This window comes from Excalfactoria chinensis, chromosome 4 (genome assembly GCF_039878825.1).
Source record: "Excalfactoria chinensis isolate bCotChi1 chromosome 4, bCotChi1.hap2, whole genome shotgun sequence".
In the NCBI taxonomy this organism is placed as follows: domain Eukaryota; kingdom Metazoa; phylum Chordata; class Aves; order Galliformes; family Phasianidae; genus Excalfactoria; species Excalfactoria chinensis.
This window is the reverse complement of record NC_092828.1, coordinates 74,589,260-74,731,835: the sequence shown is the minus strand read 5'-3', so window position 1 is coordinate 74,731,835 and position 142,576 is coordinate 74,589,260. Positions and strand designations below refer to the sequence as shown.

Sequence of the window (142,576 nt, the reverse complement as noted above, 5' to 3'; positions counted from 1 at the left end):
ATTTCTGTACTTCCCTGCAACCTCCTATAGATTTTCAGAGCTCAAGCTGTGTGTTAACAGGCCTGACAGGCTTATTCTGGATGTGATCCTAAAAATCCACAGAGCTCAGAAAATTCATCTCAGTGAAAAATATTTTTCAAGAAATCAGTGAATAAAGGGCAAAGTGTCCTCCTTTCCAGATGGAACCGCTTGATTTATGGATCCACTGACTGCCATCACTCACTCACAGCTTCCAGTTAGAGTTCCAGTTATGCTGGTTCAGACTTATTCTTCCCACATGCTCCTGGCATCCTTTAGGTGCTGTAAGGAAGCTGAGGATACACCTTTCCTCCCAGGTACTATCATAAAGCCAGCAACTGCCCTTCTGACCAACTACTGCTACAACACAACACTAACTTTGACTCCTTATCCAACACCAGTATGTTCCACAATGGATAAACTGATGCAGGCAGTGCACTGCAAAAGCCACAAAACCCTCTGCCAGCTGTAGAAGCAGGCTCAGTCCCATTCAGATCTCTATGCAAGGGGTCGTGAGCTTAGCGCTCATGCTCAATAAGCTGTATCTAACAGATATAACTGTGTATAACAGATGTGCTTGATTATGGAACCTGAGGCTCTGTAGTGCAGATTCCTAATGTGCCTGCCTTGGTACTTGTACAATCGTTAATTATAACTTTATGCAACAATAAATTATGTAGGACAGCTGTGCTAGCAGTACCGTAATTTGTGTCAACCCCCTATAGTCCCATTGGAAAAAGTGATCTAGGAATGCATATGCTGAAGAAAGACACTCATTTCCTACTGGCACGTTTCACTGAAGGTATCATTAACACGGCCAGTGATTGGTTAGAACAGGAACAGCAGCACTTCTAAGCCGTTCATTCCCGTTACCAGGATTCTTCAATCATATCTCAATAATGTCAATTTGCTGGCACCATTAGCACAGTTGAAAATGGCCCCCCGAACTCTTCAGGCACCTTGTATTTAGCCGTGTTCTACAAAGGGTGCAGCACTGAGAGGAAAACACACATTAATGCTGATCAGATAATGAGACACTCCTGGATTATGACTGCCATTCTGTGCTTCAGCAGGTGCCATTTCACCATGTGCTTCTCTCTGTAAGCCAGCTATTGGGAAGCAGAGAGGTCACTGACTATTACCAGCAAAACGCTACTTATTTCAGCTCCTGCATAAACCCATGCATGCTGTGCACTCTGGCTTGCGACACTGTCCTCAGCTCAGTTCAGACTGTCTCCTTTCCAAAGCCTGCTCCCAAATGCCCTAAATACCACCTATCCACAAGTGGGTTATAAAACACATTCACTACCTCGGAGCAGCTGCATCTCTACACTACAAATCTCAAAGCAACACAGTGAATACCACACTAAGTCAGATACAATTGGATGTTGTAAGTTTACTCATCCTGGGGTGCCACATGCTATATGGCAATATTCTGTGCTTTTAGCAAAAGCATTGTTTCTTTTTCCTTTTTTTAATGTGTGTGAGAAATGTCTACCATGAAGTAACATCACTCCATTGAGTAAAAAGTAACATGCCCAGATACCCCTGTAGAATGGTCTGTTTGGTCATGATGGGGTACTGCATCACCGCAGGACAAAAACTGAGTGAGCGAGCAACAGAAATCCCTGGAACAGATTGCAGAAAGTAGCTTGCTGAAAAGGTGAGTGGAGGAAGGTAGTAACCGATACATGGCTCACAATGGACTCTGTGTTCAACTGTCACTCACCCATGAGGAAGAAATTCCTGCCTCTTGGAGATAGCATCTCTCCATTCAATGGGCATCTGCGATGGAAACTCTTCTGCTTCTATGTTCCTGTCAAAGTAGAGGACTCGTGTCTGCAGCCAACCAGCTCCAAATCTACCATGCGCCCAGCGGGATTCTTCCTCATAGTCACAAACCTGAATGACAACCAAAGAGCAGGTCAGAATTCAGCATGAGGGCACAGAGTGGTTCACAAGAAGTTAGCATCATGCCATCTAACGCCAGTCTGACCCAAACATTTGCCATTATGGTACCATACATTCATAGCCTACACAGTTGCAGTAACTAAAGCTCTCTTCTTTGTCTTGCTTATCTTACGCAGCATAGCTGAGGAATCAATCATTCCTAAAATAAAAGGCAGAAGCTCAGTTTTTGCTCTTATTTAGCCATGGTCCTCTTTTTTAACATCAGAAACGTCAGCTCATTTTCAGTGATGAATGAAGACTGCTTTTAAAGAGGGCTGTTTGAAATGTTCAAATTTATTTCTTAACCACCTACTGTAAATCCCTCCATTTGAAAGACCGTAGTCTCTGCAATCTAGATCTGGATTGCTTGATAAAAAGGGAGAACTCAGTGTATTTTCTCGTCTTTTAAATATGTTTGTGCACAAAGAAATATGCAGGCACTCTCATGTACGTGGAATACGCATGAAAGTACCACACATTTTTACAGCACATAAAATAGTTAAGTTTCAGTAAATAAAATTTGTAAGGAACCTTTTAATGTGGAGTAAGAAGAGCCTTTGCCCTTAATTATACGTTCTCTCTGCTGTAGTGACCCACTGACACACAGAGATCTCAGATCCCTTTCGTATTTTCTCATTTCCATCTAATAAGCAGGATGGAATATCTCAACACTAAGACAGCTCTTGCTGCTAAAGGCAGCGCAAGTCAGGAGTGAAGTGGCACATTTGGGATGCTGTTGCAATGTTACCAGATCTTGTGGCTCTATTCCCAAATGCTATATCCTATAATATTCCTAATTTCCCAGCTCCTCAAATTAGTAAAGAAAATGTCAAAAGCAATCCGCAAACCACAAACCGCAAATTGAGTAAATGCTTGGAAAGTGCCAAAAAGATTCAGGCTGATGTCTGAAAATCTAATAAATTTTATTTTGGCCTCAAGGTTTGCGAAAGGCTGGCACTGGCACGCTGCTATGGTGATACAAGGAGGTGAAGTAAGGCTGCAGAGGCTTAGTGCTATTTTCTCTTTTTGAAGGGTACGACAGGTGGCTGATGTCATTTCTGCACTGTGCAAAGTGCAGGGAAAACACACCGGAGAGCTTAATACTGAATCTCCTGGCCTAGGGCAGGAGAGCAAAACAGCACCAACGTGGGAACACTAGAGGGAGCAAAGACAAGAAAGAAGATGAAGAGGAATAAAGGCAGGAAGGCAAAAGCCATGCCAGTTTCTGAGATAGCCCTGAGCAGGAGGGGAAGGGAAAGGAAGGTTTTGTGCCTCGAGCCTTGAGCATTGTATCGAGTCCACTGAGTATACAGAAAGAGGGTGTTCCTTTCAAAGCATGTATGACAGAAGGGAACCATCTGGGTTCTCCTTTTGCATATACTGGATTCTCATCTCGCATATACTGGTAAGGATTCAAGCTGTGCAGGTCGAACAGCCCCCATTCAATCAGGTGACACACTTCTGACAATGGCTTTGCCTGGGTTCACCTGCTCTTCAGGACAGGCCAGACCAACATCATTCTCCTGCTGCTGCATCTTGAGGGCAAGAAGGAATTAAAAAAACCAGCACGATGCATTTCATCATCTCTCAGGGGGCTATGCAGACATGCCCGGTGCACTGAGAGCAGATCATCCTGCCCGCTGCTTCTTTCATCTTTAGTCTGGAGCTTCTTAAAACCGCCCATACTAGTTTCATGCTTTCTCACTAGTTTCTCCAGTCAGAATACAAACAGCAGTACATCCCAACCGTGCTGCTCTTCCAGACACCAGCATACAACACAGCTGCTCTTCCCACAATCTAATTCTCTCTCTTTAAAAGTTATTAGAAGTTATTAGCACTTCAGGACTCATTTTACAGCTCCATGCTTTGATCCTCAGCTTACTCAAGTCAGTTCCCACTGAGCTTCTTCATAACATGTTTAATAGCTAATTTGTTTGGACATCATTAAAAGTATTAAGGCTCCAGGCAGCGAGGACATGCCAATTACTGAGTCAAGTGATTTAATTCCAAGGAGGCCAGTAGGAAGCAGCAGTTTAAACTGCTTAAAGGCTTGTACCTCTTGCTGCTCAGAAAGTCTGCTGCTTGCAGTTCAGAGAGGCGTACTTTTGGATCATGTGCTCTGGGTGCTCCACAGATGCTGAGACATGGGCCGTGCATGTGAAATGCCAGCTTAAGCGGCTCTATCATGATGAAGCCTGACTTAGCTCTTTTCACCACTACAAAAGAAGGCAGTCTACTGAGAAGCAGCATTCTGGTAGGGTTTTATTTAACCACTGATATTTGTTTGCTGGAGCTCTCCTTGCGAAGTCCTGAATCTGCATCTCAACACACCAAAGCTTAATGCAAAAATTCGCAGTGCCACTCATTATTTCAAAAACGTTCTGTAAAATAGGTATCCAGACTTGTCTACTCCAGGTATGTTATTGCAGTATCACAGAACGGCTTGGGTTGGAGAGGATTTAAGTCCCATCCAGGTCCAGACCCTGTATGGGGGGCACAGATATTCCCCCATCAGATTAGGCTGCCCAGGGCACCATCCAGCCCAGCCTGGAGCACCTGCAGGGATGCAGCACCCATAGCTCTCTGGCTTTTAATAGGCAAAGCCTTGGAAAAGTTTTACTTCAGGGTAAATTATACCTTATTATTTACATCTCCTGTGGTATTGATTCTTACCAGTAGAAAATATCCTTACGAACAAAGCAATATATTACCTATTAACAGCCACCTATTAGTTACACCTCACACCCTTTCTGGGAGGCAACACTCATAGCAGCCAGTATGTCCTTGTGTGGTTCTCTTAAGCCAATTTCCCAGCAGTCAGATGGCTTCTTTTGCTGCTATTAATTTCATCTTCAGCAGAAATCTGCAGCTTGGCAATATTAAAGTCAGCAAACCTCTCCAGTACAGATTCATTTCTTATTTTTCAGGTTTAACAACGCATAGGCTGTGGCATCCTCATAAGGCCTCCCTTGCTGCTTAAGAGCTCCAAAGTGAATGAAACCGCACCAGTAATATTGTACTTTGTATAATATAACAGAACTACCTGCTCGAGGAAAACAAATGCCACAAAAAGGCTACATTTGCTGACACATGGGCTTCTGCATCACACATCTTCTCATATTCTTGAATGACAGTAACCAAAATCTGACATTAGCTATCCCAGTATAAATGATGTTGTTCTAGCACAAATGCAGCTGCGATGGGAATTTCTACTGGCAAAATTAAAAGAAAGAAAAATCATACCACGGAGCAACATGTTACACAAATACCACTTTCAAGTTAGCTACACGTAATAGCTGTACAAAAGACATTGACAGGCTTTGAGTGGAGAGTTCAGACATCCAGAAAATACAGTAGCATCTGGTGTGTGGAGCAGGGAGAACAAAGCTCTTCAGAATAAATCTGAAAGGGGGAGAAGCACTAGGGCTTGTGAAATCTAACAAGTGATAGATGTGCAAATGAGCCAACAACACATTTCACAAGTTAGCACAGGTTTCAAGTTACTTTTTCTTCCCCCATTGTGAAGAGGAAACACAACTGTGAATACAAAGACCAAGACACATGCACACATAAATTCAATGGCTTACGTAGATATGTGGCACATCTAGCACATGGGTATAAACATCTAATAAAGCTCCATACCTGAACAGCTTCAGACCAACTGTTGGGAAAAGAAGACAAAGAACAAAATAGAAACAGATCAAAACCTTGTCACATTTATCATGTTTCACAGAGAGAGAGAAACTGCTGTGGAACTAAAGCTGGGCTCACTACTGCGGCAGTAATCCAGGCTTAGTCCCAGCGCCCTGCAGTCTGGGCTCCTCTGGTGATCATCTGCGTATGTCCACCTAGAGCTGTCATGCCAATAAGAACTTCCAAAGCCATTGGACAATTAAATCCAGTTTTAGAAGAGTTCAGGGAAAATCACATTTCATGAAAACAAGAGGCTGAATAGAGCAAAGAAACAGTAATTCTCCTTAGAGCAACCTCTTACAGCAAGGAGCACCTTGACTGGGAGAACAGACTGTTAGCTCATTTGCTCTACACTAATGATTCACATGTGAGAGAGATGAAAATGCACCCCTGGCCTAAACAAAAGTCAACAGAAATGTGGTGTAAGACTGTACTGCATCTTCAGTGGACTTGAATATCAACACAGCACTGCTAACAGAACCTAGTAACAGCAGTATGATCTCATTGGGTACTTTAAATCTGCATCCAAAGTCTTGTTTGGAGCTCTAACCCACAGCTACTTCTGCAGCGGCCAATTCAGCATTGAAGCCACTTGTGCCTAGAACTGAGCCAAAACAGAAGAACGATTGTTAAGAACTGCTGAGTTTGACTGCTGCTGCCAGAACCCAAAGCACGCAGTTCCCATTCAGAAACCTTCCCTGGTAATTTATAAGCATGCCTGATTCTTTTAAATACCCAGAGCACTGAGTTCCATCTCTTCCTACACAGAGTCATTTTCTTTCTGATATATATGCACATATATCATAACAAGGTAGCACATGCAATTTGTGACTTTCCAAATCTCATCTCTGGAGCTATATTTTCTCATCTTTCCAGCTATGATTTGTGCCCCAGGATACAAGCTAAGCACCGAGTCTTCTGCAGCAATCTCATACTGACTTCCAGGATCCCAGCTCCAAAGGCAGAACATTCCCTTCAGCATAAGCACAGGGAACATCTGAATCAGTCAGAGAATACCTTTGAAAGTATATATACATAGAGCTTGTTACACATTACAGACCAAGTTCTGTGGTGACTACTAAGTCCTATTCTAATAAAGACTGTCTCAATAATGTCACTATATCTTGGTCTAAAAGCTGGTTACATTTCCATGATATGCTGTTGAACATGATGAAACTCATAGTAAAGGAAGACAAACCTTTCAGCTAATGCAGTGTGCTGGACAAAACATTCTCCCTGGTTCTCCTGATCAATTTGTGTTCCACTCCTAGGAACAGTTCGAATGAACTCTTTGACCATGGCACACAGTGAACACCCAATAACCATTAAACAGGAGATCCCTTAAAAGAACTGGAATGATTTTTATGCCTTACTACAGTACTGTATCTAGGGGTCCTCTGTAAGGAGTTACTAATTGCCCTTTTTTGTGTCAGTATTATGGGGAAGAACAAGAGAAACTTGTCAGTTCTCATATATGCTCTATGTAATGCTGAATTGCACAAAACGAAACAAGACTACAGTTTCCATAATGATTAAAGAGATGCTTTAAAAATGAATTTGTTTCAAAGAAAATAGACAAAAAACCACACATTGTTCCTTACCAGCTCTGCTCTGGCGGTCAAACATGCACCTGCTCACTCGTGTGATTATCACCTATTTGGAGTATTTTGCCCTTCTTCAGCACAACGGAGCCTGCAAGAGCTATCAGAGTGGGAGCTTGATCCTGTTCGGTCTAAACACAATGAACAGAGCAGCTAACTGAATTTGGATTACAGAACCTTTCCTGCTGGTAACAGCTGAGCCAGTTGAGCTCAGTTTGACTCTCAGATCCCATGCCAAGCTTGCAGCTGCCTATTATGAAGAACGCTTCCCTTTTATGAAGTGGGCAGAGAAAGCACTGAGAATCCCCAACCATGGAGCCCCATTAAGTTACTCTTAGGGTTACTTGCAGACTACAGCCACAAAAAACCTCAAAGCAAATGTTTATACTTTGCTCCATTAAATACAGTGGGGAAACATTAAATACAGTGTGGAAAACAGTGGGAGTAATTTAGCATGCCAGAAAAGATGGCATCTTCTGCAAATATCTCCCTTCAACCACTCAGTTCCTAACCTTGCAGGATTTCAAAGTCCATAACTCCTTTTAGCACACCAGCTGCTTCTCCTTTAGAAATGGTAACAGCAGGCAGTGTGAAGATGACATGACTTGGAGACAAACCAGTTTTATTTAAAAACAACATTTATATATACATTACACACAACATTCCAAGTTAAAAGAACGTTATTGAGAATGCTAAGTCAAAAATTAAGAAATGACAGAATTCAAATTGCCTATTCAACCTTAATTTGAATCTTTCATGTCACACAGTGTGCTGCCGCCTTCACTTACATGATCAAATACAATTTGTTTCGCAGGACCCTTGCCTCAACCAGTGTAGAGGATGTATGACTCTCAGTTAATGAGCAGCTATTCAAAATATGTTTTCTCCTTGCTGTTTAGCGTGCAGCCCATTTCTGATGGCTTGCCTCCACGGGGGGTTACTCAGAAACAGTTGAACAACTCCTTGATTGAATGCTTATTACAGAACAAGCTCATTTCATCTCTGCTTAGTTTAACCCACTTTGCTTCACCAAACTCGAGCTCTACTCGGAGAGCATATGATTAATTTATTCATAGCTTTTCTAAGGTACACATTAGGAATACATTTTTGGCAAATTTATTGTCCCAACATTTCCCTTTTATCTGGATAGACTGTTGAAGAAATGATTAGAAAGTTTCTGAGTTATAAAAGTATTCATTAATTTGGGATATCCAATTTAGAAAATGACAGCATTCTTTTTGTAGCATGCTTAGTATTATATGGTGCTTTAAATGCTGAAAACTCACTTCCAGCTGCAGCTCTAAGTATACAGAGCTGCTGCAAATCAGATATCATCTCAAATTGAGTATCCAGAAAATGAGGAACATTTAGTTAATGAACACTTCACAAAGGTTTCATTTTCAGCAACTTGGCATTAGAATCTTGGTAGTAAAGTTAGAAATTAAATCAAGTTTTCCAAGAGCACATTTAACTGCGTTAATAATGAGACCTAGTGATGTGCTTATGAAGATAAGAAGCACTGCAGATGAAAGCTTGGGCTTAAGCTGTCACAGGGCTCCAGCAGTGCTCTAGAAAACAGTTTCCCGAGCTTCCTTGCCCATAGAGAGAGATAAGATTCCTCTAAGGTCAATTTAGTCACTAAAATTCGTCTTCTCCCTCTGAATGCTCTCTGAAGGAGACCATGTTTGCTGCCATTTGTAGGAGACCAGCACGTTTATCTTCACGGGCTAGTTAACTTGTAGTCTGTACAGTACTAGCACATATAACTTGGCCTCAGAAGAAAAGACCAAAAAAAGACAGACACAGACAGTTGACAGCGCGACATGTTTGGCAAATTGTTCCAAACAATTCAATTGAAAAACAGAGCCTAAGCAAAAAGCTTGAGGAAAACTCAGGAACAGAACAATTAACTGATGACCATTAGTCCATACTAAGAGATAAGATACCATGCACTCAAACTGATGTTTTTCTGTTTGTCCTTCTGCCTCCAGGCATCCTTGTAAAGAACTATATCATTCCTGGCAGGAAAAAAAGGAACCAGCAGGGTACAGTGCAAGATACACAGATGCCTGTGGTTTGGCTTATCGGGGGCACTGATTTAGTGGGAAGGAGAGTTAAGTGCAAAAAAGAGACATACAGATCTCTTGGCAAGGGAAGACAGAACAGAGATGGATGCACAGGATAACAGTGCAGACTGCCCCTGGAATATGAGAGAGAATGTGCTGGGAGGGTGGCACAGATTATCGTGGGCAGCAGCATCTAGCAGGTACAGCTAGTTCAGTCTTCAAAAGAAATGAAGCAAGTGCCTTCAGAATACAGGCTCTCCAGAAGCCTAAGAGAATTTAAGCAGCTTGAGCCCTCTTTGCATCCTCTTAAATCCAAGCTCCTGTCAGGCTAGAGCAATCAGCACGACCACAAAAACAATGCACACCAGCATAGAGTAGGTACCACCAGAGACTGCAAGAGACTATCCCAGGCATTTAACAAGCTCCTCCTCTGTAAAATAATCCAAAATGCTAATCCCACTCTGTGTCCCAATACGTGGATGTGAGGGTAGAAGTGAGATTAGAAGATGGAGAAGTGGGGTTCACAGCGAGCAGCTGACCAGAACTCCATTTTCCTGCAGCCCCATCCCAGGGAGCAGCTCCGCAGAAGAGCCCACCTAGCAGGGCCTCTGGGCTGGGCTTCCAGGCAATCTGTGCAGCAAGGCAGCCGTTGTCTTTCTCCTAGTGAGACAAAATGAGAGACTGTTAACTGTAGATCTGCCAACTGTTGCATACAGTTTACTCATGCTCTGAAAGCTTCTGTATTTCCATTTTAAAAGAAAGGCAGAGATGGAGAAGAAACAAAACACAAGAGGGTACGGATAGAATATGGAAGTCCACATACGTGAGTAACCAGCTGTTACATGAATGAGACATACTGTCCAGCGGCACGTTTAAATTCAGCCAGCACTCTACGTAAGGCCAGACAAGCAACAAAAGAAAATCCAAGAAGTGACAAGGCTGGCGCTGGTAGAGATCTATTCTGGGATTACTCCATGTCATTTCAAAGAGCATGACAGCTTCTTTAGCAGTTTTGACCTTTGCAGTGCAGCAGTGTGAGACAAGATGTACCTACACTGTGTGCATTAGAACACTCTTACTGTATTTCCTACTTCTGGCAAATTTATTATTTGCTTCAAGCTGTTTCCAGGAGAGTTTTGATCCTGTGAAAGACACACACTGGCTCACTACTCATTAGTGCTAGCACTAGAATTTTACGCACCTATACACCAGAGTTAACCTCATTGGAGAATTCTAGATCAAGGCCAGGCTGGATGTGGCTCTGGGCAGCCTGGCTTAGAGGTTGGCAGGGGGGATGAAACTAGATGGTCTTTACGGTCCTTTTCAAGCCAGGCCATTCCATGATTCTATGATTTATACTGTTGTTGTCTAACCAGAATTAATTCCTCACCTCGTAGAGGCATAATGCAATAAGGACAGTCCTGAACTGTTTCACGCTCTTACTCATACAGAAGAAACTTGAAACAGAAAACCTGCCCCAAAGGGCATTTTCTCTTTGCATTTGCAAAGTTGCACTCATCTTACGACTGGAAGCCACAGTAAAAGTGTGCTGCCTGTAATTATGGATGCTTTCATTTCTGCATTGACACTTCTACTGAAATCCTGCAAAGCTTTCAGCCTTAGTGGAATTGACTGCACCAATGAATTGTACAAGAAAACAACATGCTACACACAGAAGTATTTCCATCCATTAACAGGATCTCTAAAACTTTTCAATGTCACTGCGTTTCTCCCTACTCTCAAAAAAAATTGCAGTGATAAATCAGGAACTCTTGATTTACTTCCTCAGCTTTATTTATCTTCTATTCTCCTACCGTATCATCTCCTGCTTTCCTCTCTTCTGGAATAAAGAATTCAGGGACTGTCTGTCACCTTCAGGAGCCATTTCAGAGCTACTCATGTACAGCAGGAGCAGAAGAGCCATAGAATCTTAGAATGCCCCAAGTTGGAAGGGACCCACACAGATCATAGAGTTCAACTCCAGTCTGCTAATCCAACCAAAGGTACCTTTAGAAATCTTGACACTCATTCCTTGTTCTATGATCAGGTTGCACTCAATTGAAATTAGTGATCCTGACAATACCAGCAATACTACAGTAAGCCAATCAGACTTTATGTGCTTATCCAAGAAATGCACTGTTAACTGATTTGTGGTTTTTTAAATAAATTTTATCTCTACTCATAAAATCAAACTTCCTCCTCAGGATTGAAGGGAAGAACAATACAGAAGCATTGAAACTTTCTGCATAATGCATATTCATTTCGTTATGCTTGGTGATAAATTTTACTCTTCCACTAGAGTCAGTATTTTTAACTTTATCAGAAGAAGAGGAATTTGATGGCCTGGCTCTGATAAGAAACCTTGCTCGTAATAATTCTTTTTTAATGTATGCCTCCTCTATTCTACACAAGTAAGGCCATGCTCCTTTCTCACTGCACCAAGGTGAAATGCTGACCTATTATGTGTAATGTCTTAGCTCAGTCTTTACACAATGAGATAACACTTTGACAACGCTGAAGGCAGGAAAATAAAACACATTAGCTTGGAATAATCCCTTTGTACCAGGTACCTGCACTATTTGATCAGTATCATCAGTAAACGATGTGCATTAATTCGACACTGTAGTTTAAATTTGTAAGAGAAAGGACTGAAACATGAAAAATTACTAATTACAACATCTAAAATAGAAGCAGTAATGGAAGCGTCAACAATCTGACTGGGTCATCAGCGATTTCTGCAGTGATGAATAAGGAGCACTTCACTGCAGGCTGGCAGAAAAGCTTTGGGCGATTTTTCAAAGCTTGAAGAACTTCTCAAGGAGTTACAAATGCTCATTTTTCTCCTATCTCTTCAATTACCATTAGAACATCTTGTGGCCTTTCTAATGGCTCCAATGAAATTCCAATAGCATTCACTGTCAAGAGATAGACCAAGGTATTTTTGTGCTTGTGAAAGTCCCATTCAAATCTGCAGGGCTTTCATATATCACTGCTGACTTAGATCCGTGGGCTTAACCATGACATAAAGTATTTACTGAACCACTGATGTCCTGGAAAACAGGTGATTTCCTGGAGGAGACAGTGCCATACTACACAGAGATTGGTTTAGTTTGTCATTAACCCTCCAACATGGCCACAAGCTTCATAACGCCTGACAGCTTTTGACCACTTACAAGCCTTGGATTCACAAAGTGCTAAATCTGATAGCGGGAGAAATTTCAGTTTCTTAGACACACTGGATATTAAGGACAAGTATCAGGAAAAAAAAAGACTCAGTGTAGCATAGAAACACGTTGGACCGTTTTCAGATGTTCCATATTGGCTTACTTAGAAGTTCAGAAGCAAAAATATCGGAGAAAGTTAAATATAACTAAAAAGGGAGGAAAAAGAATATCTTTAAACTAACACACACTTGTAGAAATTTGTATTGCCTGAACTTTGCATGTAAAAACATATGCATACACCTAAAAATTAAAACTACAGAAAGTATCTCTAAGAACTCATACACCTCGCTGAAAATCAGGTATCTGTTCACCTAGAATGAAAGCTACATACAGAGGTCAATTTCCAGGTCAAAAACCAACAGGTTCCCTGCAAGACTAGCTCAGAAATGCATCATTTTTTAATTTAAAGCACAGGGACAGCTTCAAACTGTGTTTTCAGTACATCCGTATTGTAGCAAAGATGCAAAGCGCTTTTTTTCTACACTTTGCTGATTTGCTTTATAAAGAAACCAACTGCTATTCTCTGCTCCACTCTGAGTAGCTGTACTCCTCCATTCCTATAGGAGACCACAGCCAGCAGGCAGCCCACAACAGGCACAGGCTGCCCCATTAGAGCCAAGGCTTGGGGAAACAAGAGCAATAAGCCTAAGGTATTCAGATATACCTCCAGAGAATTCAGAGCTACATATTTTGATTTATACTGACAGGGAGGTTGTTTTTCTTGGTTTGGTAGCTCGACTAACACGACTCCCAACCCAGAGGACCCTACAAACTAACCTGAGCCCTTCGTTAGCAAGTTGCTGGGAATCAACACTTTGTTTCAGCCTTTAACTGCCACAGCTGGCTGATTTGTCTGCAGGCTGAAGGAGGCACAATTACTCTGTAGACAGGTGCAACTGTTAAGATGACTGAGTAATTCTGGGGCACACAGTGCACAAGCTGTCCTGCAGCTTTATACAAACCATACAAATGGAGCCTCTTGCCTTTTGTAGCGGCAAGCCGCTGCATTCCTAATTTCCCCTTTGTCTGGAATCATGCATTTGGGTTCTTTGGGGCAGGATGATTCTGTAAGCAAAGAAGACTGCCTACTTTCCCAAGGTTATTTCTTCTTACAAATGTGGACGGGAGGAAGGAGGCAGAAGGTGGGATGTGACGTAAAAGCAGACGGAAATGCAAAACAGTTGCTTAGCACCTATCAAAGTCAGGCCCACTTCTTCACAAGATAGATGTGCATTTTGGTAACCACATTTAGGAATCTACATTTGAGTTTGGGTTTCTAAATAACCTAAATACATCAGAAGCTTTTTGAATGCATCACTGATGATAAATTAAAACACATATTAGAAGTAGTAGGAATCCTGCTGCAGTCCTTGGCACACAGGGACACCTGCTTTACGTATGCTCCTCATAGGAGCTTTACTATCTCCTCAGGAATGACAGATCAGAGAAAAACGTGTCTGAAACTTAATTGTCAGCCAGTGGGACGATATGGGATCAGCCAGCAGCCTTCCTGCCTTTGTCTGAGCAAGAAATAAAAGCTTGGAGTCGGAGACCATTATCCAACCCAGGCTGTTTTATGTGGGCATGCGTCCGTTTTGGAATGAGTCTGTAGCATCTATCTGGGACCCAGTTGATGCAACACAGCAGAAAAAGGACAAACCAAGCATTTGAGATACTATAAGAAAAAAAAGCCAGTGGAAAAGCCAAATTGACAGCTGAGGGGACCGTGCTCAAAATTAGCTGGAAGCTGAAAACATTTCTTCTACGTTCCACTCTATTTCTTAACTCAATTAGGAAAACTCACCTGATAAAAGGAACAAAAGATTACCCCATTTAATGACACAGATAAGGGAGGCGAACAGAAGCACTCAATTCCCATAAGCATCTCTCGCCTTTGTCTCAGCCTGCTTTTCATGCCTGGATTATGCTGGCACCGTTAATCTTTGTGTCTGTGACTAACTCCTGGGTTTTTATGTTAGTGACCTGATTCTGCACTAACACGCTCCTCCCCGTTCGGTGAAGCTTCCCATGTGATCTATTCTTCCCCCTAAATAAAGTTGAAAAATTTGGCTGCGCTCAGCGAGCGCTGCTGAGGGTGTGTGGAGTGGTTCCACCCTCCCCGCAGCTGCAGCACAAGTACGGCGCCTGTTCAGCTGCTCTGCTGTAAGGAACGAGGGGCACGAGAGCACCCAGGCGTCGGGGGCTTGGGAAGCTCCACAGCCAGGCTCCAGCTTCATGCCGCTGCTCGCGCTCCCCGTCTCAAAGTAGCCCACCAGGCTGAGGAAGATGTGGCCAGAGAAGGTGAGTGCTGCATGGCTATGATGAATCCTTTGTGCGGAACCGGAGTCTCGTTAGAAAGAGGAGGGAGGAGGGGGCAGGGGTTGCAATCTTTTTTAAAATGAGCAAAGTCAAAAGCCTCCCTTCCTTCCCCATTATGCAGAAGGCGTGTGAGCCTCTTTCAGAGGGAATCGACGTAATGAGCCGTTTTCCCGATAAAGCTGATTTTCCCATTATGTGGTGCAAAACACGGCAGCAAAAAAAACCTGAGCGATGAAACTGCCCGCTGCAGACATGCTTCTTGCCTGGCTGGGCAGACAGGTGCCTTGGAGAGCAGCTGCATCCAGCTCAGCCCTCCGCAGCCTCCCACCGGACAGCACGGTGCGGTGGCTGGCACGTGGGGCCGGCACGGTGCGGTAACCGGTGCCATGGCCGGTACCCAAGCGTGAAGGGTTGGCATGGCACAGCCCCGCGGTACCAGCATGCGGAGCTGGCATGGCACAGCACTGTGCAGCACAGCATCCAGGGCTGCAGGCACACAGCTCAGGACCTCCAGCCTTTGTTCACCTACTGCCCCAGGAGCCCAGCCCTTTGCTCACCTATAGCTCAGGGCTCCCCAGCCCTTTGCTCACTGCCAAGACGTGCCCACTCCTTGCCCTCCATGCCCACACCGGGTCAGTACATCTTGCTGTGCATGCAGACCAAACCCCGCAACCCACACAAAGGGGTTCCCCTCAGTGCCCTGCATCCCCTCCCACTCACAGCTAAAGCGCTGCACTCACTGCCTCTAATGTGTTACCTCAAATGCATTTCACATAACTTGCCCCCAGTTTGGGATGTGATTTCAAGCTAAAACAAAAGTCTGCACTAATAAGCACCGAGTGCCTAAAGGAAGTCTTTACTCCATTTTCCCCAACTGCCTACTTCTTCAGGCTCAGAGGAGGGACCAGCTGACCACACGCTGGCTCTTTTTGCCCAAAAGACAAAGCACCTGTACTTTAATTATGGGACAGGAGAGAAGAGGGCAGCAGAGAAGGGTGCTCACTGCTTGCCTAGAACTCTCTGTTTCACAGAGACTGTCCCAGACCATGTAATGGGGAAATAAATGTGATCTTATTCCAGAAATGTACAAGGTAGCTGCATCACAAATGACATTCATCACACCCCCTCCATCCCCCTCTGCTTCCTCCTACCCTTTAACTTGGTATTTCTCTTGCACAATTTCAAAGATAAAATCCCCAGAGTCCCGAATATGTTGTATTCCTAGACTGGAGCTATCCATCAAGAACAGGCACACCGGATGGAAGGAGAAGAGTTTTCTTTCTAAATGAGTTGGATGAACATCTGAATGTTCAAACAATCTCTTGCTCTTCAGTACATTTAAAAAAATGCTATCCCTGCGGGAGTTTCAATCTTGGCAGGTTTTATAGAAAGGCTGTGAAGTGTCCCATCCATAATTGCATTCCTTACCAGCAGTAGGGAAGCACACAAAAAAGAGAAGAACAATTTAAAAAGGAGGCAAGAGGGGGATAAAAAATAAACACATCTCATTTGTTCATCTTCTTTTCACAACCAATTAGCTCAGAATCAGAATCTTTCTTCACCTGCAAAGGAAATGAGACTGTAATGAAAAGGCGACTGATTGCCTTCAAATCCTATTTTACAAAGCTTCTTAGGATTTTGTTCATTTGAATTCAACTCTAAACTGATTTCAAGTTTTCACTTACCCTGGGATTCAACTTGGACCTCGACTGGTGAGTATTTGCTCTGACTCAAAAGAATGTAAATGAGAGCCTAAGAACAAACTGATCCTAGAAACAGACAAGTGGAAAAATCACAGAGCTGAAGCATCAGCGTGGACTAAGGAATCGTCTGTACTTCAGGATTTGTTTCTTCACAGAAAAAGCATTTGAAATACAGACTAAAGGAAGAATTTACAGGCTGCCTCTCCAAGTACAGGCTGTAATTGCCCCTAGTTTTGAGGGTGTGTGGGAAGAACAGGGAAGAACGTTGTGAAAAAGAAATGAATACCAACTAAATTAGAAAAAAAAAGTAACCACAGAAAAAAAATCTCAAAAGGAAAAAAAAAAGCGTGTGTTTTTTATAGGGTACATTTTACAGCTGGCAATAGAAGATTGCTCCTTTATAAGGAAAACCAGAGGGTGGCTTATCTGGCAAATCCATCCTCTGAGAAGAGGGATGCTGTGTGCTGTCTGGAGAAAAGAAACCTCAATGTAGGATTCACTGCATTTTAAAAAACTATTTCTAAATGAGCATCACACAAAGGAGCAGATCTGCTCAACTGCTCAGAGAACAGCACTATGATGCAGCGCTGTTTTTCAATTCAAAACAAAAAAATACACTCCAACCCCTTCCCCAGATATGAGCACTTGAAAGGGCTAAGAGACCATGTATGTCTCTTCCCAACATGTTTTATTGCAGCATTCATAAGCCTCAGCCAGCATGCCAATTGGGAGCTTTTAATACTCAGTTTCAAAGCTACCCTAAAAATATTATACTAAGATTTCATCGATCAGGATGATAAACTTTCTTTACAGCACCAAACAGACAAAGCAGGTATATTTTGCTAGCACTGATCTGAGATGGGAATTTGTCAAGCATGAATTAGTTGCAGTTTCTTAATGGTAACAGGCATCGGCTGCTTCCACAAGGGTTTGAATTTTGCAGGCACAAAAAGCAGTATTTGCAAAAACATGCAGTTATGAGAAGGCTGTGATCACACCTGAAAAGATACCGGCATTTATCAAATCATAGCTATACTAAATGAGTGTGTTACGCCATCACAAGGAGTCACTAATCAAACCATGGGATAAGTATCAATTTCAAAGAGAACTTAAGTCTCATGAGTCTGTTGCTTTAATTGCCCCACTCTTCAGCAATTACTTAATTAAAATTAAAACCTTAAAAAAAAAAAAAAAAAAAGCAGAAGTAGCTTCATATGGGTTCTTATGAAATAAATACCCAGGAAAACAGTACGTTATATTTACAGTCCACGTTAAGCATAGACACCTGCCCACGTCAGGTGTTTTGGAGTAACTAAAAAGCAAACATCCTAAGCAGAGCTTACAGCCTGCAGCTCCCATCCCAATCAACAGAGGCTGTTTTGCTCAGCATCTCTCAATGCAGAGGTAAGATGGTATCAGGATCTGCACTGAAGTTGTTTTTGTCATACACAGCCTGTCCCTCAAAGTTATTGAAGCCTTTTCCAGCTTAAGGGAGAGTCAGAATCCCAACAGACATCACTCCTTTTACAGGAATGAGATTAAACTTTCTGTTGATTTACAGATCTGACCAATGCTGGAATGAGGTAATGCAAGTGCTTCCAAAACTTGCAGTCTTTCCCTCCTCTTGCATGGGTGAAGAGGAAACTTCAACACAAAACCGTAAGACATTCAAGAAAACTTACACTGAATTCCAAAGTATAATGAAGACAGAGCAGGCTGAACGAATGTTAAAAGCAGAGTTTTCTTGCTCACTGGCATAAAAATTGCGTAAAGCATTGTAAGAAACAGAGGCACAAGTTTATACCCTTAATTACAAAACTGACTTGTTTAAATTTGCATTGAAGTTGCTTGTTATATCACTGCACATAATAGCAAGGGTATCAGGCAAGTTAAGTTTCTGAGGAATGATTCAGTGTAAAAATCTCACATAGATCAATTCTGGATTTTGTTTTTAGATTTACAAGGAAGACAAACAAATAATAAAAAAGGTTGTAGTGATCCTGAAACAAAACAATAAATCTATGGCACTTAACACTTACAAATCCAACGATATTGTTATAAACACACCTGAAGTATGCTGCTGTGCTGTAGCAACCCAATGTTTATTATTTAATTCCATATCCTCAAAGTACACAGAACCTACTGGGAATTCTGAAACCTGGCTCTTAGCTGAAACCTGATCAGACTTGAAACCTCAACATTTCCAAATGTATTTTAAACATCCAAAGATAAAGACAGATCTGTACTAGTATGTATAAGCATTTTGAAAATCAATGAGTCATAGAATGGCTCAGGTTGGAGGGGACCCTGAAGGTTACCTAGTTCATACCCCCTGCCACAGGCAGGATTGCCACCCACCGTACCAGTCTGCCCAGGGCCACATCCAGCCCAGTCTTGAATGCCTCCAGACATAGGGCACCCACAGCTTCCCTGGGCAGCAGTGCCAGTGCTTCACCACCTTCTGAATAAGCTTCTCCCTAACATCTTACCTAAATTTCCCCTCTTTTACTTCTAAGTCATTCCTCTTGTCCAATTATACAGTGTGAAAATCATCAAATGTCTACAGTGTTCTTATGTACGCATTTAAAATACCCATCAAATCCATCCCTTCTTTTTATATAAAAGTTTACAGATGATGCAATGAAAAATAAGTAGCAACTTACTGCTACACCTCACTTTCTGAAGTCCTTCCTCATTGCTACATCTCACTTTCTGAAGTCCCTCCTCCCGTCTGCTCTTCTCCCATTCCCCCTCTCTCATCTCTGCTTTCATTTGCTCTCACTCTCACTCCAGCTTTCATCTGCAATTTTGTGCACAAGTGTATTAGTAGATGTCTTGCTTCACTAGCTCTGAAGGAGGAGAAAAGAATCATTTACATAACAGGTTTAGTACATGACGGATACATTTCATACAAATGTTTTCACATCAAAAAGATGCAAATACAGAGAGAGGAAGCACAATCGTCTGTAATGCAATAAAAACAGAAGATACGATTTGAAAGGCAGCAGAAAATTTATACAAGTTGAAGGCAGAAAGAAAGCAAGCCCGAAACTACATTAAAAAGCCAATACTTATTAAAGATGATAGAAATGCTAGAAGGAATTCAGCATTTGATTTGAAAATGCTGTGTGTGCTTCAGCACATGAAAGAGACACACAGGATAGAAACCAAAGATTCTCCTCCTCCAGTAATCAAAGAGATTTTTGATATTACTTCACAAGTTGTGGGTTTATAGTTTCAGGTCAGTGATCTTTGAAAAGATGCTTTTGTGTTCACTTGAGAAATGTATCATAAAATTGCCTCACTTTCTAGTGGTTTACATGTGCTTATCAACCTTTCTTCCTCGTGAATAAAACCAAAAAGTCACAGGAAAGAAATGTGAGTTAAGCTAAAGGTTAACAATCGGCTTCCTATTAAAACAACAAATCTGCAGTACCTCACTTAAAATTTCTGGTCCTCATTCTTTCAATGAAGCTGAAGATTTCAGACGTTCACGGAATGTGGTCATTCCTTCAGCTGAAACAAAGAAACAGAAAACAAAGTTAACCTAACAGGAAAAAAACAAAACAAAACAGGAAACTAAACCTCCATACAAGTGCAAGTCTGGCCTCCAAATGAACATTCTGATTTTATGTGCTCTTAAGGATTCAGCATAAATTCTCATTATTCTTTTTATTAGAAACATTATTCATTACCAAATCACTATCAAACAGAGAGGTAAGTTTTGCCCTCATAAAATGACAATTAGTCTCAGTGAAATAAAAAAAAAAAAAAGAAAGCTGATGATCGACATTCTTACTTCTTTCCATAATTCAGCATCTGACAGACACCAATAACCGAAATCACATTTGAGACTGATTTGTCACTAATGCCCTTTGTTTCTCCCTTGTATGTTGCATGATACTTTCAGAAACCAAACTTGGAAAACCAAACAAAAGACAACAGCTGTCTCAAGGACATTACAAAATCAGGAGCACGTTTTGTCCTCCCTTCACACATTAACTTGCTAAAACACAAAGGTATGAAAACATGAGCCATGGTAACAAAGCCCATGTGTAGGTAAGGGCACATACCATGTATTTAGCTTATAGATATTTTAACACATTTTCATTAAAAGCATTAAAAGTTTGTTCAAACAAATCCAGTTCACTGTTTGTTCCAGGACAAAAATCACTTTTTTTTTTCTTGTGTACACACCTGAGCCATTCTAATATATGCTATTAAATGTTAATGGAAATTCCTGAGATACTAGTTTGCATATTTATAATTCTCAGACAAAACACACTGTAGACTTATGACTCACACATGCAAACAACCCAACAATGTAAGAACAATTTATTCTCTGTTTGAATTAAATCAGAGCATAGATACTGAAGAATGTTTGGGGTATTTTTTTAAATGGAAAGTTTCCTCGAGAGAACATGCAGATGAGTCTTCAGTAGATGGAAACTTGAAACATACATTCAGTGTGTGTGTACTTAATACAACAATAACAGATAATGTCAACAGTCCTCTCTAAACTTAAGCATAATACTAGAGGTTTGACTCTTTTTCAGAAACCAAAATGTCAGTAGAACGTTGTAATATGAGCTATGCTACAACATTTAGCACTGCTGCTACTGTGGTCTCTCCACTGCTGTGTACAAGTGAATAATCACCTTCTCAAGTTGCTGGAGATGTTCTTTATAATGCATCTCAGGGTGCCACTGAGCATGCAGCTGGCTCACATTTAGCTAGGCGTCCTCCAGAACCCCAGGTCCTGCTTTGCAAAACTTCTTCCTAGCTGGGTGGCCATCAACGCACACTTTGCATAAGGTTATTCCACTCCAGGATCATGTCTTTGCATTTCCCCTTGTTAAACTTTGTGTTATTTCCCCTCTACCCATTTCTCCAGCCTCACCATGCCCCAGTCTTCACAGCTCTCTAGCCCTTACTAGTTCAGGACCCTTCCAATTCGATTAGCAGAGGGAGGAGGCCTTTAGCCAGTACAAGTGAAGATTAAGACTCCTCTTACATCTGCAAGATATTGAAGAAGTTATACCAGGCATACCAACCATCATGTTATTCAATCATCATTCAAACCAGATGACAGCACTGCAATAGCTAGTCTGAGCAGTGTGCTGGCTCTAAAGAAATCCCACTTTCCACCACTTTGCAGTTCTTGCATGCACGATGGAAAGTACCACAATGGATTAAAAAAGCTCAGTTTTTCATCCCTCTATTTTTTTCTGCTTCAGATACAGCACAACATTACTGCAGTGTAATGCAAAAGATAAAGCAATCTTTGCCCCACAAGAAGTTTAAAAGCAAAATAAATGAAAATGGAGAGTTACCATTGCCATAATTCTACCCTCTGAACTGGAAGATAGAGATGGGGAGCAAAATAAACCCCTCATAATTCTAGAGGAAACAGTTAGCAACCTGCTAACTATGGACTGCCAGAAGTCCATAGGGCCAGATGGGATCCATTCAAGGGTGCTGAAGTAGCTGGACGAAGTGGTTTCCAAGACACTCTCCAGCATTTATCAGCAGTCCTGATCAACTGGGGAGGTCCAGAAAACTAGGCCAATGTGATGCCTGTCTACATAAATCATTGGAAGGAGAAACTACAGATCTGTCAGCCTGACCTCAGTACTGGGGAAGGTCATGGAGCAGATATCTTGAATGAGATCACAAAGCATGTGTTATCCAGAAAATCAGGCCTAGCTAGCATGGAATCATGAAAGGCAGTTCCTGCTTGACCACCCTACTTTCATGACCACATGGGGCAGAGTGGCTGGCAAACTGCAAGGAGCAAAAGGATCTGGGCTGTTAGCTGAAAGCCGTATGAACAGGAGCCAGAAGTGCAACTAAGTGACCAAGAATTCGAATGGCATTCCTGCTTGTATTAAACAGTGGAACCAGCAGGAGCATGGAGGTAACTGCATCCTTGTACTCAGCTCTGATGAGGCCACATCTCAAGTACTGTGTTCAGTAACGGGCCCCTCACTATAAGAAAACCATTGAGGCCCTGGAGCATGTCCAGAGAGAGCAACGAGGCTGTGGAGGGTCAGGAGCACAAGCATTATGAGTAGTAGCTAAGGGAACTAGGATTGTTTAGTCTGGAGAAGAGAAGGCTCAGGGGAGACCTTATCACTCTCCACAACTTCCTAAAAGGAGGTTGTGGGGGTGGAGAGGGTCAGCTTCTTTTCTTGGGTAACTAGTGATAGAACAAGAGGTAATGGTCTCAAATTGCACCAGGGGAGGTTCAGGTTGGGTATCAGGAAAATTCTCAGAAGGAGAAGCACAGGAACAGGCTGCCTAGGGAAGCAGTAGAGCCACTATTGGCAGAAGTTTTCAAGAAACATGTAGATACGGCACCAAGGGACAGAGTTAGTGGGAATGTTGGATTAGATGATCTTAGAGGTCTTTTCAAACCTTAATGATTCGGTATTACTGGCAGATACTGATTGGTTTGGTCACAGTCACTCATAGTGCACAGAACCACCACAAACAGAACCCTCAGTCAATCTGTTCTAACGGGCAGTGTTTTGTCCATCAAAGCAGCCTCCTTCTCCCCAAACGCAGGTTAATCCCAAGTAATATTTTGCAGACCTTAAAAATCAAAGCATTTTTGCTTTGTTGTTGAAGATGTGTATCTAAACTGATTGTAAAATGGAATTAAGGTAACATCCAGTCTCATATCTGGAACAGTACTGAGCAGTACCTGACGCTTAATGACTTTACTTCTTCCCTGTAGGAATCTGATAGCTGTGGATACAGATGAGATGAAACACAGGTTCAGGCAAGTACATAATCATTTGATTTTCATCAGTGCTGAGACATTCTGCCCTGCTGGACTTCCATCCACGTGGGTGGTGGACACAGCTACTTCATAAAACACAAGGGCATTCACTCAGTTTCTTAAGTTATTTTCTTGCTATTTCTTCAGGCTACCCAAGAAAGTTGCTGAATACATAACAAGGTGGCACTAAAATATTCTGTTGTTCATAATCTCCTTATATATTCCTTGCCAGTAATCCAACATGTAGACATTCATTAAACTCATGGAACACTTGTCTTCCTAAATGAAAAACTTTCAATGAGCTTTACAAACACGTATTTTTTGTCCTAAACAACAGTAAAATCTGGCTGTTAAACCCTCTTTAAAATCAGCATTTATTTTTGACTATGTGAACATATTGTTCCAAACTGGCAAGAACTGCTCATTTACATCTTTTAACATCAACAGAATACTAATTTATAGTAAACAGTCTTTATTACTAACAAGAATGTGCTGCTGAAAACACTGCTAATTAGTAAAAGAGACCCTCAGTTCTCTGCTAGCCTGAGTGGGATGCGCCACGGATTTTTGATGAAGAGGATGAATTACAATTGCATTCTATGCAACAGAGCATCTCCGAACAAACAGTTATGCTGCAAGATCTTTGAAACCTAATTTTGGCCTGAAAGCATTTGGGAGTGGGGTGGAGGAGGTTTAGAACAATCTGTTATTTGAAATAAATAGCTCTGAAAGTGCTTACAGCTCCTCAAATTAAAATAACCTCGGCTAAATCCCACTGTCCCGAGCAGAAGCAGAAACCAGGAAGAATGGGCCAGCCTCACTCCCTGTCAGGTTTAGCTTTGAAAACTACAGTGAGGTGCAGAGGGCAGACAATGCAAACCCCTCCTCGTACCAGCTCTTCTAACTTCAGAAGTGCTCAGACGAACACATATTTCAGGATCTGTCACACACAGCATGCATCAAAGCCAACCAACTTATATGAAATTGTATCAGAATTATTAATTCAGTGCCTGTAAGGGAGTTTACCTCTTTAGTAATCCTATGCTATTTCTTTTACCTAGGTCATTTTTCTAGATTCCAGATTTGCAATCAGTGAGGACATCTCCTAAACTCCAGTGTACAAAGGACAAACTTCCTAAACCAGAATCCTCTCTGGACAAGCCAGGTGTGAGAGCAAGTATCAAAGAGGGAAAAATAAAAAAACCCTGTTCATTAACATCAGTGCTGTTTTGTAGCTGATTTTGTTAATGTCTGTGATGTTAGCAGAACCAAACCTGCCCCTCAACAAAAGCATCTGCCTTTGATTTCACACACTCTTAGGAATATTTGGGGAAAGAAAGAAAAACCTCACTGAACAAACGTGCAAGAAACAAACTACACTTGCTGCAGACCTTGTGGGTTGTTGGTTTTCTTTAAGCCTGAGTATAAGCTGTGCCACCACAACGTTGCTGGAAAACTGATTCATTTTCTTCAATTATCTGATTTAAAAGATAAAGGATCACAAACGGGCAGTCAAGCAAGCAGCTTCCCCTCACCCCTCAATAAAGTAGAGAGCACTGCACAAAGGTTTCTGACTTTAGCACTCTGGATATAGATGACCTGTGCTGTCAGCTTTGTGGCACTTACTGTTATTCTCACGCTATCTGGCTTCCAAAACAAACAAAACTTCTGAGCCTCATCTACAACTGGAGAACCCGAGGAGAAAACAGTCTTATGAACGTCACAGGTGACGAGGGAACCAAAGATCTTGCTTCTTCAGAAATCTGGACTGAGTGAGAAAAGCTACTGAATCCCAATGAGGCCCAAGTTCAAAGAAGTTCCTGTACCCACACTTTTGGCCTCAACAGAATATGAGAACTTTGCTAAATTAAACACAACGAGAGACACTGAAAATAAGCAGCTAGAGGGGTCCCTCTCATCCACTATTGCACTGATAGTAGTGCTGATTATTATTTTCTCTTTGATAATGACATCCCTAGTAACCTACTGTTTTCACAAGTGGAAACTCAGAGACAAAAAACTGCAGAAAGCACAGGAGGAATATCAGAAAGACCACGAAAGGAGCATTTTTCAAAGCACGCCTGGACTCGTTTCATAGAAAAAAGAAAAAGAAAAAAGGATCCAGCAAAATATTGTTGCATTACCTAGAAATAATAAAAGGAATGGAAACTATGAAATTTCCAAGCAAATATATCCTTGTTTTATCTCATTTATAAGAGTTGTTAGCAGTTCGGAGATTTCCTACAGCTTTATTATATATATTTATATATTTAGTCTCATTTGTGCAAAGTAAAACCAACACAGACGTGTATTTTTAATCTCTGCTGTATTACTAATACAGAAAGTTGAACTGTGTTACTCCTGCCTTTGCAAAAATCCACCTGCCCACGGAAGGCAAAAGGTCAGACTTTGGTTAATGCCAGCAACACAGCTGATACAAACCAATGGAGCTGTGTTACCTTGCACTCATCTAATCATCCACCTGAAGATTCTGAAATCCAGTCGCAACCTTAAGTAAATTAGATTCAGATATTCAGCAAGCAACAGCCTGGCCCCGCAGGCCTATAACTGAAGAACTTTGCCTTCGGCGACAGACGCACGCAGGCTCAAGCCCTGAGTTTGCTTGCAAGTGGTCAGTCAGTGTTTTCCTTCATTGATCATTCAGTGCTGAGAGGTGCTAGTGGCATTCCAACCACAAGTGGATTAAGGACATCCAGTGTCAGCGGAACATATCTTATCAAGAGCAAGCCTAACATAACTTTTTTTTTCCTTTTCCAATTGGGCTTGTAATTATTTTTAAACCAATTATACAATGGCGTGTTTCTATTTTCATAGCCTGTAATATGTCTCAGAAAAATGACAGCTCTATTGTGAGTAGCATATAAGTAATATTTTCTAACAAAGTGGTGGATGTAATACTAATAGATGTAATTGTTTTAACAAGCATAAAACATGTACAATTACAAACAAAATCCGTGCTCAAGTATACAGCTTGCTTGCAATTACCATTGATGCTGTATGTATTTTTAAACAAGCTATAATACTGTGATGATGCTGTAAACTTCTGTGGGCAAAAAAATGTTCTATTTAAAAATGTCAAGATGAAGGATGTAAATGTTCTTGAAGTGCTATCAACTAAAGATATGAATTTTCACAGAATATTCTAAAGGGATCTGTTACATGCTACAGATATACTTTAAAACGTATTTATGGATCACGCACTAGTCTATGTGAGAACAAACAGTGCTATTTTATTACAAAATAAATGAATAAATAAGCAAAGGGTATCCATGCCCATCAGCTGGATATATATATATATTTATTTTTATTCAAAAGGTATTTTGACCAATTCTACGGACCCCTCCAATGACAGGAGCTGGTACCTCACTGACAGAAGGAAACACTCCCCCTCGTTTCCCAGCCTCTCCCCACACAGATCATGCTGCTGCTGGTGCAGGCAGAGAGCTCCAGAATCAGTTGCATGGCAAAAAGGAACAGTTAGCTGGTTGCATAAAGACACAGCTAACTTAATATCTGTAGGATTTATATATACTCCCAAATTTATTTATAGTTTTTCTAAACAGTAGCATTTAGAACACTGTTGCATGCAGTTACAATTTGCACGTATTACAGTGACGTTAGTTTTTACTGAGTGAAAACAATAAAAGTCATTTTCTGAAAATCATAATGAATAGTAATAAATCACAATTTGGAGAGCACGCATATATTTCAAAAAGCTTTAAATACGCATAGCTGTAAGCATTCTTTCTAGTCCTGACATCTGCATATATGATTTAGAGTAACTGCACAGAAAGTGATAGTTCAGATTTTTCCTGAAGAAGAATTTGGGCACTGTGTCACCTTGCAGCATCGTAATGAGACGTGAACCCTTCCAACTGCAACTTGTCCTCAATGGCACCAGATCAAAGCTCAAAGCTTTGTCAAGCTCCTAGCAGGAACAAAAGGGCTTCAGATCCTCTTCTTGGAACCTGATCAAACCGGTTGTGCTTAAAAAACAAGAAATTCTTAAAGCAATTCTTGTCATGCAACAGAATTATGACTGAGATGGGTTTAGGAAAAGGCAGTGGCCCCTAAGGAGCCTGAAGCATTTCATTTTCTAATATAGTTTGAAAGATGCAAGATTAATATAAGGATTACAGGAGCTGTGGGACCAGGTCCCACCTACTTCACATAGCCCTGCCCAAGAAGGGATAAGATGACCTCCTAGCTTCAAACTTTCAGTGACTATGTATTTCACAGCACTGTGGTTTCACCTGGCAGGTGACTAAAGCACAAAGTTATCTGGAAATCCATACCCAGGCAAGTTAATTACAATGAAGATTCATTTCTATTCAATGAGTGCCAGTCAACTATTGCAAGTGATGTGGCAGTTTATACTTGTTTCTCCCCAAAGATAAAGTCCCATGCTCCAACAGATGGGTGGGAACATGACCACAGAATGACTGAGCTTAGATGTCAGATTCAGCTTTCCTACAGAGAAACGAGGAGAGTGAGAGGGGAAATCATACTGCCAAGTCCACAAGAAACTGACTTCAGTGGTAATTTGAGGAACATAATTTTATCCAAGCATACAATAATAAAGTATAACAACATGAGATCAGTTACCAGCATATATGTAACAAAACAATGCATAGATGAAAAACCCTTCCAAGTTAGTGCAAAGTTCAGAGAAATAATCTATTCTACATGACCAGTAAATTCTTAGATTACATAACAGTTATATGTATAGAAAACAGAAGTCCCAGAACTTCTAGCAACAGTCAGATCTTGCAGTAATACTGCTGTTTAACACATGAATTACCCTTGAGGTAACATTACTCCTCTTACACGCCAGCAAGCACAAACAAGGGATATTTTATATTACATGTTAATAAATATTTCTTGAACATAGTTTTACAGAGTTTCTTTGTATCAGAACAAAAATCTACTGCTGAGGATGGTGCAAGAGGGGAAGCTTCTATAAACAGAAAGAAACCATTTGCTTTTGTTGTTGTTGTTTTCTCTTGGCCACCATGTCAGTTTTTGGATCACTAATCCCAGATGCTACAGGATTCTGAACTAAATTGAGACATCCAGATCATTCATTCCATTTCATGTCCTTAGTAGCTGCTACAGGAAAACACAAGACAAGCATTCAGATACCTGAGTCAAAGGAAACAACTGCAGTGAGCAGTAAGAAAAGGCAAGCAAAAGGCATAAGCAATACAGGCTTCGACTTTTTCAGAGAAGCTACTTGAGTTGCCATTGTGACACTTATGCAAACAGGGAATTGTACAGCCTCTGTGAGATGGGAACATGAGCACTATTTTACAGACACAAATACCGTCAGACACCTAGCCCAAATAACTAATATATAACTCACGTAACAATGCATTCACATAAAGGTTTGAGGAAAGAGTTGGACAGAAATACTTTGGTATTCCCATGAAAAGATCTATACACTGAAAGCAAAACACCAAAATGTCTTTTTTCCCTTATGGAAATAATCAGCCCATCTTTAAGAGCCTCAAAGTTCTTTTTCTAAGGGCTGAAAGAAGAATTCACTGGCAACAACAACAAAAAATCACATTTTCAAATCATTATTCCTCATTACCAGTTCTATATATGTGACAGCCCTCATGAGAATCTACACAGATTACTGTGGTACGCTGCTTGTCTTTCCATATGCAGATCACTAGAGACTTTAAAAGACTCAAGAAAAACAAGGAGTGTAGTCCAAAGCTAAATAAGGAGCAGAGATGGTATATATAAAATGAATAGGCTTAAAAGGTTAGAAGGAGATTTATGGGATTCAGACATTTCTAAGAGAGTAATGTGAAAAATCAAGCAGGAACTTGCTCATTACATACACAGTTATATAACCTGCAGTGACAATTTAACAATTAAAGACACCTTTCAGGGAATATTCGATGGGCTGCAAAACCCACTGGCCTACAAGAACCCACAACAAACCACAAAGGAAGCAATGAAGAGCACTAGCTTTGAAGAACTTAGAGTTGCATGACATTTTCACTTGGGGTTCAATCTGCTTAGGATCAATTCATTCAAGGTAGGTTTATAAGCACCAGAAGGTAGGTACCTGCTAATACAGGTGGGTATATCTAGCCTTATCCCAGCATTTCTTTTCAGGCTCTTCACTGGTTTGTGGGAAATGAAAACTAGAGGCTGCACAGCGCTCTTAAAAACAATATAAACATATTTAAGACAATAATTGAAAGGATATAAAATACAAAATCAACTGCAACAGTACGTACTCATGCCCCAAAATAGTTTTTTAAAAAATTGAAATGTTATCCTATTTTTCTCATTAAGCAACAGAACTATTAAGCAGCAACATCCTTTATGCACTCAGTTCACAGATAAGAATATTCCTTCAAGATTTCCACAGCCTTCCAGAGATCTAAGTGCACAGAAACCAGGAAACCAGAGACTAATGAGAGTCAGTAACTGTGACTCATGAAAGTCCAATAGCCACAAGGTCACCGCATGAGCAATGCAACGAGCTCTTGCTGTCAGCAATAATCAAAAAGCTGAGATGCACTCCTGCCCAAAGAATAGCGAGTATCTTTTTAGGCTACAACGAAAATAATGATTTTGTTGTCTAGCCCATTGAGCTCCCCAGCCATTTCCTTTGGATGCACACCGAATACTCAGCTTTCATCCAGGTATGTTCTTTGAAAGATAGTCTTTGCCATCTTGAAAACCACTGTAAAATTACAACAAATTCCAAAGTACATTAAAAAACTGCCAAAAATATTATTTAACACCTTATCCCATGATAAACTTACATTTTCTCCTCCTAGACACCTCACCCAGACAGGTTCTATGATTAATTAATTATCATTTGTCTTGTTGGCATCCTCGGTGTTACAGATTCATTTCTGTTTTAGCCGCATTATTTCAGCTCTATAAATAACCCATTTCATTTTACTTCCTTCAATAGTTACTTGCAACCTGCTTTTTCCCCTTCACTTGGGACTCTCACTTCCAGTTTAACACAAGACAGTGGGCAAAGATAGAGCTGAAACCCAATAATTACACCTCCCTGCTCTAGAAAACAAAATCATTTTTCTTATGGACGGAAGCTGTTCTGATATCCCACAAGCAACCTTAAAAAAAAAAAAATTGTAATAATAAAACAACAAAAAAACCTCATCACTTGTCAGACTAATAACAGAAAATGCCAGATTTCATAGTTTGAAAAGCCAACCCAGCCGGATTACAATACAACATTTGCATCTGAGGAAGTGTAAAGCTGAATCATAACCCAGACTTCAGCACACTGGGTATATCTGGTTCCACCTGCAAGAATATTAAACCTCCACCCAATTCATCACTGACAAGTTACATCCACAACAGCTAGCATTCAGTACATGGCTGCCCACAGAAGACTTTTCAAGTACTTTATGTCTTTGAGTTTTGTTTACTACTTCCAGGCTTTACGTTTTCTGACCTTTGCCTTTCAGCTTTTGCCATAAGTTCCTGGGATCCTCTGAAAGTTTAGGAAAACCTCTGAGTGTTTCTCCTATAAGCGTGAGCACATCCTGAAATAAATAGGAGACATGAATATTATTAGGTTTTGGATTCCAGCCATTTGTCATGTACTTGTATCATAGGTCTGCCACTGGAAGATATATCCAGTCCCTCAAGTGCAACTAGGTAGGGCTGTATCCATCATCACAATTCTGCTAGATTTTTAAGGCATCTTGTTTTAAAACTTTGTTGAACAATGTTGCCAGTGATCTGGCCCATACAGCATGCAAGCAGAAAGCTATGCTGGTCACTAGGGACCACACATCACTTCTACCTTCTGTGGATGGCTGCCAACATAGATGACAAAGAGCTCGATAGCAATGTGCAGCTCATACACTACAGTGGCTGCTCCCCAATGGTTTCTTCCCTAGGTGTATAAAGGAAAAAAATCTGCTGCCCTTTTCAGAGAAGGAAAAAAAGCGAGAAAAATGAAGCCTGACTTGAGACTGAAGTTCTCAAATTTCAACTACAGATAAAATGGATGCAAAAAAACCCCAGAAATCCAGCATTACTAGGAAAAAATGGGATGTGTGGTACAGTCCACTAAGTCCCAATCTGCTCATAGACAGAAGTTTTGGAGCTTCAGAGAGCCATTTCTATACACTGCTCAGAAACAACCTGTTTCAGTCTCACTCTGTATCAAAAGTGGTTGAACTCTTCCTTGAGAAACACTGTCCTGAAGAATAGCCACAGAACAGGCAGGGAATTCCATAAATTCCAGCTTACATTACAGAAAATCCTTCTAGAATAGATTGTGTAACTGTAAAGCATGAACCTATGTTAGCACTGAGAAGACAATCCTGTAAGGAAGTTTCACCATATCTGTTGAGAACAGCAGAGATCAGTCATTTCCAGACTCTGTCATAGATTATGCAGAAACAGAACTCTTGGAGGTATGTGACTGCGACATGTTACACAAAGTATATCATCATCATAGTATCATAGTATCGTGCGAGTTGGAAGGGACCTTAGAGAGCACTGAGTCCAACTCCCGGGATTCAAGCCCTCTAGTGTAGCAGAGCGGCAGTTCTACCACTTGCGCCACAGGGGGGATTCGAACCCGGGCCTCCAGTGTTGCAAGCGGTGGTTCTAACACCGTGCGTGAAGAGATGACAAAAGACTTGCTGCAAAGCTACTTTTCCCCTGCTCCTCTCTTAGCTCCCACAATTTTTTCATTAGGCCTTACTTTACCATATTCAGTTAGAAAGAAGTGATAATCACCTGGCAAAATTTAGTCAATTTTGAGGAAAAAACAAAGACATACACTACCAGAAAGAAAAAAAAAAAAATAACATGCACAGTCATGTGCAAAAGCAAAAGCTCTACTCTAAAGCTGGTATCACTGCACCTTAGAGCAGTATACACTTGGGAATACACAAAGTACACCTATGTTTCTATGAACAGGAAAACTTTGGCATTCAAAATGTATAACCAGAAACAACATGCTATCTTTGGTGAAAGTCAAATTCTCTTCCAGAAGTCACTTTCCCAGTGTTGTCACATTCAAGTGACCAAATAAAATCACATCCCTGTCACAGTTAAGAAAAAGCCTTAGAAAGGGACTCTAAGCAGCAAGCTGCCTCAGCTGCCATAAAATCCATTGCATGTTGCAGTATCTTATTCAGCAATTCTTAAGGCAAAGGATTTGGAAAAAGACCAGAATGAGAAGAGCTAACTCCTATGTCATCCTGTTATTCACCATTTTGTTTAGGACAGACAGTCCATCAGAAAAACTGCAGGGAACTAATCAAAAGGTACCTAAAACAGTTCCAGGACATCATGAAAAAGATCTTCAGCTTACATAAGTCAAGCAAGCTTAAATTACTTGATCAGCATGTGAGTCTCATGGCTTCATTACAACATGGAGCCAAGTTCCATGCTGAACTGTAGTGCATTCAGATCAATTTGATTACATTACTATACATTAGGGCAAAATCTGGCTTAAGAATTCTTTAGTTATAGCAAGTATAAAAGTGTTATTAAACAAAATACTGATACGCCTGCTTACTCTGGAGTAAATTTGTTCTTCCAGTTTTTCCTGGAGTAGAGCTCTTTCCATTAGTATCTTCTTCTGTCTGAGAAAGGCAACTTTGGCTAGCTCTGCCTTCTTCTTCTTACAGTCAGGGCACAGGGAAGATCTGTGCACTTGAGCTTCTGTCACCTGAAGGATGAGACTGTGATGCAATGAGCAGTGTCTGTCCCAGCAAGATGGCTACTCAATAAAAATAATCAATAAAAATACAGACATAGACAGCATCTAAAGAGAAATATTTTCTTTTGTAGGCTGTAAATAATTTCACAGTCTTTGTCACCACATCATCTTGATAAGTCTGTCTGAATTCCTCCACCCTAAATATATTTGCTTTTCTTTATGCATTGCCCTATCCAGCCCTGATAACATAGACAGCTTCATTTAAAATGACCTGTATCTCAGAGCCGTAGTACTGAACAGTGCTGCACTAGTTCTTCCTGTAACAGGCAAAGTTTCCCTGACACTTGAGGCTGTGTACAAAGTACTAATTTCTTCTACCTTAACTATAATAGTCAAAAAAAGTTGTATGATTGCAAATTAACACATCTGTGAGCAGTTACATCAGCCAACAAAACACTTGAAGTAGTGTAACTCATGGGTGGATGCTCATGATAAATTTCAATTTCACCCGTGTAATTTCTGCACACTTTGTTAGTGGCAAATACCATCAGCCATTAGTTACTCCTGCCTGATGAGTAATTAATGTTCCAGAGAGCTACTCTGTGCATGATATCCAGTCTTCCACAACAGCTAATATATTGATTCTTGAAGGCTCAATTAAGTTAAATGAATGTGTTTTATCCCATGATTCCAGCAAGCTAAGAGAGTACAAAGACTTGATCAGCACAACTGAGTAACAGCAACTGTTAATCAGCAATAATTCCACCACATACAACAGCCTGTCTGTAATGAAGCTGTTGTTGAGTACCTATGTTGATAATATACATAAGGCGTCAAGTACAAGCCATAGAGGTTACAATTATCTTTACAAATTTTCAGAGGAAAATAAATTCTGAAGCAATTGGTTCAAACAACTACATGCAGCTCTAAAGCAGAAGACAAACAAAATTCTATTAGCAGTTTTCTTTGTAAAAATAAACAGAACTAATTTGTTAGTTTATTCTTCATGAAACCTTGAGTGTATTTAATAACACTACACAAATCCCAATATGTTTAGGAATTATCAATAATTTTTATCTGATTTTATTTATACAGATTCCATCTTGTTATATAGGCCTAATACATTACTACAAGAGCAGTGGAATCAGTTCCAGAAAGCCATGTCTGAAGCCTCTGTATTCTTACTCTTGATTCCTCCTCTGCATAAAGATGTTATTATGTGGTGGCAAACACAGAAGCAGAAACAGCGATTAAATTTATTTTTCTTAGAAAATGTATTCTTACACTCCAATACAAATGAAAAGGCAACACATATTCTACAGAATGATGGGTTGGGTAGAATAAAAAAACACAGGTTGCTTATTTATATGGTTGAGATTTCAGCTGGTAGCCTCAAAGAATCATTATGCCAGAACTGACTTAAAAGTGTTCCAACCTGCTCACCCAGCTAACAGAGAAATATGTCAGTCACTTCTGCTATGTTATATGGCAACAGATAAAAACCAGCACATATAGTAGAGTGAGAGTAAAATAAATGACCATAATTACTATTCAAACCTTGGGGTTTCTTTTTTGTTTTTGTTTTTTTTTTTTAATCAGAAACACTTTGGCAAATACAGACGTTCTGTACCAACTTCAAGCAAGGCACAGGCATTTGCCAAAGCTCAGATTTATGAGTAAAGGCATCTGTAGGTGATGACTCTATAAGCAGATATCCCAATCCATCTACACGCACAAGGTGAGAATGTAAGTATCGCTGGCCAAAATACTCAACCAGCCTTAACCTTCTGGACAGATGCAGAGTTGGAGTTGTGTCAGAATGCCTGCCTGACAAGGGGGAAAATATAATGGGCTGGTGAAAAAGAAAAGCACATCAGATCGTACAAAGAAACTGAGGAAACCAAGATTCTATTGGACATGCTTTGATTTTCAATATTACTAATGTCTAACGGGAAGAACGCTGAGGGCAGGGGTTGGCTTGTGCCTTGAAATTCTTTTAATACTAGAGTTAACAAGACTACATAATCTAGCAATGTACAGAATACTTCTATAAATAACAGGTGCAAATGTAACCAGAAAACAAGGCTTCTGGGGCATACTGTGAACTGCAGTAACTGACTGTCCCAGTCTCAGTTGATGCCATAAATCACCACCACTGTTATCACCACGCACAGTACCTGCTTAAAGGTCTCCTGGAAGTTTTTCAGACGGATTCTGTTCATGAGCCAATTGGGAACAATGCAGTTCAGGTCACTTGCTTCTGATGCCCTTGATGTGAATCCACGCTGCTGCTTTTTTGACTTGCCACCACTTGCCTGCTTAGAGATCAGCTCCTGCTGCACCCTTCTTATCTTAGTGATGCAAAAAGACTGGAGAGCATCCAGTTCTTCCCCTGATAACTCAGTAATTTCTGTCAACAAAACAAAGTGTCAATTATTACAACAGCGGAAGAGAATTACTGGTCTTCTATCTGTGCAACCTCATATTATCTATTTAATAAAAACCAAGCCCAATGTCAAGCCTGGAAGCAATGACTGTAATAACTGTAATATACAATTTAAACCAGAATCTGGATAACAACTGCAGGCACTTACATAACAGATGCCTCTTTGAATAGTCTCCAAAGAGAAAAGATAATAAGAACCATAAAGAGTTATTCCACTTAATGATACTGCATAAATTTATTAGTAAATCTAGTACTACTTTACAAGCACCGAATCAGAGGCTATTGCAGTAACTCTGAAAAACAATTCAAACAACCCATAGTTGTGTGGGGCTTTTTGTTGTTGGTTTTGGTTTTTTTTCCTGAGGAAATGTAATTACTTTAAAAACATTTTCCTCTCAGGCTTCAACAATCCTTTAAGAAACTTTTATACGACCTTGTTTAAACAAGATCTTACACTCTTATTTCCTCCCTTGCCAATGACAGGTAACAATAAACTTAAACAGAGATTACATTTCAGATGGGCACCCAAGGATGGATTTAAAACTTCACACAGTGCTCTGAGGGAGATTTTCCACTTATTTAAACAGCCAATCAATGCAGATAATCAACATGAGTAAGCTTTTTGATATTGCAATTTCATTATTTCATGATCTTAAACATGTAATGATGCTGGGCTGTATTACATGGTCTTAAGAGATACCACTGTTTTCAACTATTCAAATAGGGGATTCTGTTTCTCCACCTTTATAACACTAATTTTGTTTTTTAGCATCTCCTGAAGCCCAGTGAAGCACTTGACTGTCTATAATGAAACGAGAAGCAAGGAAAGCAAATGATGCAGTAGTCATTACTAGATGTCTGATGGATGCCCCTGCACGTATCTAACGCAGTACTCCCTTTTCAGAGATGCACTCTGACAGCCAAAAAGAATCATCATATAGCAATTTATTCCTCTTTACAAGCTGGTGTATTGAATTCACTAAAGACTTGGCCATACTTCATAGGAGGATGAATAAGAATTACCAGTACTGTAAAATGCAATTTAAGACTTTTTTCCTTGGGATGGATTGTGAAAGACTGCACAGGTAAACACCATCAGATCATTTCCCTTGAAAAACCAAGTAAGACATGCACCAATATTTAACCACACAAACAATAAATAGATACGTATTCACCTGTTGCACACAGATTGAATAAAAAAAAAAAAATGAAAGCGTTGCTGGTGGTTAAGAAAGAAACCAAATCAATTAAAAATACTAAGGTGAGAACTTTAATGCACAAGTAAAATACACGGGGTCTGCTGGATACTTTGTGACAATATAATACCAGACTAATTCATTCACTTAAGTTTCTCCTGACATATCAAAGCGCATCTGAATGAAGAACTAGTTTCTAATAATGCACACATTAATTGTGTGCCACCAGGCATCCACCCATTTGCTCACAGACACCTACAGACATTAGAGGAGATGCTTCCAGAGAGAACAGAAAGTTTTCAACTTTCTCAGTACATAAGCTCCAAAAGAACAGAAGCATCCAAAGATTTAGGACTATAACTTTACAGAAATAAGAACCAAAGGTGATAAGAGAAGTCAACACACAGTTAAATCCAGGGAGAAAAACAAAAGAGTATTTTAACTGCTTAATAACTATTTTAGACTTTCAGATTTTCTTCTAGGTAAGAGGCTTGCCTGTCCTTCCATTGAAGGAAGTGAGATTTATACAACAGGATCTACATTGAAACTATGTTGGTTTTCAGTTCCATTTCTTGTCTCTCATATGTTTTCTCTTTTCCATCTTTGGACTAGATATGCTAAATGCTCAGTCTCCATTTGTGGTGGCAGATTTAACTGTCAGTGTATGTTGGTCTGTAGAGTATACCTGCCAGTGCCAATTACAGTTCCAGAAGCATGCTTTGCTGATGCTTCATTGCCCCAAGTCGTGCATTCCATACCTTCTTCCTTGGAGAATTAGGAAAGGACAGGTGACAAGAAGAACAAAACCAGACACCAGAACAGACATCAGATGAGAACCATGTATCACAAAGACACGGGCTAACAAAGCACAGGCTGCTTAGAAAGTAAAGCACAAACTGAACCAACAAGCTGCTCTGATAAAAGAAGCAGTCAGTATCTCACCACTGGGGATAAAATAATCTCTGCACCTACGTTATGAAACCTGGTGTGTGCCTTATAATTAAGTGACCTACATAGATTTTAATTTCTGTGTGCGAGTACATTTTTAAGAGGAAGATTTCGAATCTACAGAAGCAATGGAGGAAAGAAAAAGAAAAAAACAAAAGAAGGAAATTACTGCTTTCCTGCATTTCCTTTCACTCTGATGTCTAATTTGGATTAAACAGAAAAAACTCAGGGCATAACTATAATAATAAATGCCTACCATCTTCTACTTTAAGAAGAAAAACTGTGGAATGGGTAAAGGAGGGATAATTGTGAAATCAGTAGCTGATTACGACTCAGAAAGATTGACAAGATAACATTTTCATAATGATCTAAATTGCATTCATACAATTGTGTACAGCAATTCAGATTAACACACTGATGGCCCAATCAGCAAACATAAGCTTCAAAAGATCTGTTTAGATAGCATAACACTGATAATAAGCCTTCTGAAAAATCATGCCATTTAACAGAAATATGAATTCAAAGCCAACCATGTTCTCCAGCACAGTGCAGGATATCCTCAGTTTCCACTCAACAGTCCTTAGAAGAGACAACAGAAAGAATCGCACAGAATTCATATTTTTAGGAGAAACTCTTTCCCAGTTCCCACATGGATGCTGCTGCTTGGAATTTCCCCACTTGGCCTGTATCAATGCTATTTTACAGTAAAGCTTTCTAACAGATGGGTGGATGAAAAGATAGAACTCTGAAACCCCAGGGCCTAAGGCTGCTGGAATCCCACACCAAGTGCATATTACCAAGCAGGAAGATTAAGTGCCAACAAGGCACTCAGGAATAAGAAAAAGCCAGCAAAGACTAATGGGTACCTGCTCCCTCCTGCAAACAGAATAGTTAAGAGTTTTCTCAATTTTTATATAGACAACTACTACTACTTTAATAAATTCTTTTAGTAAACTCCTATTTGCTGGGGCCAATTTAAAGCCCAGGACACATGAAAACTTATTCATGAAGCACATACAAACTAGATCTACTCAAAGAAATATGCTGGGAATCTGGAAACAAATTAATACAGAAAAAACAAATCCTTATGCTTCCCTCAGTGCACTCACCTATATACACATGGCAGCACCTTTCATCTGAACACCACAAACTGCAGGCATCTTTATCTACACTAGACTTTCTTACTTTTAGATTCCCCCGTGTTGACACCGCTACCATAATAAGCACAGTAGTTTAAGTTGTCAAAATGGACTGACATCCTGTATTTCAGTGTTTCAGCCACAGAGTTGTCTAATTCTGCTCAAACATTTCTGTACCTCTAAACAACATGCACTAACAACCAAAAGTTTTTCTTTATCTGGCAACAGTACAGTGGCTAACACTGCATTAAAAAACAAGCAAACAACCAGCAAAGCACTTAACACAAACACCTTACAAGCTAATTTAAGTGTGAATCTCTCAATAGGAGCACAAGCCGGACTGCTAGAAAGCCCCAGCTGAACTTTCAGACATACATGAACCAAAGAACAGTGGTTTCCTGTAGTAAATTTCAAAGATTAACTGCATTTGGAATAACTCAGAGTTGGAGACTTCATAGAATAGGTTTTCTTGTGATGTGTTTTTCTAACAACCAGCAGGTGCACTGCTGAGGTAAAGGTGCAAGGAAGAAGAGAAAGCAACAGTTACGATAAAACCTTCCTCACTTCTCTGAATGCAAGCATCAACATTTATCTTCTTTTAAGCCACAAATAAATCTAGCAAAAAACAAGACTCGTGTGCCAGGACATTCCTATAGGCAAAACAAGATTTTTCTCATTTCACTGTATCAGTAGTGAGATATAAAAACTCTTGCTTTATTAGCCATAGATGAATTCAAAAGTAACATGCATATCCAGTGCGTACATCATTCATTTTGCTAAATTTACAGAGGGGAATTGGCTCTGCAGCAGCCTCGCTCTAGGAGATCTTGTTTTCTATTATGCTTTAAATGATATCAAGTTGATAAAATAATAAGGGGCTCAGAGCCTACTTAGTGCTGAACTAAGTCAAAGAAGAGGAGATATTCATAGGTCTCAGCACACAAAAACTGCTGTGTTTATACTATATGTATGTTAGCTCCATACTGTTTTTTTGTTTTTTTTTTATAATAAAAGTAGACTGCTAAACAACAAGGATGATGATGAAGAATTTGGGGATAACCTGTCCACCACATGCCAGCACTATGATTTCACATGAATGAAGCCTAAGCATGAACCTTCTTATTGACAGAGTTAAGAAGCACGCTGTACCCAAAGAGCGCTTACCTACTTAGATGTCCAGGGATAGGACAGATAGAGAGCAATGCATCATTTTACACATCACCTTGAGCTAAGAGACAGTGACCAGCCTGCCTATACCTACCCACAGCCCATAAGCCAGAGAGAATGGTTCTTTACACAGAATTCAGAGGATAAAGTCTTGCCAACTAATTTTCAAGGAAAACGCTGTAGAGATCTAAAACTTTCTTAATGCTACGCTGCTGTTTATAATTTGTTAAATGAATCCGAGTTCAGCAGGTCCTCTACAATTTTGCTATCAATCAAATGATCATGAGACTCTGATGTATTTTAGGAAGATTATCTCAGCATAGCTCACCAGGAGAGGCATCACTACTAAAAATAACGTGCATTACTTGTCTTCACATTTGACTCCATGAAGAAACCCAATAATAGAAAGATGAAAGCTGAAGATGACTTAGAAACTCATAACACTGACTCACCAGCGTTGTGAATGAGCTACGCAATTAAGAGAAGCGTAAGAATGATCTTAGGGCACATCCCCTTGTGGTCTGTGAGGAGTTTCAGGATGCTTCTATGAAAGTGTAATGCCACAAAGTACCTGGACCTTGTTTATCAGTCTTAGAGCAGACCTACAAAACTTTTGACATTTTCCCCTATGTACATACAGAGGAAGATACTCCTCTTGCTTCAATTATTTTTCTTGCTTAACAACTTCCTTGCTCTTTTTTTTTTTTTAATTAAAAATAGTATCTCTGACCCACTTTGTAGAAAGATATGAGCAGTACTTCCATCCCACCATCTGCTCTCACATTTCCTTGCATAACCAGTGCATGCAAAAAGCCTCCCTTCCTCTCTTCCCCACTCCTCCTCCACACACATCATTGTGTTGGTTAAAGTTGGTCCATTGTTTTTGCCAAAGTTGGTGCCCTGCTGCCTCCTGCAGCTTAGAAAAGGAACATTGAGGGCTGCTTTATGAGTAATGCTGTCTCTTTTATTACATTGGCCCAGAACGTCAAGAGGCAAATCTCGGTGGTATGGCAATAGAGGTTTGAACCTCTCCATCAATATGCCATCACATTTTGTTGCCATGTGACAGATAGCAGCAGAGGGGCAGTCTGACAGAATGGCATCTGACATGGAAGTACAGATGAAGCCAAGGTGTGTCACTGAATTCCTCTGTGGAAAAAGCAGCACTCACTGACATTCACTGATGCCTGCTGAACATTTACAGAGACCAACTAGAGGAAGTTAATACAGTGAGGCAGTAGATGTTACATTTCAGCAGTAGCAACATATAGACAAACCATGTTCTGAACAGTCACACCTAATAGTGACACTGTTAAGCAATGAGCAGCACAATTAGCTCACCTGCATGAATTGACTAATGCTGGTGACTATGCTGAAAAACTGTGTGGTAGCTGAAAATTGGCTCTATTAGACAGTGTTGTTGTGCTCTTTGTATCTGTTGTCATTTCCATAGAAATAAATAGGAGGCATTACTTTAGGAGCAACTTATGTAAAACAGCAAACAACTGATTCAATAATTAACACAAATGATCTGCAGGGTGAAAACATTTCACGTGTTCTGAAAGCATCTTTATTTTTAAGGAGAAAACACCCCCCCAGTACAGCTGGAGAGAAAATAACGGGCAGCCCAGTAAAACTGAGATTTTACAGTTAAAGGAAAGTTGTCCCCACTTTAAATTTCTGCAGATTTATCCACACCTTGTAATAACACGTGAGCAGTAAAATGTCTCTGCATCAGGAGCAGCAAACCTATGTGTTACAGCAGACCAACTGTTTTCTTCCAGGAAAGCAGAAAAGAGAAGCTCTATATACCCAGCTAATTAAGTCTGCTTAATTACCTGGCTTATCCTTAACAGCTTGTACATGAAATTTTAGTCTAGTTCAGAATTCTGATCCCCCTCTGTCAAAAGGAGAACTATCAACTCTACCTAAGTTAGTGAACTCACCAGCATGAGTTTTGAGGATGAATCTTTCTTGTTTAATGCCTGCTTCCTTATTTTTTAGGACACCAATATATTTTCCAACGAAATCTCTTTCTGCAGCTGCAGAATCAACTACTTCAGACTGCTCTTCTACAATGAGAAAAAAAAAAAAGAAAGTTATATTTGAACACATATTGTAAAAATAAATAAATAAAATAATAAATCAACACTGCTAAACCAAGAGGCAAATTCTCCACTTGAACATGGCTGAGTTTTCCATAGTGCAGAAAAAGAAGCCTCAAGCCATGGACTTTATAATTGATATCAACAAATTCAGGTTGAAATGCCAAGGAAGTTTCTGCCCTATAGAAATATCACTGCTCATTTCTAATCCCTCTACTGAGAGATTATAGGATAAGCTGGAAAGAAGAGACTCGCACATTCCATTTTGTCCACAGTGCTAACTTAACCTCGATCAAGGCCTGCATAGGCTCTTCATTTGTGGCAATACAAATACTCATGGGAGCATAGGTGAACTGAACTTGGAAAAGACGAAAGACTTAAGAGGTCTGAAAACTCAGTGCCACTGACAGAAAGGTAATTACGACATGCTTCCAGACATTATCTGTCTTCTCTAATCTGTTTTCAGTATAGCAATAGCAAATTCAGTAGGCCTATAGAGGAAGATAAGGGGACATCAGCGTAATAGGTTTTACATAGTTATTTATATATGCTGTTCTCTATAAGGTATCAAATGCAGAAAGCTTCCCAAAATATTTTTTCTATGCGTTATTATGTGGTTTTTCATTTAACAGACAAATTTTATGGAATATTGACCTCATAAAAATTCAAAGCATCTCTACAAACTAAAACAGTTCCTCCTAATGCATGCTTCTGGATGGCAAAAACAAGGATTTCAATGGTTAGACATGGACTGATTTCAAAATAAAACCCATCATTTGTAAAAACCAAGTATTACAAGCCAAACTGTTCAATCTAATCCATTTAGACACTGTTCAATTACACAAATGTAGCATGAATAAGACACCAGAGCAATAATAATCTTTTTTCAATGTTTTTAAGCACCGATCTCCACTCCATGCAGTTGTCACATTTTTTGTGAATTCGAGTCTCTACTGCACAGATCTAAAGCTGTAAGAGATAGGTCTGAAGTACGGTAAGCTCTCCATACCTGCGTGACTTTGGCCTGCCAACCACAATGTGCTTTCCCATGGGTCCAACACAGCACAGCGTTCTGTATCTTCTGTGGAACAACGCAGTTCAGAGGATTTGCTCTCACGCCGGCAGCAGGTGACTTCTTCTTCACTGGAGGAATCCCAAGTGTCTTCTGAATAGTCAAGAACAGAGCTACCATAACTCTGGCTCAATTCCTTCTGCTGCTTTTCATAGTCACCGGAGCCATCTGATGAGGTAGTAGACATCATGCGACACTACAAATAAAAACAGAATAAAAGCATATTGCAGGTTCAGTTACACAGGAAGAGCAACTGAATTACTTATAGCTATGGGGGACATATGGACAAATATTACAACTCAGCTCAAATCCTATTTAGCCACCAAAACAAGTAGATGAAATAACTACTTAACGTGTTACATCAGAGCAACACCCTTGAAAGCACTACTGCTGATCAAAGTCATGTATCATTGAAATCTGCTGGGTAAGCACACAGTAACAATTACCATCGAGCACTGCCAATGAATTTGGATGAGCATTCCTTTTGAGTTTAAATGTAATAAATTACAGGTAACACTTGGATTAAGTCATTCATGAAAACAAAGTGATTTTTAAAAACTGATTTTGTTTTTCTCAGATTAAACCTCCCGCCTCTCAATTATTTAATTACATTTTGTCTCAAATATTAAAAAATAACATAAGCACAAGCCTGCTACTATTCTTGAAATGAAGACAATGATGCTCACAATGTAGGAAAACCAAAAGGTCTCCATAACAAAGTTTGAGGAATAAAACAGACCTCAGACATGTAGCTATCCATGTGACTGACAAGCTTTAAAGCTTTATACTTTTCTTGTTTTTATTAGAATGATATACTACCCATTCTCCCTTTGAATCCAACAGCTCTCCTAAATAATTTCACCCCATTTCTTATCCTGCCCTTGCAAGGAGAATAAATGAATGGGTGGTATCCCTTTGGAAAGATGCTTACAGCAGCGTGTAAACAAAGGAACTGTCACCCTGAAGTTCAGCTACGCCACTGTACTTTGGAGTTCATTAACTGTTTAGCTTAGTCAAAAGAAGGCTTCAGGAAGGCCTCACTGTGGGCTTCCAATATTAGAAGGGAGTATACAAACAGGAAGAGGTACATCCGTTTACAAGGGTGGATAGTGATAGACGGAGGAATGGTTTCAAATTGACACAGGGGAGGTTTAGGTTAGATATTAGGAGGAAGGTTTTCACACAGAGGGTGGTGATGCACAGGAACAGGTTGCCCAAGGAGGTTGTGGATGCCCCATGCCTGGATGCATTCAAGGCCAGGCTGGACGTGGCTCTGGGCAGCCTGGTCTGGTGGTTGGTGACACTGCACGTAGAAGGGGGGTTGAAGCTACATGAGCATTGTGGTCCTTTTCAACCAAGGCCATTTTATGAACTCAGTTTTGAAGGTGCTGACCTTAGCTGTTTCTCTCCTGGAAGCGCCCTGCTGTCTGTTCTGCATACCTTGTTGCTACCAAGCTCCTTTGGTGCACTATGTACAGACTGCATACCCCTGAAGTTCAGGGCTTTTCCCCAACAGCTGAATTCCAAAAGCAATTTGTAACATTACATATCTAAGACCAAAAGTTTAATTTTTGTTTTAACATGTGCCACAAGTTAAATAATAGTTCTGATCTAAGCTTTAAATATTAACACTTTGTCTTTTTTTGTTCACTACGCCAACATTAATTCAGACTTGTTAATTAGATAAGACCCAACAGAGAAAAAGAATAGGAGCTACAAATTGAGTCAGTGCTCCAGCCACAGCCAATGCAAGGAGCTGCAGCTGCACAGACAGAAGAGGATGCCGTCAACCCATCCCTACCATGCCAGTAACCATATTCCTCAGTGCCACATCTACACATCTCTTGAAAACGTCCAGAGATAGTGACTTCACCATCTCCATGGGCAGCCTGTTCCAACACCCCACTGCTCTTCCTGAGATTCCTTCTAAAATCCAACCTGAACCTCTCCTGGCACAACTAGAGCCCATCACCTCTTGTCCTGCAGCAGTTACCAAGGAAAAGAAGCTGACCCCGACCTTGCCATGACCTCCTTTCAGAGTCACAGAGAACAGTAAGGATACCCCCCAAGCTTCCTCTTCTCCAGATTGAGGAATTCCAGTTCCTTCAGCCCTCCTCTGGATAGACACAGGGGCTCCAATGACTTTCCTTTTAGGGAGGGTCCAAAAACTGAACACAGTACTCAAAGTACAGCCTCACCAAATGTATTGTATAAGGCAGAGGATGCAGCTGCCAGTGACAAGTTATCAGATCACCCAAGAAAGATACTAGTCACAATTCAGTAATAAAAAGAAATAGCTTACTCCTTTCCAAGGATAAAGGCTCACTGAAAAACTCCTAAAAGAGACAATCTCTAAGCAGAGATGCTTTCCCTTCAGCTGCTAGCCCTTACAAGGGATTAGGGGTCCACCCTTTCCAGCAGCACAGGTGAACTGCTTGCATCTGTGCTCCCAGGGTTGGCCAAGCCCCTTCACCACGTGTTCAATCAATCACTGGTTCAGGCTGTGACCCAACAGTTCCCATACACTATAGCTGAGTACACAGAGACAGTTACCTCCCTGTTCCTGCTGGCTACACTATTCCTGATGCAAGCTAGAATGCTGCTGGCCTTCTTGTTTACCTGGGCACATTTCTGTCTCCTGTTCAGCTGTCAACTAACACCCTTAGACCTGTTTCTAGTCACTCTGCCCCAAGCCTGCAGCACTGCTAGGGGTTGTTGTGACCAAAACTTGGCACTTTGTCTCTTTGAAGCTCGTACAACTGACTTCAGCCCAGTGATCCAGAGCTCCCTCAGTAGGGCCTTCCCACATTCAGGTAGATGGATGCTTCCTCCCAGCTTGGTGTCATCAGCAACCTTATTGAGAGTGCACTCAATCCCCTCGTCCATATCATCAGTAAAGATATAAAGCAGGGCCAAGCCCTGAGAACACCACTGGTGACTGGTCACCAGCTGGATTTAATTCCACGGGGCCCACTTTTTACCCAATGAAGAGTGCACATGTCCAAGCCACGGGCTGCTAGCTTCTGCAGAACATTGTGGGAGGCAGCATCCAAGGCTTTGCTCCAGTCTAGGCAGATTACTCCCACAGCAAAGAGCAAGGCTGGCTGAAGCAGAAACACTTCACACCATCAGACATGACTGACACGACCTGATCTTTACACCGAGCAGTTCCAACATTAACAGACAAAACACAAACCAACTTTCGGTGCATTAGTAAAGCGGTAAATAGTAAAGAAAGCACGTTCACGGAGCGCTCCTGCAGCAGCTCCACGAGGCCGGTACCTCACGGGGCTGCAGAGCACCACAGCGACCGAACGACAAGCAGAACGACAAGCAGATCGCACTGACGGGCCTGAGGCGCTTTCCCAACAAGGCCTCCAGCTCAGACTCAGGGCGGAGGTGTGTGGAGAGTCAGAGCAGGGAGAAAACCCGAGGGGTGAAAGCTCCAACTGCTCTCAGGAGGCAGAAATGTGAGAAACCTACTACAGCAAATAGCAGCCAACGAGAAAGCCTTCTGCGTCCGTTTACCGGTTAAAGCCCCACCGCGGCAGACGCGGTTTTTCCTTCAGTTATTAATCTAAATCTTAAAGGACCAAATCCCCTTCAGAATGCAATAATCACACACTGGGACATTCCCTCACAACCAGACTGCGGGCCACTGGGCCCAAGCGCTGTACTTACGTATGCAGCCTTCCCTTCCCCCGCCTCCTCCGGCCCAGCAGGGCACGGCACGAGGCCCAGCTCCGGCGGCGTCCCGCCCCGCCCCGCCCCGCCCGGCCGCGGGGCAGGCTGAGGGGCGCTATTGCTGCAGGCGGCTGGTCTTGCCGCCGCTGTTCTCACCCTCCCTGTTCCTCAGGCAGCGATCATCTGTGAAAAATGAGGCCGCCCACCACCTCTCTGGGCAACCTGTGCCAGTGCCTCGGCACCCTGATTGTAAGAACCTTCCCGATATCCAATCTAAATTCCCCCTCTTTTGGTTGGAAACCACTTCCCCTTGTTCTGTCACAACCGACGCTGCTAAAGAGTCTGTTGGCTTCTTTCCTATAGCCCCGTTTAGGTCCTGGAAGGAATTGGGCTGGCCTAGCTAAGGTCTTAGCTTGACTTTGAGATATCTGGGACATAAATCTTGTCTTCTGTCAGGTTTCATTATGTGCAGCAGCTCAAGTGATGTGGATTCTCTTGAAAGAGAGACTTCTATATGCTGCTCTTAGAACGTAAAGAAACAATTTGGCCAGCATAAGGAGGGAAGCGCATGCAGATGCAGTGAGTGTAAGAGGAATGAACAGATCATGTTGTTTAAATGTTATAGCATTCAGTGTTTCGCTGCTTGATGCTGGTCCTTTTCAAGAAACAAAAATAATTTCATATTCCCTATCAATACAAATTAGAGTAGTGATCAGCTGGGAATGGAAGGGGCAATTACCCACCCTGTGGGACGTGGGAGTCAGCTGAATACCAGTCGGAGCAGAGATTTGCATTAAACAGCTATTTATTTAGTCTGTCAATGTAAAGAAGGAGAAAAATGTAATCAAGAAAATACCAGCTCTTTAGATAAGCAAAATCTGCATTATGTACTAAACCCTTCCGACCTAAAGATTCACCTTTTATTGATTGCTTTATGTTACATCTTTCTTCTCAGGAAAGTAATGTTGCAAACAGGCCAGCAAGCACCCGAACTGAGTAAGAACACTTTCTGTGAGAATCTAAAGAGGTAGGCTGGCAGTTTTCATGCTCTGGGTTGTAAATGATTGTGAAATAGCATAGGGAGGAACATTACCTTTTCCTTGAAATTCTAATCAAGATACACAGAGAATATCACAGAATAACACAGATCCTCACAGTTCCCTCTAACTGCCTCCCTGTCAGCTCGATACTCCATTATTTATCATTCTCCACTTTTTATGGTAACAGTTGACATTAGATTATTACTGACCTGGTTGATATTTGAATTTATTCCCTAGAGGTTAAAGACTTTGTAGTTTCATTTTCTCAGTCCTTTTTAAAATTCATAATTTTAGAGCATGGAAAATATATTGTCCTATCAAGTTTATTTCCTTGACATTTATTCAGTGGAAAGTGTGATCCTAATATTAAAGGCATTTGATTTGAAGCCCAGGATACAAATAAATCTTTTAACTCATCTTCCCTAAAACAGGGCACTTCATCACTGCTGTTCCTCTCGTTGGTGTCTGGGAAGTTAATATGTTGAACAGCACCGTTATTTGAACCAGCATTTGTTTTTAAAGGATTTGTAGGTGAAAATAGATGGACCAAACCAGTTGTGTCAGAAAGTATTAAGAGTTCCGACGGCTAACGTAATGGTGTTGGTCCTATATAGAGCCATAAAATAACATTGTGTGAGAAGCAGTGACAGGACTTTACTCCAGCTCTTCTCTTTATCGTATGTTATATTAAATTTAAACACAATTGCATTTCTTTGTGTGGGCTTTGATGCCTTCTTCTATGAAAGTTGTAATAATACTTTTAACCGGAGGGTTGCATAAGAATTCATACTTGCTAGGTGTGTTTCTCACATAATAAGAATCTCATTAATGTTGCCAGCAGAACTAATTGGGCTGTCACAGTGAGCTTCAGTACCCAGTTGGAGAATTATGGTGCGAGGCCAATAGAATTAAGCATATTCTGCTGGTGGGTAAAGCTGATGTGAGTCATTAATGAGATGCTTCTAAAGCCTTACTCTTCACAAAAATGCAGGTACTTTGAGGGTCTTGCTTAGACTGTGTAAATATGAAGGACAAATGCAAGAACTCTTCTAAAATTTTCCAAAGCAAGTTGTTGGCGGTTCACGATACAGTGCAGGTTTTTTCCTTTATCAGCACAGACATTGAAAGCGCTGCCAAGTAGCACCTAGACGCCATAAATCATTGATGAGAATGAATCGTTTGAAAATATTACAAACAAAAAACTTTAGGGGCACAGGGCATCTAAAGAAATCATTGTCTAGGTCCTGCTGCTTTTAAAATGGCCATTTCAGTTCCCATTAATTCACATCTCTAATTAGGAAATGGATTGATCTCTTGCTTAAAGTTGCTAGTGACTGGCTGATGTCCATGTCAGATCAAAAGTGTGCATACAAATGACGTGTTATTAGTGACTGCTGTTGTATAAGTTTAAATGAGTTAAATGAAAACTGTGAGCTGTGTTCTATAGGCAGAACAAAAAAGTATTTCAGATCTGATTTTATCCATAGCTCTTATTGTTTATGCTCTGCATCGTAGTAGGAAACCATGATCAGCTGTATTTTCACGAGCCTTCCAGGTAGAGAAAAGAGGACTGAAAGTCTTATGAAACAAAGATAAACTCTCTAACAGTCTTGTCCTTACTCACAGCATCTCTGCAAGCAGGTATAATTTCATCTGTGTCAGACCTGGTAACCACCTCGGGGAGGAGTATGTTATGAACTGCCAGGTTGTGAAGAGTGTGACAAGTGTCTGTTCTTGCCAAGTTTTTGTACACATTGGTTCTCTGAGTTGCTATACAGCATTGTATTCCAGTGGAATACCCAAACAACAAGTAACACTTCTGACTGCAAAGAAGCCCCAGTTGTATTTCCAATGTTTGCTATTGGTGCATGGGCTAGATTTCAATTAGCATAATTACACTCTGTCTTCCTAATTTTGCTTTGTACTTTAAGATGGATAATTACTCTTACTCACTGTGTGTCTGAATGTGCTATTAAATAGCAACATCCACTTTCCCATATTTGGGTGCATTGCAGTGCAGACTGCATACATAGACTGCAGATTGTCATATGAGACTTTTCTCCTTAAAATTGCAATAACTGCAACAAATTACGGTAACCATATAGGAAAACATCTGGAAATACAAAAAAGTTCAATTAGCCAGCATTACAAAATGTCTACTCATGTACATGCATGTATATACACGCATAAACATACAAACTCCTCACCAGAAACATAAAGGCCTGTTTAGGAACAGGCAGGGCTATGGGAAGTCCTCTACCCGAAGAGCAGGAAGGAAGCTGAGCTGGTATTTGACAGTAGTTCCTTATAGTGGAAGTGTTGTGTTTAGGCTTGTTATTATTTGTTGTAGCTAAAGACTTTGCTGCCGTGCTCTTATTGCTGTTCTTTCTATCGTGTTACAGGAGGTAAGACTAGTAAAGGACAAGAGGTAGAATTGTATGCATCTTTGATACCTTGAAGTACTTCACTAGGAATTGTTTGTTTGGTGATCTGAACCTTACAGTTGTGTGGGTTGGGACTGAATGTCAAAATCACATCTTTCCTAAAAGACTTGACTTTCTTCTTGGCCTGGATGTAACAGTAACTTGAGCATAATTTTTCCTTTGTATGATTCCACTGCTTTCTAAAATAAACAAAGGTGTAGTTTGTTAACACATTCTGCATCCTTATATACCTCTTTGCATCTGCTTATTTTGTTTTCCTCCTGCAGAGTTACTGTAGGTGCTCTCAAGTCTTTGAATAGCAGAACAATTCAAACCCATGATTTAGAACTGTCATTCTCAAGAATAATGCGTTCCTTTAGATGGACAGGTTGGGGTCATTTCTGAACATGAAATTAATTAATGTATTAGAAGAAATCTCAGGAACTCTTACAGTAAATGTTCGAGACTTTCTTCATTTCCTTTTTCTCTTTTTGTTAAGATTGCTTAATGAATTTAATGTGCACTATTCTGAAGAATTCCCGGTGTTGTGGAAAGAAATTTCTAAAGGAAAGGTGAACTCATCATGCTCTAAGGATAGATTGATATTAGACTTATCAATCTGTTTTCCTCAGTAATAAGCTGGCTCTTAGGACTCCTTCAGTATATATTTCAAGCTGATGAGTCATTTTGACACCTCAGTGAATACCTTCATTTAGAAATCATAGCATTTCCTATCAACACTCTGTTAAACCATCACGTATTCATCTGTCTTTTGTAACAACACAGCTGTATGGGAAATTGGTAATCACAGCCTGAACCTCTGATTAATCAGCTGAGGCAAGTGTGGGATCAGCTGCGGGAGCACAGGTGAGAGTAATGTAGCTGTGCTCCCGGAAGGGGTGGAGCTCGACTCCACCTCCTCTGAGACTTCATTTAAGGGCTGACCACTATTAAGGCAGCATCTCTTAGAGATTGCTCCCTAGTGGAGTTTGCCCCAGCATTTCCTAGCTAAGACATCCATATTGGTGAGTCTTTCCTTATAAATAACCTTTTGAATGTCTGTTACCGTCTTTGTATCATTCCACCTTCCATCTGGAATGTTATTTCTATTGGAGAAGGAGGAAGGCTTTAGTGGTTTGTTCAGAATACAGTGCTTTGAGATGATCATAATTTCTTCCAAAGATGCTTTTATTTCTGTAAATCTCATTATCTTGAAAGAGCAACGCTAGTGTTGCTACTGAGCTTTTCCTTGGTTGTAAGGAAGTGATTTGTTTCAGGTGGCTGCATCTTTGGAGAAAGACTTTTCTCAATTTTTTTGGGATGCTTCAGAGCTCAAAAGGAGACACTAATTTAACAACCAGTTAATGCTGTATGTGTGTAAGTGTTGTGTAAATGTTTAAGAATGTCAGTATCTTAGTCTGAAGACCTTCTCATTAAGTATAAGCTCTGGAAACTCAAATACTGATAGTCATTGTATTGGTGAAGCTGTCATTCTCATACCAGTATGGCTTACTTGGAGGATAACTGATTTTTCTAGTTCCCATAGGGATAGGTATCTGGAGGCAATCAGACAAATAGCTTAATGCTTCCAGGTCTGTTTCATAACATTCCACTAGGTTGTCTGTTTAATATCACTGCAACTTTTAGGTGAATTTATCTTTCTCTCCAGCATGTGTTGATTATAAAGAAGATAAACTGTGAATTTGTTAACTTTGAGGTCTCATTAACTGAAGAAACTTCACATATGTGAACTTCAGGATTTTTCTGGTTGATCACCAGTTATTATAGACAGAGAATATTAGGTGCGTAAGCATGCATGTACCTAGAAGTCTTTTAAGGTTTTTAAAGTATTAAAGTAAATGTATAGGAGTACATTTTGCACTGACCCATGTAATTGCAAAGTGCATTAAAAAATTGTTTACTTTCAAAAGACACACTTGAAGGACTAGTAGTATAACACTATAAGTGACAAAACAAAGGCACAAAGAATGACTCCTTCAAGGTCAGACAAAATGGCTGCCAAGACTTCGATATTCTTATACTGAATCTTCTTGCTATGACAAGATACATCCTGTTATTCTTTTCTCCTTAATTCTTATCCTTTAATAATGAAAAGCTTACTAATATGTTATCATTTGGAGTGAATCACCACATCATGGCCTTCTTAAATAAGCACGGAATCAGAACTTTAAGATATCTCATGCCTCTTTCCCAAGTTAAACTCTGTGGATATTTCTGAAATAATCAAGCACCTTTTGAATTGATGAAGCAGCCACAGGAGGAGGGGATAAATAGTAGGAAGCTGACACTGAGTTTGGCAGGCAGGTGAAATGATGATGTGCAGATGGGGATTTCCAGTGTCTGTGTGTGAAATAGGGTTTTCAGCATAACTAAATAGTATCTCATCACTATCAAATGCAGTTAGTATCTTGCTATGGCAGGTGGGGAGACTTATTCTTTCTTTTTTTTTATTTTATTTTTTTATTTTTTAAGAAACTTGAGCATAGGCAGATCGTAATCTTATCAACTTGCTATCATATTGATCTTTGCTATCAGTGTTTATGGATGGGGCACTGTGTAGTGAAAAGAGCAAAAAGCAAAGATAGTATTTTTGTATTTGGTGCAGTCATCTGAAGGCTCCATGTCATCTTAGACTGCAGAGGAAAATTGGTTTGATTCATTCTCACTCCATACATAGGCGTAAATTGAGACTTCCACATCTATGTGGAAGTCCCAGTTGTCTTACCGGTGGGAGTTGCTAGTCCATCTCCAGTTACCTGAAGTAGTGCCCATGAACATTCTTCAGTTACTGGGCTTTTTTCAGGTAGCTTGAATATAAGAAATATACTTAAGACTACAGGCTTGACTTGACTCATGTTTACTCTTCAGTAAATTATTTTACCACGTGCCAACAGACCATTTTCCAGAAGAAAATGAACCTGGTGATCTGATTCTAATTGGATTATTGATTAATGGCAGTAACTTTACTTTCATGGTAGCAGTTGTTGCCCCGGTTGACTGGAATAATAGAACTATGTGTATTAAAGCCCCATTTACACTGTATTCTCTGTTGAATCTTAAGCAGCAATGGGAAGCCTCTAAGTATTTCAAAGTTAAGGTGTATAAAGTTATGGTATTTCAAAGTTATGGTGTATATATATATGTATATATATATGGTTAAAAATGTCAGGATATCTTCCCTGAGATTGGTAACTGGGAATTTCTGGAGGAAGGAAATGAGCATTCAAAAAGTTAATATATAGTCTGAATTGATTCCATTTTGTTCGAAGAACTTATTTCATTGCTGGTTTAAACACCTGGAGGTTCTCAAGAATCAGGCAAACAAAATCTTTAAAGAAATTAAACAGTATGAATGTTTATGAATATTTATGTACACCAGTATGAAACCAAAACTACTCCTAAGAAGATCATTAAAAAGCAACTGAAACAAAAGGATTGATCTCCCCAATAACCTAGGGGGCTAAGTGTCATTAAAGTTCTAGCTTGGTTACCTGAACTCCACGTGCTTTTGAAAGTTATGGATAACTGCAGAGCTATAAAACATGTGGTCTTAGTTATTTTCCCTTTAAACTTCTAAGGATTTAGCTGTCCACTGCTAGACTAGAACTCGATTAGTTATCTTCACACTGCAGTGCATTCTGAACTGTGGACTTTAGAGCATTTCAGACTTTACTTGCAAATCTCACCCTGCTAGAAAATGAGTCTCCTGAACTGTTGTAACCCACTGTTCATTATCAAGATCTTTGTGGAAGACCAGAGTGGTGTAACCTGGTAAGACTGATGCAGGTTGAATATATGGAAAAGAATTCAGGACATGTTATTTCTACGTAGATATGTTGGAAGAATTGTTGAACGTGATTCAGTGGAAGGCAATTATTTGTCCCACTGTGATCTGTACAATGCATTAGCACATTACTCAGCTGGGGGAAGTTAGCTGCTCCGGAGAACTGAAGGGTCTTTGGAATCTGACAGCGTCTTGTCAGATTTCAGTCTTTTCATTAAGAACATTCCTCCATTTGCCCTTCCATTGTTCTGCATCAAATGGAAATATGCACTATGGCTTTTTGTACCTATTTACTTTTGTAAATCATCATAGTATGAGCTATGAGGCCCTCTGCTTTCAAACCCTTTATTCATAGAACACTTGCTGACTCTGGTAATAGCTCAGCTTAAAAAGAATCTGCAAGATTGATCCTGAATTTTGAAGAGTAATGTGCATTTATAATCCTCTGCTAGGAATATAGACTAATAGTGCAGGCTGACCTGCTGCATAGTGATGTATTAAGCTCTATGCATCTGTGTAGTCTCATGGGGATTATATACGGAATAAGGGCTACATTAACCCAATGTTATGTTTTGCATATCAATCATTAAACATTTAAAGCAAAATGGCCATACGGGTGAAAGATGTGTTTTAAATGGAGCTTGTGATGTAAGTATGCAAAGTGGGGAAGGTATTATACTAGAACATGCTGCTGGTTTAACAACAACAAATAAAAATAAAGAAGGATATTCTATCAGGAATTTGTACTCGGATGTTCAGTACTTGTCTTTCAGAATGTGTGTAGATCACATAGACACATCCATACGTAATTTGTGTGAATAGCAGTGAAGAGATGCTCAGTGTCTCTAACAAAGTACTATTGTAAAGTGCAGATCAGAAAAACAACAAAGAACAAATCATAGTCAGAACAGAGAGAAGATATTAAAGCTATAATTCAGCTACAAAGTTGACAGAGTGCGATGAAACGATGAAACTGTGGCACCATTAGCCTGTAACAGAAGCTGTTATGTGTGTTCAAATGTACTCTGCCCAAATACAATTGCTTGTCCTTACAACGTTGTGGCATTATCATTTTGGTCCTTTGTAGCCTCAGGGAACTTTAAACAAAGAGTAGATTTGTGTCTTTGGGATGAAAATGAGAAAGGTGACCTTGATCTCGGCTGATGTATCCCTGAAGTTCTTGAGATTATTATTATTATTTTAGGAGTTCAGAGCAAGGCTGTTATTTAAACAGTATTTTCTTCCTTCCTCAAGTAAGTGAAATATTGACAGGATGCCTTTATTGACAAAATGGTGTGATTGCCAGCTGGAGAAGCTGATCTCTATCACCAGCTGCCTTCCTGGCTGAGTCTACACTCACCAATAGGCTTGAGTTACTGGCTGACAGAGCTCACAGAAAGATGGGCCTAAAGCTGTTTTCCACCTGGACTGTTCTGATGTTTACCTTTAGTTGTGCATGTATCCTGATCTACCTGATAGAATAGGCTGTTAGTGAAATTTGGTTCTCTTACAAATTGCTTCTGTGACTAGACTATTTTAAAGGCTGGTTTGTTTAGCAATAGGGATTAGTGCATTAGTTTAAGAACCAATATATTAGTTTAGCACAAAGAATCCAGAAGTGATAGTTCTGAAAACTTCAGCTTTAGTGGTGAGCAGCCTTGTTTTTCCTCAGTTTGGTACTAGCGCCATAATAGAATACTTCTGTCTATGTCAATGATTTTGCCTAGATACCTCTGAGTGTGCCCAGGGGGGCATTAGCACATATCTATGAGACCTTGAAAGATATGTATGTCAGCATAATGCATGTGCATGTCTTAAGTGTTCAAATGTAGAAACTGAACTCTGGGAGGGTGCACTTGCTTGTCAAGTTGCCCTGTGTTCACATAAGGAAAAAAAGGAATGCCATTTTCTAACACCTCATTGGAGTTAGAGAGTTTTCTTCCTGGATTTCAGATCACAAGACAAATCCTAATTTCCAGGTCAGGATGATAAGGATTGGAGGGTACCTCTCTGATTTCTGCCTTCCTATACTATCTCTTGCTGCAGCTCTACGTGAAGTGAAGCACAGTTTTGGATAGTAGTTGCTGGCTCAACTGTTATTTGTAGCAGTATTGATTTAAATCACTGCAAAGCAATAATGGATCAGTGAAAGCAGTTAAGCAATTTAGTGTTGTGAGTGCTGCACCTCCTAGGCAGATGCAGGTGATTAATTCAGCTCATGAATTAATGTAGTGAATGTATGGAAAGGCTGTAACTGCTGATAACTACAGCAAGACCTGGGCTGTTGCAGAATTGTCCTTGAAGAAAAAACTTGTATTGCAACAGGGTATCCTACGGGGTTTGTGTTATGGAGGCAAACATCAACTGGCTTCCTTGTGGCATGTTTCCGCACAGTATGACAGCGCTGGTTTGCTCCTTTCAGGCACTAGATAACACTGGGGTCAAAGAGTAGTCGTAGAAGATTGCAAATAGTGGGGCCTGGCAGAGCTGTTTCCCGCTCCTGGCTTTAATGACAAGTGCAGAATTTGCTGAGTGTCCCCAGCATTGCCAGCAACTTCCAGCATTAGCTCAACCTCACCTTTTTCTTTTTAAAAGAGCTATTTTTTGCCAAGTGGCTTTCTACTTGGTGTACAGATGGAAATAATTCAAGAATGTAAGATCTTTCTCTTTTGTCAGTGCAGGGATCTTTGCCCAGAAAGGACACGGAATGTTTGACTAAGGAACCCTTCTTATTGCAGTTACAGCTACTACTTATGACTGCAGTGCCCGTGTGAGTTAAGCTGTTTTGCTGGTTCACTGACTGATTGACAGGCCTGGGCAGATGTTTCTACACCACTGCTGTTACTGGCAATTACAAACACTGCAGCCATCTCTAGAATGCTTTGCTTCAAAATCATTCCTCATGTACGTAAGCCTATCAGGCCCAGCAGCTCTCCTACACCTTTTACCACCACTAAGATAATGTAGTCAGTGTCACTACTATGGAGGAAAAAAAAACAAACACATTTCAGTATCTGTTAGTTATAAATGGAAAGACCTTGACTGTGTCATGGCACGTGACAGACTGGGTAGAGATACCCATAGCTTCAGCAATCTTTGAATTAAGTTTGCATACTGTTCTACAATTTGGCAGGTAGGGCTTTATATATATGACCAGTAGTATCTTTTGGTTATAACAACAAATATAACAACTATCCTTGGAATGATGATTTCATCTTCATTAGCATAAAATTTCTCTTGTCATTTTTAGGTTCTGAATAGACAAGAAAATAACTTAATGAATATCATTGAGAAGTAATGAATAACTTTATTGATTGTAAATTAATAATCGTATTACTTGTTAGGACAATTTGACTATGCAGTTATTTTTACTACAGAGCTGCCATACAGGTAACTCACTTTATTCCTTGGGTACATGTGTTTTCAGGTGTGTGCTTGGAAATCAGGAGGGCTGTAGCTTATGTGCTTCCATTGCTTGTATGAGGGACTTTGTAGCATGCTCCAGCCAAGTCAACCTAGGTGTGGACTGGTGTTCATTATCTGTGTGGTACCGAAAGTGCCAGTATCACACATACAATATGAAGTGACTGATGTTAGCTAAAATCTCTCAATACAGACTGAGCACAAGCTAGATTTTGGAAAGTCTTAATTTTGGATGTGGAAGGGTGTTAAAGTTCAAGGCTGACATTCAGGCAACATCTCTTGCAAGAGAGTATTTGGCAGGTCTTGTGAAAGCAGAAGGGATTAGCTCCATAGTTTGTTATGGAGTTATTTAGATTGATCTGTCTGTATTTGGGGGGGGAGGGAGATGGGAGCTGGACTCAAGGAAACAAACAGAGCAGCGACAATGATCTAAGGAGGAAAAAACTTATTTCACTAACTATGATATTGGAATGCAAGATTACACAATATAATACAATCTAATTAAAATTGAGGCTAATAAAACAAGGAAAATAAGAGAGAGAGGTTTTGGAAGACCGAGAAGCCTACTTTGAAACTGAAGGTGCCATGGCCTGGAAGCACACCCACACCTGCTGCCAGGCAGTGAGAGAGAGCCAGCGTTGCATCCATGATGTATTTCCCTGACTGTGAGGTCCTCTGGGACTTGTAGTTCTTCTTCTTTATGTTCCACATGATGTTATGATGTGGAATAACAATAGAAAAATTACAAAACCATGACATTGTTATAAAAAAGAAGTAGGGACTTTCTTTATAGTGCACCATGAGCTCCTGTCAGGTTGGAATACTATTGTTTGTGAACGGAACATGAGGGTTACTATCCATTGAAGTACTGTGGGATTGCAGAGAGTTCTGCTATACTGACCATGCAACTTTTAGAACGTGTCAGTTCTGAGGGTGAAGCTTTCAGCCCCTTCAGATTCCACCAGCACAGCATGCAGAGGCAGGTCATTTTAACAAAGGGACAATGCAAAAATCTTCTTAGCTGCAGATAGAGTTCCTCAGGCTCTGCCATGGATTCCTTTGCTTCTATGCTGTCAAATTATCTGTCGGCATAGAATAAGTTTCCTTTTTTTTGCTGGGTAGTCTCAGATACCCTTTATTTTTTTTAACCTTTTGGTAGTGTTTTTCAGCTCTTGCCAAAGTCATCTCTTTTCCCAATAGTGAATGGAACCTAGAGCATTGTTTCTTGTTATTACTACACTGCATATATTAGGCTAAGTATTAATCTCTGTACAGGGGGAGAATGAGATGGGAAAGTCTACGCACCTTGGATGATGCAAAAGTTATTTTGGACTGCATTATTAATCTCCTAAAGCAATTTGCCATTCCTTTGTAACACTTGTCTGCACTGAGGATCAGATAACATTTGGGCTTTAACATAATGAGTTTCAGAGACAAGTCTATAATAAAATAGTATTGTAAGAAATGGAAAATAAAACTGTCAGGAGATATTCTAGCTTTAGTGTTTGCACTGAAACAAAAATGCTAATTATCAGTGATAAAAGGCTGAGTATTATAACTCAGGTGGACTCAGTCCTATCAGGTAGGTGCTTTGGAAACTTGGATATTGTTCAACAACTAATAATGGTGATGCACCTTCAACACTGGCAACAACAATGCTCTGTCACATCTTACATCTGTGCTACTCCAATTTCTCATGTGAAAATACACAGTAGAGGTTTAAGCTAACTACTTTGGTTACTAATCGCAAGACAGGTGCAGGAGTAGAGGCTGTACTAAATTGCAGGGGTCAGTCTTAAGGTTACAGAAAGACAAGTGACTTAAGTCTTGGGGGTAAGCAGCAGCCTAAGCAGATTAATGTTGTAGTGCAAGGTCTTGAATAGTAGCACATCTAAAGTGACCTGATTTACAGAACAATGGACTGAGCTAGGGAGATTAAGCAAATTTTCCTTCATCAATAAATGCCCGTGCCAGTACATGATTTGCAGCCCTGCACACTGTACTCTGCTGACAGGACATCCCTGCATCTCTAGTAATTTATTCATGTATGCACAAGACATTCTGTGTTTTAGGGTGCTTGAGAGCCAGCATCAGTTTTGGTCAGATTTTTTCAAGGTGTTGGAGTAAAACTCCAGCTCTAAGCAACCCTATATTTTATCATATCTAAATTGTAATGTTGTGGCTTTAATGCATGTGTATTATTATGTACAACGTATTAGCAGAGTTGTTTAATTGTAAACATCCTTTCCACTGTTGGTGCGCTCTTGTGTGAAGAAAACTAGGGATACTGGAGAATACTTCATAAGCCTTAAGAGCTTCCCAACCAAGAGCATTAAGGCTGACTGCCCTCTGCCTGGAGCAGCAGCATACAGCTGTGACATTTGGGGACACAAAAGAGGATAAGTAGTGCCCTGTTTTATACTCTGACAATGCCTTTCCCTTCTCACCTGTTCCTACACTGAGGTTCTTGTTTGTCACCCTCCCTGAATCCAACTTGTCTCTGAACCACTGAGTTAACCTCTTCTGACCAAAGCTGCTACCAGAAATGCTAGCCTCTGCAATCTGCTTGCAATAAGTAGCATTGCTGCAGTTCTTCTAAAGGAGCTTTGTCTTGACAGAAGAAATGGAAGCTCAAGTGATGCTGTTAGCCATGTGAAACTGAGCCTGCTTCTATTTTATTGTGGACGTTTCACCATGCTGTGAGGGTTCTGTTCAGCCTCCTGAAAACATTCAGCAGAAGATCGGCTGCAACATTTGGTTTCTTTCTCTGATTTATTAAAGAAGAAAATGCACCCTGGCTCATTCAGATGATAAGTGCTGTTTGGATGATGGTTGTGTGCAGACATGAGGCACTCCACAGCATTGCTTTCATGTTAATATTTGAGATTGTTTTTATTTACTAGTATGACTTACACAACAAAGAGCTTGATGTTGGTTAGTGGCGCTTGCCACAATGGAAGAATTCTAGGCCCATCATGATCTGCTTGAAGTGACTTTTGTAATCATGTACTGGACCTCCATGTAGGAGGGGTGAATCTGTAGCAGTTTTTTCCACTGTTAGGTAACTTAAATGTAAGCTGTTCACCTATAAAGAGGCATAACAAAAAGTTGTTATTCATTGTGGTGGTTAGGTTTTACAGCATATTGTTGCTTATTTGATCGAGACTTTGCATCCTGATCATATAAGCTTCATTTTTAAGCAAAATTTCTCTCTAATCCAGTGTTTCCCCTTGGGAGAATTCAGCTCTTTGGCTGGCTGGTAATGTGATTGCAGGTTGGTGGTTTGTTTTTTTTCTATAAACAGGTTAATAAAGGGGCTGAATGTGATTTTGAGATTTAGTGGTTGTTATTAAGACTTTCGTTCCTGCATATCTGAAATGGGAATTTCATTTGAATCGTTGCAAGTTAGAGTTATGAGGATCAGATAAAATATTCAGTATTTGCAATTATGTGGCTGGAGCCTCATGAAGGATCCACAATTCACCTCAGACTGTTACTGGGTAAAGATGCTTTTCAGTTCTTAGTGTGCCTTCCAGGATCCTTCTGTGAACTACATTCTGTGGTCATTTTCCTGGTTAGAAGTAGATGCAGATAAAACTCCTGCTCACAGACAGTAGTAGAAGCAGAAACTGGATTGTCAGACTTCAGGCAGTGTGCTCCTGTTGCACCATGCAAATAAAGAATGTGTCATTTAGGGATGCTGAGGAGGGGAACTCTGTCAAATTAGCTTGCTGTAAATCCAATTGCTTTTCGGGCAGTGTTTGAACAGAAGCAATTCATTACTTGATGTTATACAAATACTGTGTGCGCACAAGGATGCACGATGCTTGGGCTAGTTAGTAACCCTTGGGATGCCACGGCTACAGAATTGCACGTTCAAAAACAAAAGCTTGCAGTTCTATTCTGAAGAATTCCTCCTCCATAACTGTTCCTGGGCACCTTGTTCTGGTCCTGCAGCTTGCTATTGCTGTAGCATGTTCTATTTCCATGGAAGCTACTGCAGATTTCTCCTGGTTTTATTTCTGTTCCCTGCAGTATTCCTGAGAGAGATGAAGATTTTTGTACCTCACCTTTCTGTGTGCAGAAGGATGCTCTAACTGGCAAATTGAATGTAAAATTTTACCTGAGCAGAAATACGCATTCAAAATGCGTTCAGAGAACGACTCCCACTGCATTAAGAAGGAACTCCTTTAGAGATGAAGAACATAAGCAACATCCTCACAATAAAATTCAAGGCCACTCTCCTTGTGTAATGGCATAGAAAGTGAAGACCATTCTGCTGACCAGTGGAGTGAGATACAGCTATAGGTACACTTTAATTTTTAGGCTTCAGAAGGAGCAATGAACACCTGTGTCCTTCGGTTTGGAAGCCCTATATTGGGAGCTCTGTAATTCCATTGATATTTTGATGAACTCTGGAGCTTTTACAAATTTGCATTCCTACATGCATGCGCTTGCACGTAAATGCTAAAATATCTTCTGTTTTCATCACTAGAGAGCTAACCTCTGCTAAGCAAAGCACTGGGGAACAGAGACACCACTTAGAATAGATTAAATTGCAGCCACAAAGAAACATCATTTGGATTTTTCTTGCAGGAATGTTGTGCTGTGTTTCTTCAAACCCCAGAGTATGAATAAAACTTACATTGTTGAGGTGGGCAGCTTAGGGAGTCTCAGATAAGGATTAGACAATAATATGAATAAGAATAGGTAGGATGAAAAGAGAAGGCCCATAGTGCTGCCTGCATCTGCTTATAAATTCACCACCAGTACAAGCAAGGTAGAAATCCCATAACTGTTGCCATCAGAGAGATTTCTCCATAAGCAGAGAGATCTCTTGCAGCAGTGAATTTTGTGGGTACCTCTAGGTTGCTAACAAGAGACATTTTTAAACAGCCCTTGTTTTTCAAGATGTGACTGTTTAGTTCTTTCTGGCATGTTCCCTTTTTATCTTGAAAGATCATACCTCAAATACCTAAATGCTTTTGGATACCTGTTTCCTATCAAAGTATGTTGCTAACCAGCTGGGAGTCATGTGAGCTCAGAATGAATTGTCTTTACTCTGAAGATTTGAGTTCTGCCTTATGTATACTTATTTCTTAACACTGGAGACAAATGGGAGCTGGACCTTTCCACTCTCAGCACTGTGCAAAGGTTACATATGCTACAAAGTATGGAGGAAGAGGTTCATCTTTAGCTTTATCTTTAGGCTTACCTTAAGTGCCTGACTTAAGGAAATATCAGGCTAATCTTCTGAGGTATTCAGAGAGTATGCAAATCTCTGAGGGCACATGCAGTAAAACATAATTTATATGTCTTAAATAACCTTCTAAAGGTTTCTCTTTCTTTGCACACACTCTAGACAGAACCAACGGAGATTGAAGATCTCCCGGAAGTCATTCACCATTGCACTGGTGTTGTTGGCTCTGCCTGCTTAAACAGTTCTGTTTTCTCATGCCTAGCTGCTTCTTCCTAGCCCTGCTCTGCCTCACTTGTGCCAGCCAAGCTCTTTTTGGGAGCAAGCTGGAACGTGGCTCAGTGTCTTTTGGATGTTACCCAAATATGCCTGGCATCACACCATTCTGTTTTCTTTGTCGAAGGGATGGATTATGTTGAAATAAATTGGTAAATTTCACAGATGTCAGTGCTGTGACTAGCCTCAGCAGACAGATCCCCACAGTGAGAAAGCAGCCCTGTCCTTCCTAAAATGAGGATACTTTGCAAATAAACAAGGGATACATTTCCATTAGATGATGCCACTGTAGGCATTTTGACACACGGATGAATGACTTTGTTTCCAGTAGAAAGAAGTTCTGCACATACACACTCAAGCAAGAATGACGTTGCTGCTTCTGTGTTTTGTGAAGTGACAGTTACCGAGAGGATAAACCCAGAATGGTTGTGGGTAAATCTTTACCTGAATTATCAATGAAAAGTTTATCTCTTTCTCTCATTTTATAGGCTGTTGACTGGTATTCCCATGCAACCATCTTTTAATAGAAAAGCAAAATGTCCTCCTAGGCATAGGGAAAATAGATGAAAAAATGATTTCCTTGTTCTTCTGGGGTAGGGAAATCAGTTGGGACTGTTTACCTAACAAAAGAAACAGGGGAACCAATGATGGGAAAATGCCCTATGGCTCAGGAGGTATATCACAGCCTGTTTGGCAAAAGGGTATATGTATACGCAGGGTATATTTGTATATGCAGGATCTCGGCTGTTATTTTCTGTGGCTGTCATACGGAAATGTTTGCCTTTATAACAGCCAACTGTATTGATGTCACCTATCAGTGTTGCTGGATGTCTTTCCTCCTGAATTATTCTGAGATTGTAACCATGAGTAACCGTGTATGACTTCTCCCTGAGTGACAGATGCCACCCATCTAACTGCATGCTGCAGCACTGAGACAACCTTCCTCCAGCTGTGGGGGTACCTATGGTAGGTACTACCTTCTGGTAAGGGTTGGTACTACCTTCTGGTTTCCCTTTTCTTTAAATCTTTCAGTCACAGCAAGCTGATGTGTGGTTTGGTCTGTTGTGGTGCACTGACTTTTTTTTTTTCCTCTAGAGCAAGCTTAGAGGAAGAGAGTAATATGTGGTTAAATTAAATCATTTATACCAGCACCTGTAGAAATAGCTTTGTGCGTCTGAAAGGAGGTTGGCATAAAATCTGTAAGGATTTCCATTTATGAGCAGTGATCAGCCCCAGGATTGAGGTCTACTGAATGAATTCTGCATTCTCCTGTGATTGCTACTGTAAATATAGCTGCATAAAACCAGCAGTCTATATTATTAAGCAGACACTGACGTGATCTCTTACTGTTAAATGCATCCCCATCACTTTGCAAATGAGAAGATAGCTCTGTATGGTGTATCTTTGATTCTACCATGACATCCTTCAGCATGGCATCTGAGCAGAAATGATTCGTTTCACTTGTCATTGTAGTTAAGCACCCTCTGGAGCAGCAGAAAAAAATACATATATTAAGAAGTCACTGTTTAAACTGGAAGGAGACAGGTGCAGAACAGTGAACAGTACAGAGTGTATAGAACAGTATAGAGTCTATAGGAGTATAGAGGCAGGTTGTCTCTATCCAAAGTTTGCTTGTGACACCGAGATTCACATTCCTCTGGAAAGTTCTGTGGCTATTTTAAAGGGAGCTTTGCAGAGCCTGCTCTTACATTTCATCCTGTATTGGGTCATTAAGTCACTGGAAGGCTCTTGTTGGATTCTAGTAGCCACAATCTGTAACCTGACTGCAGCGATTTGTGGATCAATAATAGGTGATAATTTTCAAACAGTTACATTAAAATGCAGAACTTGGGTGTGAATATTTTAAAACTGATACAAGGCTTTTCATCCGGGCCCAACACTGGGATTGCAGTAATGCTGACTCTTGAATTTGGTGGAGTACTCTGGGGGAGAAAGGGAGACATGTCCAGTCCTGAGATTAGATTTAGACTGTTGTCTAAACAGTGCAGAAGCAAGGCTGAGAAGGGGGTTCACTCAAGCAGAGCCAGGGGAACGAAGCTGGAGAAAGAAAATGAGTGGGAGCAAAATCCCAGAGATCACCCAGCAGCGATGAACAATCCCCTGGGACAGAGAAATAAATCTGAAGGATGTGAGAATAATATTACTGTGCCAGTAGTAGACGTAGTTAATATTTTTGGTATTATCTAGTGTGGCAAAGATTTAGAATCGCAATAACTTGCAGCAACAGCATAAACACACAGCAGATCACAGTACCAACAATCGTAGAACTATCTTAGCAAGAGGGACACGTGTCATTCATACGTAGCCAAGGAGCTACTCTCTGAACTGAAAAACCACTGCTGTCTTCAGAGAAAAAGATACAGGTTATCAGGAGACACAAAACAACCCTCGCATGAATTGTATGTGTGAAACTAAATGGTAATGAATTATGTAATCCCTGTCTGAATTAGGCTGGTTTAATGTAGGCATTGGAAACTATAGCTTTTCTCTGAATGTGTATTTTCACCAACTCGTGTTTTTGATGCATGGGATTCTTCCAACATGGATTGGTAACTACACTTGCATATCTATGCTGAGAAAAGAAAGAGCCAACAAGTGATGTTGGTGCTATCAAGGTACTATCCTCACTGCTTTCATTACATGAAAATCCCAGGGATGTTGTCTGTCAAGCACCTTTCTGAAGCACCACTCCAACTGAAGTTGCACACAGATAATTGTTTATACTGAAAATACCTCATTGTCAGATCTTAATTTTGTTTGCTTTTTTTTCTTTGGTTTGAGTCAGCTTTGTCTAAACAATGACAGATGAAACGCACTCATTTTCTGGGTGCTGTTTTATATTAACTTTGTTATTGCAGAAGTCAGCCTGGCAGCCAAAAACGTTCAAACCTGCAGCACATAAGAAGTTAATAGAATGTTTAATTTATGTATATGAGATAAACTATGAGATAAACATAAAATGACTATTATGTTTAATTTGGGTGAATGCGTATGTTTGTGTTTGCAAGCACATCTGTTCTCTTCTGGAGGGAACCAAAATCCTCCATCTGTTTAATAGTTTCCAGTCTATGCGTATGGATTCTCTTTTTGTGTTGATGTCAAGTTCAGGGCAAGTGATTCAGAGAATGGGATCCGAAAAGCCTGGAATTCCAAGAGCTATACCATGCTGCAAACTGAAGTACTATCATCTCAAAATTTAGACACTTTGAAAACAGCATGTTGATTTGAGTGATGGAGATCTACAAATACGCTGCAATCTGTGTAAAGCTACTGCCTGGCATAGCAAATACTGTCCTGTAGTGTGACAGGAGAGGTGCTGCATATCCTGTTCCTCCCTTTCTCCTTGACAGCTGTCTCTAGAGTGCCTTGTCTGTTCCTGGATGTATGGATATACACTTTCAAGTAACAATACCCTATTTCGACTCCTGTGGAAATTATAATCTGCAAGGTGGCCCAAGTTCATTAAATTCATGAATTTTATCAATAGAAGTAAAGCATGGGAATTACTGTGTCACAGCTGGTTAAAAAGCAGAACAACTGTGAAAGCACTCACTATCTTTATCTGATTTACCATCTCTGGCTGAGGTTCAGCTAGTTCTTCATTGGGAATCCTATCTCTGCTGCTTAGAGCACAGCAGGTTTATAAGGTGACCAGTACTTTAATAGGAATGCCCATAAGATAGTCTTCTTCCCTGCAGTTTTTCAGCAGCTCTCTTTTTCTTTAGCATTTATTACTTATGCTTTGGATTCCTTGACTACTAATGCTGAATCGCTGCATTGTTTAGAGGTGTTGTGATAGCTAAGATGGTATCTTTAAAATAAAGTCTTGACCACTCATGTTCCTGTTGCAGATCCTATTCTACTTTATATAGCCATCCTGAAGTACTGCACCTGCCTCTAAGACAGGTAAGAATTTGCTTACTGTTCCTAGAAGATTTTACTATTAATGTAAAAAAAGAACCCTGCTCTGGTTAGACCCCAGTTCCCTGTCCAGCCTCCCTAACAGAAAACATAGAGTTGTATACGACTCGCATTCTTCCAAATGCCATGTAGAGAAGTCCTTGCTCAAAATGTTCTCCAGAGGACGTCTACTTGTGAATGAACTCCTTAGGTCATAGTTTCCCATAACTATTTACCTTCACCAAATTCTAGTACAGGTAAGCCATGTGAAAATGTCTGAAGAAACTGTAAGAAGTTTCCCTTCAAAAATTAGGGTCTTGACAGAAATGGCTCCTTTAGTGAAATTGAAGCATAGTATCATAGTATTGTGTGAGTTGGAAGGGACCTTAGAGATCATCGAGTCCAACTCCCAGGATTCGATAAATGTGTTAAGTCAGGCAATGATTCCCCAGGGTGTTCTACTGAAGGTTCTTGAGGGTTTAAAGCCCACTCTTGAAGCAGGGTCACCTGTGCTCTCTCACATTTACTATTACCCCCTGGTGCAATGTTAGTATGTAAGTTATCTGTGCCGTTTGAGCTGCAGCACTTTTGCTTTCAGAAATCTGTTCATTGCTCATTAATGAATGCAAGGAAAGTGAACTCCCACAAGTTCAGTTTCTCTTGCTCGCTGTGTGAGTCCCTTATACAATTTATTCAGTTAATCCCCTGCTGAAACTCGTTGACATTGGAAAAGCTTGGGTGGAAGCTTGAGGTTTCATAAGTTCCAGCTGTGACTGTTGCCATTGCGTCCCAAACTGCAATATAAATTGAGTTTGATTACAGTACTTTGAAAAATTCTCACGATGATCAGATTTATTTTTACTAAAATAAGAGTGTAGTTTGTCAAGTGTTGTGCAAGGTCTCTCTTGTAGGGCACGCCTTCATTTGGTAACTTAAGCGTGAAATTCTGCCACATGCAAAATCTGTTTTTTGGCTTGTTGTACCGAATCAAAAGCCCTGATGACATGTGGAGTGGAGCATTGAACTCATACAAACCGTTTGATTCGAGTCTGTTTTTAAAATGGTGTGTAATAAATTTGTCTCGGCACATTTTATGACACACCAGGTATCATCGATCTTCACAGAGCTGATCAAAAGCCAACATAAACCACAAAGGCCGCATGGGCACTGTAGCATATGCCCTGGCTAACCTGATGAGGTGTGTGATCATATTGTTCTGCCTCGCTCAAAGTTACACTGTCAGGATGCCTGGGATTTCATATATCCGACATTAAAATCAAACCACGGCCTCTATGACTACTTGAAATTGCCTAAACAGAGGAACTGTTGCTGAAACTACCAATAAAGGCTGCTCAAGTTTCTTAAGCAATATCTGATTTAGGAGGTTCTGCAACATGTGTTGAGATGGGCTGTCTGAGAAGACTAGAACACCTCCTGCTCCCACTTGTGCCACAGACTGATGAAATTAAGTTCAGTTCAAGAAACAGCAGATACCTCGTAATCAAAATGCTCAGGTATTAGAGGATGGCTCTAGGGGAATCAGTTCTGGCTGGATCTCATCTGTTAGCTGGTAATAAAAATACTGTAAACAATTTACCAGTTGCAAAAGATTGCTGTTTACAACTTTAGTTTCTCCTACCTTTAATAGAGGAAAGCCTTGCATTCTTCTAGTGGAAATAAATGTATGCATAGCTCATATATGGTAGCTAGCTCAAGATCCTTAATGTGTGATACTCAAATTCAGGAAGTGGGGGATGAGGAGTGAACAATCACAAAATTTAGTTCGTGAGACTTCTTGTTGGAGACTTGAGGACACCACATGTTGAGAGATGAGATTGACATATTGCTTACTAGGCAAGTCTTCCTTTTTAATCTTCCCCTGCATGTTTGGAATCCATTGATCAAATTGCAAATATGTGATACTAGAGTTGAAACCTCAAAGATTAGAAGGTTTCACAACTCTAATGGAGGCAGGTGGAAGAGGCAAAGGTAACACTCACAGAGAGAGGTAATGTGTAGGACTCACCCAGTACAAGAGACCACAGGAAAGTGAGTCGTAATGAGTAGGGAAGCCTTAGAAAAGCTTCACTCATTTTTCACCTTATTAAGCATCAGACCATGTAAACACAAGGCAACTCCACAGGAAGCCAAGCTTCATTAATTTCTGTTGCTGACAGAACTACTTACCAGTGGATTTCTTATATTCAGGGTAGAAACTTTACGTTTCTCCCACATATTCATGACCAAAGACTTGCATCCTTAAAGGCTGGTGTGCAGAAGCCAAAGAAAGATTTAAAATAAGATCTCCATTAGAGGGGTGATGCTATCTATATGTGGCCCTTGTGACTGCTTTTAATAAGCAGAACTCGAAGATATGGTGTAGAGAAATCCAAAGTGTGCAAGCTACACTGCAAGTTGTCTGCATCATATATTCTGCTAAGTGTGGAATTGAATCTCTCTTTATCCAAACCTCAAAGTGCTCTTGGGTTACATATCCCTTTGACTGAAGAAACCACAGCAATTAAGCAAATCAGCTTCAGTCCATTAAAGTAATGAACAGACATATATCTCTCCCTGTCTGCACTAAAGACTCTTATTGACGTTTCTGTGTTAGTAAAAATCATGGCAGTATCTAAGCATGTTATCAAGCAATTCTATTCCCTTATAGAGATAGAATAAGAAAATATCCTGTGTGGCTATTCTAGAGCTTGATTTGTTCTTGGAAGTAATTTTACTGGTACAAAATGTATGTCTATCAATACAACTGCGTCTATACGAGAAGCACTTCATTGCCTCAAAGACGCAGTGTGGCTGTATGTGTAAAATGTTGCTGGCACTGATATTGTCTGAGCAGCTGTGGACAAGAACCTGGTCCTGTGCCAACCACAGCGAGGTTCTGGATCCAGAATCAAGTTTTCTTAGGGTCTAGTAGAGTAAACATGAATTGAACTTCAGCTTCTATTGTCCTCCCCTGATTTGTTGCCTTATCTTTGGAAATGTTGCATGGCAAATTAAAACACCGCATTTTCATCTCTACATGAAAAAGTCTCATATTGAGACTTCACTTATTCATCTATAAAAATAATAGACATGCTGCTCTCAACAAGAAGAGATTGCAATAATCAGCAGTTGAAACATAAGAAAGATAACTATAAATACCTGTGAGGTGGACTCTGACATTGATAGACCCGTATCAGGGAACAAGTATTAGTCTCTAGCACAAAAAGGGATAGATATCCCCTTGTCCCCCATAAAACCTATTCCTATTCCTCATAAACAGGAGATGGCAGTCCTATTTCACAAGAACTACTTGGAAATCTTTTGTTAGTAGAATACTAGCCATTAAAATCTGAAGAAAGGAGTTGTTCCAGCAAAGTTCATGTGCAGATCAACATGAAAGCTCGCAGACAGGCATCAGGCAGGTGGGCAGGCTAGTATGTGCAGCTCCGTGCTGTGTTTCCAAGGAAGAGAAGAATGTTTCCAGTTTCATTCATCTGAAATCAGGACTGCTGTGCAGCTACTCTCTAACCCTGGCTAAGCAATCTCTGCCTGATGTCACAGAAGCAGGGATGAGGCTTGAAGTCAGCAGCTGGGCTGCTGTGCCAGCCATCATGCATTGCAGGGGAAGAAGCAAGCTGGCAGCACATTTTCTGCAGGCTGAAACCTCCCATGGTGCTCCTGCTCAAGGGAGCTTATTTAATTTAGAGGACAAACAAAGTGCGCCAGCAAGACTGCCTGTTTACAGATATGCTTTGCATCTCACAGGCCCTAGAAGGAAAAGGGAGCATGTAAGGATGCTTGTTTTTTTCCCTAGGCAGGCATAGATTCGGTAGGAAAAAGAGACTGCAGCCTTCCCCCCTTTGTGTTTGTGAGATCTGGTGCAGCACCACCTTCACTGCCACATCAGATGCTGTGCAGCCACGTGCACCCAGTCTGTGGAGGTCTGTGTGTTCCTCAGTGGCCTGGCTTGTTGCATTAAAAACATCCAATCTCGTTTTGTCCTGTGAGCCTCCTTCACCCCTCATGCACTTGTATTAAGCTGCTGGGACTCTAATAGGCACTTCCTAGTATGTGCAGCTCTGATGGATACTGTCCATTCTACCTTATTAATGACTAGGCACTGTACAATATAGAGTGGTGATGTAAGGACAACCCAAATGGTTTCGGAGCAATAGATATATACAAATTTCCTCTGTCTTATAAGTGTATATATATGTTTTCAACTTTGGACTTGCATTATAATTAACTAAACTTAAATGAAGGTGCTAAGGAAATAATACAACAACTGTAAGAGGAAACCTCCCTGGTTTGAGATCTCACAGATGTCTGTAGGCTCAGAGTGCTTTTGCACATTGACAGTTTTCTATCTTTTTGCCAGAGTTCCTGATAATGAAGCACAATGAACTGGTGTAGCTCTGCTAGAAGGTTAGATGGGGGGTTCTTTTTTCAGCTCAGTTGAATGTATTTGGCTGGAATGAACTGCTGCAGATCTTGGCAAAGCTCTTGGCATAAACATGGAAAAGGATACAGCACCAGTAATGTTAACTCAATTTTTACACTTTTTTAGAGAAACTGCAACTGTGCTGTTAAAGCAAAGTCGTCTCTTAATGCAAGGCAAGTATTGATCTTCATTCTTAACCAAAGAAATGCCAAGTTTTAAACAGCAGTAAGAGACTTGTCTAAGCTATAGGACCACGATTGCCAGAACGCATTCGGAGTTCTGCCAGTACACTGTGTGGCCTTGAAAGGGTTGAACAGCGACAGACCCCGTACAGCTCCTTTGTACCCTTGTCTTCCTCAAGGTGCGCTGGGCAGACCTAGTCAGACAGGGGGGCTGCTTCTTATTCAGCACTGGGAAAATCAGGGGTTTGCAGCACTAGAAATAAAAGCTCTTTAAGCTGCATTCCTCTTGGTTTCTAGTAGCACAGGGTGCGTTGATCAGCGCTGTATATTGAATCCGTGCTGCAAAAAGCTAACAAGCAAACCGATGCAGAAAGAAAAACCCACCAGGAACATTATGGAGACGCAAATCAGTGCAACATTCAGATCTGGCCTATTCTAAACTGGCTTGGTTAAGTCTGTCCGAATACCTGAACGAAAAACTACATTCTGGATTATCTCAGATCCATTAGGGACACATTAAGTTAAATGAAATGAAGATCACTGTTCAAACAAAGGCAATGACAAATGCAGACAAAGCCCTAGGAAAGCAGCTGGACACCATTGAGCGAGGCGTTACAAAGCCTCGGGAGCTAAAGCTGTAATCCTCACCTTTTCAATTCCTTCTTCTGAAGTTCTTTCTTCCTAAATCCGGGGAGAATACAGTGAGAACAATGCAGATCATCTGTGTTGTTACTGAGGATTAAAGAGAATAAATCATTTCTTAATTAGAAGTTGAGGGCAATGGCGCTGGAGCATCGTTAAGCAAAGCAAGCCGAGCTCCGGTACAATGGGTGCTAAACGGACTATTAGCCGCTGTTAAGTACTTCTTTGGCTTGAAGCAGGAAAAGCTATTCAGCTTAGGGAAAAAAGAGGAATTAATATGGACATACCCCATCCACCTAAAGACGTGCTAACCTCGGGAGCGAGGCCCCTCCGATCAGGAAAGTGGTAACGTTTACGTAAAGGATGCTCTGCGCCTTTTTCGCAGCCCCCGCTCAGCGCCAACAGGCTCTCATTGTAAAACGTCTCCGCAGCCCTCGGGGTGCAGCAAGTTGGATGCTTCTTGTTTTCTCTTTTCCCAAGCTGTAGTCTTGGAAAATATCACACACCTGAAGCATTTGACCTGGTGTGGCTGCAATGAGCTTTAACCCTAACGTTACAGAAAACGCTGGGAAGGGGATCCAGAGAAACCTGCATCCCTGTGCTGCCTCTGCGCTCTGCTGGGTTAAGCCCCTTTGCTTTGTGCTTCAGGTGCAGGGAAAGGTGGGGGAGAGAAATGTTTTGCTGCAAATCCCAGCCAAGAAGCAGCAAAGGCAGCTATCATTGAGCAGTCCAGCTTTTCTGCTCTTCTGTTCTTATCAGCTTTCTTTCTCTTTAATTCTTTATGGCTACATATGAGTTCTTGACCCTTTTTCTGTCTAATGCTATCAGGAAAGCAGGTTCTCTGCTCCCTTATCTGATTTAAAGCCTTCTCCAGCAGCCTCCTGGAGATTCTCGTTGTTGGTAGGAGGTCGGTACACACTGCAGGTTGTGGTTTAGGTGCCCTGACTGCCAGCTCAACATTCCTTTACCTTTCTAGTTCAGAAAAGTCTGTGCTAGAACAACCATGATTCAGAAAAGGAGAGAAGGGCTGATAAGCTCACCTATTTCTAATTCTTAAGTCTACCAAGCATAACATGTATTGTCCAGCGTATCAATGCTACACAAATTCCTCTGTGTTTTAGTGCATAGGGCTGTTCAACAGAGGGGATCTTCTGTTCATTTGTCTCTGAACTGACTGGAGTTTTTATCAGCCTGATAGCAAAACTGGGTGATAACCAGCTCAAATACTCCATTCCACGACAGACTGTTCGAAGCCAAAGGCAAACAAGAGGTACCTGATAAAAAAAAGGTTGCTTCCAGCAGCACAAGTTTGAAACCTAGCTTTAAAAACCAGCAGTCCTCCCGCAGTGCTGTGTTGGTGTAGGTATCAATGAATCCCAGTAACGTTTCCCTTACTGTGAAGGGAATATCATATTTGTTAAGTCCAGGAGCACCATTCCAGAAGCCTTACTTGGTTGCTGTTGGTTTTTTTGCTTGGTTTGTTTGTTTCCTAGAAGTGAACCAGGTGTGTGACACTTGGATCTCACTGTTTTTGGGAAGCTTTTATTTGCAGGATATTTTGTTTTCACTGTTCCATAATAGGAACTGGTTAAGCAAGCATTCAGTCGTACCCCTGGGTCAGCTAAGATGTGAGATTTCTGATTCACACCCAGGAAAATGTCAGGAAGTCCTTCAGCTGTGTCAGCTTGCCCCTACAAACTTGGGCAGCAGGATACATACATGCTTAGTGCCTGCATTAGGCAGGGCGTACCACTCACCAGAGCAAGGTTCTCAGTAAAATACAGATAAAGCAATCTAAGGTCACCCATTTGCTTGCAAAGAGCAGTTCTGTTGATTAACAGGTGAGGTCTCCAAGTACCTTTGCTGTAGCAGCCTTCGTAGTACTGATGCAGGCAAGGCTGTTAGTTTACCCCTTACGCACATAAGATTGTTAAACCTTGGTCCCTGCTCTTCCTGGTGACACCTGTGGAGGCCTTTTAGCATGCCTTCACAGTGTAATCACGTAGGTTTCCGTGCTGCGAGGAAGTGTTAAAATGCTCCAGCAGTGAGCAGTGTATTCTGACAACTTCTTCCTATCGGTGTCCTGCTGTGAAGGGGATGGCTGCGGTCAGGCAGCGAGCATCTTAACAAAGAGGCCAAGCAGCGGAGAGCTCTTCCAGCATGGTTACAGAGAACTGAAAACCCTGACCCACTGGAGTCACGTTTTACATCGCATTTTGTTTTCACCTTTCCCTGAAATTCTTCATACACATGAAGTGTCCAATGTGGTAAAGAAAGGGGGAAAAAAAGACTACCAAGCCACTGAAAAAAATACTGTTTTATTACCTTCCCCACTATCTGTACTAAACATGCTTTTCACTGAAGGTAGGATTAGAAGTTGCTCCCAGCTCGCTGGGGGCAGGTGAAGCCACTGGCAGAGTTTTATCTTATTGCCGATAAAAACGCAAAGTTAAGTACAGCCTTTCTTTGTCCACAGGAGAAGTGTCATGCATGGAAATTGAAACCAAGCCCTCTAATCTATCCCCCAGGGCATGGCATGGCAGTTTGAAAGGACACGGAAAGGGTGAAACATTTCTACAGCTTTAGTTACTCCTTGAGCAGGTCTGAAATCTTCAGAATCTCACCCTTGTCGATAATATTAAAATAATACAAAAACCAAGAACCAGAATCTTCAGAAATAGAAAAAGTCAAAATGGATGCACTTACTGATGCATTCAAATGCTTGCAAGTTCTCATTTAGGTTCCGAATGACTTCTTGTAGTGAAGCAGAATGCAGTCCAGGCTGTATTCTGATGTGTCTTTTTAACTCAGCTATGAACTCCTGAGTACAACATTTGGTTGTCCTGCATTACACCAACAGGACATACGTTAGTGCTGTGTCCATACGGTCTTTTAAGGAAAGCTGCTGGAGCCATTAGTGTGATATGATCAGGGGGCATTCTGTGGCTGGCCTGTAAGGGGTGCAGGAGTTGGCCCCTAGTAGGTGAAGAACTTAAGAACTGAGTTTCATCTGACAGCCCAGCAATGGGAAGAGCTGGAGTCAGAGCCATGCAGAAGTTTCTGGGCTGAGGATCACTTCTCAGTGAGCTTCTGGTAGCAGAACCAGCAGCAGCAGAGCTGGGGAGGTGAGGAGGAAGATTGGGTTCTAGTAGCCATGTCTGACCAGGTGCAAGTCCATTTTGCTGCTCATCATCCTGAGATTTTAAGCACTTGCAGCAGCAAATTCCAACGCAGGCACCACCAACAACAAATGCCACAAACACAGACCCGACAAGAAGGAACGGCAGGTACACAGGCACTGAAAATGAAGAGTGGTGTTAGTCAGCTGTTCACTAAAGGGATATTCTAGGTTATACTCTATTGTTGGTTACTCAAGACACTCACCCTAGCATCCATATACCAACCATTGGCCATTTATACCCATGGAAATACTGTTTCAATAGGCAGCATTCATAGGAGTCAATATTCAAATGCCACAGCTACTGTTCACTTGAGCGTGATCAACTGAGTTAAAATCTAGACCTATCACTGTACATTTTTCATATATGAACAAGCTGCTGTTGGGTTGCCTATGGAATTTCAGTCTGAGGGCTATGGGTACTCTTACAACACAGAAATTGAGCTTAACCCGTTAGTTAGAGGCACCCGCATTCACTAACTGTCAAAACACTTCAACAGCACACGTGCTTTGCTACAGTAAAAACAGCACAGGTGTTACTGGTTTACTCTGTCAGCAGCTTTGGAAACTTCTCTAAGAGCAGAGCTGACTCAAATAGGAGACCCCCTCCACCCTTCCGGAGCACAGCTGCTTACCCGGTGCTGGTGGCCTGGTGCTGGGCTGCTGCTCTCCCGGGCACAGGCTCTGGTCCAGGCGCGCCTCCGGGGCCGAACAGCAGTATCGCAGGCTGCAGGTCCCGCAGCACAGGGCGGCTTCGGGGCCGTCGTAGCGCTCCGGGCACTGGAAGCCGCGGTGCCAGCGCTGTGTGCCGTCCGCCCAGCCGTGGCAGTATTCCGCCGCCCGGCCGGGGCCGCCCCACAGGACCAGCAGCAGGATGCAGAGCAGCCCCCTGGCCATGGTGGGTAACCTAGGGCCTGCTCTGTCCGCTTGGCTCACGCTGTCTTGCTTTTATTTATTTATTTGTTTATTTATTTTACGGCGAGGCACTCAGCAGCTAGAGCACAGTACTCACAACCAGCCGAAGTCCCGTTCCAGGAGGTTTTATTTCCCGGCCCGTGGCCCGCCTCCAATCCCCGCTTCCTGCAGCAACAAATAAGGAGCCACTAACTGAAAGCCTTTCGCAGCTACTCCAGCTCCACCTTCATCACATCCATCCTTCATTCCTGTGGGGATCAGCCGCTGTTCCGGCCGGAGGTGCACATCCCCCACCAGGATTTTGCACTGAAAACAGTGCTCAGCAAGGCCAAGGAGAGCAGAGCGCAATAAGTCCTGGACTGTCCTGTTACCAAAGCTTCACCCCTGTGGGGTGTCTGAATAGCCGGAGGTGGAAGAAGAGGGACTAAGCTGGAGATGATACACAATTACAGTGAGAAATTGGATTGCAGAAGCAGAAAGAAGTTACAGGGACCACTTGCGGGGGGCTCTGATATCTAACTGCTGCATATTGGTGGAGGTTGATCAGATCTACTGCTTTACCAAGACTTCACAGCAGCTCAGAAATGGCAGCGACCTCTTCATCTTTGGACGAGAAAGAAGGTGATGCCTCTTGAGAGCCACAGAAATTATTTATGCCCCAAACCTGGAGGCATCTAAAGCCAGTCAGACACAGCCCAGGACAGCCTGATCTGGTGGGTGGCAACCAGCCCACGACAAGGCATTGGAAGAACTTTAATGTCCCTTCCAATCTAAGCCATGCTGTGATTCTATGGTTTGGGTGGTTTATTTGTTTGCTTGCTTTCTAACTACTTGTTCTACAGACAGGATCCGTGTCTGAAGCAAGGTAAGCAGTGAGGATGAAAACAGTTGCTAACTGACCGCTTTGAAAAGCAGTGAGTCAATACGGTGTCTTTTGGGCCACCAGGCTGATAATCTGTAGCACTTCCTGCAATTTGCTAAAGGCTCCAAAACGGGCATTCGTGAATGCCCACAAAAGCTGGTTCCTGTAGGGTTTTGGAGTCCTGCCATGGACTGTAGGAGAGGCCGACAACGATGCAGGTTTTTAGAAATAGTTGCTCAAAATTAACCTCCTTCTGATAATTTATGGTTTAATGTTAGATAGGAGCTTCCACATTTGTGCTTTATCAGTGATTTCATAGTTTCAGTTGAGTTTTAATCTGCCAAAGGTATCAGCACTTTTGACTGCGAGCTGCCTTCCATGCAGCACTTTCTAATAGGCTTTTTGGCAGCCATGGTTGGAGCGATCCCTGTTTTCAGAGATGTTTAATGGAGTCTCTATTTAGAACTAGAGACTTTTCCAAATGCTGCTCAGTGAATTGAGATATCCATTTTACTCTGCTGCCTTTCACCTCTGCAAACGTAAAGTGCGCTGATTTGCATTGGACCCAATCCTGTAAATCCATGGGCGCAATCTACACCATTCCAAGCGGCCCCGACACCCTATGAAGACAGCCAGTGAGCGATGTGCTGCTGTGGAATGGGCTTTTGAAGTATTGAAGTGATACTTAAAGCCAAAAGCTGTGTGTGGCTTAAGGCAGATTCTGATTTATTCACCCATGTGACCTCGGCAAAACTAACTCCTAACTTTATTATTTGTTGTTGGAGGAGAAAATGACCTCAGGAGGGCTTTGAATGCGCACTTAGTGCTTTGCAGAGTTCATCATAATGGGAAGTATTTCACTAAGACAACTGAATGCAATGATTTCCTCCCATCTTCCTCATTAAAACAGTGTAATGACAGCTGCTAACTCCGGCATTCACATGCTAAGAAATGCCTAATCTTGTCTATTGCATTAGCCCATTGAATGAAAGTTCCTAGTGCATCGTTTCCTCTCTGCGTATACAATCTTTAACAACACGGCCATCTATGACTTCTTCCTGCATGGGTTGTATTACCTCACTTAACAGGGATAAACTCTTGCAAATGAAATGCCGGGCTCTATCAAGGCTTGTGGTTTGTGTGTATTCCAGGGAGCATTTGTTTCCCGATTTAAGATCCCTCGCCTTCAGTCGGTCATAGACTGTTCTGTGCTGTGGTGTCCACCGAACTGCTGTAGCTGTAGATTAATTTATCTGTGCATAAAATTTGGATATGCTTATATAACATAATATGTGACCCGCTTTGAATTTTGACAGGGTAAGAAGCACGATTAGCTGCTGGTTGTAAACTACAATGGTAAAAGCATCAATATGTTCCTATTCTAATTCCTTATGTTGTCACCGAGGGTGACATTTTCCCTGCTTGTTTTTAGCCAGATTTGGGCGTGCTTTAAGCAGAAACTTCCAGCTTAATTTGCATGAGAGGCCGGCAATGATGGTTTGCCATTATTAAGAGCAGCAAACAATTTTGTTACCTTTTCTAAGTATCCCTGCAGCCAAAAGAGCTTGAGCTTTGAATTTAGAAGTTACCATGGAAATAGCTCTTAGAGAAAAGTCTGTCTTCTCCCATGTGATGGTTGTTTGAGAAATGTACATTTTTCTTGTGGATTTTATGTGGGCAGCCGGCTGATGAAAAACTCCTGTCATTCTGAGCAGAAAGTACATGCTGGAAACTTCCTAATTTGCAGCTGCTTTGCCTTCCCATTGTTCAGCGTGTTTTGTAATCTGCTTCGTTGTTGATATTTCAGCTCTATTCTTGCCATTTCTTAATGCCAAGTGAACGCTCAGAACAGGAAACAAGGGGAAAAGCCATCCCTGGTGGCTCATGGGAGCCTGCAGTGTGGCAGTTTGATGCTATGAGCTGCTGATCAGTCCTGTCCTCGTGCTCTGAAGGCCACTTCCCTCCAGCACCGGCTGCTGGCACTGCCTGGACTGGTCCCTTGATAAAGTGTGGTGAAATACAGGAGGCGCACTAAGGACATTCCCTATTGGCAGCTGTCCCACAGCACCAAGCCAGCATGCCCATTAAAGCCCTCCGTGAAGATGAATATCTCCCTGCCCTCAGTCCTTGGGAAGTGTCTTTGATGCTCTGCAGTAACGTACTTCTAGCATTTCACAACTGTGGCACTTGTCAATGCTGCCTATGAGGAATTATGCAAATATGCTATGGTTAATAGCTGGGAACACAGTGTGATGTGTTACTTTGTCTCCACATACTTTTATTGCCATGATTGGTGTGCGCAGCCAGTGCCAGCTGCTTCCAGCTGTTCACTGCAGGGTAGGACCTGCTCTGCAGTCTGTTATTCACTGGGATGTCCTGACCCACAGGGGAGGGAGCGTGGAAAGGATATGTAAGGAGCTGGCCAGAGAGCCTTGGAGAATGAAGGTTGCTGCTTAACCGTATGACAGCCTCCTTCTGCCTGCTGTCCCCATTGCTCTAATGCACACAGAAAGATGAATACCAAAGAGGAGGAGCGAGTTGAGCGGTAACATCTGCTTGAGGGAGATTTGAAGGTGATGAAACAAGAACCAGGCCTGTCTCAGCAAGGAGTGAGATCAGGGTGAGGGCAGGCAGGGAACCAGACCTGAAGCTGAGCCTCTGAGGACTGAAAGGTGAAGCTGTCTGCTATCGCACTGCTGAGCAGTTCTGCTTTCACCAAGCTGCTGAGCCCCGATTCTCTTTTCACATCAGCGAAACTCTGTGGAGCTGCTCCTGTCACATACAGCAGTTCCCTATTTATGGCACCATGTAAAGCAGACAGGAACCTCCCTGCAGCATTTGCTTGCTACCTGGAGATTTGTCCTTTAGCAGATTAGTAATGGTGGAGGTATTTCTTTATTGTGTTGTAATTAAAGGAAGTGAAGAATGCAGGAAAATGTTAAAGAAATGAAATCAGGATAGAGGCGGGAGGCCCACATGCTGAGGTGGTTGGTAAGCACACATCTCTCTGCACAACACTGAGGGGTGATTAATGGAGGGATGTCATCCCAGGACAGGGTCGTGCTGCAGGTGCACCTTTAGCAAAGTGGACTCCGCCTTTGTAACGAGGAAGCTGCAGAAGAAGCTGATGCAATGATGAACAGAAAGCCACAGCATCAGCTGCTTTCTGAAGATCATACAGTTTCTCATCAAGAAAATAGCTCTCTGTAATCCATGGGCTTGCATGACTTTGTCTTTTCTGTATGTTCCTTGGACAGATTTTAGATGAAAGCAGACTAAGGAATTCACAGTGTTAGGATCTGCAAAAACGTATCTTGCCTCTACCAAAGGAAAGGATCAGACCTGTACATTTATTTATTAGTTTAAAAAGGGACGCACAATCATTGCATGTTTTATTAGTGCTCAGTAGAAGCCTGTTGGTAGGCTTTAGTGTTGTGTATCCTGTGTGGGCAGCATCCTGCTAAAGAGAGTGCAGGGAAGGGAATCAGAGCAGGCATTGGGAGCAAAGGGTGCAGGTAGGAATGACTTGTTCTCCTTAGGGCTGCAGGGCTCTCCCATTTATGTATTTGTTTTTCGCAGTCAGTTTAGGGTTGTTTGTTTTCTCCCTTTAAAGCGAGCTGCAAATTTAATCGGGCTTCGATTTCAGGAATGTACACAGAGCTTCCACAAGCTAAATAAAGAAAAGGCAACAGGCATCTTAACATTCTGTTTCCAGAGGTGTCTAAAGGAGAAGACAATCCTGTCTTTGATCTGTATGTACAGTAGGAACAGTTGTTTTGTGTAGCTGATACAGACCCAAGTGGGCTGCTTGGTGATCCACATGTGATGGCTTGCTTGGCCACAATAAGCTAATTGGAGCCTATTTTTAACATTCTCATTTTCGTCTCTTTAAAAACAAAGCCGGGAAATATTAAAAACAACCCATGCTGTTCTTCCTCCTCAGCACAGAGAGAAGGCCAGAGATGGCTCGTGTCAGGAGATATAACACTGTTAGTCTTTTGACGGGCATTAGTTTCTGCCAGTACCGACCGTTTTGATCAGACTTCAGGCAGCACCTATCCAGGTCCTACATCTTCCTTCTGTTAGACCTCCCGAGCCCTTCTGCTCCTGGTGATTTTCCTTCTTTCCTTCTCCCAGTGACGATCTGTTTTCTCCTTCCAGAAGAGTCGGCCTAAATTCTGCACTTTTCTATCACAAAAGAAATCTTTTGAGGGAGGAAATGTGGCATTCCTGTATGCATTCCCCGCTGGGCTGTGCCCTCTTGTCTGAGTCCCACCCCCCAAAAAAAGGCCAGGCAGTCCAATGGCCCTCACCGCCTTAAAACACAAGGCACCTATTAGAGGCAGTTACTAGAAGAGAGCATGGCAGAACAAATGGAGGTGGTGATTTGTGGAGGTGTGCTTTTTGATCTGCTGTTCAGCCTGAATGCTCCTGATTGTTCCTGTACAATAGAGCTGATTTTCAAGTGGGGACCAGTCCTCATGATTCACTGGAAGCCTGCAGGAGCTCCATCTGTGTTAAGATCGGGCCCAGGCGGCGCTGAGCCTGCAGAGTAAACACAGGAAGGCTTTAGCCAAACTTTCACTGCCAACTCAAATCACAATGTGTCTGGAGTTCAAACAGGTCTGAATTTTTTTATGCAGTCTGTTGTAAGTTTTTCTTTCTGTTTTGGATCCAGCTGCTTCAGGGTTCACAAAGGGATTAGAAGCCTGAAATGCTGGGAATCTCACAGGAAGATTTGCTCTTAAAATCTCCTGCTCTGAATTGGATGAATATCTGACCACTTGGGCTCTTATTATTTTCCGTTGAACATTTCTGCAGCAGGATTTTTCCAGCTAAGTCTAACAGACGACTGACAGGCTTGGCACTGCTGTCTGAACTGAAGGCACTGAGAAGTACCATGACAGCCTGAATCATGCTTCGTGAGCTTAACTGAAGGTCTTCACGGGTGTTTGCTTCACCAGAGCATGGTCGGGAATGCATCCTGACAGGGTGTCTGTTAGGTTGTGGTATTTGCACTTGTATTTCTGTGTGCATTACCTAACTGGAAGTCAAGGAACATACTAGGTAATGAAATAATGCAGATATAGTTTCTGTCCTGAATTGTTAATAGGTTTTGTGTTATGGGTTCTGATCGATGGAAGCACGGTGAGAGTGTTCCTACTGTCCACCAGTGAGTTCAGCTTCCTTTGGATATACAGCTGTGGATTTATAGCACAGAGTGTCTTAGAAGTGAAGCTGGCTTTGAGTTGTTAGTTACAAGGACCTCCTCTCAAACATAAAAATAGAAAGAGGAAAAAAAGTAAATACCAAACCATAGGAGTTTCACTTGTTTCAACAACATGGAAGCTTTCCATGGACTGATGGGGAACTGGAATAGGAAGGAGCATTTTCATGGTGATAAAGAGATGGTAGAAGTGAAGACTGGTTGTGAAGGTTTTGGAGACCTGCGGAGGGAAAAGCTGTGAAGGTACAGAAAATAAAGAAACTTATGTCTGGTAGGAAAGTCAATAAGGAGTCAGCAGGGAATACTTGAAGAGAAGAGTGAGCAGACAGAACAGGGTTATATTCATCAAGGTAGTAACTATAACAATATGCTGTAAGTCCAGCAATGCTTCTCTTAGACTGCTTTAAGCACTGAAAATAAGGGCAAGCAAATTATTAGACAATTTCATGCAGGAACTCAACCTTCATAGTTACACTGAGAAAAGAAGATGGGAAAAGGTAGATGCCTTTTTTTCTATAGGAGAAATTTGATGTAGAGAATAGAGGTTTGGGACCCAATAATTGTAGATTCCAGATTTCATTCCGACCCACAGAAGGGCAGACAGACATACAGCCGATATGCACAACAGCCAAGAGACCACCCTATGAAGAATGTCACATCACTCAGGAGTTTTCAGGAGAGAATTAAGGTGCTGGTTGACTGACCTTAACCAGGTCAGCCCCAGTGCTGCACTCGGGCTGTTAGATACTCTTACTGGGGGTTAAATTAAGCAGTGATTTAGATGTCCATTGCAAGACTCATTCTTTCTGTCTCCTCATAGTGCTTTCTGGTTACTGCTTGTTTCTTTCTTGAAATTGCTTTGATGTCTCTTGTGATCATCTCTCCTGACACTGTCTTGCATTCTGCAGACACAAGTTGTGATCTGCTTGGCAGTTCTGCAATTGCTCTGACGCTTGAGAGAAACCTTATATGCCATCAGTCACTTATCTCTGCTTTGAATTTGCAGGCGGACCATGTGCCACTCATACAACTGCTGCCGAATTGCCTTAATCTTCACCAGCCTGTGGTCTGGGGACCACCTGTCACAATCTCTCTTTTTAATCCTCTTTTTTTCATGATTGAGCTGGCACAGTTCATCTCATCTTAGCGCTGGGGTAGCCTGCAATAACTGGTGTGGATGTCTCTGATAAACTGAGACCACGGAAGACACCAGAGATGCACCACAAGAATGGGCTGCAGAACTCCTAACCCTGGACTATTTGCTGAGATTTACCCCAGAATGACGTGTGTGTAAACACTGTGAAGCTGAATGATGTTTGTTGTTTCGGATTACAGCTCTGCCACAAGGACTGTAATAAAGCAGAACTCAGTGGGATACAAAACCTTGCGGTACAAGAGGGGTCAAATCTTTTCCTGATGTCATTCTCTTTATTTCTTTTAATGACAAGCACTAATTTGGCTCTTGAACTCTAAAATGTCTCGACAGCCCCTGAAGAAACACAAAGCAGTGGGCTCTGCACAGCAAAGGGAAGAACACAGTCGGATTGAGGAGAGAAAGTAGCTGGGAAGTGCAGTGAGCCACAAGCAGTGCTGCGTACTGTACAGCCATCACTTGGAATTTAGGTAAGAGGGGATGTTTAAAGAAATGAGATGGTACACGAAGCCATTACCATCATAGAACACAAACCATTCTAGACATTTAGGAAAGTTCAACTCACTTAGTATTTCTACTCTTTTACTTTAGTGCTCCGTGACCACTAAAATAAGAGACTCTCAGAAAGATTTCTGAGTACAAACTAAGGCTAAATGGCTGCTTTGAGTTAAGTTTCCATGCCCAGTGGACTGCAGAAAATGCAGGAGAAAATGGGTACCCTCCCACCCATTCATTACCACGAGGTTTAGATCATTTAAAGAGGTGCTGGCATTTCTGAGTACTTAATTGAAACCAAACCTCAAGGTGAAACTCTAAACCTCTTTCAGTCTGAACTTTACTTCTTGTAATATGATGTTTTAATTTTCATCATTCCAAGGAAAGTCTTTCATTCCCCTCAGCTGGCATCTGAGATAAGGGACTAAATCCCCCAGACATAAAATGTTGAGCAGTTGTGTCATACAGAACTCTTAGTCTCTTTAGTCTCTTGCTCAAAGTCTTTTTCTTCTCCCTGATTGATCTCAGATACAATGCAAAATTATCAGCAAGGAGAAAAAGGGGACAATTTAAAGCGTGGCTTTGAAGTTCAGCCCATGTTCTAGGTGGCTGCCCTTCTCTGTTCCAGCCACTAGAGACATGTCAGTCCTGCTAGGTTAACTCAGGCCAGATCTGCAGCAGCTCGTATGTTGCATTGGAGAGTACTGTTAGGATGCGCAAGGAAATGGTTGTGGATTACAAAACTGCACCTTTGCCAAGATACCTCACTGGTGATCCTTCTGCCCTAATTAAGAGCAAGATGAGTTTGTTCATTTTGCTGCATAGCAGTTGCAACCCCGTATTGCACTTCAGTTGCAGCAAGTGTGGCCACATCAGCAAAGGTTTGTAACACAGGCCTGACCTCGCTGCTTTTAGCCACTGCCACACACAGCAAAATGCTTCTGGGTGCAGAGCTCGCTGAGGATGAGCTGTCCTGGTCCTGAGCTCGTTTCATTTCAGCTACTGACATGCTTGGCTGAACATCCCTTCACTGCCTCCTGCCATTAACTTCCAGTAGAATTTCAACCTAACCAGCTACAAGCAGAGGCTCCTTGTGTTCCTGTGAATAGACAGCAACGACATGGCAGAATCCTGAAAAAGAAACGCTTTGTTTATCTCGGAGAAGATAATCCTGATCAGGTGTCTTAAGCAATAACATCTTCTCCCCATTCTCTTCCACCAGAGGGTGCCAGCGGTTGACAAACCACCGGCCTTAGCAGATTGCGAGCTTCCGGAGATCCGTGCTCCCAGCATCACCGAGTGAGTGAAAGAGCAGAATACACACAGCTGGGCAATTTGCTTTCATTTTCAGTTCCCTCACTGGAAGGAGAAATACTGCGTGTTGGTGGAGTTCAGCACTGCTGACCACGAAGCTGCAGCCATCTGGAAAGAACAAAGCCAGGCAACACTAAGCTGCAGCTTATTTTGTCTTGCATTATATCTGCATGTGTATTGCGTGAATTTCAACTGCAAAACCAGCGGGACAATCCCCATGTATTCAGATCAGGCCACCGGTCATGTCCTTAGAGTCACACTTAAATGCAACAAAGTTCCACGTGTAGCAAACAGACTATTTGTCTTCATTCCCCTTATCTGGGCTGAGCGTGCAAAATGAGCCACACAGTGTGGGGTGAGTTCATCCCTTGTTACCTAAGCAAGGATCACATTGTCTCGCTGACCCTTAGTGAATGTAATACTCTATGAGATTTTATTTGTTTATCTTACAAAGGCACTTTTCAGAGCGTAATTCCACTTTAGTATGGCAATAAAGTAATGAGATCTACTGTGCTATTAGTCAGAAATAACCAGTCTGGTGGGACATGGAATTGGAAGGCATGGCAGGGACAAGTGGGACTGTAGGACTAAAGAACCAGCAGCTCAGGTGAGACATGTCATATATGAATTAATATTTAAGACTCAGCTGACATTTTCCCAGGTGCAGAAATGTCGCCACATGGAAGGGCTGTTGTGACTGGCACTCTCCCCAGAAGAGCAGGTTGCCAGTAAGTTAGGTCAGGACTGCACTGCAGGTTCTGAGCTTTGAGACTGAAATAAGGGTTGGTGCAATTCAGGATTCAGTTTGCAGAACGGTGTGAGGGCAGTTTGTCTTTTGCTTCTGACACAGAGCACGTCCTGAATGCATTACTAAAAGATGTTGATGTCATTTCTGACACAAATAGCTGGTGCGTAAATCTTAGGTTCTGTCAAGTTTTCTTTCAATTTAGGTGGTTAAACTGAACTCAAGCCTTTTAGTTTCATTAATTGAAACATATAATTGATAGTTTGTCTCCCAGTGGAAACTCAGAGTGGACCTTAGAGATTTCCTTTATTCTCTTCATACTGAAGCCCTGAAGCCAGAGCAGCCGGAAGCAGAAAAGCATCCATCCATTTCAGAGCTGACACAGTGGTCCTGGTGGAGATGTGTGCATTTCTCTGGGGGGCGGCACTCCTGCAGGTAACTGAAATGACTTCAGCAGTGGATGCACAGGATCAGGATCCTCTGAGCACATCCTTCCTCGGCCGCGTTGTAAGAGAGAGGGTTCAAGAAAAGAAAACAAAATTGTCTTAAATCCAGCTAACTACAAACAAAAGATGGAACGTCTTTCCAGCACACTGATGTTTCTCATGGCATGTTGCTTAGTGCTCTGCTAGTAATCTGAAGTATGATAGATAAAGTATGACATGCACAGCGACTGAAAAATTGCTGGTTGTCAGAATATCAGCAGTCAGTACAACAGCGATGTTTATTGACTTCCAAATGGCAACATAATCTTAGTTATTGGTAAACTTTGCATTGTCCAACCTGATTCTCCCTGTGAAAACATAGCTAATGGCTTTATAGGAAGGATGGCAGCTCAGCATACTGATCATGCATATTAAATTGTCAGTGTAGCACACTGATGGATTGCTGTGCCATCTTTTTAAGAACCGATGTTCTTCCTCTTGGTCTTAAAATAACTCTGGTTTGAGTTCTTCCAGGCAAAAGCAACCAACAGATAAAATCCGCAAGCATGCTTATTAGAAAATAATGATGTAATTGGAGAGTACAAGGAGGGTAAGAAACTACTCACGTTAAGGGAAATAGTTGAACCACCAAGGGGAATGTGCTCCATTTGTGACCACGAAGAAGAAACATGAAATTAGGTGCTCATTCTGTTTACATGGATGAGTGAACGTGAGTGGCTGGTGTCTGGAGAAAGAAGTCTGCCTGCATATTGCTAAGCAATCTACCTTAACTGGCAGAACTGGAGATACAGGCCTGGCCAACTGATTTAATGGGAAAAATTCAGGTAACTGGTTACTTTGCTTACTAAATTCTTGTATTTCCTTAAGAGGATTTAAATGACTCAGAAAGCTGACTAGAAAAAAAGCAATACAATTCACTACATAAACATTTTTTAGAATAAAGAAAAGCTGAAGAAGGGAGAAAGGACTTCAGAATTCCCAGAGGTATAATTCCATCAGGAGAAATGGCCATACAGTTCTAAGTGATGTATACACGGTTTCATCAGGAGACTCTCAATGAAAACAATGACATCTGAAATATATCCATAATTAATTTTTTGTGATTATATGAGGACAGCATTTATGTAGGCAAAAGAACAACTTCAGTCTTCCATTTGGAAAAGAATGGCATGGAATGAGATCTTGACTAAGCAAACATCTACAGTTTAATGATAACTCAATATAACATTAGATATTTGTACTGTACATATTGGTATAAATATATTTGCATATATATTTTTAGACTCAGTTATCGCTGTGCTGGGATGCTTCCAATAGATGTAAACCAAAATGTTTCTCACTGGAGTGAATTGTTTTCTGCAATGAGAAACTTTAAGTTTTCTCTGCAAGAGGATTTCATAGGAACAAGTAGGGCCAAAAATAGCTCTCAAAGCCACAGAGAGGTAGATTCTGTCCCACAGCTGAGGAATATTGAGCTCTGGGATATTTAGGGGGCAGCTATAAAATGTGGGGAGATGTGATGCTGGCAGCTAACACACAAACTGATTGGTTCTCTGTCTTGTACGTGTATGATCTTGTGAAAGGCAGGGATCGATGAACAAAGAAAAAAGGAGCAGCAATGTCGTAGTCTCATCAATTTGAGTATCTTAGTATCAGGATTTAAAATTTATGGGTTTTTTTCTACTTGGGACAGATTAAGTTTTGTTTCTGAAACGGTCGTGTTCCTTCTCTATGATGCTCCTGAGCTTCATTCACTAAAGTCGTGTGGCACAGATCATGGTGTATCCTACTGTGCGCTAATAAGAAACTACCAACAGATTGACTTGTGTGCCCCCGGTGGCGCAGTGTTATAAAGTGCTGCTTGCGGCACTGAAGGGCCCGGGTTCGAATCCCCCCTGTGGCGCAGGGGGTAGAAGTGCCGCTTCGCTACACAGGGGGCTCGAAACCTGGGAGTTGGACTCGATGATCTCTAAGGTCCCTTCCAACTCACACGATACTGTGATACTATGACTTAGTGCAAGCCCTTTGCTGTAGAAATGTTAAGTGAAACAGGTATCAAGGAAAATCAAAAACTGCTATTAATCACCTTGGAAAGAAACTTAATTGGATTTTTCCCACTGTGGGAAAAACTGACTTTGTAAGTCAGTCTAAGTAAAACTGACTTTGTTCTCCAGTTAAAAACTCCATCCATGGGCTAAAAGGCCATTTTTCTCTGCTTTTTAGTACTGAGTCCAAGAACATTAAGTAAGTGTTGTAGTCCTAAGCTTGCTCTGCTGATGAGCAATTGAATTGCTGTGGTCTTCCCAAGATCTAGCAGAGATTCAGCAAGAGTAAAAGGAAAGAGGTGAAATTTCTGCTGGAAACAAAGTGGAAAGAACTAGGTTTGCAGTGTTGGGTCGACTTTGTTCTGCTGGTCTGTCAAGGCTAGTTCAGTCCTGAACTAGCCATGCTTTGTTTATATGTATTACGACATGATAGCTGCCACCATCTTCTAGAAGGTGTATGGTGTCGTTAGCACAATAAAATAGCAGTTGCACAAATTATATGAGGTCTAAAAAGGAAGAATTCTACCCATAAGTATCAAGGCTAAATGTTATGGTACGTATCTAGTTAAAGTAAGAAAGTAAGGACTCACTTTTCTAACTTACTCTCCACATTCTGTTTTCCCAGGCAGGTATCTAACGCATTCATCCCGCTGCTAACATAGCAATCACTGATGTGAACATGCACCTACCTTCTCATGTTTTTACCATGGGAAGTTACCAGCACTCCTGCCTGCTCAGTATGGAAATAGTAAATAGCAGAATACATATGCCAAAGTTCCCTATGTGAAACCATCTGGGTATCTATTGTGTTTCCATTCTGAATTTTCATCAGGGCTATTTATTATTAAAGAGAAACTGTGGGAGAAGCGAGAAAGGGATATTGTTAATAAGTTTTCAGGGAGTGTAAATATAAACCAGTTCTTATGAACTGGAATGGCATTATCCAAGGGCCACGAGGTTCTGCTTGTGGGCAAGCGATACAGTAGGCTTTTCATGTTAATTTGCTGTCTTAAGTTGAGGATGATAGCACCGGACTAGCAGTGGATGAGTAAATGTGACAGGTTCACAGATAACAGTGCTGACCCATATTTGATAAACACTTTTTGCTCTACAGTTTCCAGTGACAAAGCCATCTGGCTGTTGTGTTCTTCACCATACATGTTGTCTTATCAATGGGCACAAATGAGACCTGTGCTTCTTTACGTGATGGACTTAATATTTCTACTTGCTGGTAGTCAAGAGCCTAAAATGTTTCCAGACAAACTGCCCTCTGTAAAGTTTGCTTTTAGAGTGCCCTTGAAGTAGTTTAGTAGACAGCCACATATTATTTTTCCAGTTGCATGGGAATTGCAACTCTCCAGAGACTGCACTCCTCTTGAGCTGGCAGTGGTTGTCAGAAAGGGGTGAGCCCATTTTTCTTTGTTGTTTTCTATTGCCCCATAGTTCTTATATCCCAGTAGAAGGCACTACAGTTGCTTTCCTTTTGCCCCACACCAGTTCATTTTAGGGAAACATTCATGTTTCATTTGCCTACACACCAGCTCTAATAGTCAGCGCTAGGCAGGATGTCATCATTGGATGACATTATCCAACAGGACACTGAAGAGATGAAATGAAAACCTCCAGGGTTGGGGCATCCACAACATCTCTGGGCAGCACATACGAGTGCCTCGCCATCCTCTGAGTAAATGATTTATTCTAAATATCAAACCTGAATCTACTGTCTTGTAGTTTAACGGCATTATACTCACTTGTCTTCCCATAGTTAAACCACCAAAGAGTTCACCAGACTCCACTGCACTTAACATGCATAAGTATAAAGTCATCTTGCTGTCACTCAGTGTGCTTAAGCACCACCACGCGCTGTTGATGACAAATAGCCTGCAATTGTTCATCTCTGCTCCCCAGGGTGCTTTCTCTGACAATGGGATGACTCAACTCAGTAATGTTGACTGGCCGAACGCACGATTTCACAATAAAATAATCAGTCACTTAAAAAAAAAATAGTTCAAATTTATGCAGCCACTTGGAAGAAAAGAGCAAAGTGCTGCCTAAAATTCCTTTTATTGACAATGGGGAATGAAGCATGAGTAAGGTAATTAGAACTGTAATTAAACAACAGGATCAAATCCACAGATAGGCACAAGATGAAGAAGGAGCTGCCAGGGAAACAAGGTAGAACAATTCTGAAGTGCTTTTTCCTCTGTAAGCCCAAGGAACAACCCTCCTTAATTTCTCTTTAACAGGAAGATATCTCCAGAAGCCCTTCTGTTTACACCTAAAAGCTGGGACACAGGAAAAGATCTGGCTAATTTTTCCACCTCGGAAGACATTCCATCCATAGCGCATATAGAGATGCTGAAGTTTGAGCTTCATTACAAATAGGAGAAAACAATTTTCTAAGTATGACAGGGTGAAATCCCCGAGGAGATTCTGTCAGCAGTCAAGTAAAGCTCGAGTTTGGCTCCAGTCCTGAATTATATCCACTTCTATCATTTGCCAAACACCATCTCTGTCCTCCAGATGCTGCCAACATCCTAATATCATACTGCATTGAAGTACCATCCCTGCGCTCCTTCCATGTATTATACGGCTCTTGGCATGTTTTCAATAGCTTTTCTAAAGCCACTTCCAAGCTCACTTTGATAGGTTTCAATCGCTTGCTGAGAAGCAGATAATCCACCCTTTGTCACTATGGATTGAGTCCTGTCTCGAAAAAAGAACAACTCCATTCCATCAGAGAAAAACAGGAATAAATTTGCCGCTGCTAACAAGCTTGGCTGGGTCACAGCTTTGTGTATTGGAACAGAGGGTTTAAGACCCTGAAACTGGTTAGTACTGTGAGGAGTATTCCACTCAGCTTCTCTGCTATGCATACTTGAATACACAGGATCATTTATTTTCTCAGACCATGTCAATTACCAGTACCTTCCAGTTACCTGTAAAGTACCTGCCCTGCTTTAGTTTTAATTCAGTATCCTCTACTTCTACTATGTAAGAGGTCTCAGTGCTTTTTTTCCCCTGTATATTTCCAGATGTAGTAAAACAGACAGCCACATTCAGCCTTTAGCTAGCTTAGTGAAACGCCAGGGGGAAGACGGCCATCCCAGCCCTCAGCCATCGAGATGTTCATGCAGATCTTTATTACAAATAGGAGCCCGATGTGCACTGGAAGCTGTGTTAAAACAAATTCCAGGAAACAACTGTTTTCTTTCTTTTCTACTTGACAGCAGGGAGAATAGCTCTGTGTTCTTGGGGAAGCCCAAGATCTGTGGGCCTGAGGGCCTTTATTCTTCACAGACAGTGATAGACATGTTGCAAAACAGTACCTACAGGTTTGTTTGAGACTGCAAAAGAATGTCTGCTTTGGCTTTGCTCGGAGTTCTCTTGTGGTCCCATTCAATGAATGCTCATTCAAGTGAGTTCTTTGCAAAAGCCTGATTTAGATTCACTTTGTCAAGTTCGTGCAGCGAGGAAACTTTATAAGAACGTGTTCTGTTTTCTCCGAGAAGGATGGCAACACCATTTAGTGATTAGACCATTCAGAAACAAGAAGGGCAGCTCACGCTGCAAGGCAGTAAGCGGGAAGAATCTCATAAAATAATTGTGTAGAAACAATGCACATGAGAAAAATCACAGTCTGCTCCCAGCTATTCAAGAGAAAAGGGAAAGAACTTTGCCGTGTGATCTATTTGGTACAAAACTATTTCAGTTCATCTCCAAGAACAACAAACCAGATCAGAAATACACGTTCTTCAGTTAGCTACCTTAGCTCTGCTGGAAGTGGGCATAAGTGTCAGGCAATTTCATCAAGGGTTGTTATGATGACATACCGTTTTCTTTCCATTAAAAACACCTAGCCACAGCAACTGGGAGGGAAACAAAAAAGCCCACCCACTCGACATTTCCTTACCTCTCATCTCAGCGGTGATTTTCCACCCCTGCAAGTTATGCTTTAATTAACTAAAAAAAAACAGTACAACCCTTTCTGTCTTGAAGCAGAGTGGAGGTGCTTTCCCACAGCCCCATCGCTGCATGGGTAGCGGATTATTAGTCTAAATCAAAACAAGACAAGTGGGGATGCCTGAGCTGCCAGGTTCGATTGCTCTGAACCTGACAGAGAGGGTCCCTGCGTGCAGGTTGTTGGTGCCTGTTTGTGGTTGCAACTTATTCCGAGATGTAAAACCTTTTGAAAGGGCTGTCAGGGGCTGGGCTGGATTTCTGAACTACTTTAGTGATGTAACATCAGCAGCACATGTTGTGCTTAGTCTTGTGACTCCTTTGGTAGTAACAAGAGATGAGCTCATTGTGTTTTTGCAGGCGTATCTCTTGATGTTCTGTGGCATCAAAGACAACTGCACTACAGCATCTGCACCCATGTATCAGGGACCGCTGTATCTGACCCACTCAGATGGCACTGTGGAGGTCATCGCTGTCAGGGAACGTCAGCAGAAAAAGCTGTACAAAATGGCACAGATCTTTTCCATGGGGAATTTTCCAGGTAGTCAGGGGAAATCCATTGATTGCACACTCTTGTGTCTCCTAATTCAGGTGTCATCGTTACAATCATGCTGCAGCTCATCACATGAAGAGCCTGAAACCACCTCATGGCATCAAAACTCAAAAAAATTCCCCTGAAGAGCCCATTAGATATAAGGTAGTTATTAGATAAAGGGAGTTCCAAAGGTTTCAATGAGGTTTGTAGGAATCTGTACCAAATCCAGCAGCTTATATTCCCAGAAATAAGCTACGTGCAAGTTCTTTTTCCCCAGGAAGATGCTTCAGAAGCAGTTTCCGACAGTCAAACTTCTATAATAGAGGGAAAATCTGTGTTCCCTGAAGTTATTTCTTGTGCCAGTGACTTTCTGAGTGTCATTAAAGAGAGGGAAAAGAACACCGAAGGCCAGATTCACGTCTGGTGCCACGTAACTGCCCATTAGCATCAGCACCCCGTGGACTTGTCCCCAGCACGTACATCACGCTATCTCTTTTCAGTGATAAAATCCACCATCTGGGTAGGGCTGTGTGCTCGGTGTCTGGAACGGGTCCTTTAATCACATCTGAACCCGTCACCTCGCTTTAGTTTTGGCACCATTCTCCTTTTAACGCCTGTTAAATGAGGCTGCCTCTCTCATCAGTCCTATTCCAGGATCTCAGCAGTATGTGTCTCAACTGGTGGCTCACCAACCTCGGCAGCTCAGTTCTGCTCCGCACTTTTTGCCATAGCTCCATCTATTGAGAAGCTCTCCCTGGTAAAAGTCAGCACCTTTTATTCTCACTCAGAACACTCCCCAGCGAGCCCGAACGCACCGAGATGAAGCAGCCTCGCTACGGGCCACTCTCTCACAATGGCGGCCGTGGAGCCTCTCCGCTCCGCCCCGCCAGCATCTCGCGAGACTTGCGGCGGGGCGGGAGCTGCCCGCTGCAAATGGCGGGGCGGAGGCCTGGCTGCGCGGGCGAGCTGAGGAGCGGGCGGTGCCATCATGGAGCACATCACCACGCCGAAGGTAAGCGGCTGCCGCCTTGCGATCCGCGGGTTGCATCCCTTCCTTGCTCGGCTCGGCTCGGCTCCGTCTAGAATGCTGGATTTTGGGGCTGGGGGTGGGTGAGGGGACCGGTGGCCGCTGCCCTGTGCGGAGGGCCGCGCTGGCGGAGCCGCAGGCCGGGCGCTGCGTTGTGTCAGAGGTAAGCGGGGCGGCCGCCGCTTGTCCTGGGGAGCGGGCGGCGTTACAAGCGCTTGTTAAACGGATCCGCTGTGTGCTCTGTGGTCATAAACCTGAGAACTTTCCTTGAGGGCAGATAAGGCTCGGAAGATGTTCGTGTCCTTCCTTTTCTTCCCCCCCGTAATCTTTGGTTTTTGCTTTAGAACGGAAGAGAAATTCTATGACTGACAAACAAATAGGCCAGGGGAAAAAAAACAACCCACAGAAGTAGATATTCTTTAAACTAACATTTGTGTCTGTGCCGTTGCCTCTTAAAATGTGTTTTTGGTTGGCTTAGTGTGGGTTATGAGATGCTGTGATGTGCTTTATATGTAAGCGCAGGTAGGTACCAGTGCCTCCTATGAGGGCTGAGTGGGTGGCACTCAGAGTGGAGGGCTTGTTTCTTTCCCAGCAGTGCTTTGATGGTACTAAACGTGGGCAGCCTTGTCTGCTGTAATTCTGTGTTGTCTCCTTAGTTCTGCAGGTGGCACAGCAATAAACTTTAACGAAGTGATCCTTTTCTTCCTTCTGCTGCTGGATCTTGACAGCTCATTTAACCTTTTCAACTTTCAAATCATCTTCCCAGCCCTTGATATATACTGTACAGCTGGTTTGGTGCTGTGGGAGGCTCGTAGCTGTGACATGATTGTGGCTCCCCAGTTGTTTAGAAGCTCTTTGATCAGAGCTAAATTTCCTTTGTAACCCTTTGCTCTTACTGCAGGTGGAAAACGTGAAGTTACTAGATCGCTATACAAATAGGAAGGCAGCAAGCGGGACTTTATACCTGACAGCTACCCATCTCATCTATGTAGATGCTTCTGCTGAAGTCAGAAAAGAAACATGGGTATGTGTGATACTTGTTTAAATACATGTTTTAGAATATTACGTATCTCGTATCCAATATGAATAGTCTCACAGATTCTGAAGTCGTAGTTTTTTATAGTGCTTAAATATCACACGTTGAACAGAAATCCTCCTTTTGGGAGGAAATGAACACAATGGTGAAGTGACCCAATAGTTCCAGGAACAAAAACCTGTCTCATTTCTGACCTCAAGCTCAATGTACAAAGCTGCCAAACTTGAACTTACAGGGCTTAGAAGTGTAAAACTAGCACTGAAATTAGCAACCTTTGTTATTTCATCAGTCCCATTTTATAATTAATACGTTGTGTTTGTGGGTGGAAAAGAAGCAAGAGGAAGATGATCTTGTTTCTTGTAGAACCAGCTAAACCCAATTACATATCAGTCTCTAGAAATACTTTGTTATACGTCTGTGTTCTTTCAGTCTGGCTCGTTGTTAAATAGCCTTTGGGTATGCAGTCTGGATGTTTATTATGTTTGCTTGATAAATATCATAAATCAACTCATTTTCTGCTGATAAGTGTATTGCAAAGCTCTCCAGTCTGCATGTACATCTTATGGCCTTATTAGTGGTATCTGAAAGATTTTGATTATCTCCTGTTTTCTTTAGATTCTGCATCATCATATTGCAACTGTAGAAAAATTGCCTCTAACCACAGCTGGGTGCCCACTCCTTATTCACTGCAAGAACTTCCACGTGGCTCACTTTGTTATTGGGCAGGAACGTGATTGTCATGAAGTGTATACCTCCTTGCTCAAACTTTCACAACCAGGTATTTGGGACGGTCTGTTTCTCAAACTATTGAATTGCAGTAAGCTCAGAGGCTCATCTGAGCTTTGCCTGTCACACTTGATTTTATTGTATCAATGCAGGAGAGGAGGGTGTGAAATCAGAATGTACTTGCACTGTCAAAGGTGGTTTGTGTGGATGGGTGCAGTAGATTGCTATCCTGTGCGTCTCAGGCTATTTGCTTGTAAAGTAAGCACTCATCTTCTGACAATGGAAATGAGGAATCTTCTGAAGACCTGTGCAGTGTTGACTGGCCAGAGTGTAGCACACGTGCCAAGTGTCACTTCAGTGCTGGTTGTTGCCAGTCATTTCTGTGATTTAGCTGTGCATTGCTCTGCTCTTGCCAATTTGAGCCGGATATCCATAGAATTCCAGATCCCACAGAGCTGTAAATCTTATTGTTGTTTCCCAGTAGCACATTTAGGTAACTCTGTAGTGTTGATCTTTTGGATGTGTAACCCTGTGCCTCACCCTGGTGTCCTGTCTTGGAATCTCACTAAGTAGATGCAAAACATCCTCAGGAGCCTGTGGTCTGTTCAGGCCTCAGCTGTTTAGTTTAAGGATGAACCTTCAGGCTGTTTGTTCTCCTTGCAGGACAGCATTCCACAGGGTTTTCCACCTGGCTTCCATCTTCAGCAGCTTCTCTTTCCCTTACTGAACCAATATTTGACGTCTTGCATTATTATAGGAGAGTCAATAGCATCAGTCTGCTTCATCACGTAGGAATTAATTAGAAGTACCGTAGTTGAAATGTTTTGCTGAGTTTGGCTTTGAGCCACCTGTGGAAATGAAAGCTCGTTGTCAGTTCCCATCATTTCCCTTGTGTCCCGAGCTATGGAGTTTTCTTAGTTACGAAGCTCTAATTTTAGGGCTGTTTCTGTCAGAATTCTGCTGTCGTGTTTAAAAGCTGTCACTGTTCTTTCAGTTTTGAAAATGAGATGCTTATGTAGCAGCTGGAAGCATGGGAGCTGTCACTGCGGGAGATCACATCAGTCAGTTGCTTTTGTGTTCTTTGGTGTAACGTTTTGTATCTCTTTCTTATGTTCTATTTATGGATTTTTGCACTCATTTGGTTTAACTTTTTTTTGTATGCTTTCATATTATTTGTCAAAGCATCAAATAATTTATCGTTTGGACGTGTGTGACTGACAGTAATGGGTTACCTGTCTGGTAACCTGGCTGTGTTATAGCACACTGGCAGGTGTGCTCTATGGAGAGCTTGCTGCTTTGGGAGTCAACCAAATGAGTTATTGGTGGGATTTGTATTTCCTGAGGAGAATGAAGGAAATTGGGAAGGTAGAGACAGAGGGAGGAAGACATTATCATTTGTTGGGTACAGCCTGAAGCTTTTCTTGGGCTACCAGTAATATTCAGTGCCCCTGTTATGCTTTCCATGCAGATGCTTTCCATGCAGCTCAGAATTCACTGTTGAGCAATGAACTTGAAGGTTTGCAAGAACTTTATGAACTCTTCACAGAAAAGGTCTCCAAATGTTTCTATTTCTGCATCAGTTCTTGCAATGTCAGTCTCTTAGAGCACACGTATTGTAGGAAATTCAGTAATTTATTTCAGAATGTTTTACAGTTTTAATTGTAAGAAAATACTGCAGCGCGTTTCCCTGTGGGGAAAGCAGTACTGGAAACTGCACTGTTGGCACTTGGTGTTACCTGGAGTGAAACCCTGTAAACACGAGGAACATTGCATTGCAGCTGAAACCTGCTTGCTTCTTGCAATTCCTTCATCTGTGAGCCCTGTTTGGCTCGATGAAGTTAGGGAAGTTTTTGATGAACTACTGAGAAATTCCAAATATCCGTACTGTTCTGTTATAGTACTCAGTGTTTTTCTAAGGCATCAAAACCAGTCTGAATAGTTTGATTAGATGAGAAAAGTTTACAGAGTGATCTTTAATGCAGGGGCATCAATAAAATAGCTGTTACTGCAATATAGGCAACTGTGGAGTACAACAGTCACGCAGCCCTTGGCTTTTGTGTGTGGGGGGGAAAAAAGCACTTGAGTTTTCTGATTGTTCTCAGCTGAATAATATTTTAATCCTTGTTTCAGTTGTTGTAACTCAGTGGTTTGTACGCTGTTAGCCAGAACAAAAGCCTTATTAAGAAATGTTGACCTTTCTATATTGTAATATAACTATTTTTTTTTTCTTCTTCCTAGTGAAAGCTGAAGAACTTTATGCTTTCTCTTACAATCCTAAAATGTCTAAAGATAACCGGGAGATTGGATGGAAAGTGATTGATTTGAAAGTAGATTACCAGCGTATGGGAATCCCAAATGACTATTGGGAAATAACAGATCTTAATAAAGACTACGAGGTAATTCTTGTCCGAAGTAGCTGGTTGGTGCAATATCTCTTTCTTTTTGTTAATGACATTCAGCAATCCTGCTGCTGCATAAGTGTTGCCTATGGGGAAAAATGAGCTCAGTTGGTTTTAATCGAAGCAGTGGCTTCTTAATGTGAAGGTGTGGGTTATGATGCTAAGAAGGAACAGAGCTTCAGAGTCACCTTGGTTTGCTTGGATTCCTCTGGCAAAATTTTCTAGAGAAATGTCAAACCATGTGCTATGAAAACGTGACGTATCCGGAGGTTCTTTAGGTGTTTCCAAACTGTGCTCCTGAGCTGTAATGAGGGATATTTAGAGGAGAAATACATGGGAGTGGCTTGGCTTGATGAGGAACAAGGCAGAGTGGAAAAGGGACTGGAGTAAGGAAGGGAAAAACTGAAACGGAAGATGCTTTCTATTTCTTGCTTGTTTAGATCTCATGCTAAGGAAAGACTTTGTTTCAGTTCTAACAGGCTTCTGCTGTTTCCCTCTTTAAGGTCAGGTTAAGTGTAAACAACATTAAATGGAAGCATTACTCAACAAGCTTAATCAAACTCCAGCTTTGTATAGTTTCCCTTTCTGTTTCCTCTGGTATTATGCACAGACTTTCTATCTAAAAGACACTGAACTCCTGAGTGAGGAAGATACCAGTATGTTGTCTTGAATCCTTCCTCTGTGCTCTTAATTCTCTCCCCATCAGTTTTTATTGTTACGCTTTGGGTTGAAGTAGTATATGCCTTGCTGTCAGAAGTGACTGGAGTTTTAAACAGCTGCCTTTGGATGCTTGAATTGAGATGACGTGGGAAGTGTGTTTCCCATCAGGGCATCAGAATGTGAGCATCTAAAACATTGATGGTTTTGAAGCTTTACTTGCTAGTATGTAACTTTCAGTTGCCAACGTTTTGCAATTTCCTCCGGGTTTCCAGTTTGCGTTTTAAACTTGTCAATCCTCAAGTAAAGACTTGGATGATGTCTAATCTGTAAAGTTGATACAGTTTGTTTTGATGCACTGTGGTGAACAGTGTTACTTATAAACATGACATCATTTACTAAAAATGAATTTGTCCTGTATCTTGAATTGATAAACAGTAAAATCTAAATTCTTTCTTCTCACTTCAGGTTTGCAACACGTACCCTCCAGAAATCGTGGTGCCTAAAGCTGCAAGTAAAGCAACGGTGATTGGAAGCTCAAGGTTCAGAAGCAGGGGGCGGATTCCAGTGCTTTCTTACTTGTATAAAGAAAACAATGTTAGTAGTTCAACTGTCTGCTGTCTTGGGTGGGGTGGGGCTGGAGAGCAAGGGTTCCCCTTCCAGTGAAAGGAAGAGATAATTGTTCAAGTGCTTTAACTTCTTGTGTAACCATTCTTCTCGTAAGGGCTCTAGAATTGGTTTGAGTCAAAGAATAAGCTAGATACCAAAGACATAACAGTGCTGTGTAAAAAGCACAAGCTCTTCAAGCTTCCTGTCTGGAAGTTTCTTATCAGCTTTCAGAAATGTCTGTTGTGCTTTTTTCTGTGTGTGGTTATTTTAATGTACTGTGTAGCTATAGTGAATGATGTTTAACAAGGTGCGTGCTTGACAAGATGCACGTTAACTCAGCTAAATTTTCTTTCTCAGGAAGAGGAAGAACCGCCCTGAAATAACTCTTCTTAACTCGCAATAAGTGAAGGTTTCAGTTTTGTTGTTTTTTTCCCTTCACTGAAGACCGCAATGTAAATTTTTAACTCTGCTGTTTCAGCAATGTTTTAGATGCAGATGGTAGGAAAATGCTGTCTCAGTCAAGTTGTTGTTTTCCTGAGGAAGCGTGCCTTGACCTGGGCGCCTGTGGGGTTGTGTTGGCAACAGCTGAGCTTTTCCTGCAGTGTGCCCAGCAGAGCTCTGTGTGGAATGGTAACAACAACTACTGTGCCAAACTGAAATACAGTGTGGTATAGTGCTTATCAATCAGAGCATAGTGGATTTGAGAGCGGGACAATAAAGGACTCCTTAATCTGTTTCTTGAGGTTCTCAGAGTCCTAGGTTTGTGGAATATTCCAATGGCAATTCTGTGTGTCCATCTAAGAAGCTGTTTTTCAGAGAAACTGAGTATGTGAGATATAAAACCAATGATGTGATGCTCTTTCCTGCTTTCAGATTGTTTCTGCTGCATTGCCCTAAAGTGTGAGCTGTTGTGTATTGCAGGCTGCCATATGTCGTTGTAGCCAGCCCCTCTCTGGGTTCAGTGCTCGTTGTCTGGAGGATGAACAAATGTTACAGGCAATCAGAGAAGCCAACCCTGGGAGTCCCTTCATGTATGTTGTAGACACAAGGCCAAAGGTATCTTCATGTGGTTTGTGGTTGCTTCTAGAGCTTGCATCTGTGCTAGCAAGGCTGTTTCCAATTAATTTTCACAACTCTGCTAATGCTTTCTCATGTAGCTTTAGGTTAAATTAAGTCTGAAGCGATGAATTCAGAATCAGGCTCCTTGTTCTGTCTCCTGATATGGTGAATGCTTGCAAATAGCAAAACTGTAATGTTAAGTGTTGTTAAAAACGCTTGTACGCTGGGAGTGCTCTAGGTTGAGGTTTGCATTAGAGATGACCTGAAGTGACCATCAGTCTCGAAGCTGGCTGAGACGTGAGCTGTTCTCAAGATGTGCTCTTAAAACATTGGGTTGGAGAGCAGCTTTCAGAGTCAGTTCTGCAAGGCTGAAGCGCTTTTATCTGCCTCCCTGTGTGGCAGAAGTGGATCTGTATGGAATCTGATAACGATTGAGGCAATTTCTGCCTCAGTAAAAACAAACAAACAAACACTAATGATCTTTGGATGTGCAGCTTGGAATTCAGTACAATCAGCTATTTGGTTGGTAGCCACTCTCTGGAGCTAGAACTTTGTTGTGGTCTTCACATAAGAGGTTATTGAAGAAACAGACAAACTGCAGTCTGTAATGATCCTGCTCTTGAAGAACTGGCTTTAAAAACTAAATCAAATGATTGCCCTGTAATCATATTGATTGGGAATGTAGATATAAACAAATTAGGACATAAGGATTTGCATAGCACATGTTACATTTTTACATTTAATCAATGCTCTCATTTTGCTCTAGTGAGACCTGCTGCATGCTCAGATTTTAGAGTTACTTTAGAGGAGCTACAAATGTAGTAGTTAAGCTGTGGAGGGAAAAGCCCTTTTGGGGAAAGCAGAGAATGCTTCACCCATTGTTTCAAGATGCATTTTGCCTTTTTATAGTATGATGTTCCGTAAGAGATCTCCATTCAGTTACAGAACGGTCTGTTTGTAGCAATCATTGCATGTTTTCTTGGTACCACAGCTTCTAGGATCAGAGATGTTCCACAGACGTCCTGTTTTTTCTTCTCTCCTTTTTGTGTTAGCAGATCATTCTGTGGGGGGTTGAGGTGCTCTTTTTCTTGTCCCCACTACAGATTGGTAGGGTGGCTCTTGAGCATCTTGGGGTGATAATTATTAACACAACTGGCAGCTTTTCAACTTCTCTTCTGTGCTTCCACTCAATTGCTGTATTCTTTTTGCTCACTTTCAATGTCTCTGTTTCCCTCAGGTGGTTTTATTCCATCTGTGCATGTATGTCTGTGAAAAGCTTTGGAATTCTCTAAGTAGTTCTATACTACCATGTATGTATGTTATTCATAAAGTGGCATTCCTAGTTTTACTTTGCTGACTTCCATTCCAGTCTTTTTGATGTAGCCTCACAGTAAAGACAGGCCGTCTCTTTACCTTCCTTGCTGACAGCAGTCTTTTGCTGTTGGGTCGGGCTTTGGTTCTGCCTGGCCTGAGAAGTGCTAGCCAAGGTCTTATTGAATCTCTGCATGTGACTGCTGGACTGGAGACGCTGACATACATTTAGTTAAATCTGACAGTAACGTGTGGGGAGGTGCGAAGGGACACCTGAGCAGCAGCTTTTGTTGAGTGTGTGTTCTGGGAGATGAAAATCTAACAGGCAAGAAGCCTTGGGAAGCAGACTCGCTTATTTTGTGTGTTGTTTGTTGTCATTTTCTCTCTTTTCCATCCTCTTCCTTTGAATTTGACAGTTAAATGCCATGGCCAACCGAGCTGCTGGGAAGGGTTATGAGAATGAAGACAATTATGATAACATTCGCTTTAAATTTATTGGCATCGAAAACATCCATGTGATGCGGAACAGCTTGCAGAAACTCCTGGAAGGTTGGTACTGTGTGTATGAGTGGCCTCTCTATTGCTTCTATCTCATTTTGACCTATATATGGTATGTCCTATGTGTACAAGTAGGTGTGGGCTTTGGTGTTGAATGATGCCTATAGTTGCACTGGTGTAATCTTGGAGAAGTTACACCGAAGGTGATAAGATTACCTTGGATCAATCAAGCAACTCTGCTAGTTTGTTTCCAGCGCTGTTAACTTCCCAGTGCTGACAAAGATGAAAAATGCATCAGAGTAGGTGCTGTAAATCATTCCCCTTTATCCATGAGTTTAGTTTTAGTTATAGCACAAATGCTGTCATTCAAAATACAAGTTTAATGTTTTGGTAGTCAGCATAGTGCTCATCTACCCTCAAGTAGCTGAATAACTGATGCTACTAATTGCCTGGCCAGGTAACTCTGCAGGCTATTCACACAACAATGAGATTGGCCTTCACACAAGTGTCAGTCCTCAATTGGCTATAGCTGGCAGATGTATTTTGTGCTGGTGGAGGAGGCGGAATAAATACTTTTTTACCTTCATATTTCTAACCACCAAACTTCAACAGCGGTACAGACCTCTCTCAGTGATGCTTAGGGACTGCTGATCTGCATTACTGTATTTTCTTTCTGATTTTCAACATGCACGTTAAAATCTGAGTGCCTTGAAGGTTATGTGTTACAAGTTAGAACTCTCCTTTCTTTTAACCTTTGAAAGTGACAGCGTGCTTGTGGTTGTTAGGTGTCTGCGTGAGGGTTACTGGTGTTGAGTGCCACTAAATACTAGATTTTAACAGAGGAAGCTCAGCTGAATAAATAGTATTACAGTTTTAAGATACTTTTATATCCTCAAGTTCTCCTGTAACTATAAAATATTTCTGGATTGTGTGCTCAGATATGCAACCAGTTGTTTTCTTGAGGCAGACACTTAAGTCAGAAACAATCGGCTTTAAAAACCTACCAAGCTCTGCTGCTGTGAAGAGGTGATGATGGGGAAAGAAAAGAATGTTGCTAATGGAGTCTCAGCTAATTATTTTGTTTGTGTTCTTAGTGTGTGAAACGAAGTCTCCATCGATGAGTGACTTCCTTACTGGGCTGGAGAACTCAGGCTGGTTACGGCACATAAAGGCTGTGATGGATGCAAGTGTCTTTCTCGCAAAGGTAAATATATATTTCCAAGCTTCAGCTGGAAAACCTGTGGTTGGAGCACAGCAAGTCAGTAGCCCAGCTCACTCCTGGGTTTCCTCATGAGAATAGAGGAAGTACCACTGGGACTGAGCAATAACCATTTGTAGTAATGCAGTCGCTAGGACTATCTGGACTTCTTGGCAACCCCTCCCACAGCAGGGGTTGAAACTAGATGATCTTTGAGGCCCTTTATAACCCAGGCCATTCTATGATTCTTTGACTTCCTTAAAACTCACTTGAAATGAGTAGAATCACAGAATGTGGATAAGTGACATTTATAAATGCCTCTGTACCCTATAGCATGTTCAGTACTGCAAACAATTTATCACCTTATGCTCTTAATGCAACATGCTTGCTAATCGTTGAACTGGGGGATTGTCTGAACCACCTGCTGAGATGCAGGAATCACAGACCTATATTTTTCAGTTCAGTCCTCATTTCTGAGGATTTTTTTTGAAGAGTGTGACTTTGCAGGTTGGGAAAGAGAGAAAAGTCTATAGAGCAGGTTGCTCATCAGTAATAGTAAAGGGAATGAATAGTAATAGTAAAGGGAATGAAGACAACAAGTGCTGAGAGTATCACTTCAGTAAATGTTGTCTTTTCTCTTAAAATGTAGCAAACAAAAAGCTATTTTCTGCCAGCAATACAGACATGGAAAGAAGGTGATCCTTATGAGAGGAAGTTCTATTGAGCCTCATCTATTTTGTTTTTCTTGAAGCTTCTGGTTATTCTTTACTCCTCTACCAAATCCTCCCTCAGAAGAAAGGACTGAAGATTCGTGGCATTTCAAAAGATGAAGTGTTTTCACATCAGAGGATCTTTGTTTCTTGACAATCTCTGTTGCTGACAAGGCATGCTACAGCATTTTATTCTAGTTGGGGCTGATGGCTATATGCCCGGAAATGGTGTTTTTTTCTATGGTTCAGATTAGAAATGACGAATCTTTCCCTTGGGTTTGAGAACAATCTGGTAAATGCAGATGAAGTGATAGCATTTAATTACAGTAACCAAGCTAGAAGGCTGCTAAACTGTTCTTTCTGCTCTCCTTCACAGGCTGTGAAAGATGAAAAGGCCAGCGTGTTGGTCCACTGCTCTGATGGGTGGGACCGCACAGCACAGGTCTGCTCCCTGGCTAGCCTCCTCTTAGATCCATTTTATAGGACTTTCAAAGGCTTCATGGTAAGAACGCAGATGCTGGAATTTCAAAAATAAAAAAATACTCTTTGGGTTTGAAATGTAAACAAGGCTTCATTAAATGTTTCAGGCCGTTTCCTGGAACAAACAGTAGATGACCTATATAAGAGCAGCTTTGATTCTTTCAACGAGCATTAATTACTCTGAACACTGTAGGCACAAAAGTGGTAGTTGATTTACAATTCCCAAATCTTTGTTTCCTTGAAAGTCCACGAGATCCTTTCAGCAAGATAGGAGTGAGCAAAGGATGGGACTCTGGTAGCAATCCACAGAGAAAGTGGTGAAGAAGTTTGTCAATGTTACAGTGAAGACCTCTTCTAGGATTCTGAAGTCTAAAGAGCACAGGGAAATGCATAAGATCTATTTTAAAGCCATTACACAAGAATTTGGCCTTTTGCTTCTGCAGTGAGGCTTTTCTTATATGAAGCCATCACTACATAAATACAGACGGATCTGGGATCTTCCCAGTCGTCTCATTTTGTTAGTATACCCAAAAGACAGGTTGCTGCTCTTTCTCAGAGATCCTTAAAAGAAACCCTGAGATCAGAACAATGCAGAGTTTGCCTCCCTCGCTGCATTGCACTGCTAGATGTGCTCCTTTCATTACATGCTGTTTTTTAATTACGATTTTTTGCTTCTGGATGACACTGCATGTGTAAATCGCTATTAGTTTTTTCATTGTCTTATGTGGTTATGCTTGAAGTAGTACTGTCAGCAGGTAGCCTTGGTTTGAGCTGTATGGAATTACCATCGAAGGCTTCACCTTGCTTTTTCTAAATAAGTAATGCTTCTTTTTTTCCCCAACCTCTGTTTTGAAAATGAAGGTTCTTATAGAGAAGGAGTGGATTGCAATGGGCCATAAGTTTTCACACAGGTAAGAGGTTGCTACACTGGGTGTAGTGGCTGGGGTGAAGGCTAGATGGTGAAACTGAATCAGTGTTCTCAGGCTTGTGTGCTCCCTCTAAAACTATTGGTGAAGAGACTCTGATACCGCTGGAGCTGGTGAACTGCAGCCAGTATAGAGTGGGGTTATTTTACCAGCACTATTTTGAGTGTAGTCTTTTTTTCATTACTTTGAAATATAAGGTTTTGAATAAGCTGTTTGAATTTTGTATGTTTTCCTGCTTGTAAAATAGCATCCATGTTATATGAGAAGAGCAAGGAATGCTCTTCTGCAATCATCTTCTGCAAGAAAGTTGCAGCTGATGGTTTTTTTTGGGACTTCCCCCATATTTGGTACAGAAACTTCATCCCATTATAGTGCTAAAATCAATTATGATTTGCATTCTCTAGGCAGATTAAGGAATTACACTGCTGTAATTGTTAGCTGCCTTCTAGGAGTATTGCCTTGGGATGCTTATGGTGCCCTATGCTGCTAGAAATTGAGGGGATCCAAATGAATGCTGGGAACGGTCTGTTCAGTGATACTAAATTGCTAAGAATGGAGACTTTGTTTTCAAGGTGGAACAGAATTATCCATTTAATAGTACGACAAATTGTTTCCTTTATATGGGAATATGAGTAATGTGTGCCCCTTAATACTTTAGAAGGAGCTATTTCAAGGTAAACAGCTATGTGGGCCTTGTTTATTTCCCTGGATTTCCAGATTATATCCTCAAGTTTTTCCTGTTAAGAACAGGCAATGTAGTACAACAGGGGGTTGGTTACCTTCCAAAAGTACTGTGGATTTTCTTATTCTTTATGGTTATATTTTTCTTCTCTGATAGTTTATAATAATTTATGAGAATGCTGGCCTCGTACTGAGTGATTTTGGAGTATAGTTATTGCCTTGGTGAGCTGAGGTTCAGTTGAACACTGTGATTCTGTGGTCCAGAGGGTGCTGTGCAGCCTAGGGTGTGTCTGTGGTATCCTGTTAGTGCATGGGTTAGCACTAGAGCAAGGCGGGCAGGCTGCTCAGTGACACTACCTTTTGATATCGGTCCTTTGATATCAGCCTTTTCCTCTGCTGCTGTGGCTTCTGCAGTCTTTGGATTCTGTGCTGATGAAAGGACTGTTGCTGGGATTTTATTAATCCCCGTGTGCAAAACGTGAGGTCTAAAAGCACTGTGAAATTTGCTGTTGATCAGAACTCTCCTGTGTGTGCAAAGGCTTAGTTTTAAGAGCTCAATCCCATGAGGAGGGGCACACCTTAATGTGCAGTTGTAGGATAAACTATATATTTTTTTGGCTGGGCGTGATATTTTCTTGTTCCTCACTACTAGAGCATTTCTTAGTTGTTTAGTGGGTAAGGCAGCTTTTTTTTTGTGGGTGACACAGGATTTAACCCTGTTTTGTTTGCGTCTGTCTAGGTGTGGCCATTTGGATGGCGACCCAAAAGAAGTATCCCCTGTCTTCACTCAGTTCATTGAGTGTGTCTGGCAGCTCATGCAACAGTTCCCTTGTGCATTTGAGTTTAATGAACATTTCCTTCTGGAGATCCACGATCATGTCTATTCCTGCCAGTTTGGAAACTTCCTTGGCACCTGCCATAAGGAGCGTGAAGATCTGAAGTGAGTTAGCATTTTATGAAGCCAGGAGACTAAAAGTCACTTCAAATGTCAGAAAAAGAGCAGTGTGTGCTTGTTTTTATTGTAATCGTGAATCTGTAAAGGGTAATGTCTCCACAGATAACTTCTTCAGTGTGAGAAGGAACTGCAGATGAATTATCTCTGCTGTGGTCAGGTGTTTTATTCTGGAATATAACAATAACTTGCAGATACAGCTTTAGGACTGGGTATTATCCATTTAAAATGATTATATGTGCTCCTCAGTGATGGATTTTGTGTTTAAGACATTGATCAGTTACTATGTAAAAGTAGTTCTTAACGTCCTCAGTCTAATTCTACTCGGAACAGTCAATGTTATTAGTTTACTTAACTTGATCTAATAACTAAAACTAAAAATCTTCCTTCTGATTGACAGAATCTTTGAGAAGACCCATTCCCTGTGGCCTTTCCTCTTACAGAAGAAGCAGGAATTGAGAAATCCTTTGTACAGAGGATTTACAGCTTACAAAGAGCTTCAACCCAACACGCTACCTTTTTGTTTTCAGTAAGTTACCTATTCAAGAAGGGAGGAATGGGGGCACTTGTTTCATTGTAACAGAAGTTTAATTCAATTTTACTAAAATGCTTTTTCACTGGTTAGAGTGGCTGGTTTCTTTCCAATCCATTCCTCGTCCATAAAGTGGCAGTAGTATATAGGCAATTCTTCTGAAGAAATGCAGGTACAGAAAGGTAATTTTTTTGGTATTAATAAAAAGGATGAGGAACGGAAAGAGGATGAATTTTAGATCTGTAGATTAACCTGTGCACCCATTCCCACTTCTGACTTGTTGCTCTGATAGGTCTAATTGAGAGGGTAAACAGTTGTTAAAGTTTCTCCTTTCCTCCTTTCTAACATATATTAAGGAAATCTTTTGAATGTTAATTTCAGTGTTCAGTCACACCCAGACTTTTGCAGTGAGGATGGCTTTCACAAGAAGGGGTTTCTTGTTGCATCGTGTATTTGCCTCCCTGGGTCCCACAGCTGGAGTGGGTGATTTTGCTTTGTTTCTTCTCACTTCTGTTCCCTGCTGAGAGAGGGATGCACATGTGGAAGGTGGAGGATTTTCACTGAAGTAGGGAAGTAGAACAAACTGAGGTGAACTGCCCAGCCCTTGAGTCTACTGCAGAACAAAGTGTATTTTTGTCTTATTTTAATGCCTACTACCATCTCATTTGTATCACAGGGAAGAAATACTTAACCCCTCGAAAGTTGTTCTTGAACTTTGTTAAAGCTTTAAGAAAGCTTGTTGATTGATGTTGAAGTTTGGAGTTAAAGACTACGGTGTTTGTTTAACATCCATTCCTGATCTGTTTGTTGAAACACTTTTTTCCTTAAATGCCATCTTTTTTTTATTTATTTTTTTTATTTTTTATGACCAGGAGTGTAAAATTTCCTGCCTAATTCTCCTTTCTTGCCATATTCTTAAGGTTTTGGTGTGGGATGTACAATCGCTTTGACAAAGGAATGCATCCCAAACAGTGTGTATTGGATCATCTGCTGAGCTGCATGAACCAGAAGATAAAACTAGAGGACAATGCATCTGAATTGGAAAATGTGAGTCCTGAGTGTCAGTAGTACTTTGTCGTGTGATGGTTTTGGCAGATGCAATTGGGATTAAACATGGTCTCTAAAAAAAAAATAGCTTCAATGTTCTGTGCAGAGCAGGATAAAATGAGAAGTTAAATTATGTTACTGTAATAAATAGCTTCTTTGACTCAGAACCTTCATCTGCTAAAGTAGTTTGGTCAAATGATGGTGCAGGCTCTAAGGTGTTAGAATTCATAGAATCATAGGATGTCTTGGCTTGAAAAGGACCTCAAGGATCATCAAGTTACAAGCCCAGTACTGCAGACAGTGTTGCTAGCTACTAGATCAAGCAGCCCCATCTAGATCAGGGGCCCCATCCAGCCTGACTTTAAACACCTCCAGGGATGGGGCTTCCACAGCCTCTCTGGGCAGACTGTTGATGCACTTTACTGCTCTCTCAGTAAAAAACTTCCACTGATATCAAATCTAAGCCTTCTTTCCTTTAGTTTAAAACCTTTCCCCTTTGTCCTGTCACTGTCTACCCATTTAAAAAGTCGATTTCCCTCATGTCTATAAACACCCTTTAAATACTGGAAGGCTGCTATGAGGTCTTTCCTCAGCCTTTTCTTTTCCAGGGCAAACAAACCCAGTTCCTTCAACCTATCTTCATGGAAGTGTTCCAGCCCTTGGATCATCTTTGTGGCTCTCTGAACCCTCTCCCGAAGCTTCATGTCTTTCCTGTGTTGAGGGCCCCAGACCAGGATGCAGTACTCCAGCTGGGGCTCACAAGGGCAGAGTAGAGGGGGACAGTCACCTCCCTTGCCCTACTGCCACCCCTCTTCTGATGGAACTCAGGATGCCATTGACCATCCAGGCCAGAAGTGCACTTTGCTGGTTCCTGTTAAGGGCCTTGGTTGATGAAAGACTTAAGTCCTTCTCAGTAGGGCTACCCTCAAGCAGTTCTTTAATTTTCTAAAGAAATCAAATGATCTTAACAAAATGGGTATTAAAGTAAGTCTGGATTGATTTGCAGCAAACTTCAGGGAGTTGCTAGGGAGAAAAAGAAAGGACTCTTATTTCCCCACCACCACCCATGAAAACTATGAACATATTTACAGCTTATCCTCCCAGTTTTCCTTTGTCTTCTGATTTACATGGCACTGGAAAAACTGGCTTCAGCCAGTTATTAGAACAGTGGAATTGAAATGAAAGTTGGCTTTCGTGTAATGGCTGAAATTTAACTGGGTCATGTATGCTGAATTGTTTTCTGGAAGTAACAGTCTTGGAGCTGAAGTGCACTGTTAATGCAGGGAAGGCTTGTGCATTTACCACTTCTGTGGTGGCGTTGGAGGGCACAAATTGTGTCCAGAGTAACCAACTTCTCTCCTTTAAACCACAAAATGAAGTAAGCAGCAATGCACTGCACAGAAGCTTGGTCGGCACTGATCAGATTCCCTAGAGATCTGTCTTTATGCGAAGATATCGATAACTGTCTTGGCAGAGTAAGAGGGAAGGTGAGAGGAAGGGGAGCAAAAAGGGTAGATATTTTGAAGTGCTATGGATTATATTTTTTCTCCTTAGTTTCTATGAACAATTGCCTGAAAAGAGAAGTGTATCTTTTCTTTATGTTTAAGACTCTACTTGCAATATTCTTTCTGTGTGCTTCAAAATTACAGTAGTGGGACAGTCATCTAAAAATGTCAGTGAGAAGACCTGTTAATGTCCTTTGCTAGCTTAATGTGAAGGCTTAAACCTGTAGTTTTACTGGTTAGGTGATTAAATGTTTATATGCAAAAACCCAAAATGATCTAGGATAGATTCTTGCATGTGTTACTTTAATTCCCAATTAGAGAACAGAAAAAGAGGCATCGACATGGGGCCGTTAGGTTTGTTTTATACCCCTGACATCTGGGAATATCGGCTTTCATTGTTTTTTTTATAATGTATTTCTATTTTTCTAGAAACTTCCTTTCCTTGATGGTCCGTTACCCAGTGAAGCTTGCTTCTTATCTAAAGTAGGATGCGCTGCTTCGAGAACACCAGTGCTGAACACTCCCCAGGATTATGAAGGGGAACCACCTCCTGTGTTGACCAACGGTATTTCAGTTGGAGATATAAATGTTACGTCAGATGTGGACCAGAAAAACAAAGAGAACCTGGTTAACCACCGAGACCTCCATCTTAATGACAACGTTGATGTTTTAAACTCCAAAGCAAAGGATGGAAAGCCTCAGCACCATTGATCAGCTTTGAGAATTGAGTTCAATGAAGCAGGTGCTTGTGAGGCATAAAGGATCCTATGACCCTGCAAGGTGTAGACCACCTAGCCACTTCCTGCTAAGTGTTACTATGTATGTTTGCAGGGAGCTGTGCTCTCGCTGTAGGGAGTGCAGTCCACGTTTGGTTTGGTTTGCATCACTTTGGGGCTAAAATGATGAAGATGCATACAGAGCTGCTGAGAAGGCTATCCTGAGTTACAGTATAAACCTTATTTTTAAGTGGAGGTATGATGTTTGTTTTAAGGCTTAGATTTGTCTGGCAGTACTGCTGTTTTAAGCTGGAAGACATCATGGCCAATTAACATGGGGTTTAGGAGTTGATGCAGTATTCATGAGGGGAGTAGGAGATACAATGCATTTATTGTCAGTGGTGGTGCGGGGTTGTAGATGCCCTTTCAGTTCATCTAAAAGTGAAAAGTCTCTTGGCTATGGATGAATCTCTGCATGGACCCTCACCTAATGAAAACGGATACAGAAAAACTGATACATTTTTTTTTGTTTCCTATGCACATTTGTTAAACAAAAAACTGTGCCTTTCTATGGAGACCATTTTTATATCTAGCTGTGCAATGTAGTAGTAGCATTTTAGTGTAGAGTGTAGTATTTGGCCGTCTTTGTAGTCAGTATTTTTAAACAAAGTTGTTTTTTTATCTGCTACCACATTCCCCTGGATCTGTGCTGGTCCCAAGTTGAGCAGCTTCTTTCTAAGCTGACCTTTGATAAAGAGTAAGCTTTTCTGGACTTCATTTACTTATCTGTGAGAGTGTAGCAAGCCACAGAGCCTATAGCACGTGAGTTTTTGACAGGAGGGTTAGAAATAAGGCAACGTAAGAGAAATACTCAAATTCATGTGGAATCTTCCTCCTCTCTTAATTGGTGTTGGATAAACTGAAGCAAGAGAGTAACTCGTTCTGTGTTGGGACTGATGTGCTTTCTTCAGATCCTTCAATAAGGCTACAATTATAGATGAGGTGTATTCATTCTCTTGTAGAAATGAGACATAAAATGATTACGTCTGATCACCAATTGAGTGATTATAGTGAATGCTAAGATCAGGTGAAACCTTAGGTGTGACCTACCTGCATTGTCAAGACCTGAGGGAAAGAAAAGCTTCTCTCAGAGCATTGAACTGTGTAATTTTGTGGAGCTGGTGACAAAACGTGAATTTATAAATTGGGATGTAACCCACTATTGGATCAAGAACATCTTGAGTTGTTATTGTGGTTCCATCTTGGACTCACTTCAGTGCTTGGTTGCTTTAATCTGCAGTGGAGATGCTGGTTGAAGTCAGTGGTTTAAAGGAGAAATGTATTCCATTTACTCAGTTCCAAAAGTTCACCTCCCTGGGGAAATGGATGGCCCAGAAAAGCTATTCCACAATACTTGCTCTGGACAGATTTAGCCTATGGATGTGTTTATGTTGCACAAAGACTCCTCTTAGTGAAGCTTAATTCAGTATGCTTTTCTTTTTTTACTCTCCTTTGGGCTATGTTGTTTAAATCAGATGTTGCCATCAGGTAAACGTTTAAATCAGAAACTCCATGATAAAACTTTAAAATATTTGGTTTCAAAATTGACCCTCCCAATCTAAAATAAGGAGTAGAAACATTCAATGATTCCATTGCAGCATCACCATAGCCGTTGTTGGTGTGCATGCAACATACGGTGAGGTGACTGGGGTAGTTCCAGAGTTCAAGATGAATGCTTTCAAACACCTCCAGGAAGAGAAGAAAACTCCTCTGTGTATATCCCTTTGGGTAAGAAAGTGCTTTATTAAGCATATTAAGCATATTAAGCATACCCAAAGACTCAGGTAACAAGGGTAATGTCGGAGGGAAGTTTCTTTAGTGTCTCCAGTGACAAGGAAAAACTTTTTTCTACTTTTTCTAATGTTACAGGTTTTTAAGTGTTCAAACAAGTCACGTTTAGGTCTGTTTTAAAAATCAATTGTTTTTAAGGTGTGAGTGTACGCTTGATTTAAAAACTAAGTGCGTTAAGTACTGAACCTGGATACCCTTAAGCAAATGTACCCACACAACAAATTCTGAGCATCACATCTATGTTCTGCATGATGGAGGCAGCTGCATTTGTTTTGAAGGATGCTCATTTCCAAATACTTTTTTTTTTAATCTCAAGGTTATCTGTTCTTTTGTCTTTTACTATTAAAAAGATCTGATTAACGTTAATCTAATCATGCTCAGCATTAAGCTAGATAGTCTGCCAGCCCTTGTTTGCAATACTCATGTATTCATCAGGCAGAGAGGTTGCATCCATGTCTTACTCTCACTTCTCTAAATGCACAGGATTTGAAATTCTGCCATAGGCTTTCACCGGAAAGTAATTTGTGTCTCTTCATAGTCTAAAAGCTCATTTCATGTGTGTGCTTAGCAGTTCGGAGCTTTGTTCAAACAAGTTAATAGATTCACCCCTCCTTCTAGGTAGTGGAGGATAGTGAATGGTATGCATAGCTTCTGAAATAGGTAACTAAATGGTAAATGAGACCAAGGTAGGCAGTTCTTAGCACCAGTTATTTTAGATGTCAACAGGTTCTGTGCTTTTTGTAATGAAAACGGGATCACTGTAGACAAACTTTGACTACTGAGGAATTTAGATATGTCCTATGTTAATCGTTATATAGATAGAAATATTTTGCAGAAGGTTTCTATGTTTACACACTGCCTTGTCTTTTGAATTAACGCAGATTATCTTTTTCCCCCCAAGTGTAATAATGTTTGCTTATCCCTAAAATAAGGACACCGGCATCTCCACAGATCCTTCTGGAAGGCGATATTTAGGAGCCTACATCCCTGAAAAGAATACTTTATGCACTGAAAGTGCTTACAAGCTGTTAGCAATCAGTGTGTGACTCTATACTTGGAAATGCAAAACCCAGCTGAAAGGAGGGTAACGAGCTGTAGTCTTTCAGCTTTTGGAGTTTATATATATATATGGACTTGGCCAAAGTTACAACAAAATAAAAATCATTAGTGCTGGTGCTGTAAATTAAGGGGGCTGAAATACATTCCAGGGTTTCTTGGAATTCCATAAGGTTATTTGTTTGAAAATCCATTAGCTTAGCTGTGAGGGTTTTTTGGTGTTTTGAAGATGACTTTGTTTTAAGACCAAAAAATGAACAGCTGTTCAAAGCACTGCAGTGTGTTCTCAGGTCTCTGGCCAGCTAGGGTTGGCTTCCTGGAGTCTTGCACAAAGCTTGTGTTGTAGATCCTAGTGCCCTGCTGACAGTAGTGAGGGACTTCAGTGTGTGTTCCCTGGAAGCGTTAAAGGGAAATATAAAAGCTGTTAGATAGGAACCTCCTCATTTGAGCACTGTACAGGTGAGAAGTTACTGTAACTTATTTATTCCTAGTGGAGCATCTATCTGCGTGTTATAAAGTCAATGAGTGCTTTTCTGTTTGCTGTTAACAGTGGAACTTGCTGCTTTCTGTTTGGATCCCTCTTCCAGTGATGAAAGCGGGGTCCTTTTTGCTGTGGGTGCTTTCTGCTTATGCAAAACATTTCCTTTTTTTTGGAGTGCTTCTTGCTTTGAGATTCTCTGGTATCATGGTTGAATTCCTCTATGTAGTCTTCAAGGCCTAGTGAGAGGCATTGCTGGCAGCTAAAGGAGTGCAGAGGTTTGTGGGATCATGGCCTGGAGTTAGATTTTGGTGGGCTGTAGGTAGAAATAACCAAATTGGTAGAGGACCCAGTGTCTGTTGTTTCCATTGCATACACAGATCATGATCTCTAAATGCAAAGTACCCTTGCAAATGGCAACTTGTAACGTGAGGGGAAGTATTTATAAGCTCTTCTGCCAGGTGCTGCTTTGTATCCGTCCCTGGTAAAGCTGGCCTTTGGTAACTCCCGTGCCTGATGCTTACTCCCCAGTGGGACAGTTCCTTGGCACTACTTAGCGATGATTATTAGTGAGTGACCAAAACAAATGACTGTTGTTTCTCTTCTCCCCTTTGCCACCTGGAATCCTTTTTGTACGTGTGTGTGAGTCAAGCTATTATTAGAAGCTGGGGCAATTCCTTGTTTACATGCTGTCCCTCTTGCACATAGAAGCATTTCCCATGCCTGAAATCCAGGCCAGGAGGAAATGATCTGTTCTGAATGTAATAGTTTTGTTTTAATTAATGTGCAGCAGGTCCTGTTGAAGTGCATGTTCTTGTAAGTATCTTCAGCACTAAAAGCAGCCAGGTTGGTGCCAGTTGCAGCCTGTAATTTGCTAGTGTAAGTGTTTAAACATGCGGTGCCGTGTCCTTTTAGCATCTCGTGGACTACAGACGCAATGCAGAAGGAGGGTAGGTTAAAATGGTTAACCTAATTTCTTCTCATCGTGTTGACCTGTGTGTATATGCCTCTGTATTTAATGTAGCAGCATACTACTGGTGTAACTCATAGCACTGGATCTAATCATATGTACTGGAGCACAAATATGTACTTTTCTCATCCTCACAAAGTGATCTTTGTAGGAACTCGCCTTTGCTTGTGTGTAGTACTCAGCTGAAAACGTTAACTGTACTTGCTGTTTCTGTGAGTTGCTATTTTTTGTCCTTACTGTAATTGTTGCGGGACAGTTGTATAAAACTGTGTATGATTAAATCCCATATTCTTGAATGTGCTGCGATGGCTGTGCACATGGAAGGCGTTTTTAGTTAATGCACTGCTTAAAAACATTGTACCGCGTTAAGAGGAGCACTGTGTCCGTTCTCTAAATGGATTTGGAGTTACATTTGTATTTCAGTTGATTTTTATTTCTTAAAGAGAAAACATCGATACCTTGCCTTTTTAAAGGTGGTGATTGGTCTGTTTGTTCATTAAATTCAACGCAGAACTTCGCATCTTAATGAAATTCATCTAAAGGCTCTTAAGTAGCAAGTTTATCTCAGGCTGAGTGTGATTTCCCTTTTTTTATCAGAATAGGAGGTAGGTGACATCCCTTGGTTTTAGGAGGGCCTGTTGGGTTGTCTCTCACCAAGCTCAGCACTGCTTGGTGTCTTTACCTTTCTTTTTTAATGACGATGCTAATGAAGAGGTATTGAATCTTAATATATTTCTGTACGTTTTGTTGCGCCGTCTCAGACCACTTTTTTCTATTAAAAACTAATATTTTTTTCCCAGAGTTCTTTTCCTGGAAGACTGTCCCTCGCTGATGGGTAAGACTGTGAACAGTTGGAATCCGCCTGGCAGAGCAGTGCGGGCTGTTCTAGTAGTTAATCTTAAAAGACGTGTTTGGAGACTTTTACTGTGCGAGAGATGCGGGAGAGGGAGTGGGGGAACACATCAAGTCATGGGGCTGTGACTTGCTGACCTTCTGTGTGTTCTTCTGCAGCAGAGATGGAGGGACTGGGTCAGTTTAGCACCAAGAGCACTGAGGCTTGCATAGTAATAGCTGCTCGCTCTTCATCATCAGTCAGGAAGAGGGCAGTAAGCCCCTGAACACCAGGAATGGGCTCCAAACCAACACCTGTTAGCCAGCTGGTGAGTGCTTTCCACTGCACTGTGCATCCTAGAAGTGGATATTTGTTTTCTGTGAATAAATGCCAAAAATACGCCTGGCAGTTGGTTGTATTCATTCCTCACATGTTTGAAGTTTTTAAGTTTTTTTGCTAATGTTAAATATTCCTAAGGCTGTCAGTGAAATTTTATTCAATTGGGTGCTAGAGAAATCTAATTGGATTGTTAGCATGGAGTGAGTATGGTATGAATGAAAGAAAGATGTAACTTGGATTTCTGGGGAACTTACTGTCTATGAGCACCTTTGCTGAGAATGATTTAAAACTTCCCAGTTTAAACTAACTTAAGCTCTGAGGGGGTGGATTCCGTGTAGCATTGTAGCTGTATTGCTAAAGGCTTGTGGATTTAACAGCTCTGGGTTTCAATACACTGGGAATACCTTTCACGGAATGAAAATACTGATCAGTAAACTTAACTGGAGCTACATCTGAAGATAAATGTGCTGTTAAGAAAGAAGAAACATTTAGCGTGCTGTCTTGGTGAGATTCAGGTTCATACATACCAAAGATCTTCATGTTCGATTGGTTTCAGTTCTGCACTGGAGCAGTAGTGCTCTGTTTCTTTGATAGCAATTTAACTTTGTACTCTTTTCTCTCCATTTCAGCTGCCTCGCAGTTAATGGTGCTGGCAGTAACTGCTGGTGTTAAAGCTTCGTGCCTGTGCGTAAAAGGACAAATTCGTCTGATAACAAACTACATTAACAGGACTGGATCATCACCTTAGTTATTCAGTAGTGATAGGAAATGCATGCAATGTGCGGGTCTGCGCTGATCAGTTAATGTGGAAGTGTTGGAAGTAATAAGCTCGTCTCTTTAAAGTGAAGTTCTGTTCTAAATGTTTCCTCATGACAAGTGGAAGGTGTGTTGGTTACAGTTTCTATCATGTGCAATCTACTTTCAGTTCCAGCGTTCTCTAATTTGTGTTTTCTTTCACTTGGGGAAAAAAACCAAAGTAGCCTTAGGAGTGATAAATAAGAAACCGTAAGTCAGATCAGAACGGTGCTTCTTGTGTATCTATTGCAGTGGCTTGGGGGGGAAGCGGATGTTATTTACTGAAACGTGCTCCTTTCCTCCCCACAATAACAAAATAGATTTGGGAGCTCGCTCAGCCATGGGAGAGAGGAGCAAGGAATACAGCGTGAGTAGGAACTGATTTTTAATATTGTATAGATAGCGCTAATTTGGGAAGGGGGAATAGTTCACTATGTAGATCCAAAGCCAGCGGGTGCTGCTCTTGCCTCAGTCATCCTCACTGGTGAGGTGCTAACAGCAGCTAAACAGACGAGATATTGACAGAGCTTTCCTGAGGTTCATGTTCTGCCACCAGTTAATAGCTGCTGGCTTCGGTGGATTTTAAAGAACCGGGTGTCTGGAAGGGGAAAAAAGCCTGGAAAAGAAAGGAAAGCAGGGAGCAGCTGTCAGCGCCACCAGACTTCTGTGGCTCAAGTTCTTTAAAGGATTATAGCTCATGGAGGAAGAGTAACGAGTTTCATGGTCCCTCCTTCGGTTTAGTGAGCTCATCTGAGCTCTCGATGTAGTTACAAACTACACATCTTGTATGTTAATGCAGCCTTCGGCTCTAAATGTCGAAGATCTCACCGGCAGCTGTCGCCATGCGGGTAGGAGCGGAGCAGGATGTGTGCAGGTGTTCATGCCCTCTCGTGGCTAAAATCTGAATCTCGCTGCTGCTGGGGACTGTGACCAGAGCCGCTTCTAAGGGAGTGACCTGCAGAGCAGACAGCTGCAAGTGCCAGGAAGCTGCAAGCAGGTATTTTAATGGGCACAGGAGTAAACCCCAAGTTTGAATTGGCTCTTGTTTTCTGTTTTGCAGTGGTTTACAGTGCAAGAGAGCAGTCAAAAATATCCCCGCACAATAAAAGCTCATTTCAAACCTCGAGGGCTGCTAGTAAATCCCTAATCCCCATGAAGTTATTTATTTGGTACGATTTAGTGCTAAAATTTAAAATCAGAATGCTTTGCAGTGTTAAGTCAGAAAGCTCATTAACTTTTTTTCAGCTATGTTAATAACTATAATCTTTCTGAGAGCAACTTCATTGAACGGGATTGATCCTCCACGCAGCCTCTTTGATTGATGTTAAACGTACACCTGTCCTTTAATTCTTCCCTAATTAATGAACAGCTGACGAAGGAATGTCTTTTCCTGGAGCACGTGTCAGGTGACACAGCCTGGGGGGAGCCCCCTTGGTGTCCAGATAGGAGAGTCCTTCGTGACCTGGCTTCTCAACCTTCCCCAGAGTTTGAAGTGTTAGGAAGCTTAACAGGAACAGGTCTGACTTATCAGTCACCTCTCCACAAGCTCCCGTTTGGTGCTTATCTGAAGCTACTGGTTGAAATATTCATGCAAGTTTCTATTTAACATGGCTCTTCAGCTGTTAAGGGAGCGTAATGAATATTTCAGTTTGCTCTTGTCCAGTTGAATGGTGGATTTATTCAGCAAGTACTTTGAGCTCTTTGCTTTGTTAGCGCTGGGTTTATTTATCACTGAAAAAGTTGGTCTTGTTTCTAAGATTTCTTGGTTGAAAGCAGCAGCAACAAAAGAATATGCAATTTATCGCTAATTTCTTCCATTGAAGAGTTTTCCTTTCATGTCTAAATTCCCTTACAATGCCCCACGTTTCATACTTTTCAAGGTATATTGATTTTCTTATCTGTATCTTTTTTTCCCCCTCCTTTATAATCTCTGCCTTTTTACTTACTGCCTCTATTTCCATGTTTTCTTGACTGGCTTTAGAGTCAGGGTTGGCTTTTCTGACTGCAGAATCCTGGTTGTGATTGCGACTTCTTGATGTTTAATGAATCCTTAACTCCCAGCCTTTCTCATGATGTTTATCAGCATTTCTTCTCAATTTCATTCAGTTTTGACTTCAGGAGAAGGAACCTTTATTGAAGTTACGGTATGTATTAAGTGAATTTGGAGAGAGGGAAACTACAAGTAAGCCGAAAGTTGAAACCTTATTATTATTTAACATTTTCTTTGCTCTTCACACTTTCTACAGTGCAGCTACAAACTCACCAGAGTGCTGGAGAGGACTTGGAAAATATTCTCCCGAGTGCCCTGGTTTTAGTTCTTGCGGTAGTGGAGATTTCTCTGCTGGGTAGTTTGGTTTCTTTCTTATCTAGTACTGCTGATAGTGCTGCTTCAAACCATCAGGCCGCTCCTGCTCCACTGCCGAGAAGTTTAGCAAAGGTTGAGGGGGAACTGGATAAAATGACACTCACCAGCTGACAGCTTTTGATAAGACAGCCTGCACGCTCCTTCCCCCTTGTTTTGTTTGCCCCCACGAAGTTTTCTGCATTTCTATGCATTTATACTGCATCATTTTATAGAACCAAATAAGTGACTTGTCTTCGCAGATTTGGATGAGAGGGGAGCTCGGTCATCTTACTGCTCTGAAAGTGGAAAACGCACTCAGGTATGGTGTGAGGAGGAGAGTGTGCTCTGTGGAAGCCAGTGCTACAGTGGGCTGTCCTGGCAAGGTGCTGCCTGGTGGGCTGGGTCACAGCAGGGACTCAAAATGGAGCAGTTCCCTGCAATTTCAGCAAGAAAACAGTGAAGTAAATTAAGTTCGGGCCTGGTTAGAGCAAATACCCCTCATCAAGCAACCTGCACCTGTCTGAATCACCCCCCACTCCCCCTTGCTGCCCCTCTCTATATTTACCCAGTGGGAACTTTCCAAGAATGGAAGTGGGAAGATAAATGCCTCTGGGGGCTAAATTTAGCCCAGGTTCCCTGGCCCTGCTCCCTGTGGTGGCATTTCAGCTGTGAGCTTGACAGCCTGCGCCCTTCCAGCTCCACAGAGTGGATGTCCATCCCTGACAGAGCAAGAGCCTCTTTCTCTTCCCCCTCCCCTTTTTTTACTTAAACCAAGAAAGAATTCTCCATGGGACCACGTCTGCTTTGCCTGTCTTGGGTGTGAGCATCACTTCTCCCACAGAGGTAAGGCAATAGCGTAACAGTGCATGGGCAGCTTGGGGTAATTGGAGGTAATTTGATAGCCAGAACTTTAACAGTGTGAGTATGAACTCTGTAATTTCTGTCCCTTTCAGCTCTAGCCGTAGCCTCTTTTCTGGGTCCACAGGTGGTGAATGATTTCCTTTAGCTCAGGAGGTGACAGCTCTGGTTTTGTCTCTTTGGATCAGGACTAATAACCCTAATGCCTCAGGTCCTCAAACTCCCCCTCCCCACACACTATTAGAAGCGTTGGTCGGGTGATTCAAAGCCCCAGTGCTTGGTATTAATGTGTCTAATGAATATCAGTATATTTCTACTTATTTCTACAGAAATGGATTGGGTTAATATAACAGGTGGAAGTACAACAGAGCTTTGCCTTCATCAGCTGCTGTCCAACTTGCTCTACTTAACCCAAAAATAGAGCTGCTGAGGTGACTTGGCACTGGGGAGCTCTCCGAGCTCACAGCTCCTCTCCATCCAAGGCTGATGTGGGACACATCTCCTGTGGCTTTTCCTTGCTACCAGCAGAAGCACATTTGCAGAACAGAGCTAATTGCTCAGTGCAGCTCTCTGCTGTATCAGGGTGGGGGAGATGGAGCCTCTCCTGTGGGGAAACCTCAGCTACTGCAGGGTTGCAATGCTACCAGAAATTCTTTTGTCCTTGGCAGGCAGCATTTCCATTGCATCCTTCTGTGCTGGTGCCACCCTGCCACAGGGCTGGGCCTTGCAAATCCCCAGGCTTTGGGCCTGGCTTGGGTGTAGCACTCTCAGGTGCCCCCTCCATTCTTCTCGCATGGCTGATGGAAAACCCTCGGTCCTTCTACTTTGAAATTCAATTCCTTTAAAACTCAACTGGGTGTAAAAAGTTGAGTGCTTGTATGTGTGTGTTGAGCAACATCCAGTAAAGCTGTCAGCTCCTGGATCATCTCAGTACTCCATAGATATCGGGATATTCAGAAATGCAGCTACAGGTGAAGCTGTTTGCAGTGCTGCTCAATATGAAGCAGAATAAATTCTGTTGTTCCACGTGGTCTTTCCTCAAGCACTGATGGGGGCACAGCTGGGTGGGGAGGTTTCTGAGGGAAAATGGGTAGTTTTATTTACCATCCGGGTGCAGAATGCTCACAAAAGTCTGTGGCCGTTCAGAAGCCTTCCTGAGATCTGGGTTTGAGTTCCCCATGAGCGGCCCCAATACCCTTTACCACCTCTGGGGGCAGCAGTAATGCTGTAATCTGAAGTGCTGAGTGGCTTAAATGAAGAGAACCGAGTTTGCCCATGCAGCCTTTGAACTTCAGCGCCAAATTCATCTATTTTGGCACATTGTTGATCGCAACGTTTCAGAGGGAGGTGGCCCACTTGAGTGCTACAGAGATGTCTTCAGTCTTAATGCTTCACCAGCGTGGATTTTATCACTGTGGAGGCAGCAGGGTATGCGTGTCAGAAGGTTTCTTTCAGAATCTCCCTTAAATGTGTAAGAAATAATAATGGAAAGGTGAGGGTGGTAACAGAGGGAACTGGTTCTCACCTTTGTTGTTGTCCCGTAGACATCAGGTTTTACTGCTTACAATGAAAGTGGTGCTCAGAAGACAGACAAAAAAAATGAGCTTAATGGACATCAATAAGATTTTCTCCATGCTCCAGCCCAGAGAAGATGAAGATAACGGAGAAAGTGAGGAGCTGAACCGAGCGGTGTCTGAAGACGATTACCAAACTCTTGACAAGCTCTTGCACCAAGACAGGTACAAGAGAGTCATCAACAGCAGGAGTGGCTGGGGCGTTCCCAGCACCCCACTTCGCCTGGCTGCCTCTAAGGGCCACCTCAGGAGCCTGGAGGTCCTCCTGTCTCATGGGGCAGAGGTGGACAGCCTGGATGTGAAGGCACAAACCCCGCTTTTCACAGCAGTCAGCAATGGCCACTTGGGGTGTGTGAAAGCACTGCTGGAGGCAGGAGCTGGTCCCTCTGGCAGCATCTACAACAATTGCTCACCGCTGCTGACCGCAGCTAGGGATGGGAACGTTGAGATCCTGCAGCAGCTCCTGGAACATGGTGCTGAGACCAATGTCCAAGCAAGGGTGCCTGAGTGGGCTGCCAACTCCACTGCTTGCTCCGGTCCGCTTTACCTCGCAGCTGTCTATGGGCACTTGGAATGCTTTAGGTTGCTGCTGCTCCATGGTGCCGATCCCAACTACAACTGCACGGATGAGAGGATGATTGCACGCATCAAGGAGCCCAAGACTCTGCTGGAGATCTGCCTGAGGCACAGCTGCCGGCGTGAGTTCATCAAGCTGCTTCTTGACTTCGGAGCCAATGTGTACTTGCCAAACATCAAGAAGATAGCACCTGGTAGCGAGGGCCTAGATCTGCTGTTGCAGGCAAGAGGTAACCTGTGTGTGTGGCCCCAAGGCTTATTTGGGGGCAAGTTGCTTCAGATCACCCCTCACTTTATTTTTGTTTCCCCTTAGAGAGGGGAGAGATCAGCCTAAGCAAGATTTTCTTGCAAGCTTTGACCCTCTTTGCAGCTTTAGTTGAGAGAATGAGTCTCTCTGGTCTTAAACTCTTGAATATTATCATTCTTTTTCTCTGAGCACTTATTCCTACCTCCCCCCAGTGATTGTGGTTTTCACAGTAACAGCAATAAAAGGCTCCAATAGGGAGCATGCTAAGAATGAGGATGTAACGAATTTACAGAGGACAGGTCCACCTCTAGTAATGAAACGTGATAGCTCAGATGCATGTTGCCTCACAAAACCCCCAAAAGAAATTGCTGGAATTTAGGAGGGAATGTCATGGAAGGACTTGTTTATAATATCTGCCAAAGATCATCAGTTTGTACTGCTGGCTGTTGTTGGAGACGGGCTGCCTTACTGAAGGTCTTTGGGGTGCAGTGGCTGATTATGTTTGTGCAGTTCCTCCCAGCTGGATTCACCTCACTGCTGCTTAGAGCAATTTCACGAAGCTACTTTAAATGAGTGTTCTTACTGCCACTGGTGCTGATCTGGGGCACGTGGGTATCTCTACAGGCTGGTTTACCTGTTTAACATAACATACAAGTACTGCTTTGCTCTATTCCTCTCCTTTCTGATGCTTACTTACCATCATCTTTCTGTGCTGGATAAGTCTGGGAAAACTGCACTTATTTCAGTATAAATCAGAAACATTTCTTTATATCCAACTCCCACAAAAATGCCCTGTGGCCAACTGTGAGCGTGACCAACCCCAGCAAAGACACTTGATTTTAGGTGCATCAGTTCTCCCTTTGCTGACACCGCACAAGCTGGAGGAGAAGCGGGGTTGGGTTGTGCGTCCTGAAGGTCTGCAGCGACGCTCATGTTTTTCCTTCCTTTTCTTTCCACAGCTCATCCCAAATCCCTGATGTCTCAGTCTAGGCTGGTGGTGAGGCACATCCTGAAGCAGGCTGGCTGTGCACACACCCTCAGAGAGCTGGACATTCCACCAGTGCTGGTGAGCTACCTCCAACATCAGCCTTAGCAGGGACACGCCATGGAAGATGCCTACCCCAAGAGATATGCCGAGTGCCTGAATTAAAAGCTCTGATGCTGCTGTTGCACAGCACAAAAGAGATACGAATTTGTGGTTTAAAAAACAGTTTCTTTGGATTTTTATTTGCTTCCAGAGTGTCTCTGAAACCTGTATGGAAAGATGGTAAGAGAAGGAGGAGAGAAAACCAGGAGTCTTCAGCTCCTGCTATGCATCAGGCATATCAAAGTGATGGCAGAGCAGGATCTGAGCAGAGCTGGAGGTTGTTCCTCACAGCATAGCTTCAGCTGTGTGTGAGACCTGCTGCCATGAGAGGTTCTTTTTAAGGTACTTCCTTGGTTGTGCAGCCTGGTGAGAGCAGCAGGAGGCTGTTCCAGCCACATTCAAGTGCCCTAACGCCACCTAGGTGCGGCTATCACTTCCCCTGCAGCCCTGTGCCATGCCCTGACGCTGGGTAAACACAATCGCTGTTCCCCAGTGGCAGTGCTTGTAGGTGACTCGGGCGGAGGCTGCAGTTCGTGTTCCCAGGCAAAAACCCCTGAAGTCCCAAACCCCATTTCTCTGCTCAAGGAGTATCATTAAATATCATTTTATTCTTACTAAAAGTGAGACGTGTTACTGCAGAGGGCTGAAGCATCTCACCTGGCTGAGTGCCTGCGATCGTGCAGGATTTGGTAATTAAAAGTGCATGCTAACGTTTTGATTGAACTATTGTGATCTGTTGGGTAACATATTGTTAGACTGATCATGGAAGAGACTAGAAGCTGAGCCCATGTCATCTGGAAGTGACTGTTAAGCCTGGGCTGCCTTCATTGGGGATATATTCTGCTAACTGCTAGTTCTTTTACTCCAGTGTTGCTGTTGAAATGGAGGCAAAGGGAAGAGTGTGTATTTCCAAACACCCTTGTCAGAGTGGGGCCATTTGCTTTGCTTCAGACTCCTGCTCACTATTAAGCTCCTGCAAAACGTCAGCGTGGCATCAGCTCTGCACAGGTGTCTGTCTGCAAAACACAGGTACATCCTGCATTTCAAAGGATGCGGAATCTATTCATTAGTGTCCATTAGGCTGCAGGAAGTCTCTCAGGGGGAGCATCCAAGTCCCTAAAGCTTGGCATTCTTCAGATTAGCTGAACAATGCTTTGGAAATCGGTCTGTGGTGTTGGGAGTGATTGCATGTTGCGTGCATGGAATGGAGCTGCCTCATCTGATGGGTCTTCCTCTCCTCCAGTCAACATAAAGCAGCCTCTTCCCATGGCAGGATTTAACACCACAAGAAGTCATTGCTCTACCAGCCTGCTCACACGAGTGCCCCAGCAGCAGGATGCTCATGCCAGATACTCTCCACCTCCAAGGCAGTAGTTCTGTAGCTCTCTGTTCTACTGTATGTACTGCGTTGGGCACTCAGCTGGTGCTGTGAACTCTGTTACTTCACTCTGCAATGCCCTGACATCCTGGGAGGTGTAATATGGGGACTTCATGGGGTGATTCTCCAGGCTGTAGGCTGCCCTGAGCAGCACCAGGCCTTCTTCTGAAGGGTCTGAGGTCAGCTTGTACTGTGTGCGAACCCCCCAGGGGCTTGTCCAGCACTAATTCATCTCCAGTGTTAGAAGAGTAAGTTAGTTTCTTGTGCAAAGGCTGATAGGGCTGTGTGATCTTCAAGCTCTATCCAGGAGAAGGAAGTTCTCTGTTTTTGGGCTGTAGGAAGGGGAGCACAGCTGAGCCTTTGCTGTAGGGTTTCCACAGCAGGCGAGCTGTGCCTGTGGTCTGTGGGGCTGGGAAGATGGGGCACACCATTCCCACCCTGTCCAGGCGCAGGCAGATAATGAGTGTCATAATGGGTGCCCCACTCATCCGGAATAAAACTGAGTATTTGAATGGGCGAAAAACGCAATTTTCACAGTAATCACACCAAACAAGTACCAGCTGGTGGCCCTTGTGCCAGCTGCACATCTTTATTAATTACCGGACCTTTTGTGATCAGGAGCGGGGCTGGAGCCTGCGGTGCTGCGAACATCAGGCACCGCATCAGCGGCTCCACCCGCTCGCTCTGCCTTTCTGAGGCATCTCCTTGTGGTTCTGGTTCGCTCAGCTGAGGGCGAGGAGCCCCCGGAGCCGCGGCCGGCACGAAGCTCGGCTGTCTGGGGGTAAGCGGCCTTTCTCCCCGCCCCCGCCGTGTCACAGAGTCCGCCCGCCCCGTCACGGCCCGGCCCCGCCGCCACGCCCGGCTCGGCCCCGCCGCTCTCGTTGGCGCCGCCCCGTCCCTCCCGGCGGCGGGCAGGGCCGTCCAGCACCGCGCCGTGCCTCCGCCGAGCTCCGACCGCGGCCCAGCGCGTCGGTAAGTGCGGCCGGAGCGCGGCGAGGCGGCCTTTGTGGCGGCGGGCAGGCCGCAGCGCCTCGGCGCGGCCCCTGGGGTTAACGGCGAACGGAGCCGCTCCGCCTTCTCCCCTCTCCGTGCTCGGCGTTCCGCCCCGCCGGTCCGCTCCACAGCGCTTCCCGCAGCGCGGCGCCCGGGGCCTGGCTGCAGCCCGGCGTGGTGGTGGGACTCGGAGCTGCTCGGGCCGGGGCTGCGGAGCGGGCGGTGCCGTCCCGGGTGCGTGGGGGCGGCGTGTCCGTGGGAGGGGGACTGAGGTGGGGCTGCGCCGGGGTCCGCTTCTGGGAGCGGGGCTGGACCGGGCCGTGCTGCTGCTGGGCTCGCCGAGCCCCGCTGGGAGCTGCCGTGCTCCCGTCCAAGCCTTTCCTCTGACCATTTCCACGGGCGGCTCGCGGAGAAGGCGGCACAACAGGCCCGGCTTCTCCAGGGCAAAGCGTGCCCCCGTGCTTCCATCTTTCCATCCTCCTGCAGAGCCGAGCGAGGCTCCCAGAGGTGGCAGCACATCGAGGAACGGCGGTGGGGTTTCCTGCTGACAGGGATGGATGACCCCATGGGTTTTCTGAGGTCCTCAGACAGACTTTGGACAAGGGCTTAGCAGCAGGGTGCGTTGTGTTGTCAGATGTGGGCCTGCGTTCTCAGCTGTCTTTCACCTCCCCATCCAGCGTGTCCCAGTGGATGCAGTGCTGGTGCCCTACCTTGGATAATCCAGGTATCTTCAGATAGAAATCGGACTTGTCACGTGGCGTCTTGTAAGGCTGAAATAATTGCATTTTAGGGCTGGTTTCTGTTGGAGCTGCTGAGCAGCGCTGGTGTTCAGTTAACAACGAACCCCCGAAGCCAAAGGCCTTCCCACCAAAACTGGGTGGCTTTGCTTTTTTTCTTGGGTGCGTCTCTTGTGTTTGTCATCGTCTTTCTCGCCAGGCTTCCGTCTTCCACATCCAGAAGCTGAAGGCTGTGTGCCACGAGGTGATGGAGAACAGCAGGGACAGAAGCGTGTGCAGAGCCAGGCAACCAGACAGCTGGGCTGGAGCTGGAGAGAGGCGCAGGAATGCCTCCGTGGGAGGGCTCTGCCTTCTAATTCAATAGCAGCCTAAATGGAGGCGTTGTGCGCTCCTCAGGCGGAGCTGTTAAACTTACACTCATCTTGTAAAAGCATTCACTTGCGTGTTGTTTTTCATGTGGTTACTACTCGCAGTTGTGGCGGCTGTGATCTCGGTGGAGGCTGTGTGAGGGGAAGGCACTGCGCTCCCAGCTCATCCCAAGCTCTGCGCCTCCGTTGCTGTGGTACTGTGGGTCTGCTTTGGTCAAGCTGAAGTCCTGCAGCAAGGTGAGGTCGTAGTGAGCTGAGGGGGCTGCTGCTTTGGTAGCATCTCTGATGTGTTCTCAGGTGTTTGGGTGCTGCACAGCTGTTGTCTTCTTGCTCCCTTGGTGCTGGTGCAGAGAGGTGTTCAGCAACATTTGCCCGCCAGCACGTCTCTCTCTGTACCTGTCACTGTGCTCCAAACCCAATGGCCTGGTGGCAGCACATAACAAAACGCAAGGTGATTTTCTCTTACAGGAGAGATGGAAACTCTAAATGGGGGAAAGCTGAGGTTGGTGGTGAATGGCACGCGGCCCATCTCTCTCCTTAAAAACGAGGCCTTGCTGCACACATAAGTTCATTGTGTCCACCTAAGCTGTAACGTTTTGGCCAGCAGAGGACCCAGCCTGTCACAAGGAAGTATGTAAATACAGCACGCTAATTACACCCTGCTGGGGGTGAGGGTCAGCACGTCCTGCTGTGGATGTGGTCACACCAGGAGGGGACACGCAGCGCTGGCTCCAGGCACACAGATACGTGCCCACGTGGTGCTGCGTGTCGCTGTAATTATTGCAGTGAAAAACAACTGAAGAAAATCACAGCTCTGAGTAAAGGAGTCTTACAACTAGAAAGCTTCTGCTAAATCGGGCCTCGGGATGGAAACTTTGAAGTGCTCGGGTTGTCTTTGTTTCTGAGACAGAATGACATTAATACGTGGCTTCCCGACAAAACGCTTTCTGTCGCACGCTGTTTGTACTGTAACAAAAATGGTTAGCACTACAGTTTATTTGAGGATAGAGGCAGCACGTTTTAGCAGTTCCGTGCCTGTCGGTATTGACAGCTGCAATAACATCCCTCTGTAAACTGAGGAATTAATGGCATGAATATGCAGGAGTGTCCTGGAAAGGGCTGCTGCTTGTTTGTAAGCAAAGCTTGGAGGAATGAGATGGAGCGGAGTTTCCATGGGTGGCTCATGGAAGGAGCCTGGCCGTGCTGTCCTGGTGGTGCAGGGCTGCGCTCTGCGTGCTTGGGGCTACGGGACAGCACGTGCACTTCTTGTTGCCTCTGTTTGCAAAGGCTTTGATTTCTGTTGTTGCACGGGGAAACACTGTGAGATGGCTCAGGGAGCTCAGAGCGTGTTGTATAGGGAGAGTTTGGAGGGTTCGCTCGGCCTAGGGAACAAGAACTGCATGTGGGGATGGAGGGATGAGGATGCAGTGGGTTGAAAGCTGCAGAAGGAAAAAGCAGCAACATGTAAGATAAAGGATGTGTAAAATGGCCACGGATTAAACTACTCTGGAAAATGGAAGATGGTTTCCGATTCTCGGGGCTTTTGACTTCTGGGACAGGCTCAGAGTGCTCTGGGGGGACACTCCCATGTGGTTAGTGGGGTCAGTGGGGAGGCATTGCGCAGCTGCAGCAGGAGGGAGACTGGGTCCCTGCGGATGTACCCATCCCACTGCAGGGTCACAGCGAGTTCCCTGCGCCTCAGCTGAGACCCTTCTGAGGATGGTGGATCTCTTTTGTCTGTATGTGAGTTCAGGATGTGGTGAAATGCTGCTGGGACACTCCATGTTACCTGAAGATGTCGGGAGCAGGCGTGCATCCTGCCATGCTGCTGCGCTGTGTCAGCCGTGGCTCGCTCTGGTTCTTCCACCCACTGTTCTGACTGGTGTCAGATGCCTCCTGCTGCACGGGGCTTCGTGTGCTTCTCTGTGCCTTTGTCTCCATCACTCTGCACCATTGTATGGGCAGTGAAACAGATGGGGCTTGTTCCCATTCAGAGCTGGGACCCGGCCGGTGTTGCCTGCTGTTAGTGAGGCGTGCAGCTATTCTGGGTGTCCTGCGGGACGCAGCCCTTGTGACACTGCAGCCAGCTTTGCTCTGCACATCTTTGCATTTCCAGCATGGGGTAACCGTGCCATGTTCCTCAGAGAGAAGGGAGAAAGAACCCTGGTGTTGTGGTGTATGGCAAGTGGCCTGCTGGAGGAGGCCGCTGTCAGCAGCTCACACTCCCGGTGCTTCCCAGACTGCTGCTGGGGAAAGTGGTTTAAAGACAAGAGCAACCTGTGAGTTAGAGGGAGGGGATGCTTCATCTGCCACCAGCCCTCCAAGCAGCGTTTGGGCAGTTATCCTGGGTTACAGAAATCCGTGCTCTTGCTGTGACTGCTTCTGCATCCTAATCCTGGTGACAAGACACAAGCTCCCCTGTGAGTTGGGTAAGTCCCTTAATTTAATGCCCAGTCTCCCGTTTGTAACATCAGGATGACATGCCTGGTTCCTTGATGAGAATTAATTGATCGTAGCTTGTCTTTGCTGATGCCTGTGAGAATTAATTGATCACGCTCGAGTGTCCGCCTCCCATTCCGACAGCTGTACTGCCCGTGTGCTCCCACCTGTCCACGTGTGAGCTGCAGGAGAGGGTATTGTTTTGTTGCACAAGGTTTCAGTGCTTCTGGCTCTTCTGTAAGGTCTCTGTTCTGATGTAGAGGAAGAGAAAGCAGAGTCTGGATGAATGCTACCTGATGTTGTGGTGTTTCTGTGCAGTCAGACGTTTTCATGGCAGTCGTCAGGGTCTGAGAGGATTTGTGCAGAGCCCAGCTGTGCAGCTCCTCTGTAGAGCAGGGAATGGGTGTGTTCTGTGGAGCTGCCCCCACCAGGGATGAGGGTAGTGATGTGCTGTGCTCTGCATTAGGGGCCATGGGGGGATTCTGGGAGGCTCTGGCCCTGCTGTAAGTCACGCAGCCAAGGAAGAGTTGGGTGAGTCCATTGCTGGCCGTCGGTCACTCACACCAGCTAATCTCTGGTGCAGCACAAAGAAGGGATTTAGCAGTCTGCTTACCATAGGCAGTGTCAGTCTGCATGAAGGAGAAAGGCTTGATGAGCTGCCTAAGGCCTGTGGTCGGTTTAGGGGATAAAGCAGGGACGTTTTCCCAGGTCTTTTAGGTGCAGATTCTCATCCTCCACCTCATTTCTATTTCTGTTGAATGCTGAGGTAGTTATGCCTTTTCATGGATGCTCTTAAAAGTCTTGAGATCCCAGCTGAGGACAAAGCAGGCCTCTACTTCAGCTGGTGCTGGGGAGGATGGAAGTTGTCCCTAGTATAGAATCATAGCATCCCAGTAGAGCAGCATGTTGGCAGAGGTGCTTTGTCATGGTTGTACACTAACAGAGCCCCAAGCTCTGGCCCAGGTCAGCCTGTTGGCACCGGCTGCAGTTTTAGACATGCCCTTCTTCTACCTATAGCTAGAGCAGAAAGCTGCGAGCTGCGTCACCCCAAATATAGCCAGATCTACCTCATCCCCCCTGGCTGCCTCAGGGAGCTGGGCACAGGTGAAGAGCTGTGTTTTACTGTTGTGATTTGTAGGTTTGTTTCTGACCCCGTTTTTTCCATCAATACTGGTGTTTGCCCTTGGTGACTGTATTGTTCTGGCATCCATAAATAGCTGTGTGGTCACAGCAGTGAGCATCTACTGATGCCAGTGCTGATGTGGAGCCAGAGGGATTCAATTTTCAAATTGAAGTCTTGTTCCTGTTTCATTTTTCTACTACTTTAGCAATTCACGTATATAATGTTTGCGTACTATTTTCTATTGGTCCTATCTAAATGGTTCTCTCTGGGGAGGATCCAGAAGAATCCTGGAGTCACCCCAGAAAGGCTTTGGGTGTGCAGAAGTGCTGTTTGTTAGAGCTTGAGAAGCACTGTTTGGCCCCTGGGGAGGCCCTGGAAGCCTCAGAGAAAGGGCAGACTGTACTGTCAGGGCTGTGTGACATGGTTAAATCCACCTCTGTCAGTGATGGCTGTAAATACATCCCCTTGTCTTCAGCCTCCCAGGTAAGTGCTGGAGCTGTTCCATGCTCAGGGTCATGCAGCGAGGTCCCAGCTGTGCATCCTGCTGGCTGCTGTCAGGGAATTGTGTCAGACACACACCCACAGCACGGTTATATTCAGCAGGCCTGAATTCCACTTACGCCTTGCTCTCCGTTACCTCCAGCTGGCTCTGTACCCGCAGGGCTCGAGCAGCCAACAGAAACATCAGGCATGGGCACAGCCCCTGGGAGCAGCGAGCTGGGATCCGGCTGCGCTGGGGCTTTGTGCCCCCACTGCAGGCAGGAGGGCAGGTCAGCATGCAGCATTCAGAGCACAGTTGCATCCTTCCCCATCTGTTTTCCCAAGCTGCTTATTTTAGCGAGGAGGGTGAACACCAGGGTTATCATTAATTATAGAGGCAAATAAATGCTGTGCTACTCTTGCACAGGTTCCCAAGGCTTGAGAGCGAACCTCGCATCATGAGTGGTAGGAGCGGAAGGCCATCATTTGGGTGTGTTTTTCATTGAGATCGCTGGGCAAGCTCTGTGGGAAGCTTTCCTGGCCTTGGACTGGTCAGAGCTAAGCCTCAGGTATTGCAGCTCAGCAGTGCATTACAATTCTCACTGGATTTATTTTCTCCATTCTCAGTTCTGGAAAAGAAATATCACTATTTTATTTCTCCTGCTATTAACATCAATCCAGGATGGAATTGAAAACCTACCTCTCTCTGCTTCTGAGATAATCTGATCAGGGTGATTTATAAGAAGTATTTTTAATGCAGTTTTATCTGGCTTGACAGATGATGTTGCAAACAATGGAAATCTAGTGAAGAAAACACAATATGGTAAATGGCTGCTTTTGCTGGATGCACAGTTACCATAAAGCTTGACTGTCCAGATGCTTCCTGTTGTTTTGTGCTGTTTGGGAGGGCTGCAAGCAGAGCTTGTCGTGTGTCGGTCCCTCTACCTTTTGGAGGTGCCCGTGTTTTCTGTACTGAAGGGCAGTTGTTAACAGAGCGGAACCCTGCTGTCTCTTTGATAAAGGTCAGAGGCTGATTAAGATGGCTTGGGACTCAGGTCTACCTGTCCCTGTGATGTGGTGCTATTGCCAAATGGTTACAGGTGGCTTCCAGAAGATTTGGTACCATGACGTCTGTGTGTGGGGTTCAAACAGCTGTAGCTGCAGGTGATGATGTTGCTCTGTGCCTTGTTACACGTATGGGACACCCACTGCCATCTCCTCATCTCTCTCTCCTTTCTTTTTGCTTTAGATCAGCCACGATGCTTTGGTCCCTGTGCCTGCAAGAAGACTCTGCCACCATTGTTTCCAGCTAGAAACACGCGAACCGAGCAGCTGCCATGGAAACAGGCTGCACAGAGGAGGCTGCCAGGACCTGGTCGCAGTCTGCAGCATGCAGGCAGTGCAAGGGCGTTGAGCAGCAGCCAGAGGAGAACACTGAGCACCTGTCCCAGCAGGGCGATGCCTCAGCCATGGCTGCAGAGCAGCAGCAGCCCCAGGCACCCTCCGGCAAACTGAAGAAAACTGCTTTCAAGCTGTTCGGAGGGAAAAGGAGTATATGTACACTGCCGAGTTTCTTCAGCAGCAGAAACAAAGGCCAGGGGAAAGGAGCTTCTAAAAAGGGGCTTAGTAAAAGTAAGACCCACGATGGGATCAGCGGCACTGCATATGATGAGGGCAGTGGGGTGCAGTTGGAAAGCCCTTCCGATGGAAGCAGGGATTCTCATCCTTGCCTGCTGCCAAGCTCTCAAAGCGTTCACGTGGCCATAGACACCAGCGTCAAGTTTGATTTTGGCAGGCAGGATGGCTCTCCGCCAGGGAGTATCGAGGGCTATGAGAAGAAGCCCAATGGAGACAAGTCATCCTTCCCCAGACCAAAAAAAGGCCTCAAGGGGCTTCTGAACAGCATCCGGCGTCACCGTAAGAGCAAGGTTGCTGAGTGTGAGAAAACAGAGCTCTCCGAGTGGCCTGGGGATTCGGAGGAGACCAGCAAAGCTCAGGGCGTGAAAGTGGAAACCCCTGGAGCTGTGGAGGAAAGAGGACCTGGATCTGTCCCACTTGCTGCAGCCTGCCCAGGGAGCTCAGCGGATAACTGCTTGGTGCACACAGCAGCTGACTCTGGGGAGGCTGCTGAGCCAGACTGGCTCCATGCTGATAAGGGCAGCTGTGAGGACGGTGTGGTGGCAGTGCCTGGGGGCAAGGATGATCTGGATGCAAAATCAGAAGTAGATGCTGTTGTCTACACGGAGTCCAACTACTGCCATCTCCCTGTGGCTCTTCATCCAGACTTAGCAGACAACGACCCTCCCTCATTGCATTCTGGAGACCAGCTGAGTCTCCTCTTTGGAGACGTCACATCCCTGAAGAGCTTTGATTCCCTCACAGGGTGTGGAGACATCATTGCTGAGCCTGACATCCTCAGCATTGCTGAGAGCACGATCTCTGTGGAGCGCAGCCGAGACACTGCTAAAAGGAGTCCATGCCTCGTCACCTACCAGGGAGGTGGGGAGGAGATGGCCATGTCTGAGGAGGAGTACCTCCAGCAGATATGGGACAGCACTGCTGAAGAGGGCAGGAGCTACGAAGCCCCACTGCCTCCAGCTGTGAGCAGTCCTGAACTGCAGGCAGTGAGTAGCAAGTTGGAGACGCGTGGTTTGCGTGAGGGGGAGGTCCACCCCTATGCTAGTGGGGCAATGGATGGGGTCGAGCTCCTGACACCACAGAGCGACCAGCAAGAGTCCGCGCCTAATAGCGATGAGGGATATTACGACTCCACCACACCAGGACCAGAGGATGAGTCTGGGGATGGACTTTGTGAGATCAAGAAGGACCGTCTTCCCAGAGACAGCTACAGCGGCGATGCACTTTATGAGTTTTACGAGCCCGATGACACACTAATGAGCCCCTCTCATGGGGAACAATCCCTGTTTGAGAGCAAAGTCTCTCACCCAGAGATCTTCAGCTACTTCTTGGACTTCTGCCTCCCTGCTGAGAAGGGCTTGATCCAGATGATGGATCAGAAGAGGGGAGTTATGGAAACAGAAGAAGAGCGGCTAGCTGCCATTCAGAAAGAGCTGCTGTTTTGGGAGCTGCAGAGGGAGCCAGCCTTGAAACGACTTGATGTTCCCAGCAAAGAGAAGTGTCCCAGGGAAAAGCAGCATGTTGAATGTAAAACTAAAGCGGCCAACTTGATTGGCAAAAATCAGAGTTGCCTTGGTAGTGAGCAGATTGCCTCTCAAGCTCTGAACAGAAGTGTGAATGGTGGGGTTTTGGTGGCTAGAGCTGAAAATCCAGAGTGGAATGATTTTCCTGGGCCTTTGTGTCCAGAGAACTGTTACAACAGCCAAAAAGCCCAAGGAAGTTGCCTTATTCAGCTCATGAAGAACAACCCAGGGTTTGATTCTGACCCAGACTGTGCATTGTTTGGGGGGTCCCTCCATGGCAGTGCAGCCTCAGCCAAACCGGGGATGTTCCCCAGCCACAGACCCCTGGAGCATGAGGGCTGCTCGCAGACCGAGCACTACAGTGGCGTGGAGGCTGCCGGCAGAGAGCCCCAGGCTGACCGTGAGTGTGAACCTGAGCACGCCATGAGCTTCTCACAAGCTCTGGTGGAGTTTACCAGCAGTGGGACCCTCTTCTCCAGCTTGTCGGAAAGCCTGGGCAGCTCTGACTCTGGCTCTTCCTTCACTCAGAATCTCCCCGTCCTCCCCACCATGGTCACGTTTGACATTGTCGATGTCGAGCAGGAAGGGGAAGGTGAATGTGAACAGCACCTTGAGATGAATGCTGATGAGGACATGGCTGCGTCCTTTGAGGCCTTTGATGAGAGCTACGTGCAGAAGGAGTCATTTGCTGAATGTGACGAGAGAATGTTCCTGGGGTACCCCCAGGCCTCCTTCCAGAGCTGCAACTGGGGGGTTGCCAGCCTGCCCCGGCACCTGCGTCTGCATGGGCTCAGCCCTGCCATGCCAGCACCACTCTCCCTTAACAGAAGAAGCAGGTCGCTCGACACGGAGAGCCTGGAGTTTGAACTTGCAGACTTGCAGGTTTCCAAGAACGGCCTTAAGCCTTGCCAGCTGTGGTCAAAATGGGACAAAAAGTACTCAGATGGAGCGAGAAGGAGCAGGAGCAAAGAGGAGGCAGAACTGTCAGCTCCTGAAGGTGGGGAGGCCAATGGTGTGCTGAGCTGGCCAGGCTTGCAGCACCTCCAGTACGATGCTGATCCCCCCAGGATGCTGGCTCCTGGGGGTATCAAACATTGGGGGTTTGCTTCAGCTGCTGGGATGCAGAGCAGCTGGGAACCGTCTGAACAGTCAGATGCAGACCCCCCCTTTTTGCCCCTTTCAAGGAGCGGTGCCAGAGAAACTCTGGAGAGGCAGCCCCAAGATCTGGAGCCAAACAGGCTCCTGGTCAGGCCATCCAACTTACCTCTGCAGCCTGACCCGAGGCTGCCCCAGGAGGCGTCTGGGTCACGCAGGTATCACGGAGAAGCCCCGGCCAAAAAGCTCGCACGTGTGCTCCCGCTGGGGGAACCGGAGCTGCCGCAGAGCATCAGCTTTGCCCAGTCCCCAGAGAAACCAGCCAAGTGCAAACCTGTTGGCGTCACCCAAGGAATGCCCCAGTTCCACGACAGCAATGACACTGAAACCTTAAAAAGCTTCGCGGAGCGCTACGGGAATGCCGGCAAGGAGCTGCTGAAAGCGAGAGCTGCGCCTGGGAACGCACTACCTGGCACCTGCCTGAGCACTGCAGTGAATGTAATGGGAGCCAAATAGCTCCTCCTGGGTGGCTGGGAGGTGGGGAAAGGGTTGGAAAGGGAGGGGAGGGGGAGAGAGAAAGTGAACACTAATGAGTGGCTTATGTCAAACCAGGCCAACAAAGATGAACACCTCTTGCAGCTGCAGTTCATATTCTCCATGCTGCTGCTGTTCTGCACTGCTGTGGGTACTCTGGTTTGGTGCAGAGCAGCCTCCTAGGTTCATAGATTAACTCTGAGGCACTTTTGTTTTTTTTTTCCAGTGCTATCCACCACTCTCGAACACAACACACGATGCAAAATGTGGTAGCAGCCCCAGTGCACAACCCCACTGCTGCTAGAATAAAACCTGGAAATGGACCCATTTCTAGTACGGCAGGTTTGTTCTCTGCAGATGAAGGGGCACCATCACCTTTAAAAAAAGAAGCTGAGCAATTGGCAGATGTGAAGGAGCGAGGAGCATTGCCGTGCTGTGACCCATCTTGCTGTGCCAGTTGGCTGTGAGCGGTTGCTTCTCCCACATTGGGGTTTCTCAGCATAGGGCCGGGCTGAGTTCCTGGAGTCTCCAGGGCTGCAGTCAGGGGAACACGTCTTGGGGAAGCTTTCAAAAGAAGTTGGGTTTCTTCTTTGTGAAATGCTTGGGGTTTTTCTCTTTCTTTTTTTGGACGAACTTTTAACATCTTCCATCTTGTCCTTAATCTGGGGAGCCGCAGAGGAAGGACGCGGGTTATTTTGAGAGCAAGGACAGGAGGCAATTCAGCTGCAAGGGGAACTTCGCTGTAACTTTTTTTTCCTGCCCAAAAGGGAAGTAGGAGTTTTTGTGTGCGTGCTGATAACGTTTTCCAGTTCTAGCTTTAATTTGCTCAAGAATACAGCATGCAGAGAGATGTTGTATTGATGGATTCCCTTTCAAGAACAAAGCGTCAGTCCCTTTTTTTCTATCATGGTCTCTCTTCATGGTGTGTAATTTCCAGCTGAAGCCTCTCCTATGTTTCGTGCCTCATCCCCAGCTTCTCCCAGGCCAAGGGCAAGCGTACGACTTCTGTGAAATAAGCTAAATTTGCATTGGGCCTGTAGCTGTAAAGTTGCTGTGTTGTTTTTTGTTTTACATTTTGTGTTGATTTTCTTTACATAAACTCATACGAGGAAAGTATTCTATTAATTGGAATACAGGATGTAGCGCAGCCTAAATTAGGCTTCACAACTTCTTCCTTCTAACTGGAGGGAACAAAAATGCCGAAGATTGCTGCAGGCTTTTGATTTTCTTTTTTTTAATTCCTCTTTTGAACAAAGGTGGAGAAGGAACACAAGCGTAGGAAACCGATGTTCTGAGGTTGTCAGAGCTCTTGGAAACACCTGTTTGAGGATAGCAGAGCAGAGCCGGCATCTTTCCTGAAGGTGTTCTCAGTGTCCTTGTTGATCTGCAGCACGTTAATCTCTAAACCAAACCTTCCCTTGAGCTGATCAGCTCCAGAGCAGAGGCTTGTGGCAGGGGACCTTTCGTAGAGTCATAGCTTCTCGCCATGGGGCAGGAGAGGACCTAAGAGACAGGGAGGAATGGAAACAGGTCTCTGCACAGGGTGTCTGGCAACTCCCCCACCTTCCCAGGTGCTGCTGCATAATAGGTTTGCAGCTTTGGAACTTAAGAGAGGCAGGTGAGGACGTTGGTGAACATCCATCCAGGAGGTTCTGTAGAGTGAGTCTGTCACCCACAAACACCAAAACTTCCTTTGCCAGGAACAGCAGAAGGATGACTGTCACAGGGGACTCTGTTCTGAGTGGAACCGAGGGCCCAGCATGCTGACCAGACCCTTTCCCACAAGGAAGTCTGCTGCCAACCTGGGGCCTGGGTCATGGACTCTCTGGTCTGGTACAGCCCTCTGGTTATTACCCTCTTCTGGTAGTGCAAGCTGGCAGTGTTGAAGTTGAGGGGAGAAGCCCAATTGGAGGGGCTGCATGCCACTGAGATCCTTCTTTCCATGAGGTGCTGGTTTTGATGAAGCGCATCTGAAATGCTTCTGCACCAACACACTCCATGTAAGGGACAAGCAAGAAGAGCTAGAAGCCTTGGCTCGGTCCCAGAGCTGCTACATCATTGGTGTAAGCAAAACCTGGTGGGAAGAGTCCTGTGTCTGGTGTGCTGTGGTGGGAGGTTACAGACTCCTCAGGAAACATAGGCAGGGCACCAAGAAGGCGGTGGGCAAGGCTGAGAGCTGCAGGAGTTCAACAAGTGTCTGGGCAGTGCTCTGAGACACAGGTCTGATGTTTTGGGTGGTCCTTTGTGGAGCCAGGAGTCTGATTTGATGATCTGTAGTGGTCCCTTCTGACTTGGGATATTCTATGAGTCCCTTTCTGTGGTTTACAAAACTTCTTCCTACTTCTGTCCAACTGATTGTAATTTCATTCCCGATGAATTAGGTGTTCTTTTACCCGAGTTGCCTATTTTCTGCTTCTCTTTGCAGCGAAGGCTGTAAGGTTAAATAAATCACAAACTGGAAATAGTGCAATGATGCCCTTCTCCAAAGCCTGGCATGCTGTGGGGATGGCAGGGCTCAGTTTGGTGCTGGTTTGGAGCTGAGTCCTGCCCCAGAGCAGCTCACTGCCTGCTGCCCACACCTGCGGCCCAGGTACACGTGTGGCTGCGGTTGGAAACGTGGGCAGCTCCCTGGTGTTGCTGTAGTTGTAGGGTACCGAGGCATGAAGAGCTTTTCTGTTTTGTTTTTGTAAGCAAAATGGGTCTTATTATTTCTTGTTGAGATGAGGCTTTTTTGCTGTCCAGTCCTTGTATGTCTGTGAAGGAACAGGGAAAGGCAAAGCCAGAATTCCTTATTGGCAGCTCCACTTATATGTATGTTGTTGTTTGTTTCCTGAACAGATTCCTGAGGCTTAAGCAGACCCATCTGTGTGTCCTTGGGATTAAGCCTTCGTTTTTCAGTGTTTATGCCATGAGCATCCCCTAACAAATGCTCCTAACTCCCTCTTGCTCAGAGTGAGCTCAGCTTTGGATCCCAGCATCCCAGTCAAGCTCTGCTGCAATTCAGTGCTGATCCCAAAGAAAGGATCCCGTAGTTATCACTAGCAACACCAGAGATGTCACAACACAAATAGGTGCTCACTGGAATCGCTTGGCCTCCACAGTGGCCTCTGACAGTAATTTCTAACCATGATCTCGTTTTAGCGTGTCACCAAAGGCATCTTGTGGCTCAAAGGGGTTTTGCGCAGTGTTTTGTTTGTAAATGATGCGGCCTTTGCCAAAGTTCTGGTGAAGGATGAAAGTGTCTCAGTGCTAAAATGAATGTTCAGTTGCAAATGCATGTCTGTAGTAATTATTTTGGTTGTAGGTACGTAGTGGGAAGACTTATTGGACAACAGTTCCTAGACTCTGATATGTGAAAGCAATACAGCCAAGACTTGATAATCTGACTTTATACCAAAGGTTTCTCCTCTTAATTTGATTTGAACTAAACGAATCAAGTATCTGTTGATTTAAAATGAGGTTTCTAAAAGCATTTTGAAAACAATTTATTGGAGTATTCTGCCCCATTAACCCAAAGAAATAAGAATTTTCTATATACTTACCTAGTCTGTAAATTGTCACTGCCATAGATTGGACTTCAGTACCTAACATATTCCTGCTTCTATAGTACCTGCCTGCTATGGAATAGGTAGGACCTGATCTTCCTGCCATGCTTTTCTAGTAGGGAGTTACAAAAGGACTACAATTCGAGTGCAAATAGAAGCTCCTGGATCTTGATCTTGTCCCTCTATGGCTTTGGGAGAGATTTCTCACTGCATAGTCCAAATTAACACATCATCACTAGTGGGGAAATACTCTTCCTCGTGTGGTGTTAACCTGTTTTCAGAAGCAGTGCATCCTGAAATGAAAGGATAAGCTTTAAGGGGGGGTCCTCCGTCCTTTCTCTGACTTACCAGGCTGTTTATTGATGACTGGGAATGCTTAGTGGCCAGTCTTTGTTGAAGCCAAACAGAAGAGGATTTGGTGTCATAGGGAGTGCTTAGAGCAAGTTATTGTCCCACTGAATGGGACCCCATGGCTGCTCTGTGGTATGGGGCGGGGGCCTGGGAGGACACCCTTATGGGCTGTGAGCTCTTGGAGCTCTTTGACCAATGCTGACCTCATAAAGAGCATGATTTTCCTAAAAATGTGATGGAGGAATTTCCCACCTGAGTCCTTGGACCACGTTGGAGCTAGATGCAGTCAGACCGCTCACTGAGGGCTGCAGCTTCTCATTTCTGCCTCACGCCATTGTCTTCTAACCTGGTAATATAGAGACTTACCCAAGGAACCTGAGCTTGAGAGCAGTAATTCCTGTGCTAAGGAGGTCTGCGGAGACAGAAATGAGGCACACAGCTCGGGGTGAGCAGGTACGGAGGAACCCCCCCAAACCTCATGGAGCTCAGTGCATCCAGGCAAAGCCTTGGAGAGGTGGGTCGGGGCTGTTTGCTGCCGATCAACCCCTGACCAGGTCAGCCTACCAAGTAGCTCTGTATTGCGTTTTGGGGACTTTGTTTGTTTGTTTGTTTTTATATACGCATAAGAAAACGGTCGATTTTATCTATTTTTGTATAGTTTTGCATTTTATATTCACGGGGAAATTTTACGGACTGTTCTTTTACTTACGTACGTTACGCGTTTCCAAACGGTGCGGTTTACAGTTCTGATGGAGAAACAGCAGTTTATTGCTGTCACTGCTGCTGCCACTGCCTGTGCAATGCAAGAGACCCACGTTGCTCCCCACAGCCCCGTGCAGAGTGCTGTTCAGCGTCATCTGAAGGAGCAGCTCTGGAAACAAGAAGCCAATCCACTGCCACTGCACGCTCTGTGTGGACACCGCCAGGACGTCTGTTTTGATACTGGTTTGTCACTCTTGTCACCCGTTTCTTAGCTTTGTTTTCAATCTGGATTTGTGCACCGTGGTGATTTTTTTTTCCCCCTCAAAGTATTGTTGGTTGTCTTTAAATGAACACCCAACCCGTGTGGATTTCAGCTGGGGCTTTTCCTTCTGTGTGCTTCAATTATGTTGTCCCAAACCGGGCTCTCCTCAGTCCCCTTCAGCCGTTACAGGGCAGGAGGTGCTGCTGGCTGCTGTGGGGCGATGTGGGAACGAGTGGAACAACATTGCCTTGAATTTAGGGGTCGCAACCAAAAGGAGAGCTCTGGGTATGCTCAGAGCCAACACTAGTTAATGTGGACCTTTATTACTATTTTTATGTTAAATGAAATGAATGTGCTGCTTTGTTGGCCTGACTCGGTGCCCCCGCAGGGTTTGCAGCCCTGTGTGGGGTGCAAGGGCTGACATAACTGCAGAAGGTCGTGATGATGAGCTGAGCAGAGAACAATGCCCAGCACTTGTGTGCAAAAAGAAATGCTGAAAAGCTGAAAGCAGATTTGTCCTTTCTTCCCTCAACCCCCCCCTGAGCCAACACCAGCAGAGGTGGCAGTTCCAGGCTGAAATGCTGGGCTCTGTTGTGTCTTTTAATTCAGCGGCTCTTAACAAACAGGCACTGTTGGGGTTCCTTCGGATGGAGCGGGGATGGGATTGCAGCTCTCCTGGTAGCTGATCCCGGGGCCCACAGTGCACGCAGCACATAGGAACTGAGGGGAGCCCACGAGCTCTAAGGAAGCTGCACAGCCCCAGCTCTGTCCCTCTGTCCCCATTGTGGCTGTGCAGGGAGCCCCATCTGGCCCGGTTGTGTGTTGCCCTGTGCCCTGCCAGGTGCCAGGTTCGGGGCTGTTCTGTTTTGTTCTGGTCTCGTTGCTACTCATCCTCTCGACTTTTTAATGTACTGACTGTGTTTTAAACTGAATGTTCCTTTCACTGAATTCTAATGAATAAACTTCAGATTTTTAGAGAAGGCCCGATTTCACTCCTGCTTTGTGTATCGGGCTTACTTGTGCTCGATTCCATCTCTCTCTTTTCCCACTTCTCCCCTTACACTGAGAGCAGGTTGCAGAGACGCGCTTCAGAGCGCAGTGAGCTGCTGTCTGCCATGTGCATGCCTTGTCCAAGCTGTGATCCGACTGCACTCTGCAGCACCACCCTCCTTGAGGCTCTGCCCTGAGCCCAGCTTTCCCCTCTTTATCTCTGCTGTTGCTGAGTGCAGACACACGGGTATTTGTCCTCACAAGGAGCAATCCAGGCTCCCTCCGATGGAACTGCA

At 43.1% G+C, this 142,576-nt stretch overlaps 5 protein-coding genes and 2 long non-coding RNA genes across 12 annotated transcripts; 5 read left to right on the top strand and 2 right to left on the bottom strand.

The window, feature by feature from the left end:
• Positions 1–7,864: 7,864 nt before the first annotated feature.
• Positions 7,865–46,905, bottom strand: C4H8orf48 (chromosome 4 C8orf48 homolog). 3 transcript variants are annotated; one of them, XR_011903332.1, is made up of 9 exons: positions 46,819–46,905; positions 43,075–43,333; positions 41,907–42,032; positions 35,242–35,474; positions 32,921–33,073; positions 30,833–30,923; positions 29,459–29,556; positions 27,247–28,488; positions 26,094–27,210 (listed from the first exon to the last, which is right to left on the bottom strand). XR_011903332.1 is itself a non-coding variant. In XM_072334059.1 (8 exons), the coding sequence occupies exons 2-7, from the start codon at positions 43,325–43,327 to the stop codon at positions 20,032–20,034; spliced, it is 915 nt and encodes a 304-aa protein (XP_072190160.1). In that variant the 5' UTR covers positions 43,328–43,333; positions 46,819–46,905; the 3' UTR covers positions 7,865–9,988; positions 20,011–20,031. The 3 variants fall into 3 exon arrangements, 2 of the variants coding, with proteins under 2 accessions (XP_072190160.1, XP_072190161.1); XM_072334059.1 differs by lacking the exons at positions 26,094–27,210; positions 27,247–28,488; positions 29,459–29,556 and adding exons at positions 7,865–9,988; positions 20,011–20,090; XM_072334060.1 differs by having other exon boundaries at positions 27,038–30,085.
• Positions 14,459–26,664, top strand: LOC140250935 (uncharacterized). The gene is made up of 3 exons (XR_011903333.1): positions 14,459–14,853; positions 23,314–23,358; positions 24,420–26,664. It is a non-coding gene; the product is annotated as an uncharacterized lncRNA (long non-coding RNA).
• A 27,576-nt stretch (positions 46,906–74,481) lies between the features above and the next one.
• LOC140251805 (protein shisa-1-like) lies at positions 74,482–76,348 on the bottom strand. The gene is made up of 2 exons (XM_072335894.1): positions 75,985–76,348; positions 74,482–75,469 (listed from the first exon to the last, which is right to left on the bottom strand). Exons 1-2 carry the CDS (start codon positions 76,244–76,246, stop codon positions 74,979–74,981), a joined length of 753 nt encoding a protein of 250 aa, XP_072191995.1. The 5' UTR covers positions 76,247–76,348; the 3' UTR covers positions 74,482–74,978.
• Positions 76,349–76,498: 150 nt separating this feature from the next.
• Positions 76,499–85,962, top strand: LOC140251806 (uncharacterized). Its single transcript, XR_011903469.1, has 3 exons — positions 76,499–76,885; positions 83,840–83,976; positions 85,224–85,962. It is a non-coding gene; the product is annotated as an uncharacterized lncRNA (long non-coding RNA).
• Positions 85,963–93,944: 7,982 nt separating this feature from the next.
• MTMR8 (myotubularin related protein 8) lies at positions 93,945–116,710 on the top strand. Its single transcript, XM_072335424.1, has 14 exons — positions 93,945–94,058; positions 94,975–95,097; positions 95,725–95,887; positions 98,074–98,231; positions 99,360–99,488; positions 100,422–100,556; positions 102,287–102,419; positions 103,463–103,572; positions 104,653–104,778; positions 105,618–105,667; positions 107,103–107,303; positions 107,716–107,844; positions 108,768–108,894; positions 110,829–116,710. The coding sequence occupies exons 1-14, from the start codon at positions 94,035–94,037 to the stop codon at positions 111,108–111,110; spliced, it is 1,890 nt and encodes a 629-aa protein (XP_072191525.1). The 5' UTR covers positions 93,945–94,034; the 3' UTR covers positions 111,111–116,710.
• A 5,430-nt stretch (positions 116,711–122,140) lies between these two features.
• Positions 122,141–124,211, top strand: ASB12 (ankyrin repeat and SOCS box containing 12). The gene is made up of 2 exons (XM_072336180.1): positions 122,141–123,018; positions 123,995–124,211. Exons 1-2 carry the CDS (start codon positions 122,205–122,207, stop codon positions 124,126–124,128), a joined length of 948 nt encoding a protein of 315 aa, XP_072192281.1. The 5' UTR covers positions 122,141–122,204; the 3' UTR covers positions 124,129–124,211.
• A 1,940-nt stretch (positions 124,212–126,151) lies between these two features.
• On the top strand, positions 126,152–142,270 carry AMER1 (APC membrane recruitment protein 1). 4 transcript variants are annotated; one of them, XM_072335751.1, is made up of 3 exons: positions 126,152–126,281; positions 132,890–136,394; positions 136,657–142,270. In XM_072335751.1, the coding sequence occupies exons 2-3, from the start codon at positions 132,978–132,980 to the stop codon at positions 136,732–136,734; spliced, it is 3,495 nt and encodes a 1,164-aa protein (XP_072191852.1). In that variant the 5' UTR covers positions 126,152–126,281; positions 132,890–132,977; the 3' UTR covers positions 136,735–142,270. The 4 variants fall into 4 exon arrangements, with proteins under 4 accessions (XP_072191852.1, XP_072191851.1, XP_072191855.1 ...); XM_072335750.1 differs by lacking the exon at positions 126,152–126,281 and adding an exon at positions 126,340–126,472; XM_072335754.1 differs by lacking the exon at positions 126,152–126,281 and adding an exon at positions 126,670–126,727.
• The last annotated feature ends 306 nt before the right edge of the window (positions 142,271–142,576 follow it).

Bases quoted from the DNA above. Each gene is read 5' to 3' on its own strand.
- C4H8orf48 (XM_072334059.1), bottom strand. From the start codon at position 43,327: ATGATGTCTACTACCTCATCAGATGGCTCCGGTGACTATGAAAAGCAG. The intron at 33,074-35,241 runs GTACTGTGCGTG...CTCATCCTTCAG, and splicing joins TCCAGGAGACCTTTAAGCAG to GTGACAGAAGCTCAAGTGCA. The intron at 20,091-30,832 runs GTCAGAAAACGT...TCTTTGTTTCAG, and splicing joins GCAAAAGCTGAAAGGCAAAG to CTGAAGGAATGACCACATTC.
- LOC140251805 (XM_072335894.1), bottom strand. From the start codon at position 76,246: ATGGCCAGGGGGCTGCTCTGCATCCTGCTGCTGGTCCTGTGGGGCGGC. The intron at 75,470-75,984 runs GTAAGCAGCTGT...CTTCATTTTCAG, and splicing joins CACCAGGCCACCAGCACCGG to TGCCTGTGTACCTGCCGTTC.
- MTMR8 (XM_072335424.1), top strand. From the start codon at position 94,035: ATGGAGCACATCACCACGCCGAAG. The intron at 104,779-105,617 runs GTAAGAACGCAG...TTGAAAATGAAG, and splicing joins GGACTTTCAAAGGCTTCATG to GTTCTTATAGAGAAGGAGTG. The intron at 105,668-107,102 runs GTAAGAGGTTGC...GCGTCTGTCTAG, and splicing joins GGCCATAAGTTTTCACACAG to GTGTGGCCATTTGGATGGCG.
- ASB12 (XM_072336180.1), top strand. From the start codon at position 122,205: ATGAAAGTGGTGCTCAGAAGACAGACAAAAAAAATGAGCTTAATGGAC. The intron at 123,019-123,994 runs GTAACCTGTGTG...TTCTTTCCACAG, and splicing joins TCTGCTGTTGCAGGCAAGAG to CTCATCCCAAATCCCTGATG.
- AMER1 (XM_072335751.1), top strand. From the start codon at position 132,978: ATGGAAACAGGCTGCACAGAGGAGGCTGCCAGGACCTGGTCGCAGTCT. The intron at 136,395-136,656 runs GTAATGGGAGCC...TTTTTTTTCCAG, and splicing joins GCCTGAGCACTGCAGTGAAT to TGCTATCCACCACTCTCGAA.